Consider the following 144,179-nt stretch of genomic DNA (forward strand, 5'->3'; position numbering starts at 1 on the left):
AGGTGGAGGTGAGGGGGAAACGACAGGAGTGTTTTAAGAAGAAGTACAGAGGTTGTTTTGATGCTCACACAGGATAGGAAGCAAGCCTTAGGCAAAAAAACATACAAACCAGACAACCAGGGACTTGAACACAGAAGCAGCTCGCAGTCACCTTTTGAGCACCCTGGAAAACAGACCTCGCTGCCTGTCACAATTGTTCCAAACATACCATCGGAAAAGACCAGAGCCCTGGCACTCGCATCTCCCTGAATGCACACACACACTTGGCCGCAGTCAACCCACATGGCAGGAATATGGGTTCCAAGGGATGAGGGCACATAGTCCAGGGCCAGAAATCACAGATGGGCAACGGAAAGGAGAAATGTGCAAGAGGTATACTTGAATGTGTGCAAACACACACACACACACACACGGTTCCCACAACATAGGGGGGAGAAATGTATGCTAGTCATGTTCACACCCCCAACAGAAAATCAGAATACATATGGAAAATCAGGATACTCTCTCAGCGCGCACACAACCACACACACACACGGGTTGCATACACACGCCACTCCCAAGCTTGGGCATTTATTTACATGCACACACCTCTCAAGTACATGTTCAGATATCTGGCATACAAACAGACACATCTGGGCTCACACAACACACACAGCCATATCCTGCCCTCATGTACTTGGGACACACATACACACAAGTGTGCCACACAGAGCTAGGGTAATAATGCTCCCACATGAATAAACAGGAAGGATTTGTGCCAATGGATGGCCCTCGTATGGCATTCAAAGCTTGCTCAAGACTCAAGGCGATCTCTGCAGAGCCCCATGGCAGCTGAATGCCCATTCTGCTGCCCTGCCTGGTGAAGTGCTGGTGGCAGCAGGGAAGGCAGCCTTTGGTTTCCTCCGGAGCACGTCCGGAGGGTGCACAAGAGATATGAACCTGTACGGAAGCCATTTTTGTTGAATGCAGCCCCCCCCCATAGAAGGGGGTCACGGGCTGCCTCCTACCAGACCCTAAGGGGAAGCTTACACTCACACACACACTCATTCAGGAAGTGGTGGGTAGAGGGACTTTTCTTCCAAATGGAGGAGGTAGATTGGTGAATAAGTTGATGAAAGAGCAGCTACGTGTCACTTGCTTTTCTGTATACTTGGGTGATTTAGGCTTGACCACAGAAGATGAACCAGGGGTCCAAAAAATCTTGATTTGTTACGCTTTCAAGATTGATAACGGAGCAGCAAAACAGCAGAAAGTGCCAAGTCTTCCAATGCATGCTTTTGGCTGGAATTTCCGCCTGTGTGCAAAAGGTAAAGCAGAAGGGACATTAACCTCCAGGATCACCAAACTGAAGGCTGGAGCTGGGAGCACGGCTAGCAAAATGGCAGTTCTGATGCCCAAAACAAGTTCTGAGCGCACTGTGCATGTGTGCGTGTGTCCTTACATGGTAACAGTAGTGTTGCTGCTGCATGTAGGGTGGAACAGATGCAATGGACGAGAGGGCATCTGTTACCTTTAATAGCTGCACTGAAGAGTTTTGCTTTGTTTTGGTGGGGTGGGAAAAGCTGTGGCTAAAATTTCCTTTCCTACCCAAGGTCTTTTTGCATGTAGTCACTGTAGCTGCATACTGAAGAGAAACCTAAGAGCACTTGTGACTCTCAAAATACTGCAGATCATTTTTGCAAACAACAGCAACAACACTCGTAAGCAGCAGCCCTGTGTTTGTCTGTCTGTTTTTGTGTGAGTGCTTTAAGCAAACACAACGGCAGCAGTAAAACTCCCATTTCCAATAAGATGAATTGTGGGGAAATGTTTGCAAATGTTACACACTCCTGTTTCCTCTCTAGACGCTGCGAGAGTTATGGCTGGTGGCAAATTTATCAGAGTGTTTAAGGTGGCTTTAAAAGAGGGGTCATTGCTTGGAGTGTCTGCTGGCTTGGGATTGTGGGAGTTGAAGTGCAAACCATTTTTGAGGGCATTTGGGTTGGGCCACTTGGAAAAGAACAGTCTGAAATGTACACGGGGCTACAACCCCAGAAACTGAATTCATTCACTTGCACTTCAGTTGATTAGTCTACCGATTACACTGTGGTTTTTTTGGGGTGGGGGTGGAAATGTGGAAAAATAAGAGGAATAGGCTGAAGAGAAATAACTGAGGGAAGAAAGTGTTCTCCGTGCCCTCAGGTCAGTGGTAGCATAAGGGGTTTCCCTGCTTTTGAGTGCAGGGGCTAGAACACTACATGAAACTCTGTAAGTTTCCAAAATGCTGCTCTACACAGGTGTAGATGATCCCATATGTGCGATTGACCATGGGAGCAATTATTTTTGGAGCAAGAAGTTTTTAGGGATACGGCATAAATGTCAACAGCAGACCCCACATTGGAACATATATTCCTACCCAAGTGAGAGAGAGAAAGGGAATACCTGCTAACAGGGAGCTTCCTATTTGCAAATTCTTTCAGTACTTGTATTGAAAATGTTTTAATAATAATAGTAATTCTGCTGCCCAATTAACCAGGCATATCTTTATAGTTGTTTAAACATTACACACACTTCTGTCTCAGGTTAAACGTTAAAAGGTTTTCCACTACAGCCAACACTGGAACAAAGCAGAGAGTGTGTGTGTTTAAGCAAAATCTCCCATGAACCATGTTCATTTCTCGTTAATCCCCAGCCCAAGGAGCGTTTCACACATGCATGATGTCGACTTGATGCCGAGTGTGTCAGCTCACTCAGGAAAAAGCATCATTGACAAGGCGACATGAATATTCTACTTGGTGGTAACCAATTCACAAAAACAAGCCATCGCTTGATGTCGTAGTCATCAACTGATGAGGATGCATGAAGCCCAAGAAAAGACATACTTTTTCAACAGACTGGGAGATGCGGCTTCTGGCCATGGTGCTAGAATGGTTTTGAAATGGGACAGGAGTGGGTGGGAGTAATAACCCACCTTTATCAGAATATGTTACAGAAAACTTCGCGAAAGTTGCAGCTTTCTTAGCACGTTCTGAGCTTTATCAGGAATGTAGGATCAGGGCCTGGGCTGCCAGCCAATCATCGGAATCTCTGAAGATACTGAAAAATACCTCCCTGTTGGGGGCTCCATTTGCCACCTTCCCCCATTTCAATGGAGATGGAAATCCATTCGAAGGCCATTCAATGGGCTAGGGGGACTAGGTTCCAGAACAAACATTTTGAGACATGTGCGAAAACATCTGTTGCACTCCTTAGGCTCTGGGTTTGAAATACTGACCATTACAGTAATACAGACTTCATTTAATTTTTGAAGGAAAAGAAAATCAAGTTTGAGTTGGGGAAGGGCTGCGGATCAGTGGCAGATCTCCATGTCAAACATATGAAGGTTCATCTCCCCATGTTTCCAATGGAAGGATCTCTGGTAGCGAAGACTCCTGCCTGAAGCTTTGGAGAGCCGCTGGTTGCCAGAGTAGATGTGACTAAGCATGAGGAAGCTTCGTGTTTTGTTTTTTTCTGGAGGATGCGTGGTAAAACGGAAGAAGGAGGCAGGAGGGTGCGAGTGAGGAAGCATCATCAGTGGAGCATTGGGTGCAATTGATGGACTGATGGGTTTACGAAGCGAGATCCAGTTCAGTGGAAACGGCTGTTGCAGCTCATTCATGACCAGACAGCAGAGCTTTTCTTGCCATCTCATTCATCCCTTTCTGCTGGTAGAGAATTCTGACGGAGGGAGAGAAAGAGGACAGCTCCGTGCAGAACCCTGTCGCGGGCTGGGGGATCAGAAGATGCACAGGGAGGAAGGATGCAAAAAGAGCGGGGAGAGGAGAGTCCAGAGTGTTCTAATTCTGCCCCTCTGAAGGATTTCTTGCATAGCAGGAAAACAGCAGATTAAGGAGTAACCATTCATGGAATTCTTGAGCATTTGAAAGGATGCAATATCAAGGGGAGAGGAAGCTGGGTGTAGAGATTCGTGGGTGGGTATGGTTGCATGCGTGTTTTGCGCAGCCTTTAAAAACCTGCCAAAGACGCACACTGGCGGCTTCTGGTTGGAACTCAGCCAAATGTTCTCTTGTGGAGGAAGGCTGATAGCTCAGGGGCAGAGGGTATGCTTGCAGGAAGGAGAGGTCCAACCCCTGTCGCCTCCAGCAATAGGACCACGGGTCTTCCCCTCCCCCTTCTTTGGCAGGGAAATGGGGTGGGATTTTGATGGGCAATCTGGCCCACGCCCTTGCTGCTGCTGCTCCAGTCATAGTCTGATTCGTGGGGGGGGGGGGGGGGGACCCAAACTGCTAGTAGACTCTTCACAGATCTGCATTGTGTTTCGCTGGGTACAAAATCTGGATAAGACCTCTCTTGATGCCTCGGGAAGGCTGCTGTTAGTAAGGCTAGGGCAAGCCTGGATTAGATGGAGCAAAGGGCTGACTTTGTATAAGGCAGATTCCTATGTTCGTATGATGGATTCTTGGTTCCCTGTTCAGAAGCTCCAGAGATACTGTGACTTCCTCCGAAGCCTTTGAGAGAGGATCAGAGCCCAGTAGACCAATCCTATGCGTGTTTACTAAGCAGAAAGTCCAGGCGGTTTCAGTGGGACTTAATCCTGGGTAAATTGCATAGGACTGCAGCTTTAATTGCATAAAGGTTTTGGGACAGACAGACAGACAGACAGACAGGCGCGCACACACACACCTACAAACACACGCAGAGCGTTCTTAAGCTCATTGCAAGGTACAGATATTAATGCAAGAAGGGAAGTATTTTAAGTGCGAAAAGACCTCTGTAATGCTTGCTTATAACAGGCTTGCAGGATTGGTTGTCTGGGGGGGGGGTCACAACAGGTTTAAAAAATTAGTGGAGCGGAAATCGGGGAGGAGCAAAATTACTGGGTCTGCAGCAAGAAGGGGCAGAGTTAAGTTATTCATGTGCGCTGGCTGCTTCTCAGTGTCTTTTGTGGACAGGCAAGACTGAGCATGAAGGAATCTAAGCTTCTATTTATAGGGCTGTTCTGGGTATGTGCACACACAGGGGACAGGAAGTTTTATGTCGCAATTTAAGTACAAGGAGAAAACGGCAGGCTAAAAAGTCGACTAACCAGGTTGTGGAGTCCCTCGTCTTTGGATACTTTTCTAATTATTATTGCATGGGCATTAGGCTTTGTGGGTGGTTCGGGCAAGACTGTCCCAGTCTCTGTGAGGGACTAGGAGATGTTTTGACTCCCAAGAGGCTGACCACCAGAGGGCCCCCACCCCACATTTCAACAGGTTAACTTACATCTTCCGTGCCAAGAATTCGGCAACTGCACGCCCCCAAGATAAACAATTTCAATAGACACAGCTGCAATTCCCCTGGGGAGACAGTTGATGGGAATACAACTAGGACTGTGTTTACTCTGCGCTTTAAAAACAAATGGACGTCTAGATCCCACATCGAGAATAGCTGGGTGCTGTGCTAAGAAAAGCCGAATAAATGAGCAAAACTGCATTATGTGTGCTTATTTTGCATAATGTATTCCGCTTCTGCAATGGAGTCTTGTGCTCTCCTACCCTCCTCACGAGAAATTCCACTTAGCCCCACTCCGAGATATTTCGCCAGGTTTTCCAAGCTTATCTTTGCAGCCGTAATCGGCTAGGAATTGGCTTTCTTTCTGAGAACTGGGACTCCTGATGACCTGTGTCCTATGCCAAGTCCCTAGGTCTGTATGGACCAGTCGCAGCCCTCTAAGATCACCAGCCATACTGTGGCAGCAACCTGGAACTCTAAGCTCTATTCAATACCATCGGCTCAGCAGCAACGCGCCCCCCCTCCCCCAAACATATCCCACATCTTTATAGGTGATTAAAACAAAACAAAACAAAACAAAAAGACTACTTTTTTTCTTCCAACCCCAATTTCGTTTGCGTGATTTTTTCTTTTCTTTTTTTTTCTTTTATGTGAACAGACCCGTACAAAGATTTTATCTTCTTAATTAAAAAAAAAAATTATACATACTTATATATATATTTTTTTCTGTATATTAGCTTAAACTGGAGCTGTGTTTCTCCATGCGCCGGCCCCTGAACCTTCAAAACGGTACATCTGACATGCACCCAACCCATCGCATTAAAAAACGTTCCCCACGGCGTCTTGAATGAGGTAAGAGGTAAAGGGTTTTGTTTTTTTCCAACGGAAACCAAGTGACAGAGGAGAGAAAGAAAAGGAAGGGGAGAGTGGGGGGGGGGGACAAAGAAAAAGATTATCAATCTCCCCCCCCCACTCCCCCAATATTACAGTTGCAAAAAAAAAAAAAAAAAAGAGAGGGGGAGAAAGAGAGAGGGAGGATTGGCTGACAGATTACAAAGAGATGGATGTATCACAGAATTATGTGGCTCAGGCAAGAGTTCTGACCCATTAACAGCATTAAGTGCCAAAATAAGGGGATCACAGTCTGGTTTGCATTAAGGGCAGAAAACAAACAGGAAGAAGAAAGCGGGAAGCTGGTAGTCTTTTTTTTTTCCTCCTTAAAAAAAACAACAACACTTCTCCCAATCTGTAGAGCAACTGGGATCAGCAACTGGAAGTTCCAGGGCTGAATCCGGCCCCCGAAGCTCCAACTGCTGCCCCCTTGCCCCCTGCCAACCCAGAGGCAGGAGAGCTGTGTGAAAGGCCCTAGGTGGGTGGGTGGGTGTGGCTATGGCAATGGGAACTGGCTGGCAAGTCTGCTTTGGGGAGTGGGAGGGAAGCCTGGCCCTATCACTGCCACGCTCTGACCTCCCTCCTCAAAGCGATGCTCCTTTGAGACTATCTGCTGCCCAGGTCTTCAGAGGACTTGCCCATTTGCCGAACAACCAGGAACAGAGAAGCAGAATGCTAAAATGAAGAAGGAGGAGGAGGAGGAGGAAAAAAGGTCAAAATGGCAGACGGAGGCAAGACCCAGACCGGAAACCTGAGGCGCTCCTTTTTTGCGTTCCTCGCGCCAGCTTGGCCAATTCTTTTTTTCCAAAATCCGCCCAGGTTTCCAGCTGGGCTTCCTCCCACCTGGTTGTTGCCTCCTGAGGTGAAGGGGGCCTGGTTCTGCCCATGGCGTGAAGGGTTGGCTGGCACGACCACCCTGGGTGGTTAGGAGGTATAAGCACACACCAGAAGATGGGGTGATCCAACGCCCCTCTGAAAGGGGACGGGAACTAGATTGGATCAGGCAATGCTATCCCCATGTCCCTGCCCCAGAGAAGCCAGTTTGAAAGGCCTTTCCCCACAGCCCTGCCACCCTTCCCTGGACATGAGTTCACCTGTGCTACAGCAGCCCTGAAGGTTGAAGAGTGTACGGGCCGTGGGACGCTACGGGGCGGGGGAAATCTTTAAGTGGCGGGCAAAAAAACCCAAACACTTGGCACCTTCCCCCGTTCGGTTAGGAACCCTCCAGATCTGTTAATGCTAGTAGAGTGGCCTGTAGGTGTCTGGGTGGCGGAAAGAGCTCTGCTTCCTCTGCAGGGATGCCGTCCTTTCTCCTGTATTGATAAGTGCCATTTGCAAAACAAAACAAAACAAAACACCCCCCCAAAACGACGACGAATAAAGAGAAAGGGGGGGGGGGGAAAGGACTCAACCCTTACTTGGCTCTCTCGGAGGGCTGAGTGGCCGGGCTCCCGGGCTCGCCGCTTCCCCAGAGAGCAGAGCGCGTAAGGGAGGGCAGCAAGGTTATTATAGTGCAGCAAGAAGTGTACCGCCACGCGGCGCGGGAAAGCGTGTGCAAAAGAACGAGCAAGGGCCCTTCCGAAGCCCGGGGGGGGGGAACGTTGCATGCGGACTTTCAGCTTGGGGAGGGGCAGTGTAAGACTGGGCGGGGCCACGTTAGACCAGCCCACCTTGCCCAACATGGAGGTAGATTGGCTGAAGCCTAGGGCGGGGTGGGGTGGGGGTGAGTTTCAGGGGCAGGGAGGAAGGCAGAGGGGTGTCCTGGACCCCCCCCTCAGCACTGGAACGCAAAGCAGGCACCTCTTCGGTTCAGCCCTGCAGTGCGATTCGAAGCAAAATATAATAGATCTCTTATTCAATCACCTGTTTTTCCCACTAGGGGGAGGAGTGGAGAGGGGGAGCCTTTGCCTATTTCCAAAGTGCATTTGTCCTTCCCGTGCGGACCTTAAGCCTCAATTTGGGGTTTCTTTCTTGTCTTTCCTTAATCGCCTGTGTTTTGCCAAACCACCTGCAGCAAGGTCCCCTCCCCACCCGACCTCCAATAATTTAATAGGATTTCTCTCTGTCTCTCTCACTCTCTCTCTCGGCTCCTTTTCTTAACTTTTTTTTAAAAAAATCTTTTATTTCTTTTACAAAAAAAGTGCATTTTATATTTTAGCCTCCTGGGGAGGGTAACTAAATGCTAAGAGTTCTAAAAGAAAAAAAAGAAGAAGAAAAAGAATATAACAACCAAACACACTCTGACGTTTCCTGGGACTGTTATGTGCAAAAGAAACATATATATATTTATATATATTGGTAATCAAGTCCGTTTCAACGAGAGAGGTTTGATCAGGGCAAAAGAAGAGGTGCTGACTTGTTCCAGTGCTGTCAGGGGTGGGGGAACTGCTACTGAATGAGGAGAAGGGCAAAGAGGTGGGGTTTTTTTTTGGGGGGGGGGAGTAAAATATGGATTAATTTCCTTAACATTGTGTCAAAAATTTTAAGACAGATGTCTCACCCTGGAAAGACAGCTTTGGGAGAAAAGGGTATTGGAGGAAGAAAGATAAACAGGGGGTGAGTGAGAAACATATTGCCCACTTAATTTTTTTGTGTGTTTGTCTGCCTAGACAAAAAAAAAAAGTATTGGCTGCTGCACAAGTCTACCGTATAACGAAGGTTCTTTTGTTGTTGTTGTATAGTTTCGACCTTTTTTTTGGTGGCCCGACCCCCATCCACGATGCCTTGCCTCCCCTTCCGTGTGATTCACTGAAGCTGACGTGCAATATTTAGAAAAAACAAAACAAAAAAGAAAAATGAAAACAACAAAACAGAACAAAAAAAAAAAAAGAAAATCTGTTGTGTCCGAGGTGATGAGGTTGGGGGGGTGGGGGCCCCGCGGCCCAGAAGTCCAGACATCGCCCCAGTCCCAAACTGCCCCATCTCCCCAATTCTCCCACGCCACCCTGTCTGCCCCCCTTCCCCCCCTTAGACTTCCTGATCCTCGAAGACCTCGAGGAAGAGCGGGGGGAAGAGCTCCGTGGGGCATTCCACCTTCATGTGCAGGAAGCGGCTTGCGTGGCAAGCTCCAATCATGCGCAGGTCGGTCACCTTCATGAGGAGCTTGGGCCAGAAGTGGGGAATGTTGTGTTTGCGATAGTTGATGTAGTGTTCAAATGCCAGCAGGTATGTCTCTTGGCATTTCTCAATCTTGTCGACGCAGATCAGCCCGCTGCGGTCTGCAAAGGGGGGAACAGAGAGGGCGTGAGAAGGGGGCCCACGGCGCCAGGCCCTGCCTAGCCCAGCCTCCCCCTTCCCCACAGTGGCTCCCGAGATGTTGGTGGCAAGCAGCACACAAGCAGAGCATGAGCCCAGCAGCCTCCTCCCACTTGGGATCCCCAGCGCCTGGTATTCAGAGTGCATACGTGCCTCTGACAGCTATGTCGGCTTGTCCTCCACGAATGTCACCCCCTGGCTAAAGACGTTTGAGCTGCTGGCTCTCATGCCACCTTAGGGTCAATGAGCTCCAGAATTTTACTGCGCACTGTATGCTTGCTTTTGCCGGGCCTGAATCTGGCCCTGAGCTGGAAATTTCCACCCCGGCTCTGGATTCCAGTGTGGCTGCTTACAGGCAACTCAACAGCCAGCTCCTCCAGCCAAATCTCAGGTTAGGACCGCAAGTCCAAGGCAGCCAACCGGGTGCTTTTGTTTCTCAGTTTGATCCTTTTACATGGTTTTGTAGGCCTTGTGGTATTTTAGGCACTGTGATTTGCAGTTATTTTTATTGATCATAGTTTGTAGTTATAAACCGCATTGGCCAAGAGTGAATTTCTGTTTAATTATTATTTGCTGATGTTTCGCGAGTTAATTTTACTGTTCTAATAGATAACCGATTATTACTTTATTATTCAATATAAGTTGTTCCATTTTAAAGTTATGTTTTATTATGATTTTGTGGTATTGGTTCAGATCATTGTAAGGTATGCATTCTCTGTTGTATATTTTGTTGCTGCAACTGCCCTGTGTATAATAATATAGAAAGGCGGTATACAAATTACCATACTTTTCCGTGTATAAGGCTAGGTTTTTTAAAAAAAATTAAAATAAGGTTAAAAATCTGAGGGCGTTGTATACATGGATAATGCATATGCCCATTTTCTAAATGTGGGGTCCCCAAAAGTAGGGGGCGTCTTATACAAGGGGGCGTCTTATACCTGGAAAAATACGGTAAAAGTGAAATGAGACTGCCTGACCAACTGCAACCCTACATTCAAGCTGGCCGCTCAGTGCACCCCACCTGCAATGATCCTGATCCCACCTTCTGAACACCCACTGGCTCCAAGACCAATTTAATTGACCTCAGAGGTGGCTGAATTATGCTCCTCCTGGCAAGCCCATTGAGTGGTTATCATATTCTCTACTATAGCACCCCTTTCCTTGTCCCTCCATGCCTGCACTGACCTGCCCAATACCCAAATACACCCCGCTCAAAACACTGCATATGCCCTGCCAGCAGTGGCTCCGGCATCTATGTTCATAGGTGGGCCCAAGTCTATGCCTTTTAAGGGAAGGGCTCAGACAGCGGCAGAGGATGTGTTCTGCATGCAAAAAGGCCTTGGGGTTTCATCCCCAGCGTTTCTAGGCAGACGCCTGTCCAAAACCCTGCCCAGCTGCTGCGAGTCAACACAGACAAGAAGCGGGGAACCCTCCTGGGGCGGAAGCCCAGATTCCTACTGGACCAACCTTCTAGTCAAGCAGCAGGTGTGATCAAGGCAAAAAGGAGGTCTTGGCAAAGCAGGCATGCTCACCACTTCATATCCATACATGCAACACACACAGTCGCCTGCAGATTTTCACTCTCCTCCCTCCCACAGCCAGCAGTTAGTCTTGGGGTGGGGGTGGAGAAGCATTTCAACTTTTTCCCAAGCCTCACTGCCAGATCTTCATGGGGACTGCTGCTGCAGAAGGGAAGATTAACCCTTCCTTCCCCTTCTGCACTCACACAAACAGCACCATGTGCTGTAATTAGGCTTGGAGGAAACCTACTATTGGAGCAGACAGTAAGGGTTTCCCCCAAGTTTAACAGCAGCGGGGGGGGGGGGGGGGGTTTCAGTGGGTCACATGGCACAAGGAAGGCGTTAACCCTTCCCCCTCCAGCTGCAACCAGCTCCAATCCTCCCAAGCCCAGTGTAGCAATTCGGCTAAAAAAACCCCAAACCCTTCACTTGGAGTGGTTGAATGGGCTTCTTAAAAAGCCAAAATTCTATATTTTTGGCAGTGCTGCAGCATATGTGGAGGATTCATTCTTCCCACCCCAGCTGTGACCCCATCCAACAAACCCGCCAAAATTAGGCTTGAGAAAAGCCTCTGATCGGCTCCGAGAAAAGGCTCCCACCCCAGCCTGATGGCTGAGAGTGAGCAGATTGGGGGTGCTATGGGCCAGATGGGGTGGCCGCGTATATCCCGAATCCTGTACCTGAGGACATGAGCAGCACAGCCTGGAGCAGCGCCACTTCGGTGTCGTCCAGGTTGAAGGCAGAGAGGGACTTGCCCAGATCAAAGATGGCATCCGACACCACGCCCAGGCCGCCGTTCTTCAGCTGCTCCCGCTTGACGGCCATCTCGCCGCTTAGCGTCAGCGTCTCGCTCTCGGGGTCATAGCGCACAGCCGCCCGCAGCGACATGATCTCCATGCAGCAGCCCTTCAGAAGGATGATCTGGTCCTCACAAGGCAGCTGTGGGCAGGGAGAGGCCTGGCGGTCAGTGGCAGCTGGCTTACTAGGGCTGTGCTTCACAGAGAAGAGGGCCCTTAGCACTCCTTGCTCCAGACTCCATGGAGTTAGCATGTTTCCACTGCCCCCAACAAAGGAGCAAAGCGAGGAGGGTTTAGGAGGAGACAAGGAAAGGTGCACTAAGGAGAGATCATGGAAGGAGAAAGGCCAGAGTCTGGGCATGAATCAAAGCAGGGTGAGGAGCAGCGGGAAATCAGGAATCGCTTGGGAGAGGGCAAGAACTTGGCAGTTCTCTTCAAAAGCCATTTGTTTGAAGGAAGAAGAGTCTTGTGACACCTTAGTACACTTCCTGTGGCACAAGTTTTTATGGACTACAGTCCAAATCATCAGCTGCATGAAGAAGTATTCCAAGTTACAGGTTTATTATATGCATGCTTTGGGTGGGTGGGAATTGGAATGTACACAGCTATCCTGAAATGTTTCTTGAAACAAACTCCTACCTCTGAGAATGTTCATCATTTTGCAGCCATTAGTCACCCAATACATTACATGTAGCTTCACAGCCATTTTTTCCTTTTAGGGTTTTTACCTTCGTTAAGTGATCCCAGCTAACCAGGAATCACATAGTGGCCACAATGCCATCATGATGCTACACAACCAATCTGGTTTTTCTAGATGCTCGGCTTACATTACAGAGACCAAATCAAGCTATTTCAGAGTACCTAGACTGGTCACTTAGGTGATCCTAGCTAATCAGGAAGCCCATTCCAAGTCAATGCATTCCGAACCAACACTCTTCCTTTTCATTTTGATTTATGAAAGGTTGCTGAAAGAACAGAGCACCTTCTGACACTGACAGAGGCGGTCATGAAAATTGTCTGTCACTTTTGGTTTGGGCCTAACCGTCATCAGCACCTCAGCCTGACTGGACAAATCAGTAACAAGCTTGCTTGCACCCCATCATACCTCTCTATCTGCCCCTTAATATTTCCTTCTGGTGGCAAACCATGGAGATTATTATTATGGTGGGAGGAAGCAAGAAGCTAGCTCCACACCTGTGGCTTTCCCCTTACTAATCAGTGTAATGGGAAGACCTGTGATCTCTGCATGTTCGAGAGATTATCACCAAACTCCTTTCTCCCCAACCCTCTGATGGAATCTACCCACCCACCTCGCTTACCTCTGAAAACATGGGCAGTTTTTTGGCAAAATCCACCACACGGGTGATGGCGGGGGTGATGATCTTCGTAAACTCGCTGAACGCCTCCAAGTCCACTTTGTCCCCATCGGGCATGGAGGCCATCGGTGACTGACCGATATCTTCGGGCTGTGAGTGGGGCGAGAAGAGAGGCAGAATCATGACTCTGCAGAACAAAAGTTTGGGGCGAATCCACCTTCCAGTCTCAAAAACCACCAGAATCCGATTCTACTTTTGCAACAGGAAGAACTACGCGTTCTGAATCTTCTGTTGATGAGTGCTGCACGTGCAGCTTGCCAGGAACTAATGGGAAAAACACATTGAAACATGGCCTTCTTTTTAAGGCACATGGTACCATTAGGCAATTCCCTCTTGTTGAACTGTCCGTTCTGGTTCTGAAGGACGCACAACCCTGGCAACATAAAACTTTGCAAGGTAGACTTTAGCATATCAACAACCTGGCACCCATGGGCAACCACAGGGTCCCCTGCCCTGCTGAAATTAGATTTGAAAGAAGCATTCTATTGCATCCTCTAGAACAGGCTGTAATAGCGTGTGCTAGATTATGCTAGTGCCCAGAAAAGTTTCTCTGGGTTACAAATCTGTCCGTCAACACGAAAAAGCTCACTGCTGTATCTCACACCAAAACCCACAGTTTCCCACCAAGTTGCTGCTTCATTTTCAAAGTGAATAACCTTGATGTCTCTCACTGAGTCAGTGCACATTTCACTTTGGGGCTCTGTCAACAGTGCTGACAAGATCTGGAGCAAGCCACAGCCTCATGTGTTCAAGGTAGGGAAGCTCCAGGATTTCATCCAGCTCTCATTTTTAAGTGATTCACACTTCCAGGATGAGGAGGAGGATCAGAATGAAGCGATTTTTAAGGTTTCCGTGCTTCCCTAGATTTTGCAATGCAGTTCTTGGCTCAAAAGAAATACCAAAACGCACCCAGAAATGATTATTTTGCAGCGAAACACATACAAGCTGTGTGTTTTATGAAATGTGCATTCAAAAGTGAATTATAATACGGCTTTGTTTTCATTAATTTTTACGGGAAAGGAAGTTGCAAAAGGTTCATCAATTTCTAGTTTAAGCCAATCTCAAACTACTTTCCGGCATTGTTAAAGTTCAGTTTGGCTTCTCCTGCTTTGCAATCTGTTGTCTCTCTGCTGGGGGGACAGAGAAGAACTCCTCAAGTGGAAAATGGGGGTCTACGCTGGACAAAGACAAATTGTGTTCTGTCCCCATGAATATTTTCCTGATTTTCCCTAGTCCATGCAAGTACAGTCATACCTCAGGTTACAGACGCTTCGGGTTGCGTTTTTTCGGGTTACGGACCCACCAAAACCTGAAAGTACTGAAAAGGGTTACTTTTGGGTTTCGGCGGTCGTGCATGCGCAGAAGACCAAATCGCAACCTGTGCGTGCGCAGATGCACCGCTGCGGGTTGTGAACAAGCATCCTGCACGGATCACGTTCCCAACCCGAGCGTTCACTGTAAACTAAAAACACGCTCCACTTACTTGTATGGAGCGAGGGGGTAAAGAATGCAGTTGGGGAGGAGACAGAGTTGCTCCTGAACCTTAAGCGCCCGTTGTCACAAGGGCCTGCAAGCGTCTTCCCCTTGAAGGATTCCTCCAATTATCCTCTAGGACACCTGAAGTTCTGCTGCCCCTGCTGAGTGGCCTGTGTGCACCCCCTTTCTGGAGCAAGGCACCCCTTCTGTTTTTAATGCAGGACATTAATCCTCGTTAAGGGCATGCTAGAGCCTGTGACCCACCCGTGTGGGAGATGGGGAAACCTTTATGGAGTGTGGTTTTTTAAAACCAGTAAAAATGGTGTATTGGAACCCACCACACTTCTCTCCTGTTCTTCCTTTGCAGAACTTAAACGAGGTTTGCAGTTTGTTTCCCCCGTTCCTTAAGGGAATGCCTAAAACCGCACCTGTGTTGCTTTCAGACCATTGCCCAGCCTGAATTTCAAAACTGTAGCTTAATTTAGGAATGTGTCATTGCAAAGCTTAGGTGTGTGTGTGTTTGTGTGCGTGTTAATATTTTTATTGGTTTTCATTATAACAAGCATCTTATAACAATAAACGTTAAGAAATAAAAAAATAAAAATTTGAACAACTGTACCGTTTTGCATAATGTTTGTACATTCAATTCAGTACCAAAATACTGTATGGGATTTTTCCAATTCCCTGACTTCCCTCTACCCTTGTGTGCGTTTGGTGCTGGGGAGAAGAAGGACTAGGAGACAGAAATGTTTCTCCAAGAGCCACCCTGCCTGCCGGCCTCTGATTTCCTTTCTCCCCCTCCCCTCAAGCCCCACTTCCCTTGACCTCTATGTCCTGACCTGCCCTGGCACTAGCTGACTGTGGCCAGAAGAGGGCACCCCACACCAGCAATCCCTACTCGTGTGAGGCAAGGGGGAAGGGAGGGGGCTGGGTTGGGGGGTTTCCGGCCCATCTGCCCTTGGAGGGAGCTGAGAGGTCACAGCTGTGTCCCTTTGCTCAATCACTTTAACCCTTCAAAGGTCCCTCTGTAGGGCCTGAATCATTTGCTAAAGCTGTGGGAGGAGGAGAAACCTTTATTTAATTAAAACTATTGAGATCTTGGATTTTATTGCCATATGTTTTGACTTCCGAGCTTACTACCAGTGCTAAGTCTAAGCATGGGTTAGAATCTCACCACATTAAAAAAAAAAAGGGGGTCAAATTTAATGCATATGGCAGTCTGGAAAAGGAAACAGATACGTTTTGTTCAGAGTGGGCACCACCAATGTTAAGCAGTTTTAAATCCAATCAATTTCAATTAGAGGGTTTAGCACATGCCTACATATATCATTCTGAAATAGAAGGGGCTTCAAAACTGTTTATCGGAAATTTGACTGGAGTGTGCACCACTGTGTATGGTTTTATACTACAGATAAACAGTCGTACCTTGGAAGTCAAACAGAATCTGTTCCGGAAGTCCGTCCAACTTCTGAAACATCCGACTTCCAAAGTGCGGCTTCTGATTGGCTGCAGGAAGCTTCTGCAGCCAGCTGGAAGCTGCAGAAGCCCTATTGGACATTTGGCTTCCTAGAGAACGTTTGAAAACCAGAACACTCACTTCCGGTTTTCGATCATTCGAGAGCCGAAACGTTAGACTCCCAAGGCGTTTGGGAGCCGAGGTATGACTGTATATCTGCACACATATTTGTGTGTGTGTGCGCGTGTGTGTGTGTATTGACCTGCTGAAGGGAAATAACCCTGGGCACCAAAAAATTAGCTCAAATAAAAATACAGGCTATTAAACAATTTTAAAAGAGGTTTAAAAGTAAAAAGTTTAAAATACATGTATTACTGCAATTCTGTACGCTCTCTCTTAGAAGACACCCTCTTAGGAGGGGGGCTTACGTCTGAACAGACATGCCTAGGGTTGCACTGCAAAACTGCGTTTTAAACAAAAATAGTAATCTGGGGTGATGAACTGGTAAAGGTAAAGGTACCCCTGCCCGTACGGGCCAGTCGTGTCCGACTCTAGGGTTGTGCGCCCATCTCACTTAAGAGGCCGGGGGCCAGCGCTGTCCGGAGACACTTCCGGGTCACGTGGCCAGCGTGACGAAGCTGCTCTGGCAAGCCAGCACCAGCGCAGCACACGGAAACGCTGTTTACCTTCCCGCTATAAAGCGGTACCTATTTATCTACTTGCACTCAGGGGTGATTTCGAACTGCTAGGTGGGCAGGAGCTGGGACCAAAAGACGGGAGCTCACCACGCCGCGGGGATTCGAACCGCCGACCATGCGATCGGCAAGCCCTAGGCACTGAGGTTTTACCCACAGCACCACCCGTGAACTGGTACTTCAGGGTAAAAATGCCACTGTCTGGCTCTTGTGGGCCTATTGAATGTTAATCAAAGTGTGGTTTTTAAAAAAGGAAGGGGGAAATTATATGATACTATGTGGCTGCAAGACAGCAAAATTCAGTTGTGAATAAAGCCTAGTTGAAATAATAATAATAATAATAATAATAATAATAATAATAATAATAGGAAAAGGGAAACCTGCTTCTCTGCCCTATTAATAGGAGACCACACATTTGAACGATCCAGCATTCATTTATTTTTGTAAGCATGTAAGAAAAGGCCAGGCTAGACCCTTCTTCCTGGCATGCTAGATCTCTATGCACAGGGATTTATTATTATTACTTTAGGTACGAAGGAGAGTGCAGCGTGTGTTCTTTATATTCTGCTGGAAGCCGCTCAGAGTGGCTGGGGCAACCCAGGCAGATGGGTGGGGGTACAAGCAATAACTAATAATAGTAATACTAATAGTAATAATTTTTGTAACCTGGAAGACTGCATGGAAGTTGGTGTTTTCTCAAAAACATCTTGACTTTGGTTATAGTGTTATGTCCAAACCCAGGCTTGCGAAGCTTGTGCTTTGTCTGGAGCGAGACAAACCATAAGCCTGGGTTCGGATGTAATACGAACTCAAACCATGGCTTGGTCCCAGTAGCATTGCAGCAGCATCACCAAAGCAGGGAAAGCTGCAGGGTTCCTCATGAAGCGCAAAGCCACGGTTTAGCGGTATATGCAAAGTATGCCACTGTAGCAAATGACAAGCCGGGTAGAACGCGAGCATACCTTGGGCCAGATGTGTGCTTCCAGCTTGTGTTAAACCATTTGCGTAGCATAAAAGTGTGCATTTGTTTCCACAGGATTAGGAAGACATGCAGGAGAAGTGGCCCGTACGCATGGCTAGCTCCCTAGGTAGTAACCATGCTGCTTCCTGTTCTCTACAGAAACTAGCTTACGCATGGTAGAATAAGAACAAAACCCAAAGTAAAGGAAAGTGTTAAGCAAAGCTACGTGGACTTTGCATGCACACACAGACACGTTACCCAGCCCTGATGCAAAACAAGATATACCTGTTGTTATCTGCTCATTTGGCACCCTTTATCCTGCCCGATTTTCACAATGTCTGTGAGCGAGCACACAAAGGTTGGGGGAAAGATATGGACGCTCAGAAACCGGGGAAGAAGAGCCAGGAAATGTTAATCCAAAAAGAAAGCAAGGAATAATAAGAAGAGATTGTGTGGGATCCTGCTCCAGATCAGTTCTGACAAATACATGCAACCCCTGGTTAAGGCTCTGCCTGCCGCACCCGCCTCCACCATTTACCAGGAATTTCCGCTTCTGCTTCCAGTGGCTGCCTTGGGCGTTGGTGCTGCGGTGCGCCTCCGTGGCGATGTGGATCAGCTCCCACTCCTCCGTGGTTGGCTCCGGCCTGTGCTGAAGGGATTTCATCATCTCTTCCTTGCGCCGCCTCTCCCGGTTCTCTTCAATCAGCTTCCGCTTGGCTACCCTCTTGGAGTCATCCAGCACCACTAGGGGGCGCGAAGAATGGAGAGGCATGAGTGGGCAGTGGGGCCTCACACACAGCCAATCAGAACTCTGTGAGGCGCCCGTCGCATCCTGCAGCCCACTAACCAATGCGCTGAATGGCCTCACAAGAAGCCATTTGATTGGCCGGCTCCTGTGACAGCCTACGGAATTCTGAGGCCGCTTACTCCGGCCCGTGGGGTTCTCATGCCGCAACAATGGCCCCAATTACATTGGGATTAATAGATGGTCCCACACAACTCTATGTTGGAACAAGCAGCATGCCCCCTCCCTGCCCCCACATCCTTGGCTACATTTATTTCCGTGATGGGATCCCCGGTTGCAACCGCTCCCTCCCTCGTCTTCCCCAACCCTCGCATCCCTCCATAGCGGGCGCAACGCCCTTACAGTCCATGGCCATGCCAACGGCAATGCACTTCTTGAATCGGCAAAGCTGGCACTGGTTGCGGGTGATCTTGTCGATGACGCAGGAGGCATCGTACTTGCAGGAGTATGTCGGGTGCAGATTCTTCTGGATGGTCCGCCGGAAAAAGCCCTGCAGAGGGGAAGAGCGGAATCAGAACCAGGCAGTCCTGAGAAGGAAGGAGCGTCTTCCGTTTTCCAAGCCACCCACGCGGGTCTTGTTTTCTAACCAACTGGGTACAGCCCTATTGGCACTTCCAACGTGACTCCTGCCCATTCTAACCACCAACGCCAAGCGTATTAGGGCTTGCATCTTAGAAATACAGGTCCATCAGGCAAATGGGTGACTTTCTATTGCGGAAGTTGAGGTGGTGCGCTCCCATGTTCTAATCTAATCTGTGGTTCTAATCTACAAGTCCTGGGGCTGCCCCAAAGGCCTCCCATTCATCAACATGGGGCACAACTGACAAGGATGTTTTCCACCCCCTATTGTGCTCTCATACTGCTCCCATTCATTTCTGTCTAGGTGTATGTTGGAGAACGTCTCAGCAGGTTGTGCCTCATGGGTTGGATCTGCTAGCTCTCTCTCTATACAGTGGTACCTCGGGTTAAGTACTTAATTTGTTCTCGAGGTCCGTTCTTAACCTGAAACTGTTCTTATCCTGAAGCACCACTTTGGCTAATGGGGCCTCCTGCTGCCACCGGAGCACGATTTCTATTCTCATCCTGAAGCAAAGTTCTTAACCTGAGGTACTATTTCTGGGTTAGCGGAGTCTGTAACCTGAAGCGTATGTAACTTGAGGTCCCACTGTACAACCTTTAATGACGACTCAAAGCTGCTGCTGGTTTTTCAACTTCTTTCAAAGCCAGGAGCACCCCATCTTGTACTCCGGCCTGCACCCAGGGCTGGCAATCTGAGGTAGTCAGTAGATTCTGGGGTAAGAATCAGGGGCAGCTCAAATCTCCGCCGTTTGAATGTTCCGCTTCAGGAACAGAGAGGTCTTGAGCTGTCTCTGCCGGTTTTTACTGCACATGCATGCCTTTCCTTTTCTCTTTTTGTTTAGTTTTGTTGTCCTCTCTTTCTCTCCTCTCTCTCAAAGAAGAATGTGGGGGGGGGCAGGGGGACTGCTTCTGGCAAGAGACCCACTTTAGGTCAGGGCGCAGCAGTTTGTTGGTCACGTTCCACCAATTGGAAACTATTGCACTCAACTGTTTCCAAGCTATTTCCTGTCTGCCTGGGTTCAATAGTGGAAGTGAGCTGGGGAGAAAGGATTTAAAGCAGCCGAGTTGAGGGGGAGGTTTTAACCCCGCCCTCCAATGAACACTCATTTGCACACTGGGAAACCCAGACAGATGGGTGGGGTATAAATAATAGAATTAATTATTATTATTATTATTATTTATTATTATTATTATTATTATTACATACAGGCATGTGGGAGTGATTTATTCATTTGCTAAACACACACTTACTGTACTTAAGTTTGGTCCTAAAATGTGTCCTCCCTCATTAGGGGCCCAGCATGACTGGTTATCCAGCCATGCTGTTATATTAACGCCAGACTCTTCTACCCTGCCACTAGGGCCCTTTTAAGACCCCCCCTCCCAGTGCCCAGTGACCTTAGATCACCCAGGAAGGCTCACCATGTGCCGAGAACATGAGAGGAGGGGGGCATTGGAATGAGGGGTGCCTCTTTGCAAACAGTACCCAGTGCCTAACTAAGTCATAATCAGCACCACAAAACTGACGTTAATACAGTGCAATAAAACAAATCTCTTGCCTGGGAAAACCACATGTTGCGCTGGGAAATCTCAAGATCAGCACTCAAAAGTAATGCCTGGAAGTCAATACTACAGAAGAAACAGTACTCTCCCCCCCCCCTCTCTTTTTGGCACAACCTCCTTCAATTTCTTAGCGTGGATTCTATTTTCCCGTTCTCTTTGCTGTTTCCTTCCTCCATATGCTGCTCCTTTTCTCACAAGTTCTTTTGCCAACTGGAGTTGACACTCCCACAAGGTATATACAGCAAAGCGGCCACCTCAGTTCATAGATACCATTAAGGGCAGCTGAGTGAGACGTGCACGTATTTCATTAAATTAAGCTACACTCGTAACCTGGCTTTCTTCCAACGAGCTCAAGCTAGCAAGCATGACTCTCCCCTACATAGACACATATGTTGCCTTCTCACCAACCAATGGTGAGGTGGGTCAGGCTGAGAGGGTATGACTGATCCAATGTCACCCATTGCGCACTGTGGATTGGGAGGAGGGGGAGACATTGAGCCGGTGTCTTCACAGACCTAGCACAGCACGCTAACCACTACACCACACTGGCTTTACACAGGATCTGACCCTTGAGGCACACAATCCACTAGAAAGTTCTGCTGTACAAAAAACAAAATAAATGGCAGCATTCTTGCCCACCGCAATGAGGCTTGCGCAAAAGGATGCCATGGTGAGTTGCATTTATGGGATGTGGCGTGCCATTTGAATTTTCCCAAAACTGCTGGGTTGTTCTTAACCAGGCCCTCCTGCAGCCAATCGAAAGTCGCATCAGACATTCGCGTTCCAAAGAACGTTTGCAAACTAGAACACTCACTTCCGGGTTTGTGGCATTCGGGAGCCAAAACATTCGACTCGCAAAGCGTTCGGGATCCAAGGTACGACTGTACTGACTTGCAGACACTTTGGGCAGAAAAGTTTATCACGACTGTGTCCTATGCAGCCCCAAGCATGCTAGTGACATACGGTCATTACTGTGGTGTGGTGGCAGCTAGGTAGTTGGCCCTAGACCTAGGAGATGCGGGCTCAAACACCTACACATCTATAAAATGCACAGGGCAAAAATCATTACCTGCCAGCTTAACCTGGCCCCACTCCAAGTCCCTTGAAGAAAGAGCACAACAGAGGCGGTGAAAAGAATCCTGGGGGAGGGTGATGGCAGTGGGGGAGGCTGACTGATCAGTAAGGTAAATGTGGAACAGAAGAAGAGCCAACAATTTAAGAAATGTAACCAGAGACCACAGAAAATATTAATTTGTCTAGCTCCCATCACTGTAAAAATCTGGCTTTATCCATTCCACACTGCAGTTTGCCAAGACATATCAATTCCTTTTTCACTCTCTAGTTTATCCTTCTATATATCTCAGTGAAGCTTGGCCCAGAAATTCTGAGCGACTGCTGCTCACACATTTGGCTCAAACCTTCCGCACCCTTCCCCTGCCTCACTTAGCACCAGGCTCACCCGCAGCCTTCCTCTGGCCCCTGCTGCAAAAAGGACCAAAATGCTTCCCACCAGTCGCAGCACCCAAAAACCCCAAGCCCTGGGCAGTGCCGTCCTTGGCAGCTGCCTGGGGTCATGCAGAGGCACCAAGTCAAAGGAGAGAATTCCCCCTCTAGTGAGCCGCTCGGGCCAGATGGCCTTCCCATGTTTCCATTACCTTGCAGCCTTCACAGGTAATACATCGGTAGTGGTACCCCGTGGCTTTGTCTCCACATACAACGCACTGCTCATCTTTGTCCAAGTAGCTAGGGATGTACCCTGGAGGAGAAAACAAGAATGGAGAGATCAGGGCTGGAAGGGGGAATACAGAACTGGGACACACCAGACTTCAATGGGCCTGCCCACCCTTACTCTCTTTCACTGGTCATCATTACCTGCTGGCTAGACCCATATCACCTCTGAAACGCAAAGGGGCCATATCGCAATTTTATATCTTTAAAAGCAACACACTTTACTAGCCACTCGCAGCTCTCAAAGTCGCCTCCCTTTTAGAAACACAAGCAACACAACCAAGCTGCACAAAACCACAAGGTTAACACACTACAAGCCCTTCCAGATGGGTGTTGTGTTGCCGGTGTATTCTGCAATGTGGTTTTGGCACAGTAACACTGCTTTAGTGGCAAATTTATTCTGCTTTATTAATGGTCCTGTGATGCTTCCCCCATGCTACCACATTACAGTGGTACTTTGGTTCTCAAACGCCTTGGTACTCAAAACAACTTGGAACCCAAACACTGCAAACCCAGAAGTAAGTGTTCCGGTTTGCGAACTTTTTTCAGAAGTAGAACATGCTCCGTTTTGAGTGCCACACTTCTGTTTTGAGTGTTATGCTGAGGTCTGTCTGTTTTTGCTATCTATTTTGCATTTTTGTGGCTCTTTCGTTTTTGTGACTGTGTGGAACCCAGTTCAGCTACTGATTCATTGATTGTGTGACTGCTTTCATTGCTTCCATTTTATGGATCGATAGTCTCATTAGATAGTAAATTCATGTCAAATTGCTGTTTTAGGGGTAGTTTTTAAAAGTCTGGAATGGATTAATCCATTTTGCATTACTTTCTATGGGAAAGCATGCCTCGGTTTTGGAACGCTTTGGTTTTGGAACCGACTTCCGGAACGGATTAAATTTGAGAACCAAGGTACCACTGTATTGCTGTCTGGAGGTCTCTCTCTCCATTCCATCTGTGAAGTGTGAAGGTGCTGGACTGGTGTCTGGAAGTGGTGAAGGGCTGGGTGGGGGCTAATAAAGATGGAGATGATGTGAGCGGATGTCTTCTGTATCCGGGAATTAGGTGTATGACCTATCCTGGGAGGCATGGCTTTCCCCCTGAAGGAACAGGTTCATAGTCTGGGATCACTCCTGGATTCCAACTTGTCATTGGAGCCACTTAGGCAAGGGGAGCTTATGCCCAGCTTAGGCTGGTTGACCAGCTGCAGCCATTCCTGGGCCTGGGTCAGCCTGGCCTTCAGTGATCCATGCTGTAGTGACCTCCCAGTTAGACCACTGTTAAGAGGGAGGGAAGCACAGGCGGAGTGAATGAGGATCAGAGAGCAGGGACAGAGCTGGAGAGTGAGAAAGCTGGTGACTGTATATGTGGAGCATATATGGAGCAAGGAAGGCCAGAGAGAGGCTTTGCTGGAGAGCCCCGTTTCATGTTTCAGCAGTCAGGGATCATTCCTGAAGCCCTTACAACTTCCTCCCAAACCCTTTCTGACTAGGTCTTCTGGAAAGGGCATTCTGGAAATCTGAGCATATGCTCAGAGCTACTCTTCTCTTTATGAATGCTAACTTGTACCAGGTCAACCTGGTTTCAAATCTACCTGCAGCCACATCAAGCTCACTGGGCGAAACTTGGGTCGTTTGCTTTGACTTTCCTACAATGAAGGGTTGTTATGAACATAAAGTGGGACAACACCACATATGACTTTCATGGAGGGGGGGGGGGGGATGGCAGGATACAAGTATTTGCCCCAACTTTAATTTGTAAGCTGCCTCATATCTGACTTGGCTTTGCTTCGCTGGCAAAACATGAAGACTGCAGGCCTCCTTTGCGGCCCACCCCTCACAGCACAGGCACCCCAAGGCCTGAATGGCTCTCAATATCCCCTCTGACCCCACATTCCAGGAGGGAGGGGGCAATGGCAAGGCCTGTCCTTGTCTGCTCCCCCCACTTCCAGGCTTCGTTAGTCTTTCTGAAAGGCTATTTAAAGTACCGCTAACGAGGGCGGCTTTCATGCAGAAAACACAACAGCCATGTACGTCCACAAAAAGGCTCTTTATCTCTGGGCTTGTGGGGGGTTGTTGAAAGGGGAAGGAAGCAGCCTGCGACCCCCCCTTCCAATTATCTCCTGCCACCACCACCCCCAACTCACGTAACCTTGCTTACCCTCCAGGGCCTCATCAGCCCTGATAATGAAGGTGCCCCCTCTGCCCCCTTCCAGGAAAAGGAGCTGTGTTCTCTCGTTCACCCCCTGCCCTCACAATGTCCTATTGTCTAGGGTTGTGGCAAGGGTCACCTCCACACGACCCTAGAATGACCCAGCCATGACGGAAAAGGGGACGTGCCCCCCTTGCGGCATTGGTATGCCTGTGTGGAGGGGGATAAAGCCTAGGTCTCAGCTGCCTTAAAGCAGTGGCATGTTGCTTAGATATTTGCAGCATCCAAGACTGGATGGAAGGAGCGAGAGATCCAAATAAATAAATAAATAAACGAAACATGCAAAATTCAGGCCACCTTCTCGGCCTGCTTGGCCCACAATCCCTTACCCCTCCCCAAAGCCTCTTTTGCCTGCACATTCCCATTTCCTGCCAACAAATGCTCACATTCAACTTGGCCCTTCTATTTCATTGGCCTTTTCCGATTTATAGAATTCATGGCCGATTTATAGAATTTATAAAGAATTATATGATGTGTGTGTGAGAGTGAGTGCCAAGAGCATCTGGGAGCAAACATGAAAGATGTGATTTTCTTTAAAATCTCCCATTGCACATGCTTGGGGGTTCTGATGTATGTATATCAGTATATAAACGACACATGCATGTTACGGATGTGCCGCATGTCCACTGTGAGAAACACCAGTGATTGTGTTTGGTGAGTGGAGTTTGGAGCTTTCTCTCAAAAGATAAACAGGATAAGAGTTGGCCGATGGCCAATTCTGACGTGACGTTTTCCATACAGCCACACATACTTGTGCACTTTTGTGCACACACGACAAATTTACACATGGTTTCCCTACACCAGTATAGATCCCTGCTGGGGAAAGTATCATGCCGCAAATTGGCCCTTGTAGTTTAGGAGCCAGAAGGTCCCTCAAACCCTGTGTGATTTTCCAGATGGAGGCAATGGGATGAGGATGTGAGAGAAGAAAGACAAGGTCTTAAACTCATCTGGAATACAGCTGTTAGCAACATGAAAGCATGATGGCTTTTGGTGCGGGGGGGGGGGGGCAGGAGGGAAGACGAGAAGCCCTCCCCTCTCCTTTGCCAGCAAGACAGCTAGCATCTGGGTAGGAAGCGAAAGCTCCGAGTTCTGCTGTGACGCTTTCCCCCCTCCCCAAGAGACCACACAATTTGCAGCCATGTTAGACCGATCCCCATTTCCATGTTTGAGACTGAAAAATCAGCTTCCATGAGACGAGAAACGGACTGTGAAAAGGTATCCCATTTACACAGCCACCGAACAGGGAATCCTCTTTAGCGTGGCATATTAATGGACTTCCCACAGGCATGTTACGATCTAATGTGTGCCACAGAAGATAAACTAGTATGCATGGCCCTTGCAAATGACACACTGCATGCCATATGTGACTGCCACCCACATCACACATTACATCGTGCATTTAATATGAGAAGGAGGATTTATATTTTCATTTTACCATGAGATCCTGTGTCCTTCAAGGGTCACAGAAGGTATTGCCTTCCCTTGGAACAGAGGGCATGGACCCAGCCCCTTACAATGACTCTTCTAAGGAAAGGGATGTCTTTGCCCTTTAGACCAGGCCGGGAGGACCAGCACAAAACCAACCACCCAACCCACAAACAGCAAAAGGAAAATAGTAATGCCGGACGTATTGCAAACAGTGAAGCTTCCATTGGAACAGACCTATTCAAGACGGGAGAGGACAGAATAGGAACATGGGGAAGCTGAACATAGGATACAAACTACTGGGTCCACCCTGACTGGTAGCAGCTTTTCAGGGGTTCAGGCAGGAGTCGGTCCCAGTCCTCCCAGGAGATCACAGAAGGTGAACCTGGGGAACCTTCTGCATCCAGTGCTCTGGCACTGAACTAGGGCACTTCCACAATGACAGCAGCGGACCAGCAGTGAATCACACACAGCAAGTGGTTAGAAAAGCTGAATCTGCACAGGATGTGTCAGGCCTAACGAGCACAGTAACTCTTCTTTGGTAGGTCTTGCCCCTATGAAGCATTTGGGGAGACTGAAGGCCCCTGCCTTTCCACAGCTGCCTAAGTCCCCTCCTCGGGGTTTCCCCCTTGGACCTGCTACGTAAAATCTCGAACCTGGTATTTCTCTCTCTCTCTCTCCCCCCCCCCCCTCGAAGCATCTTGCTCCTTTCGTTGTAAAATGAGCTACTGCATGTCTTCTAAATGGAGATCTTTATCCTAGTTGGTATCTGCATGGAATTTGAACTGATTCTACACATGTGCTATTGTTGCTTTGTGTGTGTGTGTGTGTGTGTGTGCGCACTCTACATATAAAATTGTTATTGCTCTTATTAAATTTATATACCGCCCTTCATCAAGGGACTACAGGGCGGTCTACAACATAAAAAACAAAATATGAGAAAAGGTTTTATTTATTTGAAATGCTTGTTATATGTGCAATTGTTTTTATTCATGTAACCACTTAATAAACCTCTTAAATTAATAAACCTCTTAAATTGTACGCAGCTTCGGAATGCCTCATGGGAAGCGATTCATAAATGTGCCAGTAATAATATTAATAATTATAATCGAAACAGTAGCAATAATAACAGCAATACGACCACTACTACTGTATTTTGGGGGAGAAACCTCAGGTATTATTCAAGTGAGAGCTTTGAAGAACTGAAGGTTTTAACAGGAGATGGGAATCAAAATGATTTGATTTGGAAGGTGTATCTGTGTGGGGAGAGGGTGGCTGACTTGAGCGGGTGGCAGACCAATGGGGAGCATTTTATCCTAAGAAGCAAATATCCGGCTGAGTACTCTCATTCACAAACCTGCACATCACTGCGCCTTTGCCCCATGACCCATTGTGGCCTCACCTCTTGCACCCCCCAGCCCTTTAGTGGTTTATCTTCCGGCTGCAGACTCTGCCGTTTGAGAACCGATATCCTGAGCTGCCCCGTGACCTCCTTCTCTGGGCCAGTGGAAAACATCAAAAGGACTTCAATGGGTTCAAGGACAGAGTTGGATAAATTTTGGGAGGATATCCTGTTATTTATATTCTGGAGTCTCGGGGCATCGCTTGTTTGCATCAATGAAGGCTCCCCACCCCTCCCCGCCTGCATTTCTCTTTCCCCCTCTAATATGTATTTTTTTCCAGGGCATCAAGAGAAGGTTTTGCTACAACTTTATAGAGAGAAACCATCGTGTGGGACTAAAAGTCACATACCACTAGAAATATTTCTGAGGGATCTTGATGCATAGATTGCTGTAGCATCAAGGCTTAAATAGTAGTTTGATTGGAGGCAGGGGTGCCAGAAAGAGACTAATCTGTCAGCTCAAACTGCCTCAAATACATATCTGCATATTCCCTGGCTCTGAACTTTGTGGCTTGGCTCGCTTGCTCGAGTCATTTGGGAGGCATTTGGCCTCGCAAGCCTGCGGCTGTGGAAGGCCTGGTCTCCGCTCGCTGCGGCCCACTTTGTTCTTGATTATTCTTGATTAAGCAGAGCGATCAGGGATGCAAGCGAGGTGCTGGTGGGAGCCGGACAAATAGCTAGGATTCTACCAATTTAAACAGCCTGAAAAGGGTGGCTTACCTGACATACTGCTTTTCACCGAACATTGGCTGCTTTTTCTTTTACGTTTCCCATCCGGCCACCTGCGGAGAAGAAAGAAAGGGAGAGGAGATTTAAAACAAAACAGAACTGTGGATTCATCAGGGGAAGGGCAACCTTGCGTGGCTCTTTACCTGCCAGCCTTATAGCATTTTATCCGAATCTGCAGCCCACTTCCCTTAAAAAGCTTTCCCAAGCGCCACACACAACTTTACCCCCTCGCTTCATACAGCTCCAGTTCCATCATCCCACACCTCTTAAAGAACCCAGGAGGCGAGGAGAGCAGTACAAGTGGTCTCACTTTATGTTATCTGAGAGCAGCAGAAGTGATAAGCGGGTTGGGAAGAAGGTTCCCCATGCACACAAACACATACGCACACACATATGCAGATGTAGAGACATAGCTAGCCCCTTCTTGACCTGAGATTCCCATGCTCTCCTTTGGCTCGGCCTTTGGAGCACGCTCACCCCAGAGCCGGCATGACTCTGCAGCAGGAGGTCAAAAGAGAGAAGCCAAACCACCACCAGCAACTCAGCCCACCAGCGTTTGGAGCTCCCATTGTTCTGGGCACATGTTGCAATAGAGAATTTCATTAGCGCAAGCAGTTTCTGAGCTCTGGGCGCACTACTGCACCTAAGATTTCAGATCAAAACTGCAGAGTTGAAGGAAAGGAGGACCTTTTTCCGCCTCCCCACTTCCAGCTACAGTCGTACCTTGGTTGTCAAACTTAATCCGTTCCGGGAGTCCGTTCGACAACTAAGGCTGCAGAAGCCGTGTTGGGTGTTCGGCTTCCGAAAGACGTTCGCAAACCGGGACACTCACTTCCGGGTTTGTGGCGTTTGGGAGCCAAAACATTCGAGTACCAAGGCGTTCGAGAACCAAGGTATGACTGTACTCTGTGAAGACTGGATAGAGACCCTCTTATGAATATTAGGGGGGTGGGAAGGACTAGAGCATGTGAAAAAATGAACATAGTATTTTAGCTGCAGTTCATTCATTTTCCGCTTTGTATTCTCGCTATAAAAAAGGGTGCTTAGACATTCCATTGTTGCGCCCATAACCTAGGTTTAAGGTGCCATTTAGCTCCATGCTTTCATATCTCAGTTTCTAACACTGCAGCCCATGCCAACCCATGTTTGTCATGCTCAAAAAAACACCTAACCCACCTAGTGAGCTTCACAGCAAAACAGGGAATTGAACTCTCTAGTAGTTATCCAACAATAACTACTATGGCTGAGGACACACCATACATTTAAAGCACATTCTCTCCCCCCTCAAAAATCCTGGGAATTTTGTTAAGGGTGTTGGGAGTTGTAGCTGCGAGGGGTAAACTACAACTCCCGGGATTTTGGGGTGGGAATGCATCCTTGCCCTTGATCTCCAGAAAGGAAAGTAAGAGGGAAAAGATGTGAAGGCAATTCAGTTTGCAGCCGAATTGTAGATGCTATGTGGAAACAGGGAGAAGAAGAAACAGCTTAGTAGTACAGTGGTACCTTGGGTTAAGTACTTAATTCGTTCCAGAGGTCCGTTCTTAACCTGAAACTGTTCTTAACCTGAAGCACCACTTTAGCTAATGGGGCCTCCTGCTGCTGCCACGCCACCGGAGCCCAATTTCTGTTCTCATCCTGAAGCAAAGTTCTTAACCTGAAGCACTATTTCTGGGTTAGTGGAGTCTGTAACCTGAAGCGTATGTAACCTGAAGCGTATGTAACCTGAGCTACCACTGTATAGGGAATGCCTGCTGTCACAAGCTCCCAATTCAGCCACCATTAGAAGCTGCAGATTTGGGGAAGGAGTAATGAGGTACATTATGCATCTTCAATTTGCTTTTGTTCACACATTAAAATCTAGATGATTGTTATCACAGAATGCTCATTTTTAATGAAAAGCTGACTTAACTCATAAGTGGTCCCAACCCCAAAACTCCTTGTTACCCATAATGCAATATAAGGCAATCCAAACTTTTCAAAAACATCTCCTATCCAAATGTAAGAAACTAACCGAGTTCTAAAGTTGAGCAAGTGCTTTGTGAACAGAAGCCAACCTTCTGAGAATCTAATTTTTCTTCCTCCTCCTCCTCTTCCTTTTAAACTATGCAAGAAAAATACTCCAGACTCTTGCTGAAAAATTAAATCTTGCAGAAAAGATTATTTGAAGTAAGTTAAGTATTGGAAATCACTGATGATCGTTCCAATTTCCAAAGAGTTGAGGTAAGTATTGGGCATAGCCGAAGCGGAAAAATTGACCTTCTATCTCTATCTATATACATAGCTGACTGCCTTCTTACAACCCATTAAGATTCTGGTAAAAGTGGAAACAGTTTATAAATAACTGGAATATGTATTCTTAAAACATTCCTTTGGAATGACACATTTATTTAATTATTTTGCTCCAGTTATTTATTAGTCGCTTTTCACGGCCAAGTCTATACATTTGCAATTTTTATAATTGAAAGCAACAACACCGCACTGATTTTGGGAACAAGAGACTGGTGGCAATCAGGAAGCTGGTGTGGTTTGTACTTTCAACAGGATTTCTGAGCTTGAAAAGTCTTAGTTGAAGCTGCAGGGTGGCTATATTTGTATCTGATGTCATTTCCCTTCCATTTCTCCTCCCTGCCCCTGACTGAACACTGCAGCAGATGTTGCATGGCTGGTTTCATTTATGCATATTTCCCGGTGCAAAAGCCAGTGAGCGAAATTGCCAAGTAAGCTACTAGCCAACCACCCAAGGGTGGATGATTAAATCTACACAATTCTATGATTCTGTTGTTGATGTTTAGTCGTTTAGTCGTGTCCGACTCTTTGTGACCCCATTGACCAGAGCACGCCAGGCACTCCTGTCTTCCACTGCCTCCCGCAGTTTGGTCAAACTCATGTTTGTAGCTTCGAGAACACTGTCCAACCATCTCGTCCTCTGTCGTCCCCTTCTCCTTGTGCCCTCCATCTTTCCCAACATCAGGGTCTTTTCCAGGGAGTCTTCTCTTCTCATGAGGTGGCCAAAGTATTGGAGCCTCAGCTTCAGGATCTGTCCTTCCAGTGAGCACTCAGGGCTGATTTCCTTAAGAATGGAGAGGTTTGATCTTCTTGCAGTTCATGGGACTCTCAAGAGTCTCCTCCAGCACCATAATTCTATGATTCTATGATTCTATGCCCATCTAATTCAGTAAGATCTACACTGACTGGCAGCAGCAGTGGCTCTCCAGGGTACCTGCCAGCCCTTCCTGTAGATGCAGAGGATTGAATCTAGAACCTTATGCATGCAAATCAGCTGCGCAACCAATAAGCTATAGCTCTTCTCAATTTCCCAAAGAGGTGTATGGAGGCACACAGTGGTGATCGGTTTTCTGGTTTTTTTTAAACCAGCTTAACCCCAAAAACAGCGTTAGGATTAACTGCAAACTGAATAATCTCGCTCTTCCCCACCCCCCAGTTTCAAGAGGATTGGGAAAGGGGGGAAACTGCAATTCAAGAGGAAAAGGCTACACAGATTAGGCAGTGAAGGCAAGTGAATGCTATCGGGAGATCACAACTCAAATGTGGGAGGGCTGATTAACAGGAAGGAGTTCAAGATTCATGCATTATTTTTTTTAAAAAATGAAACACACACCAATGTCATCCTGTGAACAGAATTTGCTCTAATTCACATGTAGAGCATCTAGCATTGAGGCACTTTAAAAAATAGTAAATAAACAGCAATAATGTGTGTGTGTGGAGGGGGGTGTTTTTTTAAAACTTGTATGGTATTCCATCAGCTCTCACCCACTGCCCCAGTTTTGTAGGGACTGACCTCTCAACAGCTTATATCATTTATATATAGATAGATTTTAAAGAGGAGGTTTTTAAAAATCTTTGCAATGTGTTTAAAGGACACCCTTCATTTTAAATAATCGTATTATTACCTGCTCCCAAACCAAGGAAGAAGGGGAAATCTGTGTGCATGAAAGTGTCTCCCCGCCCCCCCCCCCCGCCCTCAGCTTTTCCTTCCAAATTAAATTCAAAAGACAAAATGTCCTTTTTGGCCTAGATTAAAAAACAACAACAAAGGATGACCTCAGTGGCAGCTCACCCAATCGGCCGCCAGTCACTGCAGCCTTATTTGCATGCCGATACCCCATTGGCAGCAGCGGCACGAGTGGAATGCAGAAGGTGGAGCCAAGAAGACACACATTTTTGCAAATGTATAGTACTGAAATACAGAAACTAATAGCACCACCCTATTGGCAAGAGACGTTTGGAAGATTGCTTAGGAAAGGAAATGTTTGAACGGATTTTTAAGAGGCTGCAATGATTGGCTTACATGGGCCTCCTTGGGCAAAAGGTGCCAGGGCTGTGGGGTCTCTTACCCAAAGAAACCCACCTGAACCCAATCTTGCAGCCTTCTTAAAATCAGTAAAATAATTCCTTTCCTAAGCAAGTGTGGTGATATCACCCCTTTAAGCCTGGTTTATGGGAATAGGTTAGAACCTCAGAAATAATGAGCTCGACAACTTGTTCCTTTGCTCAACCTACTGAGATTTCAGTGTAAGCATTTATGTTAATTAGCTGGATAAGTTAGTGTTTGTTGTTTTCTTAACTGCTGAGCTATTTTAATCTGTGTAATTCTTTGGTGTTTTCCTATCTTGTAGAATTTTGTTTTCGTAAAAGTCTGTGTATGATTTTATGAAATTTGGCCTAGTCTGAGTTTCCGAACCCTTTAATTTTGACCACGCTTTTCAGAGCAAGGGCCACCCAACACAGCAAGTTTCAAAATGACTTTTGCAAATAGGCTGGTTTTAAAGCAAGGGGAAGGGGAGAGGAGGAATCAGAGAAACTATTATAAAGTGGTACCTCGGGTTACATACGCTTCAGGTTACAGACTCCGCTAACCCAGAAATAGTGCTTCAGGTTAAGAACTTTGCTTCAGGATGAGAACTGAAATCATGCTCCGGCAGTGCGGGAGCAGCGGGAGCCCCCATTAGCTAAAGTGGTGCTTCAGGTTAAGAACAGTTTCAGGTTAAGAACGGACCTCCAGAACGAATTAAGTACTTAACCCAAGGTACCACTGTACGAAGAACTGCAACAAAATGTTGTGGCATGGAATGTTCCTGTTAGCTATTCCAGTCAGCCATCAATGCTCTCCTCTGTGATGAAACCTCTTTGTACCCAGTTATCCATCTCCCCTCAATAGACAATCAATGTTCCATGATCAATGAGCATTGCACAGTCCTCACTAGGCTGTTTTGGGTTTTCCCCCTACCCCCCCCAGCTTTTTTACCTAAGGATATTATTATTATTATATTATTATTATTATTACTGCAGCTTCCATGTCCCCCTAAGTCTGCTGACACCCCCCCCCTTTTGTGCATGGGTGCTGTTGTTTTGCTACAAACAGCACTCACACCCTGATCATCAGAAAAAGAGGGAAAGATGTAGTGGCAGCCAGAAGGCCCTTCACTGTGAGGCAGGGATGCCATCATTTTGTTCTGCTAGGCTTCCTGTGCTTTTGGTTTAGTCCTGCACCTGTGCTTGGGTGCTTCAGGCAGCAGACTGAGACTGACAGGACTCAGTTCCTCCCCATACAAAAGCCATTCCCTCAGAGAACTAGATTTCAGGGAGAAGGGCTTTAATCTACCCTCCAAACAGACACACTAGTTTGTTTGGGTGAAAGCTTCACAATATGAGCCCCTCACCTACAGGCCCAAGCGATAAAAGCTCTTGCCGCTGCAGAGAGAACTAGTCTTTTTGAACAGCTGCTCTGATACACATTTCCTTTTGGAGGCTTTCCCGCCGACCCCCCCCCCCCAGCCAACAGAGGGCTTAAATGCTTGAATCACACCAACAGGAAACACGGGGGGGGGGGGGGGAGAGAGAAATGATTTAAGTGTCGTTTGGGGAAAGGACCCAACAATAACACAAGCCGGGGCGGTGCGTACGTGCAGCCTTTGAACAAACACAACACATCAGCATGTACACAATGCAGGCTTCTAAAAAAAGACCGTCAACAGTGACTACAGAATGGGGGGGGGGAGTGAGAGGGGTTGGGTAGGCAAGGCTGGTACTACCAGTTTGTCTTGTCCACCTCCTCCTCTCTCTCTCCCCCCCCCCAGCCCGCACCCCACAGGCGACTGCAAAAGCTCCCCAACAGGATGTCCTCTTGTCCACGTAAGGCTTGTAGGCACGGCTTGTACCAGGAGTTCCTGGGACCAGCGCCAGACTGTGCTCTGCTGTTCCTCCGCAGGGGCTGTGCATGAGGAGGCTTGGCTCCCGGCCAGCAAGGCCGGCTCGGCACCTGAGGACAGCGTGTGCCCGGCAGCGAGACACGGGAGGCACGGAGGTGCCCCCTCTCGGCACCTGGGATTCCCTGGGCGGGCAAGAAGGTGGGGAGAAGGTGGAGCAGGGGACGGAATCAAAATGTTCTCGCTCTGGGCTCCAGGTACTTGGCAGGGCAAGGAGTCCATAGGTGACGCCTCTTCTGCAGACCCCGAAGGAGGCGGCCACGCGGCTGCACCACACATTTCAAAGTGCTCCAATGCCATTATAACAGAAATGGCTTTGCCCGCTTCAAGATTTCTGGAATCTGTACTTTAACGACCTCCTCTCTGCCCTGTATATTTTGGGGAGCCCACCTTACGTTGCTTCAGACTGTTTTTTATATTGCGTTGTCATGTTTTCAAACCTTTTATTGACCTATGGACAAAATTTCGAAAGGTTCAATACAATAAAACCAGCAAAATCTGCCTCGAACAATTAAAACACTGTTGTGTAATGTTCACGAGTCCTCGTTGCGTGTTGGAGAAACTTGGCAGCTATCTCCAGCTTGCCCCCCATCCAGGGTAAACATTAGGAAGGCTATTCGTTTGGCCGTTGTAATGTTGCGTTTTAATGCTGTTGTCTGCCCTGGGGCCTTAGGGGGAAGGGTAATAAATTTAATACAATGATGGTAATGATAATAACAGCAGTTCTCAGCACCCTTGATAGACTACAGTTCCCAGGACTCCTTGGGGAAAGCCTTTAAGGAAATTTAAATACACTAAGTAAGTAAATAAATCCATGCAGCAAAAAAGTATGCATGTGCAGACAGACAGCAAAAAGGTAACCAATGAACCCACATTAATTTTGAGCAAAATACGGCAAATTAAATAGCCAATACATCCATGCTATGGACCCGAGGAGAACGTGCCTCTCAAGTATGTGTGTTGGGAAGTGACTTCTTTTCTACGTGGCCAAGCCTCCTCCCCTGAAGAGAATGTATAACCAGTGAATCAGCTGTCCCTCCTGCTTTCTACGGAGCTAGATAGAGAACCCAAGAGTCCTGGCCCTTGCTCCTCCAACCGCTGTAGCTGACAATCACTCTCTCACAGTCAACAGGGCATGAACAGGCAAGTACAGAGTACTTTCAAAACATTTTGGAATTTCTGGTAAACAACATGCTACCCCAACCCTTGCAAAAGTAAGGTTCTATCCCTCAATATATCTTCTACCGGCAGACCTTCCCATTGTTAATCATTTGTGGCACAGAACAGAAAAGGAGGAGCCACCCTGTAGAGTGCAATTCCCTCATCACCTGGAACAACCAGAGCCGTTCCAGCCTGCACAGGATCATTTTAGAAGCCAGGAATTCCAGGGAGGTTTCGGCTCCTGTAACCCTTGTTTAGGCATAGGCCAGCGCCTTGGTGTGAACAGGGATCAGGCGGATTTCCTGGTGAAGCATTAGTACCCTTCATCTTTAAACAGACACACAAAGAGAGAACAAATCCAATCCCCGATTTCCTAAACTCTCAGAGCCATGCAGATTTGGGGGGGGGGGTGAGGGTGAGAGATTTGCTGATTACACTAGGAAGTAGCACTAACTCTTTGCAGCAGGTGGCAGTGTGGTCCACGTCCATTGGCTCCACCCACAAGGAGGAGGGGGAGAGAAATGACCCTGTCAGCGTGATGGCTAGCAATCTTACACCATACCCCTTCAGACCCACACCCTAGACTTCACAATCATGAGGGCCAGGAACCTGATTCGCAACGAGGTCGGAGATTTTCAGGAAGTTGATTCCTGCAGCCAGCGACACATTTTTGCAGTCGTCTCGGCTCCCAAAGAATCGCAGCAGCATGCACAGCTAATCCAAAGACCAACCACATAAGCAACACGAGAAGAAGGCGGCAGAGGTCAGCCACACATACCTGGGCTCTGGTGAGCACATACTTTCTAAATGAGGTGTACGTGCACGTGAGCGAGCGGAAAAGTGGTTGCTCAAGGAGCGGGGTGACAAAACCATACCTTATCCGTCACAATCGTTCCTACCTCCCACATGAGACTAGGGAACAGAGGTCCTGCCCCATCTCTGTGGGGCAAGCAAAACCACAGAGCCGCCCAGTCACATTCTCCTTCCCATCCCAGGTGGAGGAGCTTCGCTATTTGCTTACGGCAGGAGCGGCAAGCAAAGCCGTGACAACAAACTTGCCTGCCCCTGGGGCCCCGTGGCAAGAACAGAAGGGCATGTCCTGTGGCAAGGGCCGTGCCCCAAGGCACACCCAGTTCCCAATCCGGGGCCAGGAGAGATCGGAGTCCGGGCATCCTTATGGGGCCCAATGAGGTTCTTCCTATGTGAACAAAGCACACCCCAAATACTGCACACACGGTTTATCAAGACACATGGAGACGAGACGAGGCGCAGGAAAATCGCACTCCACCCCGCTTCACAAGATACCTTGAAAGCACATTCAAAGTGCCTTTCTTCCCTCAGAGAATTCTGGGCACTGTAGTCCACAGGGTTACAATTCCCAAAAACGCTGAGCAAACTACATTGCCCAGAATCCTTTGAGGGTGACAGAATGTGCTTCCATCTGTGTAAAGCAGGAGTGGATAATTTCAGGTACACAGGTCAAATGCCGGCCTCTCTATCTGGCCTGTGGGACTGTTCCCAGGCCACACACCTCCAATTGGCCCAACTCCACACCCTTCTTCAGGTCTTTTCCCTGTCTCTGACCTGCAATAATGCCTCTTGCTGGACTGGATGCAGAGGTGTCAATGTTGAAACCTCTAGTTTTTGTGTGGCTGGTCTGAGGCCTACTGTCCAGAGATAAGGGTTGCATACACACTATACCTTCGGAGCACATTCAAAGCACATTCCCTCCCCTCAAAGAATTCTGGGTGCTGTAGTTTTACCCTGCACAGCGTTATAATTCCCTTAAAGAACTACACTGCCCAGAATCCTTTGGAGTTGGGCACTGTGCTTTAAAGCTACGCATCCAGAGGCGGATTACTGGCTTCGATCGAAACCGTGCTTGGCCATTTACAACTTCGATGGCACATGCCCATACACCGTTGGCCTGCCAACCCCTTCCTTGCTGGGCTGGTGATTACATATCAATCTCAAACTCTCCTCTTAATCGCTGGTTGCTCTGTGCTGCAGCTGCAACCACGTCTGTCCCAAGTCCTCCCTACCATCCCACCTCCAATGCCCTTTACCCTTTGCTCTCTGAATGGGTTTGCCTGGGGTACATTATGGAGCAAGTCTGCCACCATGTGGCCAGGTGTGATCATCACACCTGAACAACAGCATTTATTTTAATTTTTTGCCAAAGGGGTGTATGTACAGCGGAGAAAAGATAAGGGAGCTTTTACAGCCCGGACCCTAGCAGGATGACACTTCTCTCCTTGCAGAGGGAAGGCTGCCAAGCCTGCACTGCATAGGTCACAAACATAAAGAGTTTCCCCAGAACCGCATCGTGTCTGCCGCATCTAGACTTCCACACACAGAAGTGTCCCTCCCGTAAAATGGCCATAAGAGTGTGCATGAGGGCACGTAAAAAAAACCAACCACCCCAAAAAAAACCCACCAGCACCTTTCCACACATCACCACCGCTGCTTGTGTAATGATACAAGTGCATGTACAGGTGCGAGCGTGTTGCGGCAGATGATCTTGCAACACAAAATCAGGATTACTGCCGGCAAAAAGGCAGAAGCATCTCAAAGGACTAGAAGTGATGTTTTCCCCCCTGGCGCTTGGCGGGAGCCAAATTTCCCAACCCTGGGGTGGGAAGGGAATGAAGAAGCTGTTTGAAGCACTGTTTGGACTGCAGATGCCTTTCGTGAGGTTTGCATTTCCTGGCATACACCTGTTAAGGAATCCTCTCTGCAGCTACCTACAAGGCCCTTTACCTGCAGCAAAATAATGATGCTAATGGGTAATAATAGTAACAAGCAAAATCCTTCGTATTTATGCAGCACTAGCACAGGCATTTGGCTCGGTGACCTTACAACGAGCCTGTAAGGTAGGCCAGTGCTGTTATCATTGTGCTGCTGCAGAAGGGATGCTGAGGTTGATAAGGCCAGTGGCTTCCCATTGGTGGGGCTGGCTAGTTTATGGCAGAGTTAAAAACTGAAGAATCCCCAATTTACTCTCTTAGCTACTCTACAATGCCCTTTGCTTTGGGGTGGGGTGGGGGGAGGGAAGCAGGGGAAGAGGAATCTGTAATACTGTGGTCTGGGAATGATTCCACTCCCTTCCCTAAAAATAAAATTGCCCTGTGGAGGATTCCATAAACAGGGTTTTACTTGAATTTGAGACATTATGAAAGTTGGCATCAGGAAGGGATTTCCCTCCAGAACAAACTGACTTGCGACCCAGGGTGGTTTTCATATTTCTCCTCAGTTGCGGCTTGGCTTGCTTCCTTGAGAAATCTAAAGCTCTTTTTTACACTTCAGCCATCTTTTCTGCGGCGTGTAACTTCCCTTGGCTGATGGCTCACTGTGGCTTTCAGGGGGGAAGTGTGTGTGTGTGTGTGTGTGTGTGTGTGCTTGGGAGGTGGGAGTTTGCACTCACCAGCATGCCTTCCTAGCACCAGGGCTTGAACTGCATTGATGTGGTCTCCTTGCCGCAAGGATCCTGCACATTCCTTGCTAGCCCCTAATACCATACCTATGTAAACGCTACAACTGGAAAACTCAACATCTGCAAGGAAGCACCCCTGTGTGGTGTGACTTTTGAGTTTTTCCAAAACAGGCCCAGATTCACTTCTTCTCCACCCTTTATTTGCAGGGGTGGGGAGCGCAGAATTGGGCCATTTGCTTTGCTCAAAGATGTTCACCTGGTGCCTTCATTACGTAGATTTCGACATATACTGAAAGCATCTCAGATTACCCTAGCTTTCGACACCCAATATATTTTAGTGCCCACCCTATTCTCTTGGCTGTAATTTATTTTAGTGTTGTGGTTTTTTAAATGATTACATCTTACCCTGGGAGCGCCTGGTGAAGGGCAGGGTAAGAAATCTGAAAAATCATTAATAATAATAATAATAATAATAATAATAATAATAATAATAATAGTTTCAATGAAGTCCTTTTCAGCCTCCTATTTTCCTGCCTTGGCTTAGTTTACCTGCTGAGCCACTGCAGTGTGTTGGATGTAGCCTTCTCCCCTTGCAGTTCTGGCAGGCCTAGCGTCAGCCTCCAGCAGGGCAAGCAGCAAATATTTGAAGTCTGGGATTGGTAGCAAGCGGCTAGCAGGCTGCATTCCCATCAAAAAGAGGGACGAAGGAGATGGGAACTGCCTAGCTAGTCCATTAGAGGGTGATGTTTGGAGGGCATCACAGAGTCCAGATTTGGGGCTGATTTGGGTTGCAGACACCCCCCCCACTTGCTCCTCCCACCCACACCCACCTCAACATCACTTGTTTTTCTCCAGACTCACTGTAAAAGGTGCTGCAGAGAAGGCCGGTTTTAAGGATGGATTCCACTCTGCCACTGACTCTCTGTTTGGCCTGTGGCACAGCCCTCATTTCCCCTGCCCATTTGTACAACAGGGAATGGTGGAAACCTTGTGGGGAGGGGCAAAGGCAATAAAAACACTTCGCACACGTGCAGAAGGATATTGCAGCTGCATGGACAAAAAGGCAGCCGCTTCGCAAGGCATGGGGGCAGGTGGAAGGTGGTGGGGAGATTATTTCCTACATAATTTGGTTTCCCACCCCCACCCTGCACGGCTGTTCTGGCTGCCAGCGCTACGTGCCAGGAAAGTCTGGGCAAACAGAGGCAGCAGCACAGCTGGCTGGCGGGCGGGCAGACAGTCTCGCTGGCAAAAAAAGGCACCTGCTGAGTTGTGGGGCCCATTAGGGCCCAGCCGGTGCCAGTGTCGGAGAATGGGCCCATTATCCTGACCCCCACCCTCTCCCCTTGGCCCTTCCGTATGCCGCAGATGGAAGGGGTAAACAGGATGGGCTTGCGGCCTGGCACACATAGAGGCGAGCCCTTCCTAGGACTGCGACTCTCAGCAGCAGCAGCAGCACTGTGGAAGGAGATAAAAATCACAGCTGTTCTGGCAGGAGACTGAGTAGGACATCAAGCTCCCAAGCGTATTCTCTCTCTCTGTTCTATATCAAGGAATGCCTCTGCATCTTAAATTATGCAGCTTAATTATATTTGAATCTATGAGAGCTACTCTAGCACAGTGGCTCACAGACGGAGCTGAACATAGGAAGAAGATGCCTTATACCAGGCAAGTGTGTGTATCTATCCAGCCCAGTAGTGTCTACTCTGGCAGGCAGTGGGTATCAGTCTTTCATGTACAGCTCTTTCCTCATCTACCTGCTGCTTGAAACTCTTTACTGGAGTCTGCGAGGGATGGGACCTGGGGTTGTCTGCAGGCAAAGCACGTCCGCCCTCTCCCCAGGAACTGTCTGATTCGAGCTTCGCCTCTGCTCTGAAATCACCAGGTGGCCTTAGGAAAAGCCATTCTCTCTTCTTCAGCCCTCTCCCCTAATCTGTATTAAAACAGAGATAAGTAATACTGGCCTACCTTGCAGGGTCTTTGCAAGGATTACCAAGAAAATGAAACAATTCTTTGAAACCCTACAGTGCAAAATGCAAATGCTAAGGATTAAAATCGGTCTACCCACTTGCAAGATAATCATCAGCAAAGTCCATAATAAACACAGAGCTGCACTACTTCATTTTGCAGATCACAGAATCGTAGAGTTGTAAGGGATCACGAGGGTCATCTAGCCCAAACCCCTTGCAATGCAGGGATCTTTTGCCCAACGTGGGGCTCGAACACACAACCCTGAGATTAAGAGTCTCATGCCCTGCTGACTGAGCTATTGACAAATAGGGCGCAGAGAGGAAGGAAAGGTGAGATCTAGGACACCTGGGTTCTGTACCCCACTGTGGGTGCTTGTTTGTTTTCTTTTTGTTAAAAGCATTACAGGGTGATTATGCATTCTTGTTATATCATCTCATTTATACCCTTCCATTGTCACCACAACAACCCTGCAAGGTAGATGAGGCAGAGACAGGCTGAAAGATACGCAAGGTGGCTGAACTTGGGTCTTCCGTGTCCAAATGCAACCCTCTGATTTATTGCATCCTGAAAGAGGTTACGGGGGTCTGAAGGCACCCAGCACCTCTCCAAATTGCGACACTTTTCATCACACAAAGCTCAAAGCAATAACCCTGCACAGTAGCCTCAACGGGGAGAGTGAGCTGACTGAGGCAACAACACTGTGAGCTTCATGGGCTATTAGCCACAGTAGCCAAATGGAACCTGTGCATACAGTGGTAACACACCTCTGAGTGCAAGAAGATGGGGAGAAACCACAGCAAAAGGCCCAGCCCCGCTGTGCCCTGCTTGCAAGCACCCAAAGGCACTTGACTGGTAACCTCTAGGTTAGATTGCTGCAATGCTTTATGCATGGAGATGCCTTTGAAGACGGTTTAGAAACAGGAGCTTATGCAGAATTCAGCAACCAGGCTGCTCACTGGGGCAAGGCAGTCTGCACACATTAATACCAATCCTGGCCTGACGGCGGTGGCTACTAATTAGTTTCCGGGCCCAATTCAAAGTGCAGGTTTGGGCTTATAAAGCCTTATGTGGCTCAGGATGACAAGACCTCAAGGATTGCCTCTCCCCACGTGAAACCACCAAGACCCTGCATTCAGCATCTGAGGCACTTCTCTGCATGCCCTCCTCAAGGGAGGTGCAGAGGGCAGCAACCAGAGAATGGGCCTTCTCAGTGGTGGCTCCCCGTTTACGGAGTGCTCTATCTGATGGCACTCCTGGAGCCATCATTATCTGTTTTTTATTCACTCGGGCTTTCGGATCTTCATTTCCTTCTTATCTTTTATTTAGTGGGACAGATCCATTTCACACCTATGTATTACTTGTGGTTTTGAACCCCATGTTGCAGGGGGTTAGACTAGATGACCCTCGTGACCCCTTCTACGATTCTATGAAAACCGACTCCCCTTGCCAACATCATAAATGCACAGTGCAAATATTATTCTGGAGCCCGCTGCACATTGTTGCACCCTCATTCTCACCCGTGGCTGGGATCTCAGGCAGCCCCAACCAGCCGCTGGCACCCACCCACAGCACAGCACACCCCTAGCTCCATAGCTATGGAGCCCTGGGATTCGACATATAGGTTATTTGGCTCACGCATCAAAGGAGAACGCAGGTTCAAAAGCCGCTCCGCCTCTACCCTAATAAGCCTTCGTGGAAATGCTTTTCCTGATTTACTTACCAGATTAAATGCAAAACACCAAACTACTTCTCAGAAAAGCACATTTATATTAACGGGGGGGGGGGGAGGACTTGAAAGAACATGCAACTGCAGCGATAAACTTCTGATACCTCAAACCATACTTGAAATTCAGGAAAGAAGATGCCTTTCACTTAGGCCGCTTGTGATTTGTTGCCCTACACTTTCCAGCGCAATTTCCCCTCTTTTTCCTTATCCCCAAATGTCCGGTCTTTTGGAGGAACAGGTTTCTTGCAAGGTCGCCCCAATCAGCTCCAACTGCACAAACAATGTTTGCTAGGATGTGGCAGAATCCCACCCAAGGAGAGTGACAGTCTGGGATCACCTTTACATTAAAAAAAAATGAACATCACTTTAAGACCATGGAAGAGTTACAAATTCTCCACTCGCCCCGTTTCTGTGCAAGTCACTCTTTTGAAGGGTGCTTCTTGACTGGAGCGGGACGCGGGTGGCGCTGTGGGTAAAAGCCTCAGTGCCTAGGGCTTGCCGATCGAAAGGTCGGCGGTTCGAATCCCCGCGGCAGGGTGCGCTCCCGTTGTTCGGTCCCAGCGCCTGCCAACCTAGCAGTTCGAAAGCACTCCCGGGTGCAAGTAGATAAATAGGGACCGCTTACTAGCGGGAAGGTAAACAGCGTTCCGTGTGCGGCTCTGGCTCGCCAGAGCAGCGATGTCACGCTGGCCACGTGACCCGGAAGTGTCTGCGGACAGCCCTGGCTCCCAGCCTCTTGAGTGAGATGGGCGCACAACCCTAGAGTCTGTCAAGACTAGCCCGTACATGCAGGGGGTACCTCTTGACTGGAAGGAGGCAAGCCCAGTACACAGAGATAGAAAGGTGCGTTTTGTGCCTGGCGCAGGTCCAATTGCGACCATGTGGAGATCTCTGGATGCCAGGTTGGCAACTGAAATCTCCATCTGGCTGGGAGACGACCCTGTGAGGTAGGTTAAGAAGTTAAGAGGCAGTGAGCTTCCTGACTGAGTGGGGATTTGAACCCTGGTCTCCCAGGTCCAAGTCCAACACTGTAACCCAGGGGTCAGTAAACTTTTTCAGCTGGGGGCCGGTCCACTGTCCCTCAAACCTTGCGGGGGGCTGGATTATATTTTTTGGGGTGGGTGGGTGGGGGAAATGAATGAATTCCTATGCCCCACAAATAACCCAGAGATGCATTTTAAATAAAAGCACACATTCTACTCATGTAAAAACACCAGGCAGGCCCCACAAATAACCCAGAGATGCGTTTGAAATAAAAGGACACATTCTACTCATGTAAAAACATGCTGATTCCTGGACCGTCCGTGGGTCGGATTTAGAAGGCGATTGGGCAGGATCCGGCTCCCAGGCCTTACTTTGCCTACCCATGCTCTAACCACTACACTGCACTGGCTTCCTAGAGTACTTCTGCTATGGGGCAGCTCTATAAATTATGTACCGTATTTACGCGAATCTAATGCACCATTGAATCTAATGCGCACCTCAATTTTCAAAACCTCGAAACCGGAAAAGTATTCGGTGGCGAGTGCAAATGCGGCATCAAATCTAATGCACACCCTAATTTTTGCAACGTAATTTGGCCAAAAAAGGTGCACATTGCCTTCAAATAAATACGGTAAGTAGGTTAATATGGGGAAAGCAAAATGTCACTTAGAGAAGGATCTGAAATACTGTATTGCCCTTGAAGCTTGAATTTGTTTTATTCTGGATTGCTTTATTTACTGTTTTAAACAAGTTGTAAACCACTTTGAGACTTTTTCTTTAAAATATAAAGCGACATAGAAATGAAAATAACAACAAATACAACAGCAGCAGCAATAAATTCCTTTGGGGGGGGGGAAGGATCCTAGACATTTCGCTGTGGCAACTATAACCTAGGTTTAAGGTCCATTGGCAATTAGCTTATATATCTGAGTTTCTAACGCTGACTCACGCAGAGATGCAACGGGGTAGCTTCCCAGTAAGCAATATAATTCTTCTGCATTTCCACAGTCGAAGAAGTTGAATGATCCAACCATACACCATAGAGCCATAGGGCAGAATTGCTCACCCCTAATAGAGGCTGATTGAAAGGAGGCAAGAACAGAGGAGCAAAATGCCCAGAGGAGACAGGGAGCAGACTCCTTGGCAGGTAGCGGCTTTTGGTTCATCAGCCTTTAATTTATGGCTTCCTAGTGATGTGCTAGAAGCTACCTGATCAGTGTGCCCTGCAGTGCTTGGAAATTAACATGGAATGCAGCATGCCACCCAAAGATGCAAACAATAGGCAAGCCTGAGATTTATGGTCAAATCTGCCTTGCTTGATCCAGTCTATCATGTTGCCACTCCTTAAAAATATGAGAATGCATTCAGTCCGCCAAGATGGAGGACCAAGACAGAGTCCAATGCTAGTCATGCTCTGAGCAGACCCACTGAGATGAATTTACCGTACTTTTCTGTGTATAAGACTATGTTTTTTTCTTTAAAAATCATGCTAAAAAGTGGGTGTTGTCTTATACATGGGTAGTGCATAGGATGGACGTTTGATTAGTTGCTGCCGTGTCTGTCAGCAGCTATTGTGCGTGTTGATTGGCTGACGCTCTGGCAGTTGGGCATGTGATTTGCAGCTTCTTCAGGCGATGGGACAGTCCCCCCCCCCAAAAAAAAGCTCAACAACTGAGCCATCTCCCTGAATTTTCTTAAAATTGAGACCCCAAAAATAGGGGTAGTCTTATAAACGGCGGCGTCTTATAGACGGAAAAGTACAGTAATTAAAGAGTCAGTGTGACATAGTGGCTAGAGTGTCGCTCTACGACCAGAGAGACAAGGGTTCGAATCCCCACTCAGCCATGAAGCTGACCTTGGGCCAGTCACCGCCTCTCAACCTAACCAGCCTCACAGGGTTGTTGCAGGGTCTAAAAGAGGGGTGAGAGAATCATGTATGCCACCTTTGGCAGCTTGTAGGAAAAGGTGGCATACAAACCCAGTAAATAAATAAATGCCATAAATAAAACAAGCGACCCAAGTCGGTCATTGTCCACTAATTTCAATGGGTCTACTCTGACTATCATTGGTTACAACCCAGAGTAAGAGATGAAAAATGGCGGCCGTGGGGTGGGGGCGGTGGAAAATTGTTCCTCCATTTCAAGCTTTTTCTTTTCTTTTTTTAAAGGGAAGGCTGACAGGAAACACATGATCCTGAATTCAACATCCAGACACTCAGTTCCACATTTGCTACTTGCATGGTATGGATTCAGAAATGAAAGATTCAGATATTGGACACCACCAAAAATCACTCTGAGCTGCACACTCTCTATTGCTTCTTCTAATAGCGAACTCGCTGCTACTGTGTTGACGGAAATGGAGAGAAGGAAGGGGTTTTTTAATGGCGTCCTCTGAAACAACCAGCTGCGGTTGGGGTACACGCAAGCAGAACTCCCCAAAATCTGCAGTGCGCTAGGATCCCTGCTGGGTGGGTGTGCCCTTACCGGGTGTCCTCTGGCTCCGACAGGCACTCCACCGTGCTGGGCTTCTGTTCCATTCACCGCAATTCCATCCAGAACCAATAAGGAGAGACCAAGGTGGGCTCCGCCCCCAGAGGCGACGCTCCGCGGTCGCCACGACAGATGTGGGTTTGGGATTTGGGATTTTGGAGGGGGCCGTGAACCGGAGTTAGGAGGCAGGCCCCATCTGCGCCTCCTTCAGTGTCGGTGAGCAGCAAGCATTCTGGGGCGAAACGTGGCGGTGGAACGCTGAGGAGACAAAAAAGAAGAAGAACACATGGGAGAAACTGTTTGTTTTTTTAAAAATTCACTTTTTTAATGTGCAGGCTCTTCCTATCTCTTTCAACTTCAGAACACAATGCAGTAATAGCAAGAATAAAAAGATCCCGACCACGATCCTACTTTAGTGTATGGATTGTGGAAATTCTAACCCACCACCCACCCAAAGTTCCTCATTATTTCGCTCCAAGCCATGCAGGATTAATTGGGGGTTGTTGTTTTTTCTACACCTCCACTGCAGAATAATCTGGTAAAGACTCAAGTACAGTGGTACCTCGGGTTACATACGCTTCAGGTTACATACTCCGCTAACCCAGAAATAGTACCTCGGGTTAAGAATTTTGCTTCAGGATGAGAACAGAAATCGCACCGCAGCGGTGCGGCGGCAGCGGGAGGCCCCATTAGCTAAAGTGGTGCTTCAGGTTAAGAACAGTTTCAGGTTAAGAACGGACCTCCGGAACGAATTAAGTTCTAAACCCGGGGTACCACTGTACTGGGAAGGACAAATGGAAGAAGGAAAAGGTTTGAGCACTGCTACATTATAGGGCTTGAAGTAGCAGCCATGGGGAAGAAACAGGCACCAAAGCTTTTCAGACACTGCCTTTGAGCATATGCAGAGTGCCTTTTTCCTCATTAACATTTGACCACTAATGGATTCTCCCCCCCACCCCAATAAAAAGTAATAATAGAGATCAGCTGTCCTCCATGTCACCTCTGCATCATTGGAACTGGAGCTGGAGTTTTCCATGAGGGCTAGAAATACAATCCTTTTTGAAGACTGAAGACAGAGAATTGCCGGTTGTGGTACTTGAGTCTGTGCAACACATTTCTTGTATGCTACTCTTTAGAGTTAATTGTAGAGTAGCTGCTGGGAGTGTCAGAAAATTGCAACAAAAATGGAAAAGAAAGCGGAACTTTCGTGTGTTCGCCTGCGGTCAGGAATGGGAATCAGTCAAGCGAGCGCTATCACAATTTGTTCGCATTGTTGTTTGTTTTTAAGTCTGCAAATGATACGTAATCAATGGCACTTTTTTCTACATTGTTTTGATGTGTCCTTTACACTGAAATAAATATAAGTTGTAGAAGTTATGTAAATAGTTGTGTCGGTTATATAAGTTACGTTAAATAGCAGACAGCGAGACAAATAACGTAGCTCTTGGCAGAAACTGAAGTGCAGCAGAATGGAAAACAGCGCTGGTTGTTACCGACCCAATGGCCCTTGTGCTCTCTTCCAACTCTATGATTCTATGAATTGCTGCCTTCTTACATCCCTTATGGCCGATAAAGAGTGCAAGCTGTGAACCAGGAAGTCTCCGATTCAAATTTTGCCTCTGCTATGAACTCAGATGTTGTCACAAAGCAAGCCACTCTTTCTCACCATCAGACAATGTTCCACAGTTTAGGAACAACCACAACCACAACAGCAGCAGCAGCAGCAACCCACCTTAAAGTGTTGCTGTAAGTGTTACTGAGATAACGTACACAGATGCCCTAAAGCACAATATAAATGCTATGGATTATTATTATTATTATTAGACGAAGTTAGAGAAGGAAACAGTGGGAGAAAGCGGGGAATTTTTCCCACTGGAAGACTTGTCAGATTTCTTTTGCTAAAAGACAGGATGCAACGGATCGTCCTCGTATGTTGCTCTACGAATATTCACCAAGCTGAAACGGTGAGATGCTTCCTTAGCCCTAGCATGCAGCTTGGCTCACTTGCTTGAGCCCAGAGCTGCTTCCCCATTGACTAACTTTCTAAGTATACCTGCTCTCCATTTGTGACATATACCGTAAGCCCAGAGGGAGTGGTAAGTGGCAAACCAGGGCAGCCTTTTACCATGGAGGCTGGTGGCTTAACAGGAAGGTTTCTCTAATTCTTGTAACGTTATTATTGGTGGTTGTGGGGTTGGAGGAGGAAATCACACCAGCTTATTCTTCTCTGATGCTGAGAAGCAAAGATCTGCTCAAGGCTGCCATGGCAAGGACTCGAGGACCGAGCCGGAATCTGAATACAGGCCTTCCTGCTCAGCCATGTGAACTGATTGGAACGTCAATCTGGGACTGCGCCCACACAGTTCTTGCGAAGCTCATGATGGACATAGCAGATGTCCCTTGTTTTCTGTCCTCAGCGTCTGGTATTCAGAGGTAACCTGCCTTGAAGCACAGAGGGTCAAATGAACAACCACCAGCGCGATGTAGCGGTGACGGCAAGGATGGAGAACCTGCAGCCTTCAATATGCTGACGGTCTCCAACTCCCACCAGGCCCAGCCAGAATGGTCAATGGGTGAGGAAAGATGGGAGCTGTAGTCCAGGGACATCTGGAGAGCCATGAGTTCCCTGTTCCTGGGCTAGTCAGCATGCGGTTGGCCTGGGGAGATCCCGGTTCAGATCTCCACATAGCCACAAAGCTTTCTGAGTGATGTTGTTGGGCCAGCCACGGTTTCTCAGCATACTCTACCTCACAGGGTTGTTGTGAAGATAAAACAGAAGAACAATGTATGACACGTTGAAGGAAGGTGGGAGAGAAAAGGGGGGAGGGACCTACAGTAAGAGCCACTGCCTCATCTAGCAACCAATTCCAGAAGCAGCCCGTCTGCTTGCATGCTGCAGGGGAGGAAAATATTCAGGCCTACGTCTACCAACAGCAGCAGAACCTCCAACACCAGGTTGTGCTGCAGCTTCTGTTCTGCATTTATAGATTGGCAGTTTGAAAGCACACCCACACCCTCTAAAGCTAGAGGGAACTGGGCTGGGAGGACTGGGGTGGGGGGTGGGAAGGAGAGCTGCCAAACTGGTTTCAAGTGGCCCCAACCGGTTTGCATCTCCAGACATTTTCTCCTTTTCTTTTCTCCCCCTTTCAAAAAAGCGCAGGGTGACGAACACCACCACTCGGTATATATTTAAACAAAAGTCAGGCAAACATGGACATTTTCTCTGCCTTCCCCACCCACTCTGGGAAGGTGCCTCAGTTCAAGGGAGCGGCGGTGGGGAGCGGATTGGGGGGGTGGGTGTCTGGTGCTCCAACCAGAACAACCGCACCCTTCTTGGAGCTAATCTTCTCGGCTCAAAACCTGGCAGTTCCAATGTTTGACTCCGGAGCCTGCTTTCAGCACTGGGAGTGAAATAACGCCTCTGAGCGTGTGCAGAGCGAATCTGAAGCAACATGGGGCACTTGGAACCAGCCGCCAGCCCCAGCTCTGGGGTTCCAAGGCAGCCAGGAATAGCCGTGCCCTCAAACACCTCAATACAGTGGTACCTTGGGTTAAGTACTTAATTCGTTCTGGAGGTCCGTTCTTAACCTGAAACTGTTCTTAACCTGAAGCACCACTTTAGCTAACGGGGCCTCCTGCTGCCACCGCACCGCCGGAGCACAATTTCTGTTCTCACCCTGAAGCAAAGTTCTTAACCTGAGGTACTATTTCTGTGTTAGCGGAGTCTGTAACCTGAAGCGTATGTTACCTGAAGCGTATGTAACCTGAGGTACCACTGCATAGCAATTACAGTGGAGCCTCAGTTGTCGAACGCTTCGAAAGCCAAACAATTTGGAACCCGAACGCTGACAAGTGAATGCTTCCGTTTTCGAAGCTGTGAGGCGCATTTCTCCAATTTTTTCAATGGATTTTGCCAATGGGCAATTGCGCCTCAGTTGTCTTAACGTTTTCGGTCGTCGAACAGTCTTCCAAAACGGTTTACGTTCGGCAAGCGAGGTTCCACTGTAGCACGCTGACCTCCTTCCCCGAGAGGGACAGAAACGTGATAAAAGGAGGTAAGGGTGGGCATTGGAGGGACGGCAGAAACTGTGTCACAAAAGGGGAGATGGACAGAGAGGTGATCGAAGCGAGGAAGTGGCGAAAACATAAATGGGGGGTGGGGGGCAGAAATGCTGCCTCAGTTTTCCCAAGCCACACATGTGTTATCTTCCACTGCCTGGAATCTTGCCTCCTTTACTCCACGCAGAGGTTAAAAAGAGGTTAAGAAGCGGTGATGCCCCTCCTATTCCCTGCATATGGCTCACTTCTTCCTTGCACATATTTCGTTTCCCCTTGTCTCTGGCCGCCGCTGCTGCTGCCACCACCGCCTCTAGCCAGGCCACCCCCCACCCCCCCGCAAACCCCCGCCAGTCTGCATGCGCAGCACTCTTGTAAGGAAACCTGCAGCTTCTCTCTGGCAAGTTGCCAGCGCTGTAACATCAAAGGCGGCATGGAAACAACAGCGGCCGAGAGGTCCCCGCCGGCCTCCCCAGAAGGGGGAAAGAATGGGGAAGGAGAAAGGAGAAAGGAAAGGCAGGGAGGCCCCGGCTGTGTCCTCAAGTGACCTCCCCCCATTGGGGGATTAGACCCTCCTGCAATGGGCTGCTAAGAGCAAGGCTGGGACCTAGGGTTACCCGAGGACATGGGGCAGGATGCTCATAGATGGGGAAGCACCAGGGGGTGGGAAGCAGCCAAGTTCCAGGAGAGAGAAACTACGCTGCCGGCCTTAAACCCCTGAAGGCAGCGAATCTGCTGGGTGAGCAGGGAGCCTGCAGGGGGAATGGTACTTTGAACCCCTAGCCCACCCCCAGCACGGCAGAATCCTGGGGTGCAAGAAGCAGAACTGTTATGTAATGGCCCTCGGGACTGTTTTCACTCATTCGCAGAGCCAGAAAGTGTGCGTTGCTGTTGGCCTTTATCAACAAAAAGGTAAATTCACTTCCATCGTTTATCGCTCGGTAGTGAAATGCTTCACTATTCCCGCCTTAAAAAGTAATAGCAATAATAAAAATAGTAGCAATAATGAATAATCTCTAAGCCTGTCTGATTACTAGTATTTTAAAGTTGCGGTGGCTTGCAATGAAAAGGAAAAAAACAAAAACAAATTATTTCTGTGCAAGAGCTAGTTTTGAACGTTCTAGGGCAGCCGAACCTCAGGGCCTGAAGGAGCGTATTCTGAACCTCAGGCCTCTTCCCAGGCGAACTTCACAGCCTTCTCAAGAGTGTTTGCTTCTCTGGAATGTGTCCTTGAGAACCAATCTCTCTTGCTTGCCTGGACAGAGGAAGGAGGTGTGTGCATGTTTGAGTGGATAGAAACTTCTTATTGTTTTTTTGCATGGCTGGAATGTAGCCTCCTGAAGGAGAGACCTCAGGCTTGTCAGATCTACATGGTCCGTTTTATTTACTCTAACCATGGCATCCACCAAACAGAGCTAAATAAAAAATGATGGAATGGGGAGGGGCTTCTATACCCTTAGATTTACAGGGGGCAGGGTGCCTCTCAGGTAGGGATGGATGAATCTGCCATTTTTGGTCTCCTTCAGATTCTCATTTCCCCCAATATTCAACACATTTGCACATCAATGCACAAATTTGTTTTCTAAATGCCTCCCCTGCCCGCAAAGTGTCACCATTTCAGTGCACATTCCTCGGAATACACAGAGTGTCGCATGCTGTTTCCTCTATGTTTTGTTTTAATTTTGAATAAACAAATTAAAAAAGGGGGAAAAAGAAAAAGCGAAAATTGCAAAGGAGAGCTATGCCTCTGTCCATTTATCATTCCCACAACTGCAACGTAGAATGGAACCAAGTCCCCCCCCCCCATCTCCCAACACTGAGCACATACATGTTCATTCCAAGAATTTATTTTAGAATTAATCTTGCAGGCCTTCCGCACACACAAATCCACTTCTGATTTGGTTTTGCTTTGTTTCAGCCATTGAATTTAGAGGCGAGAGTATGGCCTTTCTCTATTGGTGTTGCTAAACCACTGCGAGGGTTAGGTGCCTTTTCCACAATCTACTTCACATCACCCCAAGATCTACCAGTAGATCCCAATCCACCATGCTGGACAAAAAGATTCCTGCATTGTAGGGGGTTGGACTAGACGACCCTTGTGGTCCTTTCCAACTCTACAATTCTATGATTCCATTCTATGAGTCTATCTTTTACTCACCCCAGACCACTGGACAAGGTATCACACCTTTTGCACTGCCCACTGTGCCTCCGGCCGACACCCACCAGTGGAACACCCTTAGAATGGCCAAGGGACAGAACAGGAAAGGGGCTACATAGGGGCCAAGGGGTTGGAGCCATGCAGACTGGAACAAGCTTAATTCTTAACAACTGGAGTCACCAAAGGCGGGCAGCAGTTTTAATAACAACTCACCAAAGTGCTTTCAAATGTTAAAAGTATTTCACTTAACATTTTACACACGTTCAATATGTGCACGACCACGCACACTTCGCCACGAACCCAGAATTGAATAGAAAAAGGGTGAAAACGGCCCGAAGGGAGCACCGAAAGGGCATAAAGGTGCCTAGCAATCTGCAGGGCAGGCAGGTGCTCAGTGCACTTCAGGGTACTGGTCTACCCTCCCTTCTTCTTGTTTCCACATCATCCTCCAGTTATGAGGAAGACCGAGAGGCACTGCCATCATTCCTGCTAATCTGGAAAGTGCTGCTGGCTTTTTCCAAGGGTTTCCAGAGGTTTAGACTCAGGTGCCTGCAAGCTTTTTCAATGCTGTTCCCAATATACGCAATTTACCCTAAACGTGCGGTGCCTCGGAACGCAAGCCCCACATAAAACGGTCGTTGCCTGTAATGCTTTAACCCTTGCAACAATTCAGTCCGTCAGGCTAGTGTTATATCATCTCCATTTTGTAGAGGTGGCGGGGGGGGGGGGGAGATGCTGAGCGAGACGCAGCCACACACAGTGACTTCATAGCAGGAACGAGGGTCAAGCCACGAGCTTCCAGCTCAGTCTCTTAGCCACTATGCTATGCCAGGTCCAGTCCACATCCCGACCTAAGAAACTTCCGCACACGCTTCTATAGGCAAGGGTCAAAGACCTGCATTTGGGAGGGGCTGTTGCAATGCCCTTTCGTCCTAATTCAGGCATGGGCAAACTCCGGCCCTCCAGATGTTTGGGACTACAATTCCCTGACCACTGGTCCTGTTAGCTAGGGATGATGGGAATTATAGTCCCAAACATCTGGAGGGCCGCAGTTTGCCTATGCCTATCCTAATTAATGAGGAAGGTTGGGCCCTCAGTGACAAAAATCGTGCAAGGAACATCTGCACGCAGACACATATTGCAACCTCTTCTCAGGGGTCCTTGTGAAAACATTCTGATATACACCAGCATATCATCAAATGAGGCCGACAATTAATGTTACCAGTTTTGACCCACCCGGGAAGAATGGCAGATGAAGCTGATGGACTACATGGAAATGGCGGAAATGACTGGCAGAATCCGAGACCAGGGAGAAGAGTCGATGGAAGAAGATTGGAAAAAATTTAAAGTATATTTACAGAAATATTGCAAAATTAATGAATGTTAGAAGAATACTGGAATGAAGTTATATGGTTTTAGCAGAAATGTTATAAAGAATTAAGCAAAAACTGATTGTTAATGGGCTAAAGTGGAAAGTTTAAAGTTAGATTGTGTTAAGATAAATTATAGAACAAAAAATTGAGAAAGAGGGAAAGGATTTGCTGAATTAGCTAATTTGAACTAGAATACAAAAAAGGGAGGTGTGAGGAAGTCGAGGAAATAAGTAAATGAAAGATAAAGATATGGAAATTGGATGTGTTTTTAAATGTTTTTGTTTTTTCTTGTTGTTTTGATGTATTGTTCTTTCTTTTTATTTTCGATGTATTGTTTGTTAAATTCTTTATTGCTTTTTTCCCCTCTCATTTTTTTTTTTTTTGGTAACTATAAAACTTCTAATAAATATTATTTAAAAAAAATGTTACCAGTTTTGTAAACTACAACTTGAAAGCTCAGATACACAGGTAAGCTTGGGAATGTATTCTGACTGCCTGCAAGGTTAAACTCAGGGCCGGCAGAGAGACTTTCCTGTGATCTAAGCTAGTGTTGTTCCCGTTTGTTGTTCCCTAAGAAAGCTGGGAGAGTCCACAGCGTTCCCTTCTAGTAACTGTGGGGAGGTGGATGACAACTACCTTTGAGAAGGATACTCAGCTGCTGTTTCCTCCTGCTCCAAATACTGAAGGACTAAGATACTGTGCTCCAGAACTACCCACCACTGATTCTAACAATTGCCAACATTTGCTGCTCTCACGACATTTTTTGATGCCAATCAAGCTGCTGTGGTTTTATTTATTTTGGTTTGATTCTAAGTCCAAATTCTCCCTATGCTCCCCACAGGCTGGGTCAAGGCAATGACCATTTGGAAACAAATATACTATTGTCGCTTTCGAAAGCGGGTTGCAAAAGTGACTGACAAACTGACTCAAGTTTGCAAACGGCGACTGTTTTCCAGACCGATCCCAAACGGCTGCTAGATTTTGGGGTTTTTGTCTTTGCAGATTAACGTTTGGGAAGCAAAGAGCTTTTGGGAGGCAACGGGACATTTGCGACCAAGGAGGAGAAAGGAGCCGAAGACACTCCGGCTTCCTGCCTCCTCCCAGCCTCTTTCCAAATCTCACTGTGGCTGCTGAACATGAAATAAACATGGTTTCTAGACTTCTTGCAACACTTGCGGCAGAGCATAAAACCTAGGAAGTGAAGGCAGTGATGGGCCAAGCTAGGAATAAGATGTCTAGGATTCTGCCAGGGACAGCTGAAACATCAGGAGACGGGGTTTTCTGGCTCAGCTACAGGACGACTGAGCCTCTTGCCAAGTTGCGGGTAGGGAGGAAGAAAGTGTGGTGGTGTGCAGCAGACCAGCCGTCCCCAACCTGGAGATCCCCAGATGTTTCGGACTACAACTCCCATCAGCTGCAGCCAGTGCTGCTGATGGGAGCTGTTGTTGTTGTTTAGTCGTTTAGTCGTGTCCGACTCTTCGTGACCCCATGGACCAGAGCACGCCAGGCACTCCTGTCTTCCACTGCCTCCCGCAGTTTAGTCTAACTCGTGCTGGTAGCTTCGGGAACACTGTCCAACCATCTCGTCCTCTGTCGTCCCCTTCTCCTTGTGCCCTCCATCTTTCCCAACATCAGGGTCTTTTCCAGGGAGTCTTCTCTTCTTATGAGGTGGCCAAAGTACTGGAGCCTCAGCTTCACGATCTTCCAGTGAGCACTCAGGGCTGACTTCCTTAAGAATGGATAGGTTTGATCTTCTTGCAGTCCATGGGACTCTCAAGAGTCTCCTCCAGCATCAATTCTTTGGCAATCAACCTTCTTTATGGTCCAGCTCTCATTTCCATACATCACTACTGGAAAAACCATAGCTTTAACTATACGGACCTTTGTCGGCAATGTGATGTCTCTGCTTTTTAATATGCTGCCTAGGTTTTTAAAGATGCTGTCTAGATGGGAGCTGTAGCCCCCCCAAAAAACAACAACTGGAAGGCATCAGATTGGGGGTAGCTGCAACATATTGTGTGGGCACCTACAGTGAAACTCTCCCCCCCCCCCACCACCACAATGGCAGCTGATCTCAGGGGTTTAAGCCATGGTCTGCCACAATCACACAGATGTGGACACTGTGGAACTGTTCTGATTTAAGACCCATGACTGTCAATCTACTACACGCAATTTCCATTTAGCACAGGGGTAAATGCAGCAGTTTTGGCTTTGCAATGAGCCCATACTCTCGATACACTGCAGGACATTTGTGCTTTTTAAAGAGCATGTTTCTTGTCCTCGTGGTTGTAGCAAAAAATAAAAATAAAAATAAATCAACATTGCTTTTGGAAACCGGCAGTTCTTCCAACAGGTTTTGCAGCACTCTTCTTAAAAACAACAACAAAACAATATTTGCTCCAGTGCAATTAGGGATGTCATTCTCCCTTTCAAATAATAAGCAGAGAAAATGTAATCGACTAGCAGCACATATGTCTGCCATGTAAAGTGAACACTGCCCCATAAAAATCAAAGCCGCCTAGCCAAACCTGCTTATCTAACATGAAATGTGACAACTAACTAATTGAAATGGCGTTGCATTCCTTTTGCCGGGTTGCATATACGTTACCTCAGTGAGCCCAGTGGTAGCCTATTATTATTATTATTATTATTATTATTATTATTATTATTATTATTTTGCCAGACAGCAAGAATAATGTCATTTTGTACTGCGGATTCCCAGTTCCTTGGTGTGAGCTTTGACTCTGGTCTACGGATCTCAAGAGGCAGGCAGGAAGACAATAGCTAGGGACCAATTTACCTGTGAGATTGCCTTACCCATACAGGCCCAACTGACTGCTTCGATCTGCAGAATTAGCACTGTTACAAGTGTCACGTAATACTCGTTCCACATTTGTAAGAATCTTTGAGAACTTTGGAACTCCCTGCCTATGGGCATCAGGCAGGTGCCTTCACTATTCTCTTTTTGGCACTTGCTAAAACAAATGTTTATTTAGGCAAACCTATCCAAACATGTAGAATGTTGACATGAGTTTTTAATCTGTTTTTTTTTTTTTGAAAGCTTATTGTTGATGCTAATTATGTGTTGAATGTTTTAAATTATTATTTTTAACAGGCTTTAAACTGATCATCTTTTTGTTTTATTCTCTTTGTAAACCACTTTGAGGTTTTATTACAATCAAGTGGTACATAAATCTAGTAAAAATAACAAAGACAAACAAGCCTCAGCCAGGCTCATGGGCCTTCTGACTCCTATCTATTAATTGCTGCCTCTCGTGCCATCGATGTGTAACTATTAAAACGGCCCTAAAAGTTAGAGCACTCCTTTTTCTTTTTCTTTTGTTAGAGCATTTATTAATTTTCCAATAAAAAACATCCAATTAACATATCAAATCACAATCCAATAAAAATAAAATAATAAAATAATAAAAAATCAAATTGTCTTCCAAATTATAATATTAATTTTGCGACTTCCCACGGTCTGAATTCCGAAGCATTTCCAAATCTCAGTCCTGCCTCTCATCTCTCATCAATGTTTTCATAATTCCTTATCACAATTTTATCAAAAGTTAGAGCACTCCTTATCCCCACTGGGCAGATGGCCATGGCTGCTGGGAGTTAAGGCTGAGAGAACAGCAGCCTGCCCAAAGGCCAACCAGTGATTCCATGGTTAGGGCTTATTTGAACCAGACACTCCCAAGTCTCACAACATAGGCTGAAAGACACGTTGCTCCACTTGCTGTCCAGCCAAAGATAAGCTCACCCAAACCAGGCCATAGTGTACTAGAAGCTTAGAGCACTCACACCCTGCAGGAAAGAGACCTGCAGAAAAAAATAGTTCCAGGTGTCTCAAGCAAGCGAGTCAAGTCACATCCTGCTTAGGTAATAAATATCCCTGGTTTTTATCCCTAACATACAAACTCCCACTCTATCCCCTCAGGGGATGAAGATGCTTTCAGGCCCAACAAGGAACCTTTCCAGCACCACAAAAGGAACGTACGGTACATTTTTTTGTGGTTTTTACACACACAAGCAACTGGAAAAGCAGCAACACCAAAGGGCTCGTTTGCTCCATTAGCTAATGAGTTCTTGGAACCTCACACAGAGAGAAAACAAAGTTTCTGGAGCCGATGCCAGAGAAGGACACATCTGGGTCACCGACATTTTATCAGAACATCAGAGGGTGTGAACAATGCCAGGGTGGAGACCTATACAGACCTCCATACGATGTTGGGCTCCAGCTGACGTCAGCCCCACTCAAAATGGCCAATTGCCAGGGTAAAAGGTAAGGTAAAGGATCCCTGGATGGTTAAATCAGTCAAAGGCAATTATGGGGTGCAGCACTCATCTTGCTTTTCAGACCGTGGGCAGACAGCTTTCTGGGTCATGTGGCCAGCATGACTAAACCGCTTCTGGTGCAACGGAACACCTTGATGGAAACCAGAGCACACGGAAATGCCGTTTACCTTCCCACCACAGGGGTACCTATTTATCTACTTGCACTGGCGTGCTTTTGAACGGCTAGGTAGGCAGGACCTGGGATGGAGCAACAGGAGCTCACCCTGTCGCGGGGATTCGAACCGTCAACCGTCAACCTTCTGATCGGCAAGCCCAAGAGGCTCAGTGGTTTAGACCACAGCGCCACCCGCATCCCCTCAATTGCCAGGGATGGTGGGCATTAGAGTCTCATCAATATCTGTAAGGCTGCTGGTTCCCCATTCCTGGGCGAAGGGGGAGGTCTCTGGGCCTACCTGGGTATGCAGAACTCCAGCCGCACTCTCGTGGAGGAAGGTGGCGCAGTGCCCATCTAATTTCCTCTGCAGAGTCAGGAGGATTGCCCTTGAAGAAACCCGAGTTACCTCGTGATAACTTCCTTCCTCAGGAATATAAAACATGCAACCGCGGATTCCTTTCAACATCCACCCCCTTCAACAGCTTCCCTGCTCCACACAAACCAACAAAAAGAGGCTGTTGCAGTTTCCACATCCCTCTGCAACAACGGAAAGGAGGAAGTCGAGTCTCCCACAGGTCGCTTCAAGCCTACAACTGGGCACAGGGAAATAGAGGCTGGCTGTAAACAGCGCCTCTGCAAAGTCAGGCACTTACCACGAGTTTTCAGTGTCAGGACTCTGTCTAGGAACCTGTAACAGAACTGTTTTAGCAAGCAACAACTCCTCTGAGCAAGAACTTCAGGCCTAGCCACCAAATAATCCAGTCTACCTCCATGCATCTGGGAGGAGAGAGAATGTCTTCCAGATCAGAAACTGCCTCTTCTCCTCACTCTCTGAAACTTGAGTCTAAGCTCCTTGAGGCCAGGGATTCTTTTTGGGCTTATGTTGCAGAGCAATACACATATTAGCAGTATAAGATAATCTAAATATAATATACCGTAATCCAGCATCTGTATCCCGCCGTGAATTCACTGGATGGCTTAATATATATATATATATATATATATATATATATATATATACACACACACACACACACACACACAGAATGAATGCTAAATCACTCACCACATCCCCAAAATTAATACACTAATTACTAGTAGTAGAAATAATACTGTAGTAGCGGTAGTCATCAGGTATAGTACCCCAACAAGTTTGAGGCCCAGTATTTAATCATTAAAAATTCAATCCTGGTTCTGTCTCTTCACTTAGCTGTAGTTTAGTGGATCAGAGCTTAACTTGAACCAGGAGGTTCCCTGCACCCCAGAGACTGCTTTCCACAGCAGGATTCATCCCTGATACACATGAAGAGGCAAAAGCAACAGTGCCTCTCTGTTAGGGCTGCCATATGACTGGATTTTGGGGGGTCTTCCTAACACAATTTTCGGGGTGTTTTGGCTTTTACTTTTTGCAATATGGCAACCCTACTCTCAATATACTGTGGAGCACCTTTGGTTCACACCAGCAGGAATCCACAGCCAAGCACATACACAACCCAGGAATTAGCAGGCTGCAGGTCAGGCAGGGCGAAGGATGAGATTTTCTGGCAAACTCCCCCACCAAAAAAAACCACAAAACCCCTCACCCCTCAATCTCCTCTCTCTCCCCCCCTCACTCTTTATAAAGAAATCAAACACTGCTTCTCAACATTTGCACTCTATATTAATTGACCTGGAAAATGACCCTGCCCTGTTTTCTGCGCTCATACATGGTACTGTGGATTGGAAAAAGCCACCCTCAGCATACAATCCTTTACCCACTTGCACAGGAGTAAGTCCCACAAGATTCAACGGTACTTTCTTTGGAAGAGACATGCTTAGGATTATTTCGCGAAGCACTGAAAGGGGCGTCTCTCCTATCAGTTTTTAACCACCCTGTCTCTGGAAACCAAGGTTTTTGCAAATGGCTTACGACATTTTTACTAACTCACTTGCCACAAAATCCTACTCATAAACAAAAATTTGCAAAAAAAGAACAAGTGTATAGTGTCCCAGCCTGGAAGCGGTTCTTATTTGTCACAGGTGGCAAACTGAGAGGCTTTCTACAAGTCTGAGAGTTTAAAGTGGTAAGTCATATATGGGTTTTTTGGGGAGGGCAGATTAATGGGCAAATCATTTATCTATACTCAGTCCTCATGGGCAAGCACCATGAGGCAACTTGGGCTCAAATCCCTCACAAGCCATTAATTCCTCGGGTAGCCCCATGAAAGCCAGTTCCCCACCAGCCTCAGTTGATCTCATTTGTAAAATGGCTCCCTTAAAGACCTGTGCCACAATGACATTGTGCAGATAGAGAGATTTAAAATGGAAAGGAAGCAGCAATGACAGAAGAGTGCATTAAAAAAAATAAAAATAACAGTGAATCACAACGTGGGATTCACAATTTTCTGTCTCAAAAGACATGTTTACTATTATCCAGGTGCCAGAATGATCTCTGAGGGCTCGTCCCTACTTCTGCTTGTCCCGTGTCCAGAAAGCGGTTTTCCACTTGCCCCGTGTTTTCTAGGCATGGCTCCATGAGGTATTAAATGTGCCGCACAACTTTCCCGAGTGCTGCTTGCTCCGCAGGTTTCCCCAGAGAAAAGCAGCAGGGCAAATGGGAGCCTTGAAATGCACAGGGTGAGATTTTGCCCCTGGGACAAACAGGGGAAAGTGTTCCTATATGTCAGGGTGGAGTTGGACTACAACTCCCATCATCCATGACCGCTGACCATGCTGGCTGCGGCTGAGGAGAGCTGAGAGTCCAGCAACATCGGGAGAGCCAAATGTTGACCCACCCCTGCTGTAGGTACCTGTAAACTGCCCCACTGTTCCCACTGAAGTCCACTCTCCTTCCTTTTTGTTGGGGGGTGGGGAGAATTCCTTGCAAAAAGAAAACAGCACAAAAACCTTCACAGTGTGGTGCAATCGGATGCCAGCTTTGGCAATATCCAACAGCCACAAGGCTCTTCCCTCAGAGAAACAAGGCAGCGGGGCTCTAAAAGGATACCCCAGGACAGCAAATACACGCTTGAGAGCGAAGGTTGAGGGGCAAGAATGACTCCCCACCACGGAGGCTTTCCTGCCCATGCTGTTTGCCTGCGCCTTTGACGGAGACTAGAGAGGCGGAAAGTAGGTCACATTTTTCTTGGCTGAGGGGGGAAATTCCTTTGATGGATTTATAAAGCAGCAAGTACAGCATAGAGCCGCTAAAAAAGAGAGAAAAGGGGGGGGGGTTCGCAGGGATAAGTGGGGAGTGGGCGAGACAAGCTGAAGCTTTAGCTGTTCGTCAGGAATAGAGGGGGGAGGAGAGTTTCAATCCAAGAATAGGTTCTCCTTAAATAGGACTCTCACTACACATGATCTTATGCTGACCTTAAAGGGGCGTGTGTGTGTGTCTGTGTGTGTAAAAGGGGGGGGGGGGAGGTCTCTCCAGAAGGGAACATATTTGTATGTGTGTAAATGCGCAAGCATTTTTGTAAAACCAGTTTCGGATTTCAAAAACCGCATTTTGGCAGCAAAATCTGTGGTAAGGGCTCGTGTGAATATGAAGGTGGAATCTGGAGTGGTGGAAAAGGCCAAATTCCAGAGGAAATGCACACATTTTGAAACCCAGGTGCAATATCATCGTGAAATGAAGGGGGTTGGGTTGGGTTGGGTAAGGAGGAGGCTTTCCTCACAAATTAGGTTTCAAATCACTGAAGGGCACTTCAGCTTCAACCCAGATGCTTAGAAAGTTGAGGTAATTTTAATGTTTTGTTATTTCTAACTTTTGTATGTTTTGAAGTAGGGTTGTGAATTTTTCTTGATTTTATTGTTTTATCTTTTTGTAAACCACTTTAGCTTTATTATTTATTGCTGTTGTTGCTAATTCAGTTTACATACCACCCTTTATCAAAAGATCCCAGGGCAGTGCACAGCACTTAAGAACACATTTTACAGAGCATCAATAGAAATGTAATATAATAACAGGCATTGTATAATTGTTATGAAATAATAATAAATAGCCTTGCCTGCTTGGTCCAAAACTCCTTTTTCCTTTCTCAAAGTATTTTAGTAGTGCAACATAACCATACTCTACAGTTTGCATTTCCACAAAGCAATTTTGAAAAGTTCGACCTAAGATGTCAATTAAAAAAAAAAAGTGGGCAAGACATAACACAAAAACTGTCAAATTACTCCATAAATCAGAAATTCTTTTTTGCAAGAGCAGAACTGTATAATGACGACAACGAGATTCATACAGCACATTTAAACTGTTCCAAGCGGTCCACATACATTAGCCTGCTTCAGACCATAGAGCTAAACCATTATTTAGGACAGGAATGGGGAACAGATGTAACTGGACTACAATTCCTATCATCCATGATCAATCACTGGCCATGCTGGCTGGGGTTAATGGGAACTGGAATCCAACAACATCTGGAGGGCCACAGATTCCCCATCTTTGGTTTAGCAGAATGGGATTGGAACGAACATGAGGCTTGCATGCACCCTCCTGGCAGCCATGTGATGAATGGAAGAAAGTGCTTTCTATTTTTAAATCAACCATAGTTTGTTTTTATCCACAACAATGGAAAAACCGGTTAGCTTAAACTATGGTTTATTGAAACAAGCAAGGATTGTTTGTTTTGGTCTGATCTTGTAATAGTGCTAAACTAAACCAAAGAGCCTAGGGTTTGCCGATCAGAAGGTCGGCGGTTCGAATTCCCATGATGGGGTGAGCTCCCGTTGCTTGGTCCCTGCTCCTGCCCACCTAGCAATTCGAAAGCACGTCAGGTGCAAGTAGATAAATAGGTACTGCTCCGGTGGGAAGGTAAACGGCGTTTACGTGCGCTGCTCTGGTTCTCCAGAAGCGGTTTAGTCATGCTGGCCACATGACCTGGAAGCTGTCTGCAGACAAACGCCGGCTCCCTTGGCCAATAGAGCGAGATGAGTACTCAACCCCAGCGTCATCCGTGACTGGACCTAACGGTCAGGGGTACCTTTACCTTTACCTTTAAGGTTTAGAACCGCATCAGAACTGAGCCAATAACTTGTTGTAAGCCTTACAACAACCCAGAAAGGTAGGCTTGTATTGTTATCTACGTGTTGCCGTTAGAGAACTTAGGCCGACAGAGAGAAAAAGCAGCTTACCTAAAGTCACCTAGTGAATTTAAAGCTGGGCTGAGATTTAAATCAAGGACTCTGCACATCACACACTTAAACACAACAGTACACCTGCTCTCGTTCACAGCTATCACACACGACGACGGTACATATCACTTTGCTGGTTATGCATACAGCAATCACATACCAGGAAGAAAGTTATTGCTTCTAGGCATTGGCCTATGCAGTAAAATAGTTGTGAGCACCAAACATCACATGATGTCCAGTGTGCCACTTGCACACTTCTTCCTACAAGGAGATGTTATTCCCAGAATCGTCACATCTGAGGTTGCCCTCTTCATCTCTCAAGTGCCTTCACAGGCAGCATGTGACAGCATGGCAACATTCCAGCAGGGAGTTTCAGATTTCCTAGCCTCCCAAACCTATCTTTGTATTAATTGGCTGAGGAACCCCAGTGCATATACCTCTGAATCCGTGCTGGCAGGTGGGAAGAAATTCTTTCACCTGTACAAAAATCAAGAGCCTCTGCAAGAGGTACAAAATCCTCTGGACTCTCATTTGAAAATAAGACGCAAATTCTGGCTTCTCCAGTGCAGCTGTAGGCTGGCCAGTAAATTATGCGCAATGTCCTGCAGATGCTGTTGCACTCCAGTTCCTATCATTCCTGACTGCTGGCGCTGCTGGCTGGGGCTGATGAGTACTGTCATCTAAGAATCTCAGAAGGCCAGCACTTTAACCACCTCAGGCTTAGGGTGTTGGACTAGGACGAAGAAATCCATATTCAAATTTTCTGGGTGATCCCAACCTAGCCTACCTCCCAGGGCTGTTGTAAAATGGGAGATGGGTAAGAGATTCATGTATTCTGCCTTGAGCTCCTTGAAGGACAAGGCAGGGTAGGAATGTGCTATAATAAAATTAAAAAGAGCATTAGTGAGACGCTATACTCATTTCCCCATCCCATAAACAGCATCAAATTTAAGGAGTAACTTCCTTCCCTCATTTTTACATCTCAGCCCATATTCACACCACACATTTAAAACACGATGTTACCTCTTTAAAGCCATTATGGCTTCCCCCAGAGAATTCTGGGATCTGGAGTTCATTAGGGATGCAGAGGGTTGTTAGGAGAAGACCCCTATTCCCCTCACACAACTACAATTCCCAGAGTTCTTTGGGAAAAGGGACTGTTGGTTAAACCACGCTGCGAACTGTAGCTCTTGAGTGGAGAACTGGGGTCTCCTAACAACTCTCGGCACTCATACTAAACTACAGACCCCTGAGTTGTTTTTTGGGGAGAAGCCATGACTGTTTAAAATGGCATCATAGTGCCTTAGCTATGTGTTGTGAATGTGGTCATAGTCTGTCAGGGCTGATGGAGAACCTGCTTCTGGCAAGCTAAAGTGGAAAAGGCTCAGCTGAGAAGGGAGGGGGAATTTCCGCCTCTCTCTTTGCAAGAAAGCAAACTAGGTGTGAGGAATAGTGGATATGCTTGGGGATTACTTTTCTAAGGTGATGTGACTTGCAGCAAGGTTCAAAGTTGCTCTCTTTCCCTCTCCCCCACAACAAACCCTCTCTACACAAGAGTGCTGAACAAAAAACAAGAATCCCAAAGATTGATTGATTTATAATTTTCAGGTGTATACATTTGATAGTGTAATTTTATAGGCATTCCAACATTTCAAAACTTGACTTCCTTCCTATTACCCCCCCCCCCCGAATCAAGGTTTTGAGCTACACTGTGAATCTTGCCTTCCACCCCAACTGGAATATTTTCTCCCTACCTTCCGAAAACCTGAAACGATGACCCCACCCACAGCTATGGCACTTGGGCTGTGTGATGACATCACTTTGCGCATACTGAGAGTGATCCCTAGAACGCCACCCCCAACAGCTGCACATTGCTGGGGGTCAATCAGCAAAAGGGTTGACAAGAAGTCTTCTGGGCAGCTGAGCTACTGTCAACTGATCTGCTCAGCGAGGAACCCTTGATAAACTCTGGAGGAACCCTACCGTTCCTAGGAATCCAGGACGAAAGGCACTGCCTCCTCAGGAAAAAGAAAGAGTTCCCAGATCTTTCTCTGTGAGATCTGCATCTCAGATAGAAAATGCTGGTTTACACCAAGTCAAATCATTGGTTCCCATAGCCCAATACGCTCTACTCTGACAGGCAGCTGCTTTCCAGAGTGCACAGTAGAGACCCTTCACTGTTCAGCTGCCCAAGAGCCTCTTAACTGGGGGATAAAGGAACACAGGAAGCTTCCTTACACTGAGTAGACCCATTAGTTCACCTAGTGCAGTATTGTCTACACAGACTGGCAGTGGCTTTCCAGGGTTTCAGACTGGGGATATTCCCAGCCTTACCTAGAGATAAGAGGGATTGAACCTGCAAAATCTGCATGGTTTGCGAACAGAGTGCTAAATAACAGCCCTCTTTAAAAAAAACCTTAAAAAACCCCCAGCTTGATTGTTCCTAAATGGAGGAAGGGAAGAAGATATTTATACTGTTGCTTCCTAAAATAAACAGTTCGGTAAATCTGAAGATAATGCTTTCGCGCATGTAAAAGAAAAGTTAGGAGTAGAGTAGAGTAAACTGATAAAATGAAGCATTGAAACATGTCTTCCGGGGGAGAAGCAACACAGGAAGCTATGAGTCAGGCCACTTGAGTCTTCTAAGCTCAACACTGTCTATACCAGGGATGGGGAACCTATGGCCCTCCAGCCCCGGCCGACACACCCAGTGGTCTGGGATGATGGGGAACTACATATGAAGAGCAGCAGCTTCTTCCCCATCCTTGGGCTGGGGCGGGAGCAGCAGCTCTCCAGGCTATTGGACAAAGAGTCTTTCCAAACCCAAGCTCACTGATGGACCCCGAGGCCCTCTGCATGCTCTGACTCTGAGCTATGCCCCTTTCCCTTGGTGAGAATGCTCACTCTTTCTAGTGAGTACCTTCTCAGTGCCATCAACATTAGAGGCACAGTTAATGATGGCATGAGAGAGAGCCTTTTCTGTGACTGCTCCCAGATCGTGCGATTCCCTCCCAAGAGAGGTTAGACTTGGCTCCCTCCTTGCTATCTTCCCGCTGGCAGGCTAAGACCTTCCTGTTTGAGAGTGGTTGCACTTGCAGGCAATGCAGACAACTGAGCCGCTGCCAGGTAAATCAGTAATTTGATGCTGGTTCTGTCTAACTTGTTTGTTATTACTTTGCATTCTAAAAAGGTGCTTTTTAAAATGCTGTAATCGGCCTCGAGTCCCAAATCTGGGAGGAAAGAGGGATAGAAATACAATAAATCAGTACAGTAAATAAATTTAGAATTAGAATCCACCCATCACCAAACAGCTCGTTTTCAGATACATTTCTTCACACAAGAAGCTGATGAAGGCCATGGACACTGCTGGGATTTTAAAGGTACGCCGAAAATCACACTGCACCTGCCTGGTTGCCCGAAAGCACCGGTGGGGCACTGTGCCTGTGGAAAGCTGAATTTCCTCCAGAGAACTAGCTTCCTTGCCCTCCAGTAAGCATTGCAAGGTTCGCCCTCTTTTGACAGACTGGAACAAAGGAGGCTTCACCCAAGACCAGCCCTGGTTGCAATTGCTCTTAGGGAGTCTACGGATGTTCTTTGCCAGCACCCCCTCGCCCCAGCTATTGTGCAAACACCCTGGTTGTGCAAGCTTTTCACTGTGCAAAGAAACAAAAGATTTTCAGGTCACCAGTTAAGTTTCCATGATCTCAGCTGCTTAGATATTCTCTCAGGAAAACACCGATCCACCATTGACGGCCAATTCTGCCTCGCCAATACCGCCCTTGCACCTGAATGTCTGCTTAGGAAAAGAACTTGTGCGGATCAATGCCCAAGGAGTTTGGGGTTCAAATTGTCCCATTAATCTCTAGTTCAGTGCTTCCCTAATTTTTAATGCTTAGGGCTGCAGTAGTTCTTGCTTCCAGATTAAAACATGGTAGCAAGCCTCAGTTTTACACACTGAATGCTGCACCTTTAATTCTCACCCCTCCCCCCCCAGGTCCTGTGGAAAAAAGCAGAGATTGCTGGATAGCCCGGTCAATAATTATAATGCATGGCACCCCACCTTCCTCTTCACCTAGCCAGTGCTCTGGGGACAGGGATGTGCCTTCAGGGTGATGAAGGTGCTTCTACAATTTCCCCATGCTCACCACACTGCAAAGGACAGAGTTCCACCTGGGAACTCTGGTGCATACTCCTCTGGAGATGACATCACATATTGGCAGGGAAAGCACCGAGGGAGGGGGGGGGAGAGGGAAATCAATGCTGCATAGGGCGGTGGATGCAATCCAACATGGTGGCTTAACTTATTTATACATTTCAGTCTCTCCTGCGGCATGCAGTTTGGAAATGCCGTAGCGTAATCTATCCAACAGGGTTGCCATAAGGATAAAATTTAAACAAATGCAAACAAACAAAAACCACACTCAAAAGCGTTCGCGCACGCACATATTGCATGCCCTCATAGTTCTTCTCATATGCAATCACTACCGAAAGATTAAGCACACGTTGAAATGAAGTCCCCTCTGAACCACTCCAGATTTGGCTACCTTGAACTTATGCTTCGTGCAAATACGTCCAGCAAGTAAGACCCCAGCACGTTTACTTATTCTTCAGGGCGCCACAGAATTCTTTGTCATTCCGCCTGATCGCAAGGATAGACAGGACAGCTGAAGAGCGTGCAGATCTGAGCCTTCAGCAAAAAACGCCCTTCTTTTGCCTACACCTCCCTGTAACTACCTGTACCCTCCCCTAGGGTGGTTACTTGTGCACTGCAGGGAAAGAGAGGCTGCATCGCCCACAAAAGGTGGGCAGAGGCTTGAATAGTATTTGCGTTTGCTGAATTATAAGTACAGTTTCAAATTTAGAAATGATTGCTATGATTTAAATTGGGTTAAGGAAAAGCATTTGCCTATAACGGGCAAGATTGTGAGCAGGCGACCTTTGTGCCTGCTCAGTCTGCTGTCTGGGACCCCCTCCAAATGTCTTTTTTATTGTGCATTGATGGCCATTTGTGCTCATGATGCTATCGGGGCAGTCATATGGGATTCCGCTTTCGATTCTCTTTGCACTTGCAAAAATTCCGGGGTGGTCATGCTGGTTCACTTCCAATCAGTGCATACATATCCTGTAACTTCTTGCTGAAATCCTGAAACTTTTTGCATCACAGACGTTCTGGGTTGTTGTTGTTTCGCCTCGCTTTTGTTGCACAAAATCTCGGCAAGACAACAATTGTGTGGTAACACTGAGGAAGCGCCACAAAACAACTGATTAAGCAGAATAAATCCACCACGAATGCACTATATTATTGTGTCACACAACGTGTTGCAGAATACACCTGCAATAAAATGCCAGTCTGGGGGCGCCCCACATGTTAACTAACTCTGGATGCCCCCACTTGCTCTTGCTTCTTAGGCTTCTTCATCTTCAAATCAGACAATCCTTCGAACAGAGGACTGTATAGCAGGACACAAGGTAGACCTGCCTCTTGCAAACCAACTGCTCATCCCCAGGACTCTGTGTACACTGAGGTTTTGCAGAGCAAACACAACTTTCTTTCTCTTCTTAAAGTTTCTAACCCTTATGGGGTTGTGACGATCTAGGTCTGAAATTATGTAGGTAAATGCCTGCCGAAATCCCAGAAGTCAAATGTGCTGCTGAATAAAGCTACAGTACACATGGTTAAAGGGGTGGGATTAACAGAACACCTATGCCAAACAGCAAACTGTGCAGAATATAAAATTATGCACGGTGAGATAATTCGCGTGCATCCCATATATTTTATAGAAGTGGCAGAATCCAGCTTTTTCTGCAGTGAAAATATGGATTTCCTCGGGGGAAGAGCGCTGGTTTCCTTCTGTGTTCATTTCCCGGCTGATGGCCTTGTCTGTATCTAGAGTACACTGCAGGTTCCTTGGGGCAGAGGCCACCTCACTTGCTCTGCAATGCCAACCAACGCCAAATTAAAAGGAAGTGTTAGGCTTCCAAGTTATCTCGGGTCTGCTTTCTCCCAGAGCTGGGAGCAACAGCTCTCCCACAGCCTTGTTTTAACCCACTAGCCACCCTCCCATTCCCTTCCCAGAATTGCAGAGAGAGAGAGAGAGAGAGAGAGAGAGAGAGAAAGAAACTCAGGCTTGATCAATTCCACTCCCTTTTCTCCACACTCCATTTCTCCCACCCATCCGGAGCAAACACTGAAGGCTGGGTAAATAGGGGGGAAAGGCCCCCTCCCTTCTTTGTTCTCCCCCTTGGCCACCTGGCTGCCCCACCCTGGGCACACCTCTCCCCTTTGCAAGGCCCCCACCCCACCACTCAGCCCCCAGCCCCTAAGCAGTTTGCCTGCTGCTGCAGCAGCAGCAGACAGCCCCAGGCAGCTGGGGGTGGGGGAGAAAAATTGTTGCACAATCCGGCTTAGTCAGTTTCTGGCATGACCCAGCCCTAGACAGATATGGGGGAGAAGGGGTGGGGGAAAGAGAGAGAGAGAGAGAGAGATCAAGTTAACTCTCACAGCGCTGCGTCCTTGGGCCCCTGCAGAACAGCAGACAGGCCACGACTCCAGAGATCTGTTTCCAACTTTCATAGAATCATAGAGTTGTAGCGATGGAAGGGACCACGAGGGCCATTCTAGTCCAACCCCCTGCAATGCTGGGCTCTTTTGCCCAACGTGGGACTCGAACCCACAACCCTGAGGTTAAGAATCTCATGCTCTACGGACAGAGATATTTCCCAGGTGCTTTGACAAATGGGGTGCAGGTAGCAGGAAGGATGTGATCTAGTACCCCCATGCAGGAGAAGAAACATGTGGGTCCCTGCTTTCTAGTTATGCTAATGCAGAGCTATATAGAGGGGAAGAGGGGATACCTCTAGAATCCTGGATTTTGGGGGCTCTGCCTCTCCTAGCCAACCTAGCTGAGAAGTCCCTGGTTCAAATCTCTCCTTAGTCAGGAACTCACCTTGGTAGCCTTAGGCAACCTCCCATTATTCTCCCAGCCTCAGTACCCCATCAGCAGCATGGAGATAATAAACATGGACCTACCTTAAAGGGTCGGTATGACGATTACTGATATAATGTACAGGACGTGTTTTCAACGCTATAAAAGGACTAAAGTATTACTGTTCCCAGCGCTTGGAAAGGAGTGGAAGCAACTGGTTATAACAGGGAAGGGAAGGGAGTGTGTGGTCTCAGTCACAGAACGGCTAGACTCTAGTTCCAGGAATAGAGAAAAGTTTTTTTTGGGGGGGGGAGGGCATGTGTGCAGGACAACAACCAAGACCACTAAGACTCCTGGGTTCGCTCCGCAGCTCTTACAAGGGAGCGGAGACTATTGGTCAGGACAGGGCCAAGAGGAGACCTAATAGCGAAGGACATTTCCCTTAATTTTATAATGAATGATTTTAGAGTGTTGTTTGTGCTGTACTTTTGTACTGTTTTATTGTTGTTAGCTGCCCTGAGCCCGGCTTCGGCTGGGGAGGGCGGGATATAAATAAAATTTATTATTATTATTATTATTATTATTATTATTATTATTATTATTTCTTAGGGAAGGTTAGGCCAAGAGACAGGCACTGTCCCTGGGTCACCCAGGGAGCTCTGTTGCTGAGTGGAGATTCGAACACAGGTCCTATTTATTTATTTAATTCACCTTCCCTCCCGAAGAAGTCCTGGTCCTAGTCCAACACTTTAACCACAAAAACCACGCAGATGCCATGGGCTCCCCCGGGAGGAGAACCGGGCAAACTTCTTTTCTCTTCCCACAGGTTTTTTGAAAGTATGCAAGTTAGAGCAAGGACTCCTCGATCCCAGTGCGGGAAATGGATATGAGTTAGGGAGGCACAGGGAATGCTTGGCTAGTGTTTTCTGTTTCTGGGACGTAGCTGAGGGAGCAACTGGTTAAAGCACTGCAAGGATGGAGTCTGGGGAAACAGTGCAACAGAAGTATTCCCAGCTCCGAGAAGGATCGAGCTAGACGGAGAGTATACCAGGGCCACCTTCAAAACATACATTCAAAGCACTCCGATACCACTTTTAAAGCAGTGTCGTTCGCAGACAGAGCTACAGTTTTCAGTGTGGTTTAGCCATCTATCCTGCGAGGGGAATTGGAGGCTCCTAACGACTCTCAGCACCCTTAAGGAACTATAACTCCCAGAATTATTGGGGGGGGGGGAGCCATGGTTGTTTCAAGGTAGTAGGTATATCACAGCGCTTTAAATGTGTGTTGTGAATGTGGCCTAGGATTCAGGAGGCTCAAAAGGTCATCCCTTGCCCGTTAAATCAGGTAATAAGAGAAAGAGGCTCGGAATATCAAGTCCCTGACCAAATAAGCAAGAAGGTTCCCAAAAAGAGGAAAGTGGCAAAGTTCAGCATCTGCACAGCACTTTTATAAAGAGTGTTCATAGCACTCCACATACATTATTTGGCTGTAATATAGGCCATTATTATCACCTACACACTGCAAATGAAGGGTGAGGCAGGGAGAGAGGTGGCTTCCCTAAGGCCTTCCGGATGAAATCGCAGCAAGTGAGAGTTTTGAACCTGGCATTTCCTGTTCCCCAGCTCACTTTAAGGGTTGCCAGACGTCCAAGTTCATCCTCACACCAACCCTGCGAGGAAGCTCAAGCTAAGAGATGGTGACTGGCCCAAGGTCATCCAATGAGCTTCACGGCTGAGTGGGGATTCGAACCCTGGTCTCCGAGGTCACAGTCCAACACACTAACCCTACCAGCTCTCAAGCGTCTCTCCCCAGTTACCAGCTCCCAAGACTTTGCCTCCTAACTGGATTTTCCTTTGCTTTCACCCTCCCTAGCCATTCCTGCGCAGTGTCCCAACCCTCTCCCCTCCCGCCCCCCTCCAAGCTGTGGAACCTATACCATGTGGGAGAGTAAATATGTGGGAGAGCAGAGACGAGTGTTTATTCCATATGGGATTGGCGCACACCAGCCACTGCCAAGTATAGAGACTGGCAGCGTGCCAAGGACGTACACAGAATCCATGTCCTTCACAGGGGCACAAGGGGGGTGGGAGGGTGGAGAGAGATTCTTTGCAGCATATGGCTTGGACACAGGGTCCTCTATTCCTTCCTCCACTCCCTTCTCCGAGACACGAGAGGCACGGAGCACTCAGGGTCGTAACCTCCCTGTTTTGGGCTCAGGTCAGGCCCACGAACCAGGGCCCCTCTTGACAGCTTTTGGGCCGAGCAGTAATCCCACAAACTGGAACTCTTGCTCGATGTGATATAGAGGAAATGAATGGGTCAAATGAAGGGGAAATGGGAAAGGGGTGGGTTAAGAAAAGAGAGCCCCTTTTCTCAACCAGCACCCCGGCACTCTTGTTGCAGCTGTGTGGGTGGAAGAACTTCTCACAGAGATAGAAGTCCTAGACTTAAGAACATAAGAGCCTGCTGGATCAGAGGCCAATGGCCCATCTAGTCCAGAACCCTGTTCTCGCAACGGCCAACCAGATGGCTCTGGGAAACCAGCAAGCAGGATTCAAGCGCAAGAGCCCTGTTCCCTCCAGCGGTTTCCTGCAACTGATATTCAGAAGCAATGTTGCCTCCAAATGTGGACTTCTAGGGCTGCAAACACATTATATCTTTAAAGCCATATTCCATGCCCCCTCCAAAGAATGCTAGGAGCTGCAGTCTTTGGCTTGCAGAGCTACAATCCCCAGCACCCTTAACAAACTACAGTTCCCAGGGTTCTTTGACAGCCTGCTTTAAAAGGTACGGTGTGTACGCAGCTCTAGTTATCAAACTGAAAGCCACCATTTGCAAAGAGGGCAGTGGGAGCCACAATAACTCTCATGCTATCAGCATGGGGCTCTTTCTCCTATTTGCCTAAGGCACAGGTTTCTCTGTTCAGTTTGTGGCCAAGCCTACAAGCTCTAGCACCCATTAATGAGAGAGACCCTCGCTTTCCTTACACGCAACAAATGCTTCAAGTGAGCCACAGGAATTTTTGCATCACGCTGGTGTGAACCCTCACTGCTTGCCGTTTGCAGGTTGTGTACCAGCGGAGATCGCCGAAGAATGCGTCTAAACCAGCTCTGCACAGATCTGCTTGCCACACAAGAGCAGCTTCCGCATGGTTGTGGTCGCATTTCAAGAAGACGCACGTACATGGCTAAGGCTGACAAGCGTGGCGGATCAAGCAGGGCAGGCAGGGGCAATTTTGCATCTGTCCAGCATCAAGCAAGCCATTTCCCCCAAAAGAATGCAGCATTGTCGGAACCGCAGCAAGCAACTAGGCCCCATTTGCTTCCAGCATTTGAAGCTGGGAAGGGAACCCCAGAGTCTTGGCTCCCGGCCTGTTCCAAAACGACACACAAGACCCACCTTATGCAGAAGTGCAGGCGGAATCCAAATGTCCTGACACCAAGCCTCCCCACACTCCGCAAACCCACAAGACCTTATTCGTCTCTGTAAAGCTGAAGTCCCAGGTCTTTAACTACAAAAAAAAAGCAACAAACCCCAACAACCCTCTTCTCCTCTAATCCAGCCTTGCAAACGAATCTGGAAAAACTTACAAGCCCAGGGAACTTTTTTACTAGCCTGACAGCAATGTACCTAAGTTAGACCACACGTAAGAGGAATGTAGGCAGTCTGAAGTGAGGAAGTTGTTTCAACCCAAGGGCCACATTCCTTCATTGACAACTTTCCAGGGGCCACTGCCCACAGGCAAACATGGGCAGTGGATTTAGTCTTCCATGTCTACCAGGGATGGGAGCTCACTGACCTCCAGATGTTGCTGAACTACAGCTCCCATCATCCCAATCCACTGGCTTTGCTGGCTCAGGGCTGATGAGAGTTGTAGTCCAATAGCATCTGGAGGTCCACAAGTTCCACATTCTTGCTTTTCACAGAATTGTAGAGTTGGAAGGGGGATCATCTAGTCCACCCCCCTGCAATGCATGAATATGCAGCTGCCTCATACAGGGATCGAACCTGCAACCTTGGCATTATCAGCACCATGCTCTAACCAATCGAGCTATCCAATCTGGTGGTGGTGTTTTTTGTACAGTAGGTTATAACCATGCAAAAGCCGGAGCTTTCTACACACACATACAACATTAAGGCAAGCAAGAGTCTTTATCCCAGCTCAATTATACATTCCCGCCAAGCGAAAGCACGTGACGAGGGTGTGACACAGAACTTAGAAAACAAAACAAAAGCTTTCCCATTCTTAGTCAGGGCAGCACCTAAACATTTTGATTTGGGTGCCTAGGACAACATTTTTCAGGCATGTTAACAGCAACAAATTTAACGGGATTTTTTGGGATGTCTCTACATTAAAATCTTAAACTAGTTGCAATCCTTTTAAAAGGTGAATCTAGGCAGGCAGTACAGCGGATGGCCAATCTGTACAGTACCTTGACCATGTCATCAAAGACAGCAGGGGGTTTGCATATTTAACTGCTTCCCACCGAAAAACATTTTAACTCTACACATCAGTCACATCATACAACTCATGCTAGACTGTGCCACTTCAGACCACAGCTTGGAGAATCTCCTGCCCCCGGTAAAATAAATCCCTGCACACAAAAATCTAGTATGTCAGAGGGGTGGCTAAAAGTTTGCCTCAGTGTCGACACATTCAAATACACAGAGGTGACTATTTCCCCATCTCCCATCCGCTGTTTGTTTGAATTAGGTCTGTCACAATTATCAGAACCTTGGAAATGGCAGCTCCAAGAGCACAAGGAACATGCAACGCAGATGTTCCGGCCGCCTTCCCCAAACTGCTGTTCCCAGGGATCTCTGAAGCAGTCTGAGAGTAGCACCAGCTTCAAATTGGTTTACATGTGTTTCATAGACAAAAGGTGTTAGCAAACTAAGGTGCTTCCACAAGAGAACTTTAAATTGCTTTCTGACCTTCCTCGCCTCTGCAATGATGACACACGTCACCCAGCAATTCACAAGTCACAGAACTTTTTTTGTGCCCTCAGTGACACCATCTCAACAGTCAAGGCTGGCAGTTCCACTGATGGCAACATAGCAGTATTTTATATATGTACATTATATATATGTATATAAGCGAAACATCACAATTACAGCCTAAGTCATAAGACTGACAAATCAATAAGGCATTTTTATAATTTATAAAGCAATATTTTTAAAAAACTTAAAAAATAAGCAAAGCACTATACCAGGCATCCTCAAACTTTGCCCTTCATACGTTTTTTGAGACTACAATTCCCATCATCCCTGACCACTGGTCCTGCTAAGCTAGGGATCATGGGAGTTGTAGGCCAAAAACATCTGGAGGGCTGAGTTTGAGGAAGCCTGCGCTATACAGTCATACCTTGGATCTCAAACGCCTTGGTTCCCAAACAAATTGGCTCCTGATCGAAGTGAGTGCTCCGGTTTTCGAACCTTTTTTTTGGAAGCCGAACATCCAACGGGGCTTCCGCGGCTTCTGATTGGCTGCAGGAGGTTCCTGCCGCATCGGAAGCCACGCTTTGGTTTCTGAACGTTCTGGAAGTCGAACGGACTTCTGGAACAGATTCTGTTTGACTTCCAAGGTACGACTGTATTAAGTCTACACACTCTCTTCTCCCTGCCCAATGACTCATAATCTTTCACTCTGTTCAGTTCGTTAAAGTACACAAACACATCCATCATACAGGAGGACCCTGATCTAACAGAAATACCTACAACAGAGCTATACTTTAACCTATTAGTTATTAAATTAAACCTGTGACCCATCCTTCCGTCGAGTGATATTCAAGGCGGTCACCAATAACAGCACAATAGCAGCTTTTTTAGTTGATTCAAAGGGGCTTTTTAATTTTTTTAAAAAAACTTTAACTGAATGAAAGTAGTTCCAGGGTGGAAGGAATCAAATGGTGCTAGCTTCACTGACACAACAACACTTGTTGTTCCATATTTCCCTCTGCTGCGGCCATGTCGAATGGACAGTTTGGGTAGGGGAGGAGTCAAATGGCACTTGGCCTTAGCTAGGCTGCAGGAGGGGCCTCATGGTCTCATCTTTCCTTCTGAGAGAACATACACTTGGGATGCTATATTCACGCAAGCACTGCCCATGGGCGTAGTCAGGATTTATGTTGAGGGGGGAGGCCAGAACCTCAGTCAGGTATTTTTATTGATTTACTTGATTTGGCGAGGGGGGGGGGGAGAACAACACTGGAGGAAAGACAAGAGTCAAACAGGCAACAATGGGCATCCCCAAAAATCAGAAGATGTGCCCAAACACATCTTAAAACTGAATAGCTACACCAATTAAGGGGCGCTAATTTAAAATTTAAGATGGTCATTCTCCACCGCAGTTGCACAGAGTATCAACTGCATCCACGGATTTTAGGCAAGGGAATGAAAAACACACACACACACTGGGGGACAAACCTGATATGGTCTATTCAGCTGCATGCATGCATTCTCAGAATGTCCCCTTGCAAAATAGGCAAAGCTTCTTATTTCTACTTTACAGAGTTGCCCCAAGCTCCTGGCTGAAGGCTGGATTTGAATCCAGGCCTCTTCTAATATTTATCCTAAGGAGGCAGGGATGTGGCTAAAGAGATTTGAATGAGAACAGGTAGAGTTGCAAGCCTGGATGGCAGGGGTTCCACTGGCTGCTCCTTAGAGGATGGGGGAGAATTGGCAAGGGGAGTTGTTTTGAAGGAGGGGGGGCGCTGAGTCACCAAGTTTTTAGATTCTGTCTTCTAATGCTACTTGCCTAGAGTGCTCTGCTCCTGAGAGAACAACCCCCACCCCACTCAACAAATAAAGCAGAATGCATAGGTGGAGGAAACTGCTGGGGGGGGGGGGGAGGCAGCAGCAAAAAAACCCCAACCCACCCACACCAGGGCATAGACAGATGGAGACTCTCTGCCCATCTCATTACCACCTGCACCACCTGATCAACAAGGACAAATTAGAAGGAATTAGCAGGGTTTAGCTAAGCCCATGCTAACAATAAGGGGTAATTAACCACCAATTGGCCAGCCTGCGAGGAGCTGGTGGGGGCAGGGCGTCTTGTACACACAGAGACCCGAAACAGGCGAACACACACGTCTCAAGCCCCATTCCCAGGTCATACACATCCAAACGTTTCCTGAAGTTCTACTCCTGTACAGCCACTTCGTGCAAGACTTCCACCTGGGCAAAAAGAAGGGTAGAGAAGTTCTCTACTGCTGGTCCTATGTGCATGCACCAGGAAGTGAGATCAAACGAATTCAGTGGACGCACAGGATCTCACCATTAAGGAGCCTGAAGTTGAAGTTAGTTTGTGGGGGAAATGTATTTAATACAGAGTGTCACAAAGCCTCTTTTTTTGGTGTGTGTATTTAGGAGGGGGAGAGACTTCAGGTCCTTAAAGGTAAAGGTAAAGGGACCCCTGACCATTAGGTCCAGTCGTGGCCGACTCTGGGGTTGCGGCACTCATCTCGCTTTATTGGCCGAGGGAGCCCGCGTGCAGCTTCTGGGTCATGTGGCCAGCATGACTAAGCTGCTTCTGGCGAACCAGAGCAGCGCACGGAAACAGCGTTTAACTTCCCGCTGGAGCGGTACCTATTTATCTGCTTGCACTTTGACGTGCTTTCAAACTGCTAGGCTGGCAGGAGCAGGGACCGAGCAACGGGCGCTCACCCCGTCGCAGGGATTCGAACCGCCGACCTTCTGATCGGCAAGTCCTAGGCTCTGTGGTTTAACCCACAGTGCCACCCACGTCCCATTTTCAGGTCCTTATCCAGCTTATTTATGCACTTCATAGAATTATAGAGTTGGTCCAACCCCCTGCAATGCAGGAATTTTTTGCCCAACATGGGGCTCGACCCTGAGATTAATGGATGGGAGTTAGGAACCTTCATTTATACAGTGAACAGCAGCGCACAGGACAGACCTCCACATTCAACACTTCATTTATTTTCACTCTGACTGCATTAAAAACTGGAAACATGGTAGTGTTCAACCACCCTGAGTATATGAACAGTCTTTTTTGGGGGAGGTGGGGAGGCGGTGGTGGAACTCCAGCAGGGGAAGCACCTCTTGCAGGTTATCAAATTTGCTTCCTTCAGGTAAACAAAATTATGGGATGCAGCTTTTGCTGGAGTACACCATCTCAGGCTGGGAAATCGGACATTTAAAAGCCTCCAACATTAAACAGAGAGAGAGAGAGAGAGAGAGCAGTTCTGCCAGGCTATTTTCTATGCACAGGGAATCTCTCTGTCTTTTAAATGGGAGGTTATTCAAACATGCAGCACCCCCACCCCCCGCCGCCCTTTGCAGCTGGAAATGGTACAGCATCGTACCAGTTGCATCACCCGATGCTGCTGAATGTATACAGTTTAGCTCTGCATCCCACACTGACTCCTCCTTCCGTCTAATGAAGATGGAGCCGTTGCAGGCTGGACGTTCCCCACAAATGAAGGTTCAGTGTCATCAATCTGAGTGTGCCCTTTCCATTTTTTATGAGACTTTCCCCGATTTAACAGGAATGGTGTAGTCCTTCTTCCACCTTATCAGGGAGCCAAAAGGTGCTTAGGAGAGGAGGAGGAGGAGCAAGAGGAGAACTGGACAGCAAGCAGTGAGAAACTCAACTGGGGTCAGAAAAATGTATTTCTAGTTGCCTGTTTTAACAGAGCCAACCCATTTAAACAACCAGAGCTGAGCAGAATGCATGGTGCATGTCCTTAAGACTCTAGGCATTAACACCTACAGCGATTTCTTGCCCAGACTATCTTGGTTGAGGCTGAATGCATATTAGGAGAGAATTGGGGGAAGTGCATGAGTAGGTAGAGATTAAAGAGCTTGTATGTCCAAAAGAAACCCAAAGGAGAAGGCGGAGGGGGAGGGGGGGACTTTTCCACTGAAGATGGGGAGGGGGTGCTGTTGCTTGACTGTGACAAATCCAAGCCCTTTGCCAGTGTCCCCATCTAAAGCCTCTCCACCCTGCAAGGAGTGGCATGCAGCCAGGCCCAGGCAGTTCCTTGTCCAGCCAATTCGGAAGATGTTTAATTAAGCCTAAGTGCTTGGAAAAGCAGGGAGGGGGTGGAGAGGAGAAAAGGGCAGTCAATGCAGCACAATCCACCACAGAGCATCTGTTGCGGGAGGCCACCGTGGCTCCCACGTAAACTTGAGCCAGGGCCCACACACCCTCTTCTGTGCACAGTGCAGGCACGCAGTTGCGCAAAGACACACACACACAGAGAGAGAGAGAGAGAGAGAGAGAGAGAATGAGTAAGCCTTGCAAGAGAGCTCAGCTGCAAGAAGGAAGGAGTTAAATGTACCTGACTTGTCCCCCTTCCATGTTCCTTTGCACACTAGGGCTCTTCCCAACACCCCTGCGTTCCACACAAATGGGATTTCCCCCCCCCCCCAAAAGAAAACACGCCAAAACAATGCTCAAAATATTTGCTTATCCAGATGAGCAGGGACAGGCAAAGCTCCTCTGAAATTTAGGTGTGTAAATTGAAAGTCGCTTTTTTAAAACGAGCAAGCCCCCCCCCCAAAAAAACCCCACCCTTGTGATGATTAAAATTCTCATGGAATGCAAAGCTTCTGTGAAATTTGGAAGTTGCATTTTCTGAAAATAAACAACTTGACAATAGAAACCCTCATTGAGGCGGTGGGGGTTGGGGAAGCGTAACTACAGTATGCAATTTGGTTTGGAGGTGGGAAATCCAAATGAGGCACATACCAAATCAACACGGGGGAAATCCACTTGCAGGTTTCTCTTGCGGGAGCCTCACTGAAAGGGGAGGCAGAGCTGGGCAAGTGCTCACCGCAGCTGAGCTTGCACAGCAGACCGTTCTGTTTCTGCCCCACAGGACACCATCTGTCCTGGCTCCCATCCCATCACCCTTAATGTCACCCCAAACCCACTGCAGCCGTCTCGCTTCACACACAGCAGCCACGACGTGGAGCAATGTGGGTTGAACTCCGTGTGGCAGTAGAAACAAGAAACCTGACCTTCAAATTAGGGACGGGGTCTCATTCTGCCCCAAATACAATCCAAGGTCTGAACCCTGTGTATGATGGAAGGGGAGCCATTTTAGGGGTAGACTCGGAATATTCTGGAAACTGGATGAGGCGGTCGTTGTGCGGCCTGACAGATACCCCTGGGCCAGCTGCCTACCATCCTCCCCAAGAAGGCAAATAACTCATGGCCGTTCAGTGAGGGTGTCAAAGCCTTCCTCTTCACCTTGGAGCTAGGATGCTGGCATCCATTATCTCCACAGGTGCCCTGTGCTTAGGAGCATGTCAGTTATGGGGAAGATCTCTGCCTCTGGGTCTGGCCGCTTTGGGGCTGGGAGGCAGTGGCCCTCAGTGCCCTTGACCATTCAGCATCGAAACAAACCTCTGGTTTTCCCTCCAATTTGGGGAATTAAAGCCAGAGTTGGCCATTTTGGCACCACGTGACACTGTTTGGGCTACCATCATTTTTTTTTTTTCTTTTACCCACAAGCTCCCTCAGAGCCATGTTACATCATGGCGTTGAGCATTTCTGAGGGAATTTCTGCTGGAAATACACGGCAGCTCTCTGTTGTCTCGAGAAAAACTGCCATCGCTGGTGGGAGAAGCGTCAGCACTGTGAATATGGAGGTGAAAAAAGCTGGTTCTGTGCCAAAATCCATCCTCCAATGTCTCAAAAGTTATCTTCCCTTTGGAAAGAGGTTTCTGTTTTTCTGCCTCATTCGGAGGGCATCTAAGAACTGCGCTGGCTGAAGGGTTTTGAACTCAGAGGTGGCCAAGTGTGATGCATGAGGGGTTTTCTTTCTTTCTTTCCGATAAACATTTATCCAGCACATTGCAGATTCCCTGGCTGCCCACACTTTCAGCTCACGGGAAGAATTAACTCATGGTGTCTTGCCCCTGGGCTGCAGGGTCCAGGCCACTGGAGAGATGATTTGCAGAATGAAATAAAAGGGCATCTTCAAAGGTAAATTAAGAACACCAAAAGCCCTCCACAGTGGAATTTCACCAAAACATTTCTCCCTTCCTTTTGATAATTTTCAAATGCAATTTCTTCTATCGCTAACTGATGGGAGAGTGGTTGGCAGGGGGAGGGAAATGAAGGAGAAAATTTCAGCACAGCTCTAGGAAAGAAACAAAATGCACCACTGGTGTATACTTTTCACCTTCACAAAAAAACCTTTTCAAGCCAAATGTTTGCTATTAATTAATTTTCAGCTCAACAACTGTGTGGACCTGTGGCACAGCCATTCCCAGAATTCCCTGGGAAGAGGTACTGATTGTAAAGCCACTTTGGGAACTGTAGTTCCATGAGGGGAACAGGGGCTTCCTAACAAATGCCAGCACCTTTAACGAACTACAGCTCCCAGAATGCTTTGGGGGAAGGTGGTGTCATAGTGGTGTAAAGTGGTTTAGCGGAGAAGCTAAGAGACTGAGCAACAAGTCCTTGGGTTCAAATCTCACCACACGCTCTCTCTTTCAGACTCAGTCCACTGCCGCCTGCAATATAGGAGACAATGCCACTAACCTATCTTATAAGTAAAGATTGCAACTGCATAATGTAGGCGAAGAAGCACTTTGCATGCTTGAAAGTGCTAATCAAAAATAGTGCGTTATTTATTAGCAACACTGATAAAATAGTTGCATGGTAAGGGGTGTGATTGCTTTTAATTTTTTGTTTTCCCATTCACTCCAACTAAAATCTCCAATGTAAATATGGGCATGAAAGCCCCAGTCCAAATTATGACTGCAGTGGGGACAAAGGTTTTTTTAAAAAACAACAACGACAACATGGCCCCCATGTCACGGTACCAATTTACACCTACGATTTACTTTTAGACAGTTGCCACTCATACAATTAGCAATTGTGCGAATGGCTTTCTTTATAAATGGATTCTTTATGCCCTTTGTGAAAGTCTGCCTCCCAGACAGCTAGGCCCGATCATCCGCGTCAATTGCTACTTCCCCTGCTTACTTGTGAGTAAGTGCTGTCTAGGACTGTCATTTTAGTTTTCATTGTTGCTTTTTTTAAAAAGAGATTTAATACAGCAACTAATTCCAATAACATCAAAAGCGGGCCACTTCCCAAAACACAAGAGATGCAAATCATTTCCTATAAAAGCACATAGAATTCCTTCTGTGCCAAATAACCAGAGGGTTTCAAGCTGGAGAAAAGAGACAAACAGATAAACACACACACACACAAACTATATAAATATATGTACAAACACTCGTATATAATCCAGTTCACAGAGCATGTCACATAACTGACGCCTGCAGATTTAGTGTCTGGAATGATGGCCAACGCTCTTGCGGATCTGAAGGTCAGCGTGACTTCCAAGATTCTCCTGCACAGCACACAAACACCGGCTATCGCTAGAATCGAAGCCATTAAAATGCTGTGTGGTCAAAATACATAATTTCAGAGATTACATACACACACACACACACTCCAATTCTATACTTCATCCGCACAGCAGCATGCACGTTATTGAGTAGGGAACATCAACTGGGGTACTCCAGGGTCAAATACTGCAACCTCAAAAGCATGGGAACAGAGGAAGCTGTTTTATACTGAATCTATCTAGCTCAGTATTGTGTGTTCTGACTAACAGTGGCTCTCTAGCATTGTAGGGAGGGAATTTTTCCCAGCCCTACCTAGGGGTGCTGGGGGGAATGAACCAGGGACCTTCTGCATGCAAAGCAAATGGTTTACCACTGAGCACACACCTCCTGCACACACACACCCCAAGCAGTTGCCAACTATGTTAGAAATTCAAATATACAGTATAATCTAATCGCTAAAAGGCGCCTTAAACCTAGGTTACGGTCGCCACAATGGAATGTCTAGGCACATTTCTTTTCCAATGAAGTTCGTTATTAGAATTATTTTTATTCACATCATTCCTATACCGCTTTATATTTTAAAGAACAAATCTCAAAGCAGTTTGCAACACATTAAAACTTCAAATGAAACAATCCAGAATGAAAAGAATTTCAAGTTTCAAGGAAAATATTTCAGATCCTTCTCTAAGTGACATTCTGCTTTCCCTAGTTCACCTGGCGCCTGGCTAATTTCTAACACTGACTGCAAACCTGGAGGCAAAAGGAAGCATGCTGAATGACTGGTGCACATGGCAACGGGCCTTCCTGGTGGTTTGTTCTGCAAGGTGGTGGGGCAGGAGGCTCATAGTGTCTCTTCTGTAAAAAATAGGTGATGACCAAGTCCACTTACTGAACACCTCTAGCATTTGCAAGCTAACCTTTTGTGGAACTGTTCGGGAGAAGTGGAAACCTGGATGAGCCCTAAATTAGGTTCTTTAATTTCAATGGGTCTACTCAAGAGTAAAACCGAATAGCCGATTCCTTCAGGGTCAGTGCAACCCTATCTAAAACTGGTTGCAAACCTCCGTTTGCATTAGTGGTCTTCCCAACCAACGGTACTTCCATCTTATCTGGATTAAGTTTCAAGATATTTGCCCTGCCATCCCACCCCAACTCTGCCTCCCTGGGATTAGCAAATGGAAAGGAGTTGAGTGTTCTCTGCACGCTGGTGGTGACAGTTCATCTCAAACCTCTGGATGACTTCTAGAGATTTCACATAGATGTTTCAGAACGCATGAGGGGAAGGCTGGAACCCTGAGGCAGCCACCCCAACAGCCATGGGGGTGCAACATCACCTTTCAGATCCAGCCCTCCAGAAAGGTCAGAGGCACTGTAGCACCATGCCTCATAGGAACATAGGAAGCTACCTTGCACAGAGTCAGGTCACTGGTCCATCTAGCTCAGCATCGCCCACACTGACCAGTAGCAGCTCATGAAGGCTTTAGACAATAGACAATGGAGCAGGAGGAGCAGATCCTCTGCAACAAGAGTTATGGTCCTCCCTCAAACATAGAGGGATACTACAGCTCCTCCTCATGTTACTCCAGCAGCACAGTCTAGATACCATGATTGATAGCCAGGGCAGGGGAGAGAACCCTAATATAATAAATATTGCACCTGCACGGAAAATTACTGGATAGCACATCCTCATCAGACCGCGGCAACCACCGGCTGCTAAAGGGTTATGGGGCTAGGCCACCGTCACTGGAGCACAGGAAGGAAGAATCAGCGAGAGCGGTTCTGTCAGGAGTCGTTCTGGCACGTAGACAAAACTGTGCTTCGTTTCTCAGGCTCCAGATTCTCTAGGTCTCAGTTCTGCCTGCACATCATCCTCGCCTCTGCCAAGAAAGCTGGCCTTCTTCTTAACCCAAGATTCACGAGAGGTTATTCTGGCTCCTTGGCAGAGAAGGGAAAGTGCTCTGCCCATGTTCAGAGGGAAAGTGCTCTGCCCATGTTCAGAGGCTCCCTTTTTCCTTCTTCTTAGGGAGAAGGGAAGCACATCTCTGCACCACCCTTCGCAAGTAGGTTCCAGGGCTTTTAGCCTTGGCCAGGCTCCAAGTTCAAATTAAGCCCCGAACGAAACAGAAAATTTGTCACTGCAGGAGATAAACTGGCTCCCCTTTTCCAGCCGTTTAAACAACCCTCTTAACATGCAACCGCCTGGCTGGCTCCCAGTTCCCACCATCCCTGCACCCAGCAAGGATTTTTCCTGCTGACTCAGGACTTCTGCAGCTGCAAAACAAGCCACGGCCGAAGTCCAGGGCTGAGAGGGAGCCAAGCTGCACCTGGAAACAAAGTGGTGGCCGAAGGAGGGTGTGTGTGTGTGTGTGTGTGTGTAGCAGGGGAACCCTGCTGCGATATTGTAGTGTGGCATAACACACACAGAGAGACACACACAAGGGAGCAAAGAAGCAACTTGGGATAGATGCGTGGGGGTGTTTGCATGCTGCAATAAGAAGAATCCATGTGCCTATAATAAATCTCGGAGATTATAAACAGCAGTGCAAGGGAGGAGGTTGGGGTTGGTTATAAGGTTGCAGCTGAAATTTACTGGCAGCAATGAGATAAGTGGGGAGGACCGAGACTAACGGGATAATAAGCAAATGGGTTCCTTCCCCCTGCCACAGCATGTGGGGGAAGGAAAGGGAAATGATTTCTATACACCACCAGTTAGTATCTCCTCTTCCGGTTTGCAGAGAATCTCAGGCTCCTCTCTGAGAAAGTAAGTTTCTAGACCTCAAGGTTGAGCAAGCAAACTTTTGAGTGTGCATCGTCAATGCCCGGCAGAATATTTGAAACTAGATGAGGTGCAGAAACAGGATTTATTTATGTCACTCATTCCCTAAAATGAATAGGATTTGTTAATGCTTACACCTCAACTCCCACATCATGTTGTAAGGCATTGCACAGTCTTTCACTATGTTTAAGGCTGTCAACGATGTCATATGCCATTAGTTCTTTCTGGGATCTGGCTTGAAGATTACTATTACGGTTATTATTGACTAAATTTCTATCCGAAGATCACGTATAAAAAACACAAAAATACATATTATAATAACAAACAAAAATGACACATACATACACCTCTCTCACACACAGTTTAAAAGGCCAAAGATGGTTTGATTAGCCCAAGGCCTGTAAGAAGAGGAATGTTTTTGCCTGGTGCCTAAAGACATGTAACAAAGGCACCAGGCAAGCCTCCCTGGGGAAAGGATTCTTCAAGTGGGGAGCCACCACAGAAAAGGCCTGTTTTCGTGTTGCCGCTCTCCGGACCTCTCCTGCAAGAGGCACACAAAGAAGGGTCTCAGATGGTGATTGCAGGGTCCAGGTCGGTTCATATGGAGAGAGGCAGCCCTTGATCTTCTGCACTAGTCAATTTCTCTCTCTCTCTCTCTCTCTCTCTCTCTCACACACACACACACACACACACACAAATCCCTATGCACAACCTGCTGTTCACAATCAAATTCCTTCCATCTCAAAACTAGATTCTTTTAATAATAATAAAAAAGTCAACTCCCCTTTACAAAATGCACATTTAAAATAATGGCTCTTGCATATCAGCATGAATATCCACCCAAATAAATAAATAAATCATAAGCCAATTAAGTCTCAAATCCTATTGACATATTACCGAGGACTAAGCTCCACTAAATACGGTGGGTCTTACTTCCAAGTAAACATGCATAAGATTTCTCTGGAAGTCCAGAATAATACGAGCAATTTCCAAAAGCCTTGGTCAGGATACCGTTTATCTAATCCCAGGCATCGAAAATAATCAAAGCCAGGCTTTCATTCAAAGGTTTTGTTTCACCACGAGGGCTAGAAGCTTTCAGTCTTTTTTTTTTTTTAAAAAAAGAAAAGTCGAAAGATGTGCAATGAACACACAGGAAACTCTTAGGCTTAACATTCTGCGGCCCAAATGGAGAAGAGACATGAAACCATCACAAACCACCATGCCAAAGGCCGCGTTGTGAAGCTTAACACAATGGCCACTTCCTGCACCAGCCATTTCCACAACCTGTCAGCTTAGTGGCCTAAAGTGGATCAGGCAGGTAAGATGCTTTAGAGGAAGCTCGCTCACTTCAGCAATTAGCAATAAGCAGACCAAACCGAGAGCCAAAGGAACAGGTACAAGGTACAGGATGACTAGTCAGCCAGAAGCACTCCATGGAAAGATTTAGGGCAGCCTTCTCCTACGTGGTGCCTTCCAGATGTTTTTGCACTACAACAGCTGTGCTGTCTGGGGCTAATGGGACTTAATAGTCCCAGACATCTTGGAGGGCTCCAGGTTGAAGAAGGCTGATTTAAGAGCTCTCCAAGCAGGTAAGAAACCAAACACAACTCATCACTACAATGCTGCGATTGTTGACAGGAGGCTTCCAAGACTCAGAAGCTAACTCTATCACCAGCCTGCAGTTCACAGAATCAAGCTTCTCAAGAAACTGAATTTTCAGTAGTTCATCTTCCAATGGGATACATGCTATCATCAGCCAGAAACGCCCTTCTGCATTTGATTTGACATCTTTCTGTAGGGCCTACAAGACGGAGCTGTTCCGACTGGCCTTCAGCTTAGACTCACTCTGACCCCTTATATGGGATTTGGTATATAAATTTTCCCTTGGCTTTTTTGCTGGCCCATGTAGGACCAGCATGGATAGCTGGCTCGGGTGAATATCTGATGTTTCCTCCCTTTATGGTCTTGATTTATAGGCTACTACTGGAATGAGACTGCATTTTAAGATGTATTTTAAGATGTATTTTAAGCCGTATTTTAATTGTTTGTTTGTTTGTTGTTGGGTTTTTTGTTTTTCTTTACTGTTACGTTTTATTGTAATTCATATTTGGTGTTAGCTACCCTGAGCCCAGCCCTGGCCAGGGAGGGTGGGGTATAAATAAATTATTATTATTATTATTATTATTATTATTAGTCAGAACAAATGGGCCAGCCCTTGTGAAAAAGAATCAATGGACGCAAATCTGACAACAGAAATGGCAATACTATAAACCAGTGGTTTTCAACCAGTGTGCCGTGGCACCCTGGGATGCCTTGAATGATGATCGGGGTAGCATGAGTAACACTGGTCTCTGTCCCTCTTTCTTTCCTGCCCTCCTCCTCTGATGCCCTCTTGCGTCTCTGCCTCCCAAAGGTTTGCACAGCTGTTTGTTGCAGCAGCCCCGGCTACAAGCTCCCCAGGTGAATGGTGTCTCTGGAGCCGGCCAAGGGTTGTTTCCCAGGCTCCTGTGGGGCAGTGTGAGGAGGTACCTATCTTTGGGGCGGGGGGGGGGCAGCTCAGAGACCAGGGGTGGCAGCAGTGGCTGCCCAGAGGAGAGAGGAGAAGAGAGGAGAGGAGAGGAGAGGAGAGGAGAGGAGAGGAGAGGAGAGGAGGCTGAGGGGACACTCCACAAGGAAGGGTGTTCAAAAAGGGTTGAGAGGCTACCAGTTCTGCAGGCAAGGGGTGACATATCTGGGCTCCTTAGCCTCACAAGGGTGCCGCAGAAAGAATATAGTTGGTCAATGGAGCCATGGATCCAAAAAGATTGAAAACCTCTGCTATAAACAGAAACTTGGCAGGAGACATTTCAAGCTACCAGGCCACCCTCTTACTAATCTTAAAGATGGTCGCCCTTGAACAATGGAACTTGAAAGCAAAGTCCCAATGCTTACAGTTAATCAAGGAATTAAATTCCATTCATTTGGTTCTGAACAGAGACAAAAGATATTAATTTCTAAGTAGATTTCTGTTATTACCTATCATTGCTGTTCTGAAGGGTCACTGTGCTTTCTTTTTCATGCATTCAAGTTCTAATTGCGTGTGCTTTTTGCGTTTCATTTCCCTCTGACCTAACTACTTACAAACCCTCCCACTCATATGGAAATATAGCTTGCAACTGAGAAGGACACTTTGTGTATCTGATGAAGTGGGCTTTATTTCACAAAAGCTTATGCCGTAATAATTGTGTTATAGTCTTTAAGATGCTACAAGATTCTTTGTTGCTTTTGCTGCAACACAGGCCAACATGGCTAACACTCTGAATATTTCAACTGTGTGTATCCCCCTTTTTGCAAATATAGGTTTTTAAAACACACCAGGTTTGCATCCAACCTTAGTCATGCTTAGAGTGCATCTGCTGAAATCAGGACACGACTAATTTAAGTTCGGTTAAATTCAATGGGTCTAATTCTGAGAACTTAGGCCTTGTCCACACTTCCAGGAGCTGTGTCTATACATGCAGCACAAAAGGATTTCCAGGTCCATGTCTGAGTGGGTTTTTAAAAAATTATGATTCCATCACTTTCCCCAGGAAAACCAGCATTTTATCACTGGATCGGAGCAAACTGCAACCAGGTTTTTCATGGATTGCGGTTGGTTCCGATTCAGTGGTAAAGTGCAGATTTTCCCTGGGACAGTGGCGGAAGGAAAAAAGAATCGCTTGGACATGGACTTGGAAATCCCACACCTGTGCTTAGGAAGCTCAGCACAAAAGGAAGTGTGCATGGATACAGTTCCCGTGGACAATACAGTGATACCTTGGTTCTCAAAAGGCTTAGTTGTTGAACAAATTGGCTCCCAAACGCCTCAAACCCAGAAGTGTGTGTTCCGGTCTGTGAACGTTTTTCGGAAGCCGAACGTCCGACGTGGCTTCTGCTTCAGTGCAGGAAGCTCCTGCAGTCAATCGGAAGTCACGCCTTGGTTTTCGAATGGTTTCAGGAGTCAAACGGACTCCAGGTATGGATTAAGTTCAAGAACCAAGGTACCACTGTACCTACAGAAATGGCAAGATGCCGGAGAGGTATAATGTTTAAAAGATTTCCATAGTTTCAGTGCCCTTCCCAGGACCCACAAAAACAAAACACTGATATGCAAAAATGAGAAATTTTTCCAATCTGCATGACATATATGTAAGATATACATTTAAAGATGTGTCATGCCACTTTAAACAATCATGGCTCCCTTCAAAAATACCTGGGAACTGCGGTTTCTTAAGGGTGCTCCCATTCCTCTCACAAAGCTACAGTTCCCAGAGTTTCCATGGAAGAGGGATTGACTGTGAAACCACTCTGGGAATTGTAGCTCTATGAGGGGAATGGGAGCACCCTTGACAAACCGGAGTTCCCAGGATGCTTTGGGGGAAGCCATCATTGTTTAAAGTAGTATGATACCACTTTATATGTATAGTGCAGAAGGGGCCTTAATTCCCCAGGCGGCTTTTTAGACTGCCCCCTCCGTTCCAAAAACAAAACTAAGGGGAGGGGAGACTCAGAAGAGAGAAGACAAACTCTAGAAGAGCAGCTGCAACTCGTGTGGCATCCTCAAGACTAAGGCCATTTGCACACGAGACGGCGACAAACGAAACAGAAAAAATGACAGATGTTGCAAAAGGAATCAGATTGTCCACTCCCGTTGCACCGCAACGTAAGCCCAAACCAATTTAAACCTTGTGTGCAAAAACCCCACTCACTGACTGCAGCACAAGCCTTCCTAGGGAAAAGTCCACACCACTGTATATTAATATGGAAAAGGGTCTCAGGTGCCAAACCCACCAGGGCACGCTAAAGGAACCAGATATATTCATGGCATAAAGGGCCAAGGAGAGGGGGATACAGATGATGGCATTGAAATATTTTAAAAGCACACCAGGGGGAAAAAAGACTAGTTGCAGTTTTCAGTAAGAAGCCAAGTGTTTCATTTTTTTAAAAAAAAAAACCTCAGGAAAAAACGTTCTTCCATGGCCTGCTAATGTCTCACCTGGAGTAACTGCTGCAATCTCCTCTCCTCCTTCTACTGTATCACTTTGGACCAGGCACGTCTCTCGATCCATCACTCTGATGCCCAAATCATTCATCTCTCTCGTTGCTCTGATAACATGATGCCCCTCCTCACATCCCTACACAGGCTTCCTGTCTGCTCCCATGGGAACACAGGAAGTTGCTTTACATGATAGCAGAGTGTCCGTCCAACCCAGTACAGTGGTACCTCGGGTTACAAACACTTTGGGTTACAGACTCCGCTAACCCAGAAGTAGTACCTCGGGTTAAGAACTTCAACTCAGGATGAGAACAGAAATCACGCGCCGACGGCACAGCGGCAGCAGGAGGCCCCATTAGCTAAAGTGGTACCTCAGGTTAAGAACGGTTTCAGGTTAAGAACGGACCTCTGGAACAAATTAAGTTCGTAACCAGAGGTACCACTGTACAATTTACGCTCACTGGCAGAAGCTTTCCAGGTGTGTTTCATGAATCAACTGCTGCAAAAAAATTAAAATAAATTGGACCGGGTGCTGCATGTAAACCACACAATGTCACTGAATTATGATCCCTCACCCAGATCCAGCACAAGATTATTGGCCCCAACTTCAAAGTCTTCAATGCCCCTGCATACCAATATCTCCCCATTCTTATATCCTGATGTGTCTCTGTCCATGACCATTGCACCTCCAGCTCCACCATCCTCAGTCATCTGAAGGTCTCCGTATGCTTGTCATTGTCCCCTTGCTCATGCATAGAACTGCCTCCTTGGGCTGCTCTATGGCCTCTCCTTACCTTGAACAGACCTCTCCAGGGGCAAGGGGCAATTCCCAGAACTACCTGGAGATGCCAGGGATCAAATCTGGGAGCTCCTGCATGCAAAGCCACGAAGCACTGGCCCTCAAAAACCACTTCTCTTATGAAGGCCTTGGCAGAACCCCAAAGCTTCTATATCCTTCTGCAACTAGTCCTAGGTACCTGAATTTCTTGTACATCCTCCCCCTCTTTCATTTCTCCTGTGTCATATTTTAAATTGTAAGCTCCTTGGGGGCAAGGTTCAGTTGACTTGCACTCTCTGAAAAGCACTGTGCGCACTGATGTTGCTGTAGGAATAATAAATTACAGGGCGGTAGATATGGGTTGGGCATTAGGGAAGAACATTCCACCTTTCAGAGAAGTCCAGCCCTAGGACAAGCAGTCTTGCGAAGGAAGGTCAGAGGTGGGGAACGAGTGGCCCTCCAGATGTTGCAGGACCACAACATCCCCAGCCACTGACCACGCTGTCTGGAGTGATGGGAGTTCCGCAACATCTGGAGGGCCACAGATTATACATCCCCACAAATAGCAAGAGGCACCTCTTTCCATAGCTGGTTTTCCAAGCCAGGGCTGCTATCTGCTGGAGATGGTTCAGGGTGTGTGGGGGGCTTAGGGCAAAGGGATCTGATGAGATCCCTTCCAACTGGAGTGGTTCTGTAAGCTTCTTTACTCAACTGGGGAACCACTACTTCTCTTCTCAATCCCACCCCCAGACTGCAGCATGATCAAGGCTGCCAACCAGCACCCATCTGGCAAGCAGACAGACAGAAGAAGGGGGGGGGGGAATGGAGTTATAGGGAATGGCGTTAAGTGACCTGCGTGAGGATTCAGCCCTGCTTAGGTTTAATCCAGAGAACACTTTGCAGAGGGTAGGGACAACGCAAGCTGATTAACAAAAAAAAAATCAAAAAAAAAATCAGCAACATCTGGCAAGAGGGAGGATGAGTGACAGGATTGGGGGGGAAGGCTAGGCGTAAGTGTTTGCATGATCTTGCAGATGTGTCGGTGGGCGGGAACATTTGCACGCATGGGTGCGGTTGCAATGCTAGAGACTCTCATTTGCTCTCTCTCTCTCTTTTAAAAAAGTTTTCACCCTACCTTGCAGTCCAAAAAACAGGCCCTCAAGATGGCAAAAGCTAACACACAGCATTGACTATAAATACAACAATGCGCAGGAAAAAAGAGAAGATTTAAACCGCAAGAGCACCCACCTTCTTAAAAAAATAAATAAATCAGATAAGAACTATGAAGACCACAGGGTGTTTTCCACCACCCTCTCAATATCACCCTCTCCTTGGGATGCAAATTCCACAAGGATAAGCCCCCGCATTAAGGTGACCCAACTCCCTGTGGCCCCTCATATAAAGGCAGGACCTTTAGACTTTTGAGCAGGATTTATAACTATTTCCCATCAGGCAGATCCACTTTTAAGCCCAGCACTTTTAGAACCTCTCTGACACTCTCCTGCATCTGTGGGTTGCAGAGGAAGATGGTAATAAAAATACAGTATGTCTTTCCAGGAAGCTTGTCTGCCATGACAAGAGAGCAAGGGTGGGACTGTGGTCAGAGTGTTGGACTAGGACCTGGGAGACAAGGGTTCAAACCCAACTCAGCCATGAAGCTCACTGGGTGATCTTCAGCCCACCTCACAGGGCTGTTGTGAGGACACCAGGGGAGAAATGCATTTGTTGCCTTGAGCAACCTGGAGGACAGGTGGGATTTAAAATGCAGTTAACAAAATGTGAACACAAGTGACTGATTTCTCCAAATCAGAGTTCCTAATAAGGTTCTTTAACACCATTGCCTTGGGATTCCACACAAACAAAGCATTCCTGAATGTACCCCGGCTGCCCGATAGCTGAGGACTTTAAAGGTTAAAACCAGCAGGCTGAATTTGCTCCTGGAAGCTCACTTCACTGCAAGCTAAGCGTACCACTTTACGCACATGTGATATACGCTCTCTGCAGCCAACTCCAGTTAGCAATCCAGCCGTCATCTACTGGACCGGCTGAAGTTTCCCAAAAAATTCTTCAAAGGCACCTCACGCAAAGCGATGTTACGGTAATCTGATCTAGATGTTATCAAGGAATGTGCCACAGTGGCCAAGTCTTAGCGCATGCCGAAAGCGCATGGCAACAACACGTTTGCTAACGCGGGCAGTTATGTGCTGGCAACATGCGTGGCTCCTTCTAGAAGTGGAGCCACGATAGCAGGCATGTTTCTGCCCCAGCCAGCATGTCCACATACACCAAGACCAAGATGGAAGGGCACCCTTGTTAGATTAAAAAAAACCCCTATTTTGTTCCTGGTGTACTCGAGCAGGGAATGAAAAAGCAAAATATTAGAAGGCAACTCTTCCTTCTAATTAATGCGCAGTAGCGTTTATCACATTTTACCCCCCAGATTTCTAAGGAAACCTGAGCAGACGTACTCAATGTCACTTGGAGAGCTTTGTAGCTGAGCAAGGATTTCAACCTGGGAAGTCCAAAACACACGTTAACAACTGCACACCCACTTCCTTCAATATGCTTCAAAAGGGACAATGAAGTCTTTATTAATGTGCAAATGTGCCTATAATCAACTAAATCACACGAGTGGCGGGCAGCCCTATAAAGCCATAGTTCAGTGGTAGCACATCTGCTGTGCATGAGTAAGGTGCCAGGCTCCATCTTCAACTAGGGCTGGGGAAAAGACCCAACTCTACTCACTTCCAGGTATTTTTCTGCAAGAGTTGCTTCCTAAAATTCTGTGAGTTGTCCACTCTACTCACACATCTGAAATAAGTTTGCTTTTAAACAGTGGTGTGCGGTATTAATCTCTTCCCCAGGAAAAAATCCAGTACTAAATTTTTCCACGGATTCCCACTCTCTTTTTTAGAAACGTATTTTCCTCATAGTAACATAATGAACTAACACAATAAAAGTAAAATGGAAAGTGGAAAGGACATAATACTGTACTACTCAATTTTTTAAAATCTGCAATTAACGTTTCGCCCCGGTTATTCTTCCAAGGACACATATTCATGCACACAGCTATTCAACATATGTTGAAACAGTTTTCAGTGCCTTCCTCCTTTTTCTTAAAATCTAAATAACATTAGGGAAGTGTATGCTACTGAACTAACATGTCTTAAAATATTTACAAATATCCCAATAAAAATAATTTCTAGGTTAAAGCTTTGCACTTGTTTTGAGTATAAAACTTAATGTGCAATAAATGCCATTTATAGATCCTGCCCCCTTCCCCCTTAAATCAAATTATTTCAGATAAACTACTTTTGGCTACCAGAACAACTTTTCAGATATTTTATACTGCACATGAAATTAGCATGACATATTTCTAATTATGCACATGAAATATGAGGCTGCAATCATGAAAACAGCCAATTAGTGAGCAAGAGCCACTGAACAAAACAGGACTTATTTCAAAGTAGACATGCATAGGATTACACTGTGCACCAAACAAACATGCTATATCTCTGGGCATCAGAATATGGAAATCCCGTATTATTGCTTTTAGAGTATGGAAAGAGTAAGCATTACTTACCCCCATAGGAGACCACATCGTGTGTTTCTGGCACTGACCTGGACATCGCTTCTACATGGAAGGAGGTAAACCCAGGATAGATACTCATTCAGAAAAACAACGGGTAGCCTCCTCAGAGGCTGCTGCATTTGCTTTTGGAGCATCTGAATAATTCAAGCTCCCTCAGTGTACAGGTGTGGCAGAAATATCCAACCACAGCAGAGACTGATGGTAAGGAATCAAGGCCAGAGCAATCAATCACACAGAGAGACAAGAGGCAGCCTAATCTGTGAGCAGGTGGGAGCTTTCAGTTCTCTTATGGTGCAATGGTGTGCCTCATCGCACTGTTTGGAACTCATTCCGCTATTACTACCAAGACTAGAAAACCAGCTTAAAAATATTTACAATTAAATATGAAAAGAACTCTGGGTCTGATAGTTCCACAAAGCTGCCAGGGACCTCCAGCAGACAGTTATCAACACCTTTGATCGAACTTCAGTTCCAGGGGTTCCTTAGGTCACAGCAGTCATGGAAAAACAATTTTGAATTTCTAGTTTCCATGTTGCGAGGATAAAATGGGGAAGGGGGAAATCATGCACACCACCTTGAGCTACTTGGAAGAGGGGTGGGATATAAATAAAACAATAAACAAATAAACACTTAATGTGTGTGTGTGTGCGTGCATACATCTATATGTACACATACACACATCATACAGACAAATGTGTATGCCTAGTAGCAGCTGGACATGTCAGCAGGTGATATACCTTGCTGCAAGGCCCAACAGGTTTGCATGGATGGCAATCAATATAACAAAAGTCAAATGTGCACCTGCTCTGTGCAGGTTTAATCTGGGCATTTTAAAATGTGTGCAGAGAGACAAGGGGAAAATAAATTCAGCCTCCTTTTGTAGGAGAGCCTGTGCCATCACTCTCTGCCCACCTAAGTGCCTTTCTAGCTGAAGACACAAACAGATGTCTGCCTGGGTTTGAGTAAATGTTCCAGCAAATGCATAGATCTATGGTTTGTGGGTGAACAGAAGGCTCACCACCTCTGAGGACAGAATGCTCTCTTCCATGAACCCCCCCCAGGTAAAATGAATCAGGCAGCCATATATATATCTGGATTCTGGACCAGCCTTTCTCAACCTTGGGTGCCTAGATGTTGTTGGACTACAACTCCCATCATTCCTAGCCGGCATGGGCAGTGGTCAGGAATGATGGGAGTTGTGGTTCAAGAGCATCTGGGGAGCCAAGGTGGAGATCTGGACCATCACATCTATGCAGATTGTAAACATTTGGGCAATTTATTGCAGCACCTGCAACTTGCGTCTATTTTTGTGGGGGGGGAGAGGCTGGCTGAAAACATTGATTTTGGACGTTTTGTATGCTTAATCCCAAACCTTTCATTTCTCACCATCGTATCTTCCAATATCTCTCCAAAACAATTCAGACTACAGGTTTCACCCCACACAAAATGAACACCCGGATTTTAGGTTCCAGAGTCCAGCAAGCAAGAGTGAGCTAGCAAAAAGGCCGGTAGTTGCCTGCACGCATCTGTATGGGAATCTTGACTGCCTCTGAGCGAATGTCACGACCAGGGCAAACCCTGGACGCCGCCAGCACGTTCAAGAGATCCAAAACCAAGGATAAGGCAAAGGGACATACAGAATAAATACCTGTGCGAAAACGGGTGTGCAAACGAACGTGCAAATAAATACGTACTTGTTCCCTGGGCACATGCTCCCCCAAAGAGGATCTATCTTGAGCCCCTCCATTAGCAAACCCAACTGGAATCCAAAGCATTTAGGGACAGCAGCTGCTGAGACTGCCAGCAGCTCTGGTTCGGACGGAGGATGCCACAAGGATGACATAAGCAAAGGAAACGGAGTGTGGTCCCTGGAGTGGGAGAGACACTGAGTCACTCGCAGTGCCTGTCCCCACAACAAATCCACGGCCCGGGGTTACCCAACAGTATCACGTCAGGTCTCTCAAAGCAGAGCCCAAGAACACCGAGGCGCCAGGGGAGGTCACGCCAGATGTATGTCCAAGAATGCCTCGCCCTGCAACACACACTCCCATCGGCATGGTGACAGGACAAGCTATTGTGAAACAGACACGTCTCCTTGCAAGAGGTGAAGAGAGAGAGAGACCGCAATATAAAGCAAAAAAACACAAAAGGGCCAGGTCACGTGGCTTGCCAGCGCGTCCCTCCGATTCCAAGAACATCAAGCGAAAAGAGGAACTCCCTCCGCTTGGGCCTGTGACAGGCGGGCCCGACGATTGATCCGGAAAACAGCTGACCTATATCTGGAGGTCATGAACTGACGGCATAGGGCTCTCTCTCTCTCTGGGCTAGCATGAGTCAAGGCAGGCTGGGAGAAGGAATCGATCCTTTGGGTTCGGAGAGCGAGCTTTCGGTCTCTTCACGTAGAAGGCAGTTTTCACAACGAGGTTGAGATTTCCAAAATGCCCACAAACTATGCTGGATTAGGCGAAATGTGGAATTTATCCAGGCTGTGTTGCTTGCTAGGTGGACGCCCAAAAAAAGAATGCTTTCGTACATTAAAAAAAACAAAAACCTTTCCTTTTTTTTCTCCAGGCACATTCATGTAACCAAGGTTCTGCTCCTTTTCAAATCTGGCTGCTGCTAATTTTTACGGAATTCCAAAGTCCGCACACAACAGTGAGTGGCTCGGTCAGTAGATCATCAGACTCGTAATCTCAGGGTTGTGGGTTCAAGCCCCACATTGGGCAAAATACTGGGTTGGACTAGATGTCCCTTCCAATGCTATGGTTCCAATAACAAACTCACTCAGTCCAACGAAAGATCTTAGTTATTTTGTCGCCTCTGCCCATTGGAACCAAGGTGCACAACCCACACACCTGTTCTCTCTCTCTCTGACAGACACACACACACACACACACTGTGCCACAAATATTTCTGGGTAGCTGTGCAACTGGTGCAAGCGACCCTGTTGTCACACCGCTGCCTGTATGCAGGGCTGGCCTGGGAACATCCGGGGCAAAGTGATATCTGGTGGGACTCCCTTCTCTGTTGGGGCAGCAGTATTCCAAACAACACCCATTTAAAGTTTGCAGAATATCCACAGTCACACTACATTTGGGGCAATCTTTGAAAATTAAAATAGCACCAGTGCTCACCTCCCTGATGGCGGATTCAAATGTGGGCGCAAGTAGGATTTGGCGATCAGCCCCACAGCTGCCAAAGGACGCCAGCTGCTGGCATCAACCTTGCCCACAACATGCGAAGTGTGAACGATATACCTGCGCATATACGCCTCTTTAAACCCCTGCGTACTTGCCTGGACCAGGGTTTCCAATCATATGTTTACATGGGCGTTGAATCACACACTTCACTTGTTGGCTGCAGGAACACGGGTGTAACACCCTTGCGTCCTTGCAGCAATTGCAAAGTGTAGCGCTGCATCAAGTTCAGCGGAGAAAAATCTACATTTCTCACTTTTTCTGTCTCTGCATGCAAAGTCCCAACCCACCCAGAAAAACAGGAAAAATAGCTTTTCTGTGAAAGTAGCAGCCAGACGTTTCTCCCCCAACCTCACCCTTTTTCTCCCCCTTCCGTACTTTTGATTCTGTGACAGCTCTCTGTTGTTGAGTGGGAAGCGGAGGCAAAAGGGAGCTCCCTTGAGCAATCTCAAGGTTGATTTTCTTGTTTAAAAACGCCATGGGAAAGGCTCGGATTTTGAAGCAAACAATCAATGTCATTGGGCAATGCAAGTTACATGCGCAGCAAAAACTTGGGCGGGGGTGGGGGCAACAGAACCTATGGCAACCATTCTGGGAGCGGGTCAAAGGTCCCCTGGAATCAGCCTTAACATAATTAGTCAAGGTTTAAATGGCTCTGAGATTTAAAAAATATTTTAGAAAGAGGGGGGGGGCGGGGACAAAAGAAGAACCTTTGAAAGAAGCACTGGTGCTTTAAAAAAAGAAAGATTAGGCAAGCAAATTTTTATGGAAGCTAAATCAATGGCTACTGTTAGGGATTGTGAAAATGGAGCCTCCATGTGCAGGGGCAGTGTATCTCTAAATGCCACACGATTCTAAAGGGAGGGGAAAATTGGAGAAGATATTCAGCAGCTTCACGCCCTACTTGTAACAAGAGACACACAGGTGGACTAGCCATTTCTGAAACTAGATAAATTTGGCTCAAATCAAGCCCTAGGCAAAGCTTAATTTCTTTCTGGCCTGCTGCTGCGAGAAGCAGCTCATGGATTTGGTTTAGCTGCTGCCGTATAGTTTCCTACAGTTCCTACAATGTAGGGTCGCTCTGGACATTGTGGTAAATTTCAACAGAGCGCACACAAACACCAGCACTGTCCAGGAAGGCTTGTCAGGGCCCACTAACAGGAGAGGGGGGTCACCAGAGAGCCCTCTGCTCAGGGTGCCCTCAAAGTGGCCCAGGCTAGAGAGCTTCCAGACTGGACCTGGAACATCTTATGCAGCCAGGGACTAGAGGAGATACAGTTCTGGAGAGTGGGAAAGGTGTCCTTTTTCTTCTTCGACCTCTGAAACAGACCTGCATAGCAAGGGTGGGGTACCTTTTTTCAGCTCAGGGGCCAAACGCAGCCCCAGCGGAGGACTTTGGGCTTTCAAAAATTTCAGATTCGCCTTGTGAGATGCCAAAATTCAGCGCCCCCTGCCCCACCTTCCATTCTAAGTCATGGTTGCGATGCCTCCTGCAGTACCCTCTGGGCTCAGCGCCCAGTGTGGGCAATTTTAATTTTAATTTTTTTAAAAAAGGCTGCCAAAATCTCCCCGATGTTTTTTGTACTCACAGGCAGGGAGACTAGAATCTGGGAGCAGGGCGCTTCCTTACTAAACAATTTGGTAGAATAGCATCCGTACATTTCTCTGAAATCTACAAAATGGAAAATGTCTTTATTTATTTAAAAGGGAAAGCTGGAAACGTAAGGAAAGAGCCTGGAATGCTACTGAATAGACCAGGCCCCATTCCCATTGCCATGTAGCCTGTTTAGTGTTTTCGTTCTATAAATGCACCCATCGTCGCAACATGGCGATGTTAGAGCATGCGGGAATCCAGAGGGTAACGGAGCAGCGGGGCTGGAAACAGGCCTTGTTGGGTTCCTCATCCCTGTTGTGGGAGAGAAATGGGGGCTTCAGTTTCTCCACCCTACAGGGATGTTGCAAAGTCCTTCTCAACAGGAAGCACTGGCGGTCGATGCCGCTAGATAGGGAACTTCCGCCCAACGACTTGGGGGGCCTCCTGGCCTTCCGAGAAGCACCGTGACAGCTGCACACGGTCAGCGTGTGTGGTGCGAAAGGGCCCCTTGGCATTACACAATGGCAAAGGAGGCCTTCCTCTTATCTCTTGTCCACAACCTCATCTCCATTCCCTCTTGGGCGGGTGAAGGGGGTTTGTAACGGGTTCTGGAGGGGCACGTTTATCACTCTATCCTCCTGCCCCCAACCGCAGTTTGAAGCGGAACAGGCAATGGGGGTGGTGAAAAGGTTTGCCACTTCACCGTCTTGCTCTTTGAGAAAGCTAGGCCCAAGCCTAGGCAACCGACTTCCCACCTTATAAGCCCCTCTTAATGCAAAACCCAGACCCGCCCCACCACCACCACATACGGACTATAATTAACATTATTAGTGATAAAAAGCAATATATGAATGTCACGCGAGTGTTTCAAAGCACTTCACACGCATTATCTCAGCAATCCTCAACGCTCCTTAAGAAAGGCAGCATTATACACATATATGCAAATAGCGGAATGAGGCTGAGAGACCAGGGCTTAATTAAGGCCACCAACCTAGTAACTAAGTGGTTAAGATGGGATTTGAACAGGAAAGCCTGTCTTGCAGCTCAGACCCCGTTTTGCATGTACTAATTTAGCACTTTTTTTTAGTGCTCATTTACCTTCCAAGTAATAATCCCGTTTTAGAAGGGGAAAACTGAGGCGTGATTTGTCAAGGGCTACCCAGAAGCCTTCACAGCTTTAATATGGATCTCTCAGTCCCAGTCTCTAGTCTTGGACTGAGGAACCCATGACTTTCCCAGATGTTGCTGGGCTCTTAAAAAACACTGCCATCCCTGACCATTGGCTATGCTGGCTGGAGTTGAAAGGGGTTAAAGAGTCTGACAACATCTGGAAGCCACCAGGTTTGGGGAGGCTGTGCTATAACTTTTGCTTTGAAATGGTGACTGCTTGCGGCCTAGCAAGAAACCACAACTATCATGTTTTGGTGGGTTGTGTTTTTTTTTTAAGAAGAAGTAGAGGGGAGGAGAAATCAGGTCTGATAAGAGAACGATAGCAAAAGCTAAACACAATATATGTGATTAAAATATCAAAAGTAAGCTGCTATATGTTGCTCACTTTATAAGCACCACTGAAAAGGATGCAGGCCAATTCTGTTACATCTCAACTTGTTCCTAAGCTTTCACTGCTGTCCATATTCCACAGCCGGAAGAGCCACATTTTAAACATGTGAAGTCCTGTTAGATCATTGATCCATCTAGGCGAATAAAGTTGATTCTGACTGGCAGCAGCTTTCCAGAGTCCTCAGGCCCAACCCCCCCCCCCCCAGTTACTCGGACCTTTCAGCTAGCAGGCATGGCCAAACTTGGCCCTCCAGCTGTTTTGTGACTACAATTCTCTTCATCCCTGACCACTGGTCCTGTTAGCTAGGGATGGTGGGAGTTGTAGTCCCAAAACAGCTAGAGGGCCAAGTTTGGCCATGGCTGACTAGAAGTTCTGAGTACTGCTCTTCTACTGTGGAGCTGTCCATTAAAACCGGCGGCTTGCTTTGATCTTGCTGGGCCACCCTTTGTGACTTATGAATCCACTCTTAGCCGTACAAGGGCGTAAACTCAGTTCTCCCCAGTCCAAGAGGCTGTGAGGCATGGGGTGAGAGGAAGGGGCCTTTAAGCCTTTGGCCTTGCCACAGCCTCAATTGGGATCAAGAGGCCCTTCTCTTTGCAATGGGGGAGGAAAGCCCCTATTCCAGTTACGACCCCAATTCCAACTGGAACAGCAGAAGGGGCAAAGGGATCACCACCACCACCCCTTTCCCCCCATGCTACAGTCCTGATCTGCCTCATCCACCTGCAAATTATTATTTTTTAAGAAAAACCAATCGCAGAAGAGCTAACAACATGAGTAACGTAACATCTAATTTTGGCCTGACTACCTCAACCATTACACTATCTGTCCTGTTTTTAAACGCCTTCTCTGTGTTTTTTTTATTTTTTAAAGACCCAATTTTTCAAAAGAGGGGGGGACCTAGTTTCAGCTTCTCATTAGCCATTATTTTTACTGTTGCTTCAGGTTTGGGCGATTTTATTGTAACGCCACAGCATGTCGCCTTGAGCACCCAGAAAAGGCGACCGGTAAAACCCAGTAAAAATCGCCACGTTGCTTAAGTAACAAAATAGAGAAAATGTAGGAAAGGAGATTGCCAGGGCCTTCCGGGGAAGTCTGGCCCCTCCTCATTTCAGATATTCAGCATTGCCCTCTCATTCCCAAACCTGCTGCCCATAAAGGAATACAACTATCAACCCCCCTTGTGTCACAGAGAGAAGGTCATTCAGCTCACAGTGATTTCTCAGCGACACAGCTAGCTACTGTTTCCACACACACACACACACACACACACACACAGGCTTCCAAAGAGGAGGAGAGTGGGGAGGGGAAGACATCTAAGAAAAAGGGTCAGCTCTTCTCCTCCCACCCACCCATTCACTCCCTCCCCCTTTCTCTGCCACCCCGGCAGGCAGGCAGCTACGAAAGAAGGATTCAGTTTTCATTTGGCACAGAGGCAGTGGCAGCCCATCGCTTAATGCTTTCCGACAACTGGCAAGGGAAATTCAAATGGGGAGGGGGAGAGGAGGAGAGGGAATTAGATCCTACATCAGAGAGAGAGAGAGAGAAATATATGGAGGCAAGGATCCCATAGGCAACACTCTTATTAATTAGGCCCTTTGGGGGATATCAGAACCATGTTGAAATCTATTAAAATATATATACTAACTGAATTCCAGGAGCCACTACTTAGGCCTCAGATTTTGTCAGCAGGGAATCCCCCGTGACTCTGCAATTAGGATTATCAGTGGAGGTGGGGGGAACAGATAACTGCAGGCGCCTTTAACAGCCGCTTGATCTGCATAATTCAGCAAGTGAACCTTTTCATGTCATTGAGATAATGCCCTTCTTGCCTACTGAGGGCCACCAACATCACAGCAGAGGTTGGTAAAGGAGTCTGGAGTCCTCTCTGCAAAAGCTGAGCTTCAGAAGGGCCTCTACCATTAGCCAGAAAAAACAACGAGAGGCTTGGAAGGATGGAAGAGCCAATAAGGCACCAAGAGATCCCATCTGCCCTCAGATCAGAGCTGTACCATACCTCTTTATTGGATGAAGTGAAACAGCGCAGGAAGTTCTACAAGCCATTCCAGAATCTACGGACCACCACAGCAGCAGAACTAACCCTGGGTTTGGCTCAGATCTTGACCCAAGCTCATACACCTGTGACAAGGTTGGGCTGAGCAGATTAGGGGGCATTAATTAAGGCCTACAGAATAAAGAATAAGATGGAGCCTGGAAGAGGGACCACCAGCCACCAGTACCATGCCATCTGCACCACCTCATCCAGGTCCCTCAGCCTCTGTGGGTCAAGGGTGTCATCTAAACTGCAATACAGTGGTACCTTGGTTCTCGAACTTAATCCGTTCCGGAGGTCCATTTCACTTCCAAAATGTTCGAAAACCAAGGCGCGGCTTCAGATTGGTGCAGGCGCCCTGGAAACAATAGCTGACAACCGCATTGGACGTTCGGCTTCCGAAAAAGGTTCGAAAACCAGAACACTTACTTCCAGGTTTTCGGTGTTTGAGAACCAAGGTACCACTGTACTACACTCAGCATTGCCATATGATCCCACAAGCCAACGGAGACACACCTGGCCTTCTAAATTATTTCCGTCCAGGCTGGTTACTCAGTCTAAGTGACTCCTTGTAGTGAGAAGTAGTGCAGACTCTTGCCTCCAGCCCACAGCTGGAAAAGGTTGCTGACCCCTGCCGCTGCCTTAGACTTATAGAATGGTAGAATTTGAAGGCACCCCGTGGTCCAACCCCCTGCAATGCAGGAATCTCAACTAAAGTATCCATGACGGATAACCATCCAACCTCTGCTTAAAAACCTCCAAGGACGGAGAGACCTTCCAAAGGAGACCTTTCCACTGTCAAACAGCTCCTACCATCAGAAAGTTCTTCCTGATGTTTAGTAGGAATCTCCTTTCTTGGTTCATAATAATAGTAATCAGGGCTAATTTTCTAGAAAAAGAGATGCAGGATCTCACCATGAACACCACCCTCTTACTCTTAGAATGGTAATGGTGCCCACCCGAGAGGTGCCAGAGCTCTGCTAAGTTCCAGCTGAAAAAGTCCTGATTGTAGTAGTTGTAATTTATTACATGCTGCCCATCTTGCTAAAAACCAGCAGAGAGGGAACAGCTGGCTGGGCCAGGGAGGTGATCAATGCCTCTTTACGAGATGGGGTGGTCCCTGTCTCTTTGAAAGAGGCAGTGGTAAAACCACTCCTTAAGAAACCTTCCCAGGATTCGGAAAACCTAACTAACCACAGGCCAGTTGCTAATCTCCCTTTCCTGAGCAAGGTTCTGGAGTGAGTGGTCGGAGACCAGATCCAGGCACTTTTGGAAGAAACTGGTTTTCTGGATCCATTTCGATCAGGGTTTAGGCCCAGAAACTGATGGGGTGGCCCTGTATGATAACCTCTGTCGAGAGAGAGACAAGGGGAACATGTCCCTGTTAATTCTTCTTGACCTCTCAGCGGCTTTCGATACCATCAACAACGGTATCCTTTTGGAGCGACTGTCCAAACTATGGGTGCTTTGTGGTGGTTCCAGCCCTACTTGGATGGTTGTTCCCAGAGGGTGTTGCTTGGGGAATGCTTTTCAGCCCCGTGGAACCTTCAATGTGGGGTTCCACAGGGCTCAATCCTATCTCCTGTGTTGTTTAACATCTACATGAAACTGCTGGGTGGGGCTACTTGGAGGTTTGGAGTACGTTGTCAGCAGTATGCTGATAAAACTCAGTTCTATTTATCCTTTATATATGCAGGTAAGGAAGTGGAACTGCTGGGCCAGTGTCTTGCCTCAGTAATGGACTGGATGAGAACCAACAAACTGAAACTCAATCCAGATAGGACCAAGGCACTGTTAGTGGGTAGGTTGCTAGACTGGATGGATGGGCGATCGCTTGCTCTTGATGGGGTTACACTTCCTCTGAAGGAGCAGGTTTGTAGTTTGGGGATACTACTGGATCCTTTGCTCAGGTGGTCTCAGTGGCCCGGAGTGCCTTCCATCAGCTTCAGCTGGTGGCCCAGCTACGCCCCTATCTGGACAGGGATAGCCTAACTACTGTTGTCCATGCTCTGGTAACCTCAAGGTTAGATTACTGTAATGTGTTATACATAGGCAGCCTTTGAAGATGGTTCAGAAACTTCAGCTAATGCAGAATTCAGCGGCCAGGATGCTCACTGGAGCAAGATGATTTGAGCATATTACACCAATCCTGGTCCGACTGCACTGGCTACCAATTAGTTTGCGGGCCCAATTCAAAGTGCTGGTTTTGACCTAGAAAGCCTTAAACGGCTCAGGACTGCAATACCTCACGGACTGCCTCTTTCCATATGAACCTACCCAGACCCTGAGATAATCTTCTGAGGCCCTTCTTTGTGTGCCTCCTCCTTGAGAGGTCTGGAGGGTGACAACATGAGAACGGGGCCTTCTCTGCAGTGGCACCCCATCTGTGGAATGCTCTCCCCAGGGAAGTTTGCCTGGTGCCTTCATTATACACCTTTAGGCACCAAGCAAAAACGTTCCTTTTTAACCAGGCTATTGGTTGATTTGATTGATATTCTATGCCTTTTTAAAATGTGGGGTTTTTTTGGGGGGGGTATTGGGTTTTTGTTTTTTATTTTGATTATGTATTTTGTGGTCTTATATTTCGATTTTATTCTGTGAGCCGCCCTGAGACCTCCAGGTATAGGGCGATATATAAATTCAATTAATAATAATAATAATCTGGCTGGGTTGCCCCAGCCACTCTGAGTGACTCCCAACAAAAAAAAAAAGAGCAAAAGTACAACATAACATCACACACTAAAAACTTCCCTCCAGATGTCTTTTAAAAATCACATAGTTGTTTATCTGTTTGATATCTGCTCGGAGGATGTTCCACAGACTGGGTGCGAATACCGAAAAGGCCCTCTGCCTGGTTCCCTGTAACCTCACCTCTCACAATGAGGGAACCACCAGAAACCATCGGAGCTGGATCTCAGTGTCCAGGCTGGATGACGGGGGTGAAGACGCTCCTTCAGATCTTACCCTCCGGAGCAGGAAAAAACAAACATACTCCATCTTCCATGTGAGACCAATCGGTCCATCTAGCTCAGTACTGTCTACCTAGAGTTTCAGACAGGAGACATTCTAAGTCCGAACTTTAGATGCCAGGGATTGAACGTGGGGCGTTCTGCTTTACTGCTGAGCTATGGCCTTTTCCTGTCACGAAGCTTGATCCCAGTCCTGACATGAAAGCACAGAAGAGCGGATATGCAAGACCGTCAGGAGGACTGCAGTCCACTCAGGAAACCCCTCCAACTCTCACTAACAGATGAGCATATGGAAACAAAGCTACGCCATCCTTCAAATGCAGCTTTAATTCTAGCCGCTGGATCCAACTGCCAACACAGCCTGCCTAGTTAGCAGAGTAAGGAGGGGGAACAGGTCACAGAGGAATGAGAGAGTCAGAAGCTGATTGGACGGCTGCGAGAACAGCAAAGGATTTAAAGATTGTACTGACTGAGACTCCTGATACCTAGCATTTCCCAGGGAGGCTAGATTTGTGGCCGAGACGTGGAAACTGCAGGCAGGCTTTCTGTTTTTTTCAAGGGGACTAGAAGCGTGACTTTTGAAAGATAAACACAGGAATGTGTTTCAATACAGGGCTACCTGTGTATGTAGCCTATTGCATAATACCACAGGCAAAACAAAAGACACACAGGCAGGTCCCTGCCATGAGGAGCCTACAATATAAGCTTGCCACATTCATGACAAGCCAGTCGATTTTCTGTCAGCAGCTGTACATTCTACTTTCATGACACAATCGCAGACAAGCTCCTCCTGTCTTCACCCTTAATCTGTCTCTTACAGGCTGATCCAACCTCCCTTTCCCACTTAGGGGTTATTCCACTTAGGGAATTGAGAGCAGAAAAGCAGAGGGAGGGGGGCACTTAATCCTTTCCCCACCGGCTGTTTTCCCACTCAAAATCACCTTCAGTTGTGCAGGGTGGAGAAGGGAGAGCACCGCCTCTGCTTCCTCATTGCTCAAAACTGCAGCCTCTCAAAACTGTTGTTCTTTTGTTTCTTAAAAGCCATACATTTACTACTGCTATTATTATTATTATTATTATTATTATTATTATTATTATTATTATTATAACATACTTTTTAAATAAGCTGCCTTTTCCCCTGACAGGGAACCTTGGCGGCTTACGGATAAAATAAGAACAGTTAAAAGCATAGGGAGGGGGGGAAATATCGTGAAAGAACAATTGAACATTAATACAAATAGAAAGGTGAGAACTATTAAAAACATACAAATAAAAACAGCATGGCACCAGCCCTTTCATTAAAAGCAGTCAGAGCTCAAAAGCCTGGTGGAATAAGGCGCCCTTCAATAAATGTGTTTGCATGCAACCTGTCTTTATTGCTAATTTATTAATTAAATTTATATATCGCCCTTCATCCAAAGATCTCAGGGCAGTTCACAAGTTAAAATACAGGATAAGAGCACAAAATAAACAGTTTCAACAAAACAAAACAAAACAACTGCTCTCCCACAAACACATTGAAAAGGCTGTGGGATATTAATCAGCCAAAGAACTGGCTGAAGAGGAATGTTTTCGCCTGGCACCTAAATATGTATAATGAAGGTACCCGTCAATCCTCCCTGGGGAGAGCATTCCACAAATGGGAGCTGCTGCAGAAAAGGCCTGTTCTCCTGTTGCCACTTTCCTGACCTCTCCTGGATGAGGCACACAAAGAAGGGTCTCAGATGATGATCACAGAGACCAGGTCAGTTTATATGGAAAGAGGTGGTCCTTGAGGTATTGCAGTCCTGAGCCATTTAAGGCTTTATAGGTCAAAACAACAACAACAACAGCACTTTGAATTGGGCCCGGAAACCGGTTGACAGCCATTGCAGTTGGGCCTGGATCCGTGTAATATGCTCAAACCGCCAAGTCGCTCTGCTCTGTTATACTGGCTCCCTGAATCACCTCACAGCCCCAAGTTTTAGTCTTCATTTAAAAACGCCCAGACATCTGTGCTTTTAATGTACCAAGCGGAACAATAAATATTTCAAAAAGCCTTAGCCTTGTTGTATCCAATACTAGCCCTACTCAGAGTAGACCCGCTGAAGTTCATTAACATAACAAAATTAGGTTCATTAATTCTGAAAGGTCTACTCATCGAACACAACTTAAGTTGGATACAACTCATTTGCACCCCGCAGCATATTTCATGGTGCACAGGAGCCAAGCATCCACAATTTTTTGCTTCCCGGCCCAATAGATGCGGAAAGCCAAACTGGGTTAATAAGCTTTGGAAAAGGATCTGGGAGCCCACATTCTGGTGTTTTTCTAAATGCCCGCAAGGTTAGAACAAGAATGGCTTAGAGCCCAGTTATTGGGAGTTGCAAACCTGTAGCATTGCAGTTTGGGAAAAGATTAAAGGGCGCCTCGTATTATTTACTTGTTTGTTTGTTTAAGAGATTTGTAGGCAGCCTACCAGGGCTATGCCCTTGTGAAGTAACATACCACTTCTGCACAGTTCCTCCCTTGCGCTCGTTCTCTGGTGGAGATATAAATAGGAAGTGCAACTCTGCCCCAGGCTAAATTCGCCTGGAAATGCGGTTTGTGTGAACTGGGGTCTCTATACAGTCGTACCTTGGTTATCAAACGCCCTGGAACTGAGACGTTTTGGCTCCCAAACGCCGCAAACCCAGAAGTCATTGTTCTGGTTTGCAAACATTATTTGGGAACCCAAACATCCCACGGGGCTTCCGCGGCTTCTGATTGGCTGCAGGAGCTTTATGCAGCCAATCAGAAGTCGTGATTCGGTTTTCGAACGTTTTAGAAGTCAAACAGAATTCCGGAACCGATTCTGTCCTACTTCCAAGGTATGACTCTATGGGAGATGCACTGGAGGCATATTGCGATTAACACAGATTGTGGCGGCACCTTTTATGAGATACCTCACATTGCGGCAGCTGCATATACAGCCTCCACAAGAAAGCACAGAGAGCTGGTGTTCAGGCAGAGATCGCTGACAAGTGTGAACCACTTTAACCATCAAAGCCATATAACTGAACAGAGACCTGGATTCATATCTGAAAGGCCTTGTATAAAAGTCTAGGGCCTTGTTTAGCAATGCCTTCATAGTGCTGTAGCCTAGGACAGCTCACCGTCTCCCAGCCCCTTCTCTGTAAAATAGGAATAAAAGAGTGCTAGGAATCTACTGTGGGACAGCTATCCTTTGTCCACTCACTTTTTACAGGGCACCGGCATGATATCATATCAGTTTGCTTTCCCCAACCCTGTAAGGTTCTTCTGTCTTATTTGCAACTTCACAAAATCTGTCCTCCCCCCGCTGCCACCCTCAAAAAAAAAAAAAAAAGGTTGCAATAGTAGTGCAGGTCCCAGCTTGGTGCTGCTCTTTCAGCTGTGGCTTTGACCAGTGCAGCAACCTACCCAGTGGGTGCATCTATTGACACACCTTTAGAATCTGGCACAACTTCACTGGCGCACACTTCGTTTGCCCACCAGTGCCAGTTCAGCCCCCCTTTCAAAACAATCTTTTAATTTGCACCTTTTCTATATATATTTAAAATTATTAAAATATATTCAGAATAGCACCTACTCTGACAAGCATTTTAGAAAATCTGAACACTGATTTTAACTGTGTGTGTGTGTGTGTGTGTGTGTGTGTGTGTTTGTGTTTCCTTTTGCATCAGCACTATTATAGCACTATTTCATTTTTTCTTATATATTTATCACTTTTCTTCCATCACAGACCTCAAGGGTTCCTAGGCAGCATCTTCTAGTTTAAGAAACTGTGCAGAAACATTGGAATTTCAAAGGTGTCTTAGCACAGTCTCTTCCCGCCTTCCCCCCAAGTTATTTAAAAAGTGTTTTAAAAAAATCAAAACTAGGTGCTCAGCGGAATTGTTCTGGGTGGGGATCCATAAGGCTTTATCGTACCAACTAGAGACTAGGCTAGAGACCAGCGCAGACGCAAAATATTAGGATGGGCAAGAGAGAGAAACCATGCAACTTGCTATAGCCCTTCCCCAACACGCATTTAGCATAGAAAGTCAACTATGGCTCCTTTTGCACCTCACAATAAATGTGTCTCGATAGAAACCACGAGACGAGGGAAATGTAAATAGAAACAAGAAATAAATGTTCAGGTTTCGTTGGCCTTGAAGTCCCCTTCTCCGTTAGCCACCTCTTGATGGTCCCGCCTCATTCATTAAAAGACAAAGATAACAAAACAATGTTCTGTTCTAAATGTAATCTTCAACAAAGCATTGCAGTGTGGAGTGCTCCTCTTCAGGGTCACAACCACTCTTTCAGGATATAGTACTCCCATTGCACATCTCAGGATACACTACTCCATTTCATTCTACTGCACACCTCTCCGCCACAGATCAAGGCTTCCACTCCTCACCATCAGCAAAAGGACTGTATTCCACAGCCACGGAGCATGCTCAGTTCACACTGGGCTGTTTAGAGTTCCTTCTCCTTATGGGCTGTTTCTAAGGATTTTGTTTTAATCTTTCAGCTGGACTCCAGTAACATCTGAAGGACCACAGTTGCCCATCCCTGATATACAGGATAATGAACCTCTGAGCATGCACAGACTAATTTCCCCTCTTTATTGAGCAAATTCCATCGCATCTGGAATTAAGGAAGCAGTCTTAAATCTAAGGCAGCCGGCAGGCTCCCAACGCAGGTCCAAGCCTGGTCACCTCTGTTTCCAACAACTAAGTACTGCCCCTTAATGCTTTCGACAGCATTCTGATAACTGCGTCTGAATATTTTTCAAACTCCTAGCAGTATCCCCATACTAACACTGAAGCATATGTTAGCTTTCCATACCTTACCATCTTCATTTCATTTTAAACACAGCGCCATTACTGGAAAGATGAGAAGTGTTTGTTGTTGCTGTTGTAAAAAATTGCAATGTACTCTAATCACGATAATTTTTCGCCGCCACCACTGCATCTGCTCATTAATCCACAAGGCTGAAATCCCCATGTGCAAAAAGAGAGCAGAGGCACTACAGAAGAGGCATTTGTGGCAGTGGCCTGGGAGGAACCTCCATGCAGATTCAAACAAGTCAACCGAGCGGCCAAGGACAGAAAGAAGGCAACTGTCCCCTCTCTAAATTCCAGGTAACCTGACTTGGACAAAGCCGTATCTTCAAGGCCAAAGGCTGAGCATTAACAAAAAATGCCGGTGCAAGGGGAGATGTTCAGTGTGCAGTTTTCCTCTTTTCAATATGCAATTCAAAGAACAATTTTTTTATGGCAATAATAAAACTCAACAAAAATAAAATTCCAATGCAACAACCACTCACCTATCAAATCTCCCACCTGTCCAGATTTCCCAGTACATTTAGAAACAGCTACAACACCAGTGCCCAGGCCAAAGCCCCTCAGGACCAATTTGTATGTCCGCAAAACTATCCCTGGCTGTAGCAGGAGGCAAAGTCCTCAAAGGTGATCAAATGATCATTATTATTAATTAATTAAATTTGCGGGTGGCGCTGTGGTCTAAACCACTGAACCTCTTGGGCTTGCCGATCGGAAGCTCGACGGTTCGAACCCCTGCGACGGGGGGAGCTCTCATTGCTCTATCCCAGCTGCTGCCAACCTAGCAGTTTGAAAGCATGCCAGTGCAAGTAGATAAACAGGTACTGCTGCAGCGGGAAGGTAAATAGTGTTTCCGTGCGCTCTGGCTTCCGTCACCATCTTCCGTTGTGCCAGAAGCTGTTTAGTCCTGCTGGCCACATGACCCGGAAAACTGTCTGTGGACAAACACCGGCTCCCTCGGCCTGAAAGCGAGATGAGCGCCGCAACCCCATAGCCGCCTTTGACTGGACTTAACTGTCAGGGGTCCTTTACCTTTTTACCTTTTTAGCTGCTTTGTCTTGCCCAAGGCATCCAATAGCAACTTGGAAGCGAACAAGCGGACAACAAAACTCCAAGGAGATACATTAAAACCAAGAGGAAGGATAAATGATGGAATGCAGGTAACAGTGACAATATTCAGCCAAAACGTCACTACCCACCCCACCCCGGCTCCTTTTCTACTTTTTTCATGGCTATGCCATTTTTGACCCTTTCCTAGGGAGATATTTGAGGGAATCTTTAAGGCCTCAATCAGAGGAGGCCTCTGCAGTGGCCTCAGAAACAGCATTTCTGCCCAGTGGAGCTGGGCCTGTTTTCTCCCCATCTTCCCCACCCCGCCCCTTTGAATCAACCATTTATATCAAAACTGTCAGGGGAAGAGACTCTCCACGTGGATTTCAGCTGACATCCCCTCCGCCCACCGCCACCCTCACACAGCAACTCCACCTGCTCCTGCCAGGCGTGGTGAACTCTGCTCCACTTCCACATCTCCCTTCGGGAAGCAAGAGGGAATTTGGAAAGAGGAAAAGCAGCGGCCTGGCCAAGCGGCGGCAGACCTGCGTGCCTCAGAAGACCCGGCCAGGGTGGCCTATACTGTACTGTAACTTGACGGCGAACTGCCTGAAGACGTGCTAGGCCACAGCAACAGGGGAGGGGCGAGTCTGCTTGGCTCGCGTCTGATCAACAAGTTCTCCCCAGACCAGCTTCTCGGGTGGCTTCCTTCCAGCAGGGTTTGCCCTTCCCTGACGCCTTGCAGGGACCGAGAGCTGCTTTTCACCAAAGGGGTGGCTTATGGGCGTGCAGCGTTCAGCCGCTGCTACCTGCCAGAAGCAGAGGAAAAGCGACGGTGCAAATATGGGCCAAAAGGAGAAATTGCAGCATCTAACCAGGGAGTTCTGATTCCCCACGCGAAACTTTTGGCAGAGAGGGCATTAATAAGCTGTTGTCACGTTATCGGAGGATCTCGCTTCTGTCACAAACTGCTCGCTAGATTGTCCTAAGCATGCCACTGCGTCTCAGCCTAATACCACCACCGGTCTTCTTGACAAGTTTGTTGTAAGGATTACCGAGATAAATACGCACGTCGCACTTACAATTTAGACAGAGCATTACATCTTTCAGCGTATTATTATAACAACGCACTCCACCACCAACACCAGTGGCAGTGAGAAAGAAACAAACCCTCAGATCTCGCTGCTGTAGCACAAAACCTCTAGATTTGAATACCAACATTCACCTGGAACATAGTAAGGGAAAGAATGCCTATGGGCATGTGCAGAGTGTTTCCCTCATTACTGAATCGCCACAACTTCTGGGATTAAATACTATAGATGGTTCCCACCTAGGTCTGAGCTCCAGCACCTCTTATTTTATAACCTTCTTGGCATCAACCTCCCCTACCAAACACAGCCGCTACACACCGTGGTTACGAAAACACACAACTCACAGTTTCTGCACTCTGGGGTTTTCTGAATGCCCTTGGAAATGTCAGCTTTTTAGTCCGCAGCTCGGAAAACCAATGTGCATATGGACTTTTTTTTTAAGGCACAGCTTTTCCAGCTCCCAATAACATGTTTCTAGGCACAGCAAAACACTGTTGGAAATTGTTTTATTAGTGGGCATTTAACTTTGTTGAAAGTTTGCAAAGAGTGGCTATTTCTCTGGCAGTGTTCTGCCCGTTCCTGGGACCCAAGATCTCTAAATCTTTGAGCAGAGTCTGCCATGCCTGGGTTTCCTGCTAAGAGACCATGTGTCCTTGGTTTCTGGCACCAGAGCATAGTGCCACTAATGCTGGCTGAGCACTTCCAGGGCCTCCTCCACTGCAGCAGTGAAACTCAGACAGCCATACTGTGTAAAAGGTCAGCCTTTGCTGCTGTTGCTACACAAGAACCAGTGTGGTGCAATGGAAAGACTACTGTGTCAAATGCACCAGGGACAGATGCAACACCCTTACCCGACCATGAAACTCACCAAGTGGCTCCAAGCAAGGTATTATCTATTGGCCAAGCCTCCGCATAGGTATATCCCCCACAACTGCTTGGGTGGTCATGCAAGCTGAGTGCTAACTGTATGTATAATTGCACACTTGTGAGCAAATGTATATAGGTACTGTATTCCTACAAGGCACGTGCAAATATTATACTTCCTGCATATACAGCAAGCAAGAAGCTTGGGCACACACCGCAACCGAGTCCATACACACCCTTGCGCAGCAAACCCGTACAATGCGCAGACCAGACACCAGTGCACACCTCTAAAAGGAAGATACACATAAGCACCTCCAATATATGCAAGTGTTGGGTTTGGGGGGGGTGCATGCAATCACGTTAACGTAAAGAAATGTTTACAATGAAAAATAATCCAGTAATCTGTGACGGTAAACAGACTGGCCTGGGACGTCTCTGAGCAAGAAGGGAAATGAACGATGGAAGATTAACCCTAGAAGCAAATGCTCGAGTGGGTAAGCAAACCCAGCATTTCACCCTGCAGTCTGCTCTGTTCTCTGCAATGGCAGCAGCAACTTGTCAATACGGAATGGAGAATCAGCAATGGTCCCAGGGGAAGGGTATCCCCCAGAGTCATCCCAACCAAAGGTCAAACCAGCATTGTAGCATTCACCAGCCGGAAGCCACGGCACACAGCATTGGCTAACGGTGCTGCCACCAAGTCCGAGGTGTACCACGCGAGTGTGGGCACCCGTCTGCTAATAATTATTTACATAGCTAATAATGTTTACAGGTAGGGAAACCTGTTTGGTTGTTGTCAGGAAGCTTCCAACAAAAGCACAACCACCCACATATCGTACAGGCAGTTCAGGCTTGCAACCAGAATGCTGCCCTTGAGCTGCCCACTGCAGATGATTCCCCACAGTGGCACCTCTGGGCTCCTACGAAACATTGCCTGGGCACAGCCAGAGCAGAGCAGAGCACCCATTCGCCCTATCAGATATATTCTCTCTCTCTCTCTCTCTCTCTCTCTCTCTCACACACACACACACAGCCCCACCTTCAGGACAAGCGCCCCTTACTTGCATTCCAGTACCAACCAAAAATGTTCCATCTACAAATACAAGTCACCAGAGCCAGGAACCTGTTATCTGATGCAAAGGACAGCATATCTGAGCACACACAAAGTGTATTTCCTACCACTGTAGAGTAATCACAGTTTGCTTCTTCCACGCCTCTGGAACTGGGACGGAAGGGCTTCCAAAGCTGGACAGCACAGCACCTCTCTCTCTCTCTCTCTCTCTCTCTCTCTCTTGAGAAACTGAAAGGATACTTGAAAAGCAGTGTCCTCTCTCTCCTTTCCTTAGCCAACAGCCGGGACAATACATTCTGATGCTTTTGCCAAGCCCCAGTTGCCTGGGAATAAGGGAATTTACAGGTCCCCCATATGTGTGTGGGGGGGAGGGGGGCATGTGTAACACACACACACACACACACACACACACACACTTCAAATCCAGCAGGGGTGTTTTCACATGTGTTACCAAAAGACCCTTACAACTTCCTCTTGAGTCTTTTAAATGCACAAATGGTGCCATTGTGATATACAAAGGCAAAGAGGGACATTTCAAATTTTAAAATATTTACTGTAACGTTTTATAAGGGTAGGGAATGCGGGGATGGGGGAGACACAGGACGGGACGACGACAGTGAAGGACTTTCTGTGTACTGACGGAGGAAAACGCCCCAAGTCTGCCCTAAGCTCCTTGCGATGTTGACAAAACTCTGCTCTCGCAGGAAAATAAAGGATTTATGGGTTGGATTCTCAGCTTTGACCTCCGACTTTGGACAAGTCACATTGCCTGGCCTGCGCTCACCCCTCCATTGCTTACAGGCCGCATAAGCTCCTTTAGGATGGGCAAGGCTGAAGTTGCTCTCCAGGTCACGACCTTTGCCCTTTTACCCACTACCAACATGCAACCAACACTTGTAACTTCCTTCAAAGCCTACTAGCTATAGAATTTCTTTCTTTAAAGAAAGAAAAGGCACAGTTGCGCCTCCCCACCCCCCGCAGTAAAAGGTGACTTTGATACCACCCTCCCCGCTCCCCATACACAGAGCAAAAGTCATCTCGCTATCCGAAGGGAGGTAATGTGACAATTAATATTGCATGGTGATATGGCAGGGCAAGGCAGCTAAAGGCGGGCATAGGGAGATCCCTACATGGGGGTCAGAGTGGGAGCCAAAGGCTAGTGAAAGAAGAGAGGGACACGGGTCCAGAGGGAGTGGAGTGGGTCGCACATGCACACACCCAGACAGAGAGCACTGGACCCATGCAGAAAGAAACAAGGTCCGACCTGAGAGGCAGACTGAACTCTCCACCTAACCAAGCCACCTTTTGCATTCAGCACACCTGCCCCCTCCTCTCCCCCCCCAACCCCCCCCTGCACCCCACATTTTCAGGGGAAAGGGGCTGAAATGTGCCTGGCTTGACCCTGTCACCTCTTGTTGACCCACAGTAAGGGACAGCCTTCTAGGGACAGCCTCGTGTCAAAGGGCAGGCCCCTCTTCCTCCCCCTTCCTTTGCGTCCTGCACCCCACCTTAACAGGCACCAGCAAGCAAAATGTGTGGAAGTGGGGAGCTTTTGCTGCAATTAAATATACATACATATACAAACAGCAAGTCCAAGTCTGAGAAGAGGGAGGGGCAGAGCACAGCAGCACCTCCTTGCACAGCAGCAGTGGCGGAGGCAGCAGGCAGCGTTTGCAGTTCCCCCCTCGGGCCAGATGCGTGCAAAAACTTGCATGCTGTCTGGGCTGCCATGGACATAAAAACAGGGGCACAATTCCAGGCCACAGCAGCATATCGGAGCTATCCTGCACCCGGCACACACTGCCACCACCGCTGTCTCCATTTTCACATTTAAATAAAATATGTCACAGAGAGCTGGGGGTGAGAAGCTTTTGCAGACACACATCTCAAGGCTTTTGATTTTTAAGAACCAGGATGCATTAGCAGCAAGGATTAAACCCGCCCCCCCCCCTAGTCATGTCCCATCATGGACAGCTGTCACCAGGACCACAGAACTGAGGATCAGCGTCGACCCTCAGGACCCCCCTTCCTTCAAGGACAGGCTCCCTGCTGCATGGGTCCCTTTCAACCCAAAGTAACCCCCTTCTTCCCCCCTCTCTCTGATCAAGCCAAGAGGGGGAACTCATCACTCACCCCTCCGACCCTTCCCCTCCCATATTTTTTGGGGGGAGGGGGGGCAAGAAGGACTGCAACATGCAAAGTTAAATCCAGCTCAACCAGAAAATGGGCCCTGCTGCCAATGTGAAACAAACACTACGCAGTCCCCCCTACAGCCCCCCCAGACTTGTGATCGGCCAGCCACATGCCAAACGTCCTTATTTTTTAAGAAAATATTTACCCATATTTGCCCCCCTTTAAACACCAATAGAAAATAAAACGCCATCCCCTCTCCAAACTCCTCCACCCCAAAGTGAATGTCAAAACTACTTTCCTAGCTGTGGCCTTTGCAAACCATTTTTTAAAAAAGAGTTAAATATAACAAGTAAAATGAAATAAGAAAAACATAAACCTACTCGGGATTAGAATCCGAGGCACCAATAGTGCCAGGTACTGGATTCACACAAGAAAAAAAAAAAAGATATATATATATCAATCCAACCCAAATAGCTGCTTTATCTCCTAGTTAAGTTGCAGAACGCATAATCTTGATTACTGGGGTACATTATAGTGATTTTCGCTTTTGCGGGGAATCACTCCAATTCCAACCTCTTATTTCTGCATGGGAAAAATTACTGCAAACCCCAAGTTGGCACAAAGCTCTTGATGAGGGTAGTAAACAAACCAGCAAAAAAATGTTAAAGGAAGTGTGTGTGTGTGTCCCTTTTTCTTCCCTCTCTCCTTAAAAGCACTCTCCTCTCCATTGCTGGGGAAAAGACAGTATATATATGTGTCTGTATGTGCGTGCCACACATGCACACACATATATGGCACGCATATATATATATATATATAGTGCCAAACCCGATGGGGGAGGAGAGAAGATGCGGGGTGGAGAAGAGTAAGTGATGAGATTAAACGAGAAGGGGGGGGGGGTGGAAGAGAGACGAGAAAACATTGCGCTCCACAAGATTCCAGAGACCAAAAAAAAATCCCTATATGGAAAGTGGGGCGGGGGCTGTTCCACCTTTTTCCCACCACCCCTGCCCGATCTCCTTTAGATTTGCAACGTTGGCAGTGACAGGAACAGCTGCGATGGGACGGGGAGCGCAGGGTGGAGACAGCTGGGAGAGGGTGGGGGGCCGGGAACGGAAGACATATTGGGGTTCAGGAACGCGAAGGAAGGAAGGAAACCACCACCACCCCTCCCCAAAGAGGATCCTCGGAAACGCGCCATCCCCTTCTCCTCCTCTCGGCCCCCTGTAACCTACCTCGGGTTGCTGCTGCTGCTGCTGCTGCTGCCGCCGCCGCTTCTCCTCGTCTTCTTCTTCGTCTTCTTCTTCTCTCTCTCCCCCCGCCCCCCTTCTTTGCAAGCAGGAAGCTGGCGTCGTGCCCCCCTCCCCTTCCCCTCGCCTTGCTTGCAAGCTGGAGTTTCCCCGCGCGCTTCTTTCGGTGCAGCCCCCGGGGAGGGGATCGGCTCGGGTGCTCGGCGCGCCTGCGAGAAGACGGGCCCGGAGCGGGGAAGGCGAAGGCGGCGGCAGGGACGGCGGCGGCGGAGAGGGGTTTGTAAGATCCTGGCTTGGGCAGCGGCGGCGCTCGCCTGGTGTGTTTGTGTCACTCGAGCTGGGGAAATGGACTCGAGAGCCGAAGGGAAGGAGGCCGGCCTGGCTCCTCCTCCTCCTCCTCCTCCTCTCCTCCTCCTCCTCCCCACAGCCGCCGCCGCCGCCGCCGCCGCCTTGGCTAACGCCTGCACCCTGCAGGCCGAGGGCGAGTGCGCCAGGGCGCGCGGCGGCGGCGGACCCTGCGCGGCGGATCTTGCGCGGCCGGAGGTGGGTTCTTGGAGAGAGAGCGCCCAACTCCTCCCGGCGCCAAGTTCTCGCCGGCCCGCGCGCCCCGACAGCGTTGCCCTGCGCTGTGCGGAAAGACGCGCCGGCCCTTCCCAAGCGGACAAGCCGCCGGCTTCTCGCAGCATCTCTGCTCGAGCTTTTTCCACAGGCTTGTAAAGCCGGGTTCTGCGTGGGCTTGATGAGAAAGTGATTCCCTCTTGAGTTCCGCGGGGCATAACTCCAAAGGGAATGCTCGGAGAGTTGCTGCCGGGGTTATAAATAAATAAACAAAGGTGCCAAGGTGTTGAAGCTTTCAGTGTTCTCCCTCGAAAGTTTTACGGTCTGTTCAACAGACTGGAACCCAACCGATGAAGCCTTCCCATCAATCATTGCTCGGGCTGCACGCTGATTTTGACATACCTGTTGGAGGGTAGGGAAAGTTGGTACTCCCGTTCTTGGGAAAAAGCCCCAGGGTGTGGTCTGAAAGGCACATTATGGTTTTTTGGGTCATCTTGCTGAAGCTAAACCACGTGGCTGTCCTCTATGCTGCCTTGAATGTCATGGAAGAAATTCAGGATAGACACAATAAATAAGGAAAGACTGGGACTTTATTATTATTCTTATTTTATGCCACTACACAACTAACAGCTATCCTACTCTTTAATTGAGAAACCATGTCTCTGCAGTAGAACACATCTGTGGTGTTTGGTGCCCATTGCGACTGGTAGGGTGGGAGATAGGGAGGCCCAAGACCAATGACAGGGAGTGGAGCCAGCTTGTTTTGTCCCTATCATCCTTGCTGCTGAGTTCAATGGACTCACCCAGGTCCAAGGCCCTGCCCATTCCTTGGCTTAATGTAGATTGTCAACCCCCTCGGTACCTCCTTCAGTTCTCTCTCATCCATGTGGTGATCCCCTCCAACTACCCACACTTTATCCTCCCTAAATCCGGAGATTCCCTATGCTTGGAATAGCTACATTGGTTTCGAAGGGAGTCTTCGGATTTAAGGAGGAGAAAGTGTGGCTTCACAATCCACATTAAGCCAAGTATGGAGGTTCCCTAAGGAGGAGGGTGTTGACAGCTAGGGCCACCCAATTGTAAGTAATAAGGTATGGGAGGTGGTGGCTAGTTAAGAGGTTGGTGAAAATGGTCCTGCCCCATTCGCCTAAAACAGTGATGGCCAAACTTAGCCCCCCAGCTGTTTTTGGACTACAACTCCCATCATCCCTAGCTGACGGGACCAGTGGTCAGGGATGATGGGAATTGTAGTCCCAAAACAGCTGGAGGGCTAAGTTTGGCCATAACTGACCTAAAAGGACCACTCTCCACTGGAGCACAGGTGCAAGTTTTAATCCCTTGCATCCCCCATCAAAATAATCAAATTGCAGGTAACGGGGGAAGACATTTCTCTTTGCCTGAGAGCCACTACCAGTCAAGAGTGGAGGAGACAAGACATTACGGGGCTAGAGGAACAAACAGTCTGATCAGTCAGATATGTTCACATGCAGCAAGGTCATCCCCCGCCCCCCCCCGCCCCATACCCACACTGTGTTTCAAGCTACATTTGCACCGTGTTGCTTACTTCAGAAAGGAGGCAAGGGTGTCTGCACTCGAGGCACATGACTGCCCTGCAGCATCCCCTCCCCCGGAACTCCTATTCAGGAAGCTGTCAGTCTGCGCATGTCCACTCTCACCTGTTAATGCACAGCAGCGATCTCAAGTGTTCACATTACCACTTGCTCCACATCCAGCTTTCAAATTGGATTGAAGCTGGTTTGAGAAAGGAAAGTCAAAGCATTAGCAGTCCAGAAACTACAGGATCAATATGGACTGTGGCTAACGTCATGGTGAAAGAGTTGAAAGATTTACTTTCCCCCGTTTTAGTTTGTTTTGTAGCATCATAAAACCTTTAATAAAAATTTAAAAAAAAAAGTGAAAACGCCCTGGCTGCAGAGTAAGCGGTAATGTAAATATATGCCCAGTTAGTAGAAGGCAGCTCTATAGGTTTCTTCTTCCATCAAATTTAGGACCGGTGCTAGTTATTCAGTGGGGAGGTCAAGGAAACACAGTTTGGCTGCTTTTAGTCTTTTTTCATTTGTTCTAAGATTGAACCATAGCATTCATAATGGGTTCTGGAACAGAATAAAGCCCATTTAGACACCATTATTCTGGAAGCAGAATTCAAGAGGATTAAGAAGGAGGATGGATTTATTATTACAGGTAGGTAGCCATGTTGGTTTGCCATAGTCGAAACAAAATAAAAAAAATCCTTCCAGTAGCACCTTAGAGACCAACTCCGTTTGTTATTGGTATGAGCTTTCATACCAATAACAAACTTAGTTGGTCTCTAAGGTGCTACAGGAAGGGATTTTTTATTATTATTATTACTATTATTATTATTATTATCACCCATGTCATTCATTCTGTTGCCTACCAGGAAGCAACCCTAACTGAGATCAATGGGAGTTATGCCCAAGTGTCAGGCTTTGGGGAATTCGACCCCCCTCCCTCATGACTGCCAGCGAGAAATGGGAAACCAAAAAGTTCTTACCATGGTATTTTATTCAATATTCACAGAGAGAGACGGATGATGCTGCTTCTCCGATAATGGCATTGCTCCAAGTAAAGTCCCAATCCCTCTGTCTCTCCTGTTCTGCGTCATCCCTGCACTGGTTGATCTGTGCTTTCTGCCTCTGAGCTTTCTGTTCTACTACTCTCGATGCACGCCAGGTCCTGGGAGGGGGGTCAGGAATGCTTTCTAGAGACGCTGAGTCTGTCAGCTGTCTCTCCTCTGCTGCTGCTGCTGTTGCTTCCTGCTGCTCTCCCAATATTTCCCAGCTTCTCCCCTCTGAACTATAACCTTCTGCAAACCACTGTTCTAAATCTATACCGTCCTTCTCGGGAAGGTTCAGGGCGAGGGGGGCAGTCCCCACCATTTCTCCTCAGTCCAGTCCCTGACACCAAGTAAATGCATGGCTGAAAAAAGTCCAGCCCTTCTCAATGTAGGGATTTCAACTAGATCATACATGACAAATGGCCATCCAACTTCTGTTTAAAAACCTTCAAGGAAAGAGAGTCCACCACCTTTGATGGTAGTCTGTTCCACTGTCAAACAGCTCCTATTGTCAGAAAGTTCTTCCTGATGTTTAGTCGGAATCTCCTTTCTTGTAACTTGAAGCCATTGGTTTGGGTCCTACCCTCCACAGTAGAAGAAAACAAGCTTGCTCCATCTTCCATGTGACAGCCCTTTAGATATTTGAAGGTGGCTATCATATCTCCTCTCAGTCTTCTTTTTACCAGGCTAAGCATACCCAATTCTCTCAACTGTTCCTCATAGGACTTTGTTTCCATACACTTGATCATCTGGGTCGCCCTCCTCTGCACACCTTCCAGCTTGTCAATATCCATCTTAAATTCTGGTGCCCAGAATTGGACACCATACTCCCAAGTGCAGTCTGACCAAGATAGAATAGAGCAAGACAATTACTTCCCTCGATCGGAACGCTATGCTTCTGTTGATGCAACCTAGAAGAGCATTAGCATAATAATCTGAAGCATGGGGATATCCCAAATTCATTAGTGGAAACAATGCTTTTTTTTAATGCATCATTATTGACTGTGTTGCATAATTGGAACATTATGGGTTTCTGACTGTGGTCCGCTTCTGACGTCCTTTGTATTGTGGATTCTTTATTATTTGTGCTCACAATGGTATTGAGGCAGTTCTGTGTCATCCCTCTTTCAATACCGTTTGTGCTTGCAAAGGTTTCAGGGTGGCCAAAATGCTCCCTTTCCCATGTCCGGTACCGTAACTTCCTGTTGAAATCCTGCAACTTTTTATACCCCATATGTTCAAGGCTAGGGTATGTTGGTCCCACTTGTTTGTTTGTTTGTTTGTTTGTTTGTTTGTTTCATTAAAAAATATACAATTGATTTTTAAAAACCTCAAACCTCCAAAGGGCAAGAGTGCCCCTCCAGACAACAATAAAGTAATAACACTGGGGTAGGAACATAAAACTAACAAAGAGGAATGTGTGTGGACAGTCCAGTATAAATCCAGCATTAATGCACTTTTGTTGCATCAATGACATGCTGTGAGACCTGCAACACCCCGCAAATCTGGAGGGACTTCCATAATAGTTGGCTTATTCAACCCCTTCCTGCGTAGAGACCCAGCCAAGTTATTCATCTTTCGAGCTGGCTTTATGTTGCATTTCTGGGCTGGACTTATTCTAGTTAGAAGGCACACACGGAACAAAGACTCGTGCTGCAACCATCAGGAGTGGGCACCTCTGAGGGGTTAATTCTAAAGCTGCAAAGTTTGGTCAGTTAGTTGCTGAAAAGCCCTCGGATCAGTTAAAACGGTACAAGTGGCAGGTATTGCCTTAAAAGGACTGTTCATTCAGAAAAGCTCTCGGTAGCTCCTGTTAGTCATGATGGCTACATGCTACTTCCAGGTTCGGACGACTTTTGCTACTGACTGCCAGCTGCTAGGGTAGAGCAGCAGGAGAGGCGTTGTGTCCTATGTTCTGCTTGTAGGTTTCTCAGAGGCATTTGGTTGGTCATGGCGGGAAACAGGGATGCTGAACTAGATGCAACCTCTGGTCTGATCTAGCAGAGCTCTTCTGACATCCCCACACACCGAAGAGAAAATGACGCTTCTTCTTTCTTTTTGGATGATATAAACATTTTTTAGTTGAACTTTAACAAGATAATAAAAGAGCAGGACACAACAGTGACCAACAACACAGAGTCCTTTTGCACTGCGGAACTTAGGGTGCTTCCAGCTGGGAGCTTTGTGTGTCACAAACAAGCCAGTCAGATGTGTGTGACCATTGACACCATCGCTTCCACACAGGCCACGTGGATATTCACTGCTGTTCAGTTTGTTTGCTGCCCAAACCTGTGGGCAAAGCTTGGGGAATATTTCTGCTCTGTGTTGTTTTGTCTCTTCCCCTCAGCCACTCCACTACCCTTCCCCCCCCCCCGCCTCCATTTTGGGCATGGGTGTGCACACCTTTAAATGAACAGACAAGAAAATCACTAGAAGAAGAGCAAATGTTACCAGACCGAAGTTAGTGTGTTTCTCAGTAGGCAAGATGGAGGGCTGAGCTTTTGAGGTGGAAACAGCAATATACATTTAATTTTGTTTTTGTAATTATACCGAGGTCTTGCACAGGAGAAATATTTACCTATACGCTGTTTCATTTGGGCTGGATGGCTATACATACAGAATATATACAGGGCTCAGTTCCAGCACCTCTCAGATGAATGCCATTACCATTCTAAGAGAAAGAGGGAGACGTTCATGGTGAGTTCTGGCACCTCTTTTTCTAGCAAAATAGTGCTGTATATATAAAATACCCAGTAAGCCCCTTTAACTGCACAACCAACCACACATTTCCCCCCACCCAAAAACATGCAGCCACATTGGAATACAGTGGTACCTCGGTTTTTGAAACGTTCAAAAACCGAAAACTCAATACAGAAGCCTCAATACAGAAAACTCAATACAGAAGCCGCATGGCATGTTTGACATCCAAGGCGTGTTTGAAAACCTAAGCATTTACTTCTGGGTTTATGGCATTCAAAAAACAAAACTTTTGTCAGTGGAGACATTCGAAAACAGAGGTACCACTGTACTGAATTCTGATACAGAGGTCTTGCGCACAACCTTCATATAATAAATTTTCTTTTAAAGGCCCTGCATATGTAATGCAATTACAGTCTTTGAGGTAATCCCTCACTTGTGGTGTGTGGAGTTCTTGAGAAAATAGCTCTTCCAAACTGGTTTGTTGAAATTCGGACATGGCTTCAAGCATGCGACATTTGCTGGAAATGGCAAAGAATCTTTGGTCTGGGCTGACAGAAGCAAAATGACAAGGTTGTGCTTAGGCAAGGAGCAAATGGAAGTAGGGAAGAAGAAGAAGAAGAAGAGGAGGAGGAGTTTGGATTTGATATCCCGCTTTATCACTACCCGAAGGAGTCTCAAAGCGGCTAAGATTCTCCTTTCCCTTCCTCCCCCACAACAAACACTCTGTGAGGTGAGTGGGGCTGAGAGACGTCAGAGAAGCGTGACTAGCCCAAGGTCACCCAGCAGCTGCATATGGAGGAGCGGAGACGCGAACCCGGTTCCCCAGATTATGAATCTACCGCTCTTAACCACTACACCACACTGGCTAGGGGTATGGTGATAGAAGCTGCACACTGAAGCACCACTATGTGACAAACAACCCACTCTCAAAATAATGATATGCCATCAAACTTTCCACACCAAGGGATGTATAATGGCATAACTTTTACTTATGAGTTTTCTACATAACAGGTAAATCTAGATTAAATGAAGGAAAAATATGGGCCAGTGACAACACTGTGCCAATGCCTGTTACGCCTTGACCCATTACAGAGCCTTTTCAGTGGCAGTTCCTTGTTTGTGGAATGCCCTCCCTAATGAGGGGCATCTGACTCCCTCATTGTTGACTTTCAGGATTTTGAAACATTCCTATTGACCCAGGCATTTGATGGCTGAAAGACACTGTTCCTGACACCCAAGATATTCCTGGATGAGAGAAAGGTTTTAACTGTGTTTAGAGTAGTAGTAGTAGTAATAATAATAATAATAATAATACAGTGGTACCTCAGGTTACATATGCTTCAGGCTACAGACTCTGCTAACCCAGAAATAATGCTTCAGGTTAAGTATTTTGCTTCAGGGTGAGAACAGAAATTGTGGTCTGGGGGCGCGGCAGCAGCAGAAGGCCCCATTAGCTAAAGTGGTGCTTCAGGTTAAGTACAGTTTCAGGTTAAGTACGGACCTCCGGAACGAATTAAGTACTTAACCTGAGGTACCACTGTAATAATAATAGTGGTGGTTTATTGTTGATGTGTTGGTCTGTCTGTCAGGAGAAAGGGCAGGATAGAAATTAATTAATTAAATATTAATAATAATAAAAAATGATGATTTTAAACAAAAACAAAAACAAAAACCCTGCAGATTATGAGCAGCACCACAACTCCACAATAACCTCCTGCCTAGAAGCAACCTAACAATTTACATACAAAACGCTTTTTTCTGATAAGGAGCTGTTCAGATGTCGCTATCCTGCCTGCTAGATGCAAGAAACAGCAGACTACAAAAGGGAGATAAATTCTGTAAACTCTGGAACAGATTTTTGAAACTGTTTGTTCAGTAACACCTGATGCTTCATAACGTGGCAGACACACCAAGCTGAGTGAAAGATGGAACTCTTTTTTCCTTCCTCTTCCCCATTGTGTACCCTTTAATATCAGTAATATCATCAATTTATGGTAAGTACTTGTGCTATCTTTGGATGTATAGATTATTCTATTCTAACTTGACCTTTCATCATACAAAAACCTGTCTGCCTGGTTATGCACGAAGGAGGGGAGTGTAAATGCTAATAGATGGAGAGGAGGGGACAAACTGAACTGTTGTAAGAAAAACGAAATTAGAAAAAGAAAAAAAAAACTTACTGGGAATTTTGTGGTTTTAAATCACCACCCCCTTAACATATGACAAACATGGTTGAGAAATGCTCCACAAACCTACACCCCTGCTACATGTGCATAATCAGTCGGCTGAACATGAGACTCTTAATCTCAAGGTTGTGGGTTCGAGCCCCACGTCAGGCAAAAGATTCTGACATTGTAGAGGGTTTGACTAAATGACCCTTCCAAATCTACAATTCTAAGATTCGAAGCTCTGCAACCCCTCCAAGAAAATGCCACTTCTAAAATTAATTAAAAATGGCAATTGGGCAGCAGATTTGATTTATTAAAAGCATTTTGAAATCAAGTACTTATAAAAAGTGTAGCTGAGCGGTTTGGTGTATATTTGAAGGAGAAAATTTAATTGTGAAAAATATAGTTTGGCTTAATCCCACTCCACCATTTTAATGAGAGACGGGGAGGGGAGGGAAGTTCTAGGCTCCTAGTTAGAAAATGACTCATCTAACTTGATTTGAAACTTGGCTGTGTAAGATAGGTAAGTTTGATGGTGCTCCATGCCAAGTTTGTGGTAGAAAGGATAAGAAATAAGAAATGGCTTATTTTGAACAAGTTAAACATTTGACAAGTGACTTCATGAAGCTGACAGGTGATGTGCATTTTTCTGTCATATACTTCGCTGGGGTGGGTTTTGGCAAAACATTTACCCATCTGTTTTGTTCCTTTTGGGAAACAAGTTGTTTTAAGTCAAGGTCAGCATCCAGTTATGTAATGTGTTTGTAGTTCTAATTAAAAAGGCATTTTTTTGTGGCCAATATTTATCAACGGGGATTTGTAAGGGTATCCCTCTATGCATGTTTTCTACAAACATGAGAGAAGGTGAAGTAGAGTCGGGGAAGGGGTTGAATAAAACCACCTGGATGTGTTGTAGCCTTTTGGCTGGATCTGAATTAATCACTGGTAATTTCCTGCATGGTGAGTTGAGACTTAGGGAGGGCCAGAAGAGGTAGAACAGTACCTGAAGATACTCTGAAGAAAATTGCATGCCCCCCAACATTTTTCTGGTGAAAATAGGGATATCCAGTGCTATTTTTCTAGAAAAAGCGGTGCTGGAACACCTCCCTCGTTCTCCTAGAGCGGGAGTAGGCAACCATGGCCCATGGGCTGGATGTGGCCCAATTACCTTCTCAATCCGGCCCGCGGACGGTCTGGAAATCAGCGTGTTTTTACATGAGTAGAATGTGTCCTTTTATTTAAAATGTATCTCTGGGTTATTTGTGGGGCATAGGAATTCGTTCATTTTTTTCTTCAAAATATAGTCCGGCCCACCACATGGTCTGAGGGATGGTGGACCGGCCTACGGCTGAAAAAGGTTGCTGACTCCTGTCCTAGAAGTGACAATGGCACTCACCTGAGAGGTGCTGGAACTGAGTTGTGGTGAGTTCCAAATGAAAAAAAAGCCTCAGAGACATCCTATTCCACTCGCCAACATTTCTCTGATGAAAATAGGAACGTCCTAAGAAAAAGGATGCGGGTGGCGCTGTGGGTTAAACCACAGAGCCTAGGACTTGCCAATCAGAAGGTCGGCAGTTCGAATCCCCACGACGGGGTGAGCTCCCGTTGCTCGGTCCCTGCTCCTGCCAACCTAGCAGTTTGAAAGCACGCCAAAGTGCAAGTAGATAAATAGGTACCGCTCCGGCGGGAAGGTAAACAGCGTTTCCATGCACTGCTCTGGTTCGCCAGAAGCGGCTTAGTCCTGCTGGCCACATGACCCGGAAGCTGTACGCTGGCTCCCTCAGCCAGTAAAGCGAGATGAGTGCCGCAACCCCAGAGTCGGCCACGACTGGACCTAATGGAGTCCCTTTACCTTTACCCTAAGAAAAAGTAGGACATTCCGGGATCAAACCAGAAACCGAAACGGCTTCTGTAAATCCAGGACTGTCCCTGGAAAATCAGGGCACCTGGAGGGTCTGAAACTGGAGAGATACAGTGGTACTTTGGGTTACATACGCTTCAGGTTACATAAGCTTCAGGTTACACACTCCACTAACCCAGAAATAGTGCTTCAGGTTAAGAACTTTGCTTCAGGATAAGAACAGAAATTGGGCTCCGGCGGCGCGGCAGCAGCAGAAGGCCCCATTAGCTAAAGTGGTGCTTCAGGTTAAGAACAGTTTCAGGTTAAGTATGGACCTCCGGAACAAATTAAGTACTTAACCTGAGGTACCACTGTAAAAGGCATTTTTAAAAAAAGTAAACTGGAGTGAAAGTAGCAGTTTGGGGAGCTGGGATGAGATACAAGTTAATTATGAAAACAAAGGAAAGCGGGTACAGGAATTGTGGGGGGAAAGGTTGAGAGAGATGAGTGGAGGATGGAAAATATAAAATAAATGACCTTGTCTACTCGGAACCTCTGGATCAGCAGATTGTTCCTGAAATGGAGAGCTAAGTCAGAATACCTCCACCGCTAATGTCTTTATTTAGGAGGAAACCTTTAATTCTACAGGTGCTTATTTCTGAAACACTTGGTTTGCATTCTGCCGTAAAAATATATTGTGTTCCCTCACCATAGCAACATGTGGTGAATGCTCAGGTGAGGTACAGCATCCCAAAACTTGCGACAAATGCATCAGGCAAATTTCTATCTCGACACGCACCAGGGTGCACATACCAAGCCCATCATCGGAACTAAAAGTTCGAGACACAGTGAGAGGAAGCTTGCTGAATTATACCGCGTCTCAATTAGATTCTTCGTGCCAAATCTCATACCGACATGACAAATTGTTTTTAATCGGATAAAGGACAGAATTTATAACACACCATTCACAAAACCCCCCACGCACCAATCTTCCTCCCTTCCTTCCCAATCTGCTGCCAAGGCCTCCCTTTCTTCCTCTGAGGGAAAAGAGCTAGTGGGGCATTGAAATAAATCAGAAAGAGAGATAAAAGGTTAATATTTCTTTTAAAAAGTAATAGTAATAAACTAGGAATAGAGAGGAAGGAGATAAGGGAGGGAAGCTGTTATAAAAGGAAAAAGAGAATTTCTGAGGAGCTGGGAGGAGGGGTGAAAGAAAAAGGGAGTTTCGATGAGGGGGATAAGGTACAAGCTAAGTGTGGAAAGTTAAGAAGAAATGACAGACAAGTACTCTGAGAGGCATTTGTGGGTGGGCACAGATCCAGTTTCCCATGTGCTCTTTTGTGCATGTTCGTCCACATGAAAACTTTCAGTTGAACTCTTATCTCAATGTTTCCCAATCAACACTAATGGGCGATGCTTGTATTGTTGCCCTCTTCCCTCACAGTTCGTATATGCCACCCTCCCAGAAACCTGAGGTCTATTGTGGAATGCACACAGGTAGTTGTTGTATGTGTAGCCTTTTTAAAAAATTATTTTTGAGATACAAGTTTTTCCATATACCAGACTTTCATAAAACTGTTGGTGGCCTGAAGAGACATTTCGGCACATAGAAATCAATGCAAGATGAGCTGTCTTTATAGCTGGAAAAGGGCAGAACTAACAAAACAAGGGGACTTTGATGGTAGGGAACAGTCAAGGACTACCTTTCCCCATATGAACCAATGCGGACCATGTGATCATCCTCTGAGGCCCTTCTTCATGTGCCTACTCTAGGAGAGGTCTGGAGGGTAGCAACATGAGAACGGGCCTTTTCTGCAGCGGCTTCCTGTTTGTGGAATGCTCTTGCCAGAGAGGTTTGTCTGGTGCCTTCATTATACAGTGGTACCTAGGGTTACATACACTTCAGGTTACATATGCTTCAGGTTACAGACTCCGCTAACCCAGAAATAGTACCTTGGGTTAAGAACTTTGCTTCAGGATGAGAACAGAAATGGTGCGGCGGCAGCGGGAAGCCCCATTAGCTAAAGTGGTACCTCAGGTTAAGAACAGTTTCAGGTTAAGAACAGAGCTCCGGAACGAATTAAGTTCTGAACCCAAGGTACCACTGTACATCTTTAGGCACTAGGTGATAACGTTCTTCTTCAACCAAGACTTGGGCTGATTAACATTCTACGGCCTTTTATATGTGTTTGTGGGTGGATTGTTACTAGGTTGTTTTTGTTATGTATTTTGTGTTCTCATTTTGTACTTTTAGGTTGTGAACCACCCTGTGGTCTTCAGATGAAGGGTAGTATACAAATTAAATTGATGGTGGTAGCAATAAACAACAACAAAGTGAGTTAGAAAAACAAAAAATCATCTTTGCACTGTGCCCTACCCTACCAGCAGCCTATGGAGGAGCACCTCACCAAGGGAAATAGGGTGTGTGGCACAGTGACAGACAGCACCCAGGGAAACATCACAACACACATTTTTTTAAAGTAAAAACACCTGCCCACACAACACCCGTCAGTATGTCCACAGTTGGGTAATGTGTGATTTTATGCTGGATTCCCCCCCTTCCCTTTACTACATTATCCACAGATCGAGAAAATCCAAACAAAATGAAGAGGAAGTACAGGTTGCTACTTGGAGGAGGAGGATGACGTCATGTTGACAAAGTGAAAAGCACGCAATCAGCTGGTGCACTGAATCCACTTTAAACTGCCACTGAGTACACAGCCTTAGGCTCAGCAAATTCTTCCTAAAATGTGGCATCTGAGTCACAATCCTTCCAGAGCCAGTATCTGGTTATTAGCTTGAGGAAAGCTGAACAATTGCTCGCTGCCACAAGGAATTCACTGTGGTGAAGACTGTCGCCATTTTCACAGAGGAATCAGATATCAACCAAACATGATATTAGTAGCTGCCTATCTGTGCCTCTGTCTGCTGATGCTTTGTAACTGGTGGCACCCCTGCACCCCAAATTTGTGACTAGTAGCCTTAAAAAAATTATTCCTTTATCTTGTGAATCACGCTTTCGTTGGGTCCCACCCTGATAATAAAATTCTAAGGCTTGAAGGAACCAAATGGATTGTCTAGTCCAGAAGTAAAGGAACTGTAGCCTTCCAAATGTTGGCGAATGACGACTCCCATCCTCTCTGACTGTTGGCAATGCTGGCTGGTGCTGACAAGAGTCAGAGTCTAACAATATCTGGTTTCTCCATCACTGTTAAAGGTCCCATTTATTAAGTTATTTTGAAATATGCATTTCCCACAACAACCCCAAACCCACTTCCCCAGAGTGGCATTACACGGAACTATTTTAAAAAATACAGCAATTCAAGCTGTAGTGATAAAAATACATTTAAAAAAAAAATACAGAACGTAGAACAGCATATGGCGGAACAGCACAAAGCCAACAATGACGATAAACTCACATTTAAAATGCTTGCGAAAATTTTAAAAGGCCCCACACAGAAATGATAACAAAAGTTGGCAGCAGGCAAGCCTCTCAGTAGATTTCAAACTCTTGGAGAGCCATTTCTACCTGCATCCTTCCACCTGAGGAATAGCAAGGGATGAAAGAGGAAGGAGACCACCAAGGAGCACTGAGAACAACATACTGAGGTTCAAGACATCTTGAGTTGCAATAAGGCCCTTCTTGAGAGACAATTGACTTGGTCTCTTCAGGGGATAGTAAAGGGTAAAGGGACCCCTGACCATTAGGTCCAGTCGTGGCCGACTCGGTTTGCAGCGCTCATCTCGCTTTATTGGCCGAGGGAGCCAGCGTACAGCTTCCGGGTCATGTGGCCAGCATGACTAAGCCGCTTCTGGCGAACCACAGCAGTGCACGGAAATGCTGTTTACCTTCCCGCCAGAGCGGTACCTATTTATCTACTTGCATTCTGACGTGTTTTCAAACTGCTAGGTTGGCAGGAGCAGGGACCGAGCAACGGGAGCTCACCCCGTCGCGGGGATTCGAATCGCCAACCTGATCGGCAAGTCCTAGGCGCCACCCGAGTCCCCTGCAGGGGATAGCCTTCACCAAAAAACCTTTGCATCCTGTCTGATAGTCCAGCTATGGGCCATTCAACTTCCCTTGCTGAAGAACCCCAAATAATACAGTGGGACTGCACAGCAGGGTTGAGGGTGCCATGCAAATGGAAGCCAGGTACTCAATGAGGCAGTGCACTTAAAAACAAAGTGAGAGTCTTCCTGGATCAATGCAGCATTGATCAGATGTTTCCAGGGATCCCACAAGCAGGGCATGAGTGTTATAGCCATCTCCCATAGTTGGTTACCCAGAAACTGGTATTCAGAAATTTGAAGTGTGTGATACTGGAGATAGTAAATAGCCGCCATGATTGGTAGTCATTGATTGCCTTATCCTCCATTAATTTGTCAAATCCACTTCTAAAGCCATCCATGTTGACGGCCTTTACACGTGCAGGGAACTTTTTTGTGCCAAGGCACATTCAGCCACCTGCAAAGACACAGGTTTACCTCCAATGTATCTTGGGTCAGCCAAGCCCTATTCCTGAGTCCACCACTCTTCCCTAGTAACAGGCAGTGCAGAGGATCCCTTCCACAAAAGCCGTGAACTCAGTGAACTTCTTTGGGCGTTAAATGTGACTACGAACCGCAGATGCAAGTGAAAAATACGCGGCAAACATTGTAATTATTAACCTATGCTTATGGACCAATAAAGCCTTACTGGTTTGTTCATTTCACTGTTCAAATAACAAGTTGCTTATGGCGACTTCTCTGCGCACTCTGGCCTCCTTTGGCAGTAGGCGTGGCTATGCTCAGGGAGGTGTGGTCTTTAATTTCAAGGGCGGAGTTTCCACAGGTGAGAGAGCTAGACTTTTGCAGATCAGTGGAGTGGAATCTAGCTGGTCCCCCCCCCTTCCTTGAACATTAAAGTTATATGTGGCTTAGCTTTGGAGTACATTAATGCCCCTTCCAGACAACCAGTTCTATCAAGCATTTGTCCTTATTTGCTTGCACAAAGCTTAGGTGGAGGTTAGACTGTTTCTGGTCTTCATTGAGCCATTTGTCCCAGTTTGGTTTTGGGGTGGTTATACAACTAATGAACATCCGTTTTGCATTTAAACTGATTTGTTGTGGGCTACGTAGACTTTTTTCTGCTAGTTGTTCGTTCCTCCTAAGGCTGAGTTGCTGCACTAGGGGGGCAGAACCCTTTAATCCACTATATCTGAGAAAACCAAAAGTTATGGTATGTGCTTGGATCCTTCCCACAAAACAGTGACTTTTCTGGAGGCACCTTAACTAGTAATATTAAGGTGGGGAAGCAGTGCCTTTCAGTATGTGCAGAGGGGATAATATCATCCGCTTACTTTGCAAAAGCAGGCGCAGTTGATTAGAGGAGGTGAAGAGGCCTGTCCTACTTGCATATCAATTTGGGGTAGTAAGGTGGAGGTGAGGCAGATTCCGCACTGACTCATCTCTCGCATACAAGTCAGATAATTACTCTGGCTCCTCCATCTGACTGGCATATGAAGAACCGTGGAGAACGTGAGGGGCTGGAACTTTCATTGTTGGTGCTAAAAGAAAAGGGAAAGAAAGTAAGTCTGTAATTCTCAGTATCTGAACAAGAACCCAGAGGTCACTGAAAAGGCCTAGGAGGAATGAAGCTAGTGATGGATTATTTAGTTAGATTCCCCACCCTCCCTAAAGAGCTCAAGGTGGATTACAATTGGTGGTATTCAATGCTAGTCTTACTCAGAGCAGACCCCTTTAACTTAATGGACATAACTAACAGGTTTATTACTTTCAATGGGTCTACCCCTTGGATTGCATTAAACTAACACGTACTCAGAGTAGACCCACTGAAATTACTGTACATGACTGTTCACCTACACTTCCACTTGTCCAGTGCTGAGTCCGAGAGGTTCTCACTTGTCCTGTGCTTTCTTGGCACAAGTCTAAGTGGTTTTTGTTTGTTTGTCCCATTGCTTTCCCCTGGAAAACCTACTGTTTACCACTGAATTGTGGAAAATGCCAATCTGCTGAAAACCCAATTGCCATTTCTTTCGATTCAGTGGTAAACAGTGAGTTTTGCTGAAGGATGAGACAAGTGGAAATGAGACAAGTGGAAATGTAATGAGCCAACAGTCAGGTCTTCTATTCATTTAAATAGGTCTACTCGGAGCAGAACTTTGTTGAATATGATCCCTTATGTCTGTATTTCAACCAACCCTTGCAATAAAACAACCGTACTGCCCAATGATCTGATTTCAATATGCAAACATTTCAAATGCACTGTGCCAGTGTGAAGAGGGAGGAAACAGGCTAAGCTTGGAGACCATGCTTGCTTGTTTCTTGCATTTGTTATCCCACCTCTTCTCCAAGCTGCTCAGGGTGGCAAAAATGGCACTCCCCTCCACCTTTTATCAGCTGAAGAGAAATACAGATAAACAGAGCAGACAGACCTGTGTGTGAACGCATATCGGCCTGTGCACAGTTATTTGTGTACAGAACTGCAGCAGAAAGTATGACCAAACACATGCACAAAAGCAGGGAACGCACACAAACGCCCTTGAATTGTACAAGCAGGTGTACAAGCAGGATTCATTGATCCATGCACACGGATCGCATGCAAACATGCTGGAGCTCCCTGAGATGTCTCTGCCCATGCAATCAAGTGGACGGTTGCACATAAATCAGTGGCATATAAAAAAACATGAGCTGGCAGCAAAGCTAGGATTAAGAACCAGCCACATTTTTTTTAAGGCTGCTCTGGGGGAGATGGTGATCTCACACAGGAGCCATGGCAGTATCCTTGTTTGGTGGAAACAGAGATGTTGCAAAACTCTACGAGCTTTCCTGCCGCCCCCCCCCCCCCCCGCCAGGGATTCACATGGAAATACAGAGGTGGTGGCCCTCCAGTCTCCCTCCCCTCCCTGTAAGGCATGCTTTTACAATGCTACAGGGCAGGAGATCACCAAAGCCAGCTTTGTGAATTCCTGCTGCCTTCCCCCCAGAATGTTGGGAACTTCGGAGCATCCTTTTGAGAACTCATTTCTTTTAGAGCGACACCTAATTTCTCCATCAAAGGTGCTAATCATAAGCCTTTGCATCTGGAATTCATGCCCCTTTGTTATCAGTGTCAGATTTGTGGGATGGGACTATATTATTATTATTATTACTACTACTACTACTACTTCAATTTATACACCACCCTTTATCAAAAGATCCCAGGGTGGTGTACAACATTAAAAACATATTATATAACATGAGTGGTAAAAACATAATAAAAAGCATTCTGAAAGAGGACCTAATAACAAAATAGACATAATAATAGCAGTCTTCTGCACACTTTCTCAGGCTGTAGATTATTTAATAGCCGTAGGCCTGGGTAAAGAAGAATGTTTTTGCCTGGCGCTTAAATACCTTAAATACATGTTAATAATAATAATTTATAGTAATAGTATATTGCCCTTCTTCTGTAGATCTCAGGGCAGTTCACAACATAAAATCCGGTAGTTCAATTTAAATTTAGGGGTGTACTATTGTTGGGCCTGGAATTATAAATAGCCAATTACGTATAGTCCCTTTTTCCTCAACACACAGATAACCTTCAAGCCCAACAAGGCCACGCCTCTTCCTCATCCTTCATCTTCCTGTTCCCATTGCCACCTCACCTGTGCCTTTTGCTGTGACTCCTAGTGGATGCTGCTACCCCGGTCAAAATGTCTCTGTTGTAATGAATATGCCCAGTATTGTCATGAGGAAATGTGGTAGCTATGAGACAACCCTCCTCGCCAGAAATGGTGACTTAGAAGTGGGCTGGCTAGGCCCACCACGGGGTAGTCAATGGGCTGTAAAGCCCAGGAATGTGTGGAACCCAGTTTTCTCAGCAGTAAGTGATGTGGAATGGGGCCATCCATGGGGATGCTTATGGGAGAAAAAAAGCCCAGGGCAGAAGTTTAATTTGCATTGTGCACTTTGCAATCAGGAAGGTGCCAACAAGCAGAAGCAGAGTGCCAGGAATCTGCCCCCCCCCCCGGGCCTTTAATTCCCAGATGTTGCGTGAGTTGGCTACTCTCATCCATTTGGGAAGAAAATGTTGCTTGTGTCTACAGTCTTTCCCTTTACTGTATTTTCCCTTTCTACAGTCCTTCCCTTTACTTTCGGAACTGTTACGGGTACCGTACTTCTCTGAGACAAGAACAAAGCTAAAATTGAATAGCTGCTGCCCAGCCACAATGTTATCCTCCAGGGCAGGGGTCAACAAACCTTTTCAGCAGGGGGCCGGTCCACTGTCCCTCAGACTTCGTGGGGGGCCAGACAATATTTTGAAGGGAAAAAATGAACAAATTCCTATGCTCCACAAATAACCCAGAGATGCATTTTAAATAAAAGGACACATTCTACTCATATAAAAACACACTGATTCCCCGACCCTCCGCGAGCCGGATTGAGAAGGCGATTGGGCCGGACCTGGTCCCTGGGCCTTAGTTTGCCTACCCATGTTCTAGGGTGGCCAGAAAGAGAAACACGGATTTTAACAAAATTTGCATGTGCCAATTTATAGGTATAGATGCAGCTATAGAAATAATTGCTATACAGTAAATAGAAATACATCTCACCATAGTGAGGAAAACTGCCCAGGTGACCTGCTGAGTGCCTGCTCAGGCCGCCTTCCAGGTGTCACCTGCTGATGGGCAATTTCAAGGCCCCTGTTCTTCCCCTTCTTTAAGGCCCATTATCTTTAAACTAGATAAACAACCCTTTGAACAGAGGACTGCTTTATACAGAGGACTGTCTTCTTTCAAGTAGGACACACAGGCATCAATTATCCCCCTAGGCAGACAAAATGATGTTAAAAGTGACGGTCAGAGGAAGTATATATATATATATATATATATATATATATATATATATATGTATATATATATTCATGTGTGTTTTTATATATAGTTATTTTCCTGTATTCTGTAAGTAATATGCATGTCTTTAAAAATGGCATTTTCCAACAGTACACTTCCCATGTCCAGAGGCACTATTACATAGTTTTATGATAAAAGATGCTTCTCTTCTATTGCATATGCTCCTAAGCACTATGCTTAAGTTATTAAAACAAAACACTTTGCTCCCAGTGGGAGAGGACGGATACTTTGCATATACTCAGAGGCACTCAGCTTAAGATTTTATATTTTTTTGCATTGCATTGCAATAAGCTGGCAATTCCAGTGTTCTTGGCTTAGAGAAGCTTCCTAGAAAAGAATTGTGACACTTTGTCCTTACATACATGCCTGGAAAGGACCTTGATCCACCCTACAGCTCACAGGGAAGTTCCCCTTTAGGCTGCCCCCACCCCACCCTCCCCATAGATAGAACTTCTGCCAGGAGTCTTTCCAGCCGCAGAATAGCTGAGGGAGGCCTGGTTATTCCTAGGGGGGTTAGAGTTCAAGCAAGCTCTGCTGTCTGGGGATGGGGGTGGAATGGAAGGAAGCCAGCGTGGCATGGATGCTGCAAGGGAGACGGGGCGGGGGGGGAGGCGGGGGGAAAGGGGAGGGGAAGGAAAAGGTTCTTCATGTCTGTGACATTCCCCCTGTACAGTACACTTTATCCTCTGCAAATAAGCAGTGTCTGGGCGGCCCCTTCCCCAAGTGCAAGCTCCGTCTGGCCCTGATAAGCCCCCAGTCAGGCTGAGATCATCGCACATACGTACACAACACAATAACTTATACACACAACAGCACAGCCATCCCTCTGGGATAACTCAAGGGTAAGACGGCAAGTGTCACCTGCAACTTACGGAAAGGCCTGCTATCTTGAGGGAGGTGTTGCTGGATGGGTAATTGGAGGAACATAGTAGAAAGAAAGAAAGAAAGAAAGAAAGAAAGAAAGAGAATTGGAACAGCCTTTGGAGAGAAGGGGGTTCTTGATTTATTTATTTCTGTCCCCCTACCCACCACCTCCAAACACTCCCATTAAATCAAGAAACAGCTTCACAAAGCTAAGAATGTGTGTCTCCCAACCAGTGGCGTAGCGTGGGTTGTCAGCACCCGGGGCAAGGCAAGTAATTTGCGCACCCCCCGCTGCACTGTCCCTCCCCCAGATAGTCCCTCGCTCTCTCTCTGCACCGCACCGCACCCCTGGCACCCTCCCCTCCACAGTGGGCGGCGACCCGGCGTCTCGGATCGGATTCGCACAGCCAGCACTGCAGTGAGAGAGAGTGAGTGAGCCAGGTAGGGGCAGAGAGCTGCGAGTGCGAGCGCCCCCCCCCCATATGTTGCGCCCGGTGCGGCTGGCACCCCCTGCACCCCCCACGCTACGCCACTGCTCCCAACACCCAATTCACCGGCCCTGGTTCTCTCAGTGGATCCCCACTCTTCTCCAAGATGAAGAGTGGGAAGCCAGAAATTCTGGACCCCAGGAAACTCCCACCCATTTTCTAATTCATAAATCCCCTTGCAAAGCTGGGGGGGTGGAACCCCCAAATCCTGGTTTGTAAAAACCGCCTTGTATAATCCAGAGGAGTTCATCTCCTCCCAAGAGAAGCTAGGAATCCTGGCTCTCTGCCAACAACCCCACCCCAATTGGCCTCCCTCTGCTTCTGTAGTTCAAAGCGGAATCCATCCATCCTGGCTGGGTTGTAGCTCTGGCTGCATTGCACATCCAGAGAGAATCTAGGCAGGCTGATTCCCAGGCCTCTACCCTGCACACCAGGCTCACTCCATGGACAGGAGTGGTACAAGCACTCAGAACGGACCTCTCCTCCTTTAGGCCTCACTCTGGTTCCTTTCAATCTGGGCACTATCAAATTTAAGGATACCACTTTTTTAAAAAAAAATAATTTTCCTGGAAAGACTCTTCCAGCTGTAAGAACTGTGTAGTACTGTATAGGCAGAAGTTCAACAGGTGCAACTGTCTCCTCATAAATCACATCTCAGTTCTCCAGAAGGAGGGTGGAAACTTCACCCACTGAATTTCTGCCTGCTATGCAACTGCACAGGAGACATTGCAAACCCCCCCCCCCCACAAATAGGTGAGTCCCTGCGAATAACCCAGGAGCCATGGATCAAAGCACCACAGCTCTCCCCCTCCCCCCATCACCATTCTCATGTTTCCTTCCTTTAGATTAAATTCTGTCTCCCAACCACCCTTTGCCTTCTCCAAGCCTCCCCTCCTCTTCCCTCAGCTCCCCCCCCCCCGACCTTCTGTGGTCTATGGAATCCAGGATGTTGCACAATTTGTTAAGAAACAGCCACTGGGGATATGAGTTTGGAACACAGTTTGGGGAAGGGGGGGCAAGGGGGGGATTGTTTATGCTTGAGCTTCTGCAACCTTGCAGCAGAAAAACAGCAAAGAGGCTAGCATGTTCGTTCAGGGGCTGCATACCCCTCAAACGTCTCCAAACAGACCCTCAGCCATCCCCCGCCCCGCCCCCCGTTCTCTGGGATTTGCCCAGCCCTGAGCCAATGTACTGGTACTACCATAACGCAACAGTACTGGTACTACCATAAGGGCAATTTGGACAGCAGATTTTGGATGTACCTCAAGGCAGCATGGGTGAGATGCAGAGAGATCTAACCCACATAGCACTGTCCACTAGGACATTCTCCTGCATGAGTCCCCATAGAATTCAAGGGTGGGATGTGCAACAAAATATTGCAGTGTAGAATCTCCCTGTTCAGGGTTCCAGGCAACCATGCGATCTGTTAGGATGCTCCATTCCATTCCTTCTCCTCTCTCCCCCCGCCAACCCCAGTTTTCAGCTGCTACCACCCTCCAGTCACTCAACATTTAATTGCCACTGAGCCTTCTCAGTCCACCTTTTCTTAGTTCTCCCCCACTGTGTGTGTGTGTGTGTACTTCTGTCAACCTTGAGTCCCCCCCCCCCCCGAGCCTGTCAATACTTTTTTCTGATGCATGGATAGTGCCAATATGACTATATAGGGATTTTCATTTGGATTAATAAGATACAGTGCTTTGGTATGGTTCCATTTATTTCATTGGAGCTTACACATGAGAACATCCTAGTAGGTATTATTATTGTTGTTGTTGTTGTTGTTGCGTTTATATCCAACATTTTCTCCAAGGTGTTCCAAGGTGTGTACCTGTTTCTTACCCTCCTCATGCAATCCCCACAACCCTGTGAGGTTAGGTTAGGCTGAGAGGCAGTGAGTGGCTCAAGGTCACTCATTTACCTTCATGGCTGAGTGGGGATTCGAACCCTGGTCTCCCAGCTCCTCGTCTGACCACTAACCAGTGGGTCTCAGTGTGGCTCAGTCCCATCCTTTCTATCCTTAAAGGCATTCAAAGTCAGCCACTACCTAATGCGACCGCGTCATTAGGTTTGCTAACTTGTGACGGTAAAAAAACCTCCGGTCATTGGGCAGTGTATTGGGTGGATGTTGACCAGTCACATAGAGTGTCACTCGGGAGTTTTTTGGGTGGGGACCCAAGTTGAGCCAGGTGGCAGAAACTTGTGGATCAGAAATAGTGGGGGCAGGGAGTTTCATTCCCCCACTCTTCCTTCCCTATACAGTTGTATCTTGGATCCCGAACGCCCTGGAACTCGGAAGTTTTGTCTTTCAAACACCGCAAACCTGGAAGTGATTGTTTTGGTTTGTGACCTTTCTTTTGGAACCCAAACGTCCAATGGGGCTCCCGTGGCTTCTGATTGGCTGCAGGAGCTTCCTGCAGGCAATCAGAAACCGTGCTTTGGTTTCCAAACATTTTGGAAGTCAAACAGATTTCCGGCACGGCACAGATTCCGTTCGACTTCTGAGGTACAACTGTACGCTTAAAATAAAATAAAAAAGAGGCAGAAATACCCAGCCCATGAGTAAAAATACTTGAAGTTTGGCAACCCTATGCCTGACTTTACTTCATGATTGGCCTGCCCTGTTCTTCCCAAGCTGCTCCTGCTCTGCCCACCAAAAACACAACAACCTCCTCTCTTGTAAGCAGAGAACAAGCAAAGGCCTTACACTGATATCACTGTGGATGAAATGGGGGAAATGTACTCCCATACATAGTGAGTGTATGGCACAACCTTCTGAATAGCCACTCAACGGCATTCTCAATTTGTGCCTGTGAATAGGGCCTAGCAAACACTAGAATAATCACAACCACCATTTATATTTTATTTGAGAAAAGTTTTTTTTAAAGGGGGGGAGGAGGAAGCTTGCTCACCTGACTGCACTTAAACACCCCCCACCCCCAGGACATTGTGTGAGCAAAAGAAAAGGGGTTAAATTGTTTTTAAAAGGATGAGCAGTCAGGTTTAAATGCACATGTGAACGCTCCCCTCCTCCTATTGAGAGGCCAAAACAGCATCCCATTATTTCCCCTGGAAAGGGCAGCGAGACCTGGGTGTCTTATTTCAGCTGTCATTAATAAAAATTCTCGTCTATTAAGATCAACAGTGCACTCCCCCCCCCCCCAACTACTTTCCACATCTCCCAAATCCCCAGGAGATCCACAGCCTAGTGAATAGCTAATAATGAGAATTAGCTGGCTTTTGTTAAAACCGACTTTCATGCAATTACCACCCCCTCTTGCTCCCCCCCCAAACAAACACCCAGCTAGTATTTACCATTTCTTCTGCAAATACACCAGTCTTTAATTTCAAGCCTGCCTGGCAGTAGCAACTGCTGTAACTCAATGCTGGGAGGTGGGGTGTGATATGGTGGGAAGGGGGAGGGGGTACCTAGTAATTCAGGAATAATGGGAAATTTGCAGCCAACTGCCAAGGGGCCTGTTTACAATAGCTTGCTGCCCCACCTAACTACCAGAGGCCTTCTATGAGATTTGTAGCCATTCTGAACCCACCCTGGTTAACATACAGCTATATATTTAATAGCAGCTTGGTCTGCTGACTTTAGCACACAGGCTTGTTTTATCTCCACGTTGCAGAAAGCTTCACCTGCTGATTTCTGCAGATTGAACCTGCTGTTAAAGGCACAAGAGCAGAGCAGGCATCATTTTCCTGGTCAGTTGGCAACCCTACTCCTGACGTGGTTTTTTTAGATTAATAACGGCAATGTGTGTACAGTGGTACCTCGGGTTAAGAACTTAATTTGTTCCAGAGGTCTGTTCTTAACCTGAAACAGTTCTTAACCTGAAGCACCACTTTAGCTAATGGGGCCTCCTGCTGCTGCTGTGCCGCCGGAGCACGATTTCTGTTCTTATCCTGAAGCAAAGTTCTTAACCCGAGGTACTATTTCTGGGTTAGCGGAGTCTGTAACCTGAAGCGTCTGTAACCTGAAGCGTATGTAACCCGAGGTACCACTGTAGAAGGTGCAAGGTGAATTTTCTCTGAGCAGTCTAACTTGAGCCACATCTCTCTATCAGGTATGCTATTTCCTGGTCGGATCCCTGTGCTTCAAATACCAGCCTGACATGTAGAAATTCAACAGGTGAAGCATTAAAATCCTCACAACAGTTCCCTGTTGGACAAAACCATGCCTGGTGAACTTATGCCTGTGTTAAAAGCAAACAATCCCTGCAAACAGTGGCAATAAGGTAATAAAAGTCAGAAATACGAAGTGACTCCTGCTCATTTAAAAAAAGACTTCTGATATTAATGTGTCACCCATCCCACCACAGTGGAGACTATCTTATAACATTATGGCATAGTTAGGCCCCTAGCTGGGATCATTAGGGTTGCCACATTTGTATCAGATCCACAACCACACAATAGCTTCAGCAGCAGCTTTATCCTCCAAAACAGGGTTTCCCAAACTTGGGTCCCCAGCTGCTTTTAGACTACAGTTCCCATCTTCCCTGACCACTGGTCCTGCCAGCTAGGGATTATGGGAGTTGTAGTCCAAAAACAGCTGGAGACCCAGTTTGGGAAACCCTGCTCCAAAATTAGCTCGTGTGAAAGGCACATTCTTGGCACATTTTCCCTTTCTCAGCCAGTTGACAAGCCAATCATTGTCCCTGGGCCTCACAGAACCATAGCTTCTTGCTAGCTAAGTTCTCGGAAGCAGAAGTGGCTTCTGGTATCGCAGTTTAAGAGCAGCATCCCATGTGATGAAGAGATGGTGACAGAGGAAGTGATTCCCTGCGGGAGATGCATAAGTTCCTGCTTTGCAGGAAATGCCAAATGAAGAAGCACGAGTCACTTTTACTTCCCTCATCTCTGCCTGTTATATGATGAGGAAACTTAGCTAAGTTTGCCAACCCCGCCCCCCCCTTTCTGGCTTTGCCACTGTGCCTTCAACATCCAACTGATAAACATAAGCCAACTGGGTTAAGGTTATCCCATGAATTATGCAAGGAAAAGTTGCGTGTCCTACATTACTGCACAGAAATTTGCTGTGAAACGCGCAGGAGCAGAGCTAGAAGAAGACAAAACAGAATAAAGCAATTGATTGTAGCACTTTACACAGAAACACAGAATCACAGAATTTAGAGTTGGAAGGGACCACGTGGGTCATCTAGTCCAACCCCCTGCAACAGGAATCTTTTGTCCAACATGGGGCTTGAACTCATTACCCTGTGGTTCAGAGTCTTAAGAGCCTGGGTGGCATAGTTGTTGGAGTGTTGGACTAGTGTTATAAGAATGTAAGGTCTCAAATATATAAATTAAATGTACAAGGCAAACATGTACATAAATACATAAGCCACATGTCTGAAACAGTACAGGAAGACAGTCCTGAAACCATTTTGACTCTCCCAAACTGACCAAATGTTTCTCTGCAAGGAGAGAAGAACTGAAAAAAACCTCCCCATTGTCTCTGCGCTCACCAATCCTGCCTTAAAGGCACATTTAAGGTGTGAATAAGGTGAGGCTGTGACCCGTGACCTGTATTCAGGAATTAAGTAGTTATAATAACAAAAAGAGGGGCCAAAACCCAGATCATGCAAGCAGGTAACCTGCCATACAGGAGATGAACCACACACTCAGAATTCTGTTTTAGACCACCCCCTGTGATGTATGTCTGATGTATTGGGGGAGGTGGTCCTGGACTACACCCTTTCTGTGATGTATGTATGATGTTTCTGG

General features: G+C 46.9%; 1 protein-coding gene across 2 annotated transcripts; it reads right to left on the bottom strand.

The window, feature by feature from the left end:
* Window positions 1-1,720: 1,720 nt before the first annotated feature.
* On the bottom strand, window positions 1,721-118,800 carry THRA (thyroid hormone receptor alpha). Of its 2 annotated transcripts, none has more exons than XM_083408740.1 (9): window positions 118,330-118,800; window positions 46,102-46,365; window positions 28,111-28,172; window positions 22,283-22,383; window positions 18,828-18,975; window positions 18,219-18,424; window positions 13,036-13,182; window positions 11,600-11,858; window positions 1,721-9,362 (listed from the first exon to the last, which is right to left on the bottom strand). In XM_083408740.1, the coding sequence occupies exons 2-9, from the start codon at window positions 46,152-46,154 to the stop codon at window positions 9,112-9,114; spliced, it is 1,227 nt and encodes a 408-aa protein (XP_083264866.1). In that variant the 5' UTR covers window positions 46,155-46,365; window positions 118,330-118,800; the 3' UTR covers window positions 1,721-9,111. The 2 variants fall into 2 exon arrangements, with proteins under 2 accessions (XP_083264866.1, XP_083264867.1); XM_083408741.1 differs by lacking the exon at window positions 118,330-118,800 and adding an exon at window positions 94,676-94,726.
* Window positions 118,801-144,179: the final 25,379 nt, after the last annotated feature.

This window comes from Podarcis tiliguerta (assembly GCF_965153285.1).
Source record: "Podarcis tiliguerta genome assembly, chromosome: 13".
In the NCBI taxonomy this organism is placed as follows: Eukaryota; Metazoa; Chordata; class Lepidosauria; order Squamata; family Lacertidae; genus Podarcis; species Podarcis tiliguerta.

What these genes read in the sequence shown, in the direction of transcription:
- THRA (XM_083408740.1), bottom strand. Translation starts at nt 46,154, where the DNA reads ATGGAACAGAAGCCCAGCACGGTGGAGTGCCTGTCGGAGCCAGAGGAC. An exon ending in CGTTGGCATGGCCATGGACT is followed by an intron (nt 18,425 to 18,827) that starts GTAAGGGCGTTG and finishes CGCGCCCCCTAG; the next exon opens with TGGTGCTGGATGACTCCAAG. An exon ending in TGTGCTGCTCATGTCCTCAG is followed by an intron (nt 9,363 to 11,599) that starts GTACAGGATTCG and finishes CCCCCTTTGCAG; the next exon opens with ACCGCAGCGGGCTGATCTGC.